Below are 119,568 nucleotides of genomic sequence, written 5' to 3'. Positions count from 1 at the left end.
AGCTGAAAGAAATGTAAGAAGCTTGGCTCTTCCTTTATTTTCATAATCTTCTGTTATTTGGGGAGCTGGAAGTGCATCTGCTGTGACTGGAAGGTGTTCGCAGGTCCAGGTATCCCGGGAGCAGCTTGCAGGGGAGAAGGGGTGAGCTCAGTGAAGTCAACACACAGGATGCAGAGTGTCACAAGCTACCAGCCTAAAGATCTGGACCCTGTGTGTAGAGTGCTTGATTATAATATTTAGATAATAGTGGGATGATACATGGAACCATCCTCTAAGTGGTGGTGGACTGGAGCTGGGGGGAGGTCTAGGACACTGGCCTTAAATGCAACAGTATGTTTCATTGTTTTACTGTGCAAAATCTAGACCTTCTACATTATTTTTATTTTATCTTGGACAGAACAGTCCAAGTAGTCATAACAGAGCTGAAAAACACGGTGAAGTCATTACTCCCCCCAAATTATACAAATATCTAGCTTGGAACAATGGTTTCCACTATATGAAACACCTGGAATGTTTGTTGAAATGCAGATACCCAGGCCTCACTCTAGACCAACCGAGAATCTGTACTTTAACAAATTCTCCAGGAGATTCTAATGAACAAGCACGTTTAGAAACTAGTGGATTCCAGAGGGCTTGAAAACAGGGAAAGATAACAGCATGGCTGTGCCTTCAAGAGAGACAAATATCCTTCTGAGAAGATAGTTTTCAGTATGTGAAAGAGCCTACTCTCTAGAAAAGCACAGCCAGGTTAGGCTTCAGTGTTGGGTTCTCAATAATGACAGAATTAAGTTTCATTTGTGAAAACCAACCGTGTCTTCATAAACAATTCAATGCAAATGGATATAACCTCCCCTAAAATGGAGAAATGAAGCAAAATATTCCTGTTAGGAATCATGGAAACAGTCCCTTTCAAGAACACATAAGCGCTTTGTTAAGCAGATGGCTCACAGCAGCAGTCACGCTGTCCTGTTTCGTTTTGGCCAGGCCAACGCCCACGGTGCTGGGAGTCCTTACACAGCAGATAACTGGTGCTGCTGCTGCTTGGGCGGGGCAAGTTCCAGGAGAGCCTGGACCGTCAGCGCAACCTGGCTCAAACCTTTCTCTTCTAAAATGTGGAGAGGCAAACATAATTGCTCCTGAAATGGGACAATGTAACATAAAAACAAACAGAAGAGAAAAGAGGATGAACATCACAGAACTGAAAAGAAAAAATAAGCATCTCTTCTCTCCCTCATAATAATGAACTGAGATACGAGAAGTCAGTACCTGAGAATCTGACCTCTGTTAATATGAGTTACAGAGATGGTACCTGACACTCGTCACTTTTTTTTTTATTAATACATCTAAAAGTACATCCAGATCATTTTGAATATGAGAAAATGGACAAGTTACATACACTTTTACATACAACAGAAGATAAACATACTACTATGGAGTAAAAGCAGCACCCTTCACCCCTGATAAATAAAAGAGCAATGCAGATCAGTAAAATGAGGCAGGTGAAAATAGAAAAACAGTTCCAAGTTACCGGATGGCTGAAGCCTAAAGATATAACATTGTAGGAGAAAGTGCTTTGGAAATTACAAACCATAGGAATGCAAGATAGTTTCATGCCATAACTCAGACTGCATGAGAGAGGAATGCTCTCTACGTTATAGTCCTGACTATGAAAATCAGGGTTCTCAGACCAGGCAGGGATCACGGGAAGAAACTGAAGTATATCCTTGAGATTTAGAAGTATTTGAGAAAATGTCCCCTACACTGGATAATTCACGGAAGGCCCAGTTTGAGTTACTTAAAAACTTGAATTACAGAACTTAAATAAAGAAATCATATTTGAAAAAGTATTTTATATCTTGGTATTTAAGGTTTTTAATGGATTAAATTATGCTGGAGAACTATGATGTGAGCTTAGTCAGGAACACATTAATTAACATATATTTGAAAAGCATTTACATGTTTGCTTAAGCAAGTTAAATTACTTCTATCTTGTTTATTACCTCATTAATGTGTTTGGTTAATCCTTTCTTGTAAGACAAAAAGGCATATCATAAGAATAACATCTATCATTGATTAGATGAAAGAAGAGGTTACTCTTGAATGAAAGTGGAATTCTGGTTCTACTGAAAAAGACTATACATACTTATTAAAGAAGATAACTGGATTTTTCTCAGCTTTTCATTGGCACTTAATATATTATTAGGAAGTTTTACAAAACCAGTTGCAATAAAAAATATAACAAGTATGTTTTATGAACCGTTATTGGTACTTGTGCTTCTTAATCACTTTCTTTTTATTTAATACTTACCTTGATAAAACAAGGTAAATGGAATCTTTTGATCTTAAGAAACTAGCAACTTTGTATAAATCTTCTGAGTACAATTGAAGTACAGATTAACTATACTTAAAATGAACCTGCAGGGTGTTTTACTCTGGAGGGAAACATATTTCCTCTGAGGCCGATTCCTTGATCTCCGTTTCCAGGGGTGCCCTGCGACCCATAAGCCCGTGGCTTACACATTCCCTCAGTGGCTTATGCTTTCCAGATGCACATTTACCTTCTAGCTGGCTTAGAGCGAACTCTGTTCTGAAGAGAATGCACCACTACTCCCCCAAAACCACATAAAACACCATGTGTTTTTTTAAAGGGACAGAACTTCACAAAACTGAATGATCTCTGACTCAGAGACATCTTAAAAACAAAAAAAAACCTCCCCCCAACTCCAAAAGGCACTACTGCTGTTTTCAACACAGTGTTCAATGTTTCAGCATTAAAAATAAAATGTTTTTAATGTGTTAAATAATTTTCCCATTTAATATGAAAGAAAACCAAAGCAATCAGATCCTCAGATTGACTTCTACAACATGATATGGTTCCTCACAATCTTCCTTCATACATGAGTTCAGCTGTCCAATTTTCTTAACAGAGTTCAGAGATTCCTGAATGTTCAGAAACACTATTTATGAGAACCAGAATCTGAATGCAATTATAAAGTACTTTCAAGCATTAAGGCTAGCAGCTAATATACTAAGCATTCTGAAAGAGGCATTCATCACCTTGGGTACAGAACAGAGATTGCTGCCTAATTCTTTACCTGCTACTGTTCAGATAAAATCTCCTCAACAGCCTATCAAATATAAGTTCACCTATTAAGATGGTTCAAATATACTGGCAATTACATAAATTCCAATTTTAAATTCTAAATAGGATTCTAGAAGTGAAGTTAAAGATAACAAACATAATAAATGTGCAGACAGGTGCCTACCCCTGAAAGGTCAGCTCCAGATAATTTGCTTGTGTACTGTTTCCAATGTACACAATGGGCTCAGAATAGCAATCTAGGGAACCTACATTATCTTTGGACTGAACATTCTGATCAAATTAAAATTATTAGGATTAAATGGCCAGTGCCTTCCAGATGTCCAGAGAGCAGATGCTTATTAGGTGGACTTGTGCCTACCAATAAAGACAGATTTCAGGATTTCAGGGCACAGCTCAATGCAGAGATCTAAGTGACCAGATGCTCCCCAGAACAGAAGGGGTACAACTGTTTCCTCATGAACAGCTGTTGAAAAGTTCAGCAACTCATAATTTTAATACTTCTCACAATTTCAACACTTCAGTTGTATTGAGGCATGGAAAGAAGGCCAGATGGAAATTTTATTATGCCATTTGGAAATAAAGTCCTAAGTCATATTCTAACAACAGGCTCAGGATTGTATTAGTAGGCCCTGCTCAGCATTTATGATAAGAGAAACAAGGCCACATATAGGCCAGGAGAATGGACAAATGAGCAGAAGAAAATATACTGGTCTTTCTGCTCTTTGTTAGCAATCATAAATGCTTCCTAATGTGATGAGCTGCTCATCTGGACACACGAGGAAAGAAGTTATCTCCTTTATTGGTTAGCTCTTTGATGGCTAACCAATTAAAAAAAAAGCACATATGTAAATACTTTTGAATGAGAAACAAACCTCCTTTACCAAGCACAGGAATGAGGTGGAAAAATCACTGGAATGCACTTTCGGCTAGAGGGGGAAGATCCAGTAATAAAGCATACAGAGAGTTAACATTAAAGTACAATAAAATGCCACAAAACCCAAAAGCTGGATAGATAGAGAGACAAAACTGGATTCTTCTGAATGTGCCCCAAGAGAAAGTAGTGTTTCAACAGTTCTTTTTACGCTGAGGTTTAGCTGAAGGATGTCAGAAGGGGAACAAAGATTGTCCTGTCCAAAGTGTGAGCAGGAAAGGAAAACAGAAAAATAAAGTCAGTGGATCAGAAACACAGATTTGAGTATAGAATTCAATATGATCATCTCAGTCATATTCAAAGAAACATATCCCATAACATTTTTTATTATGATGAATCAAAATGCTGAAAAACAAAACCACAAAGAATCCTCTATGTTCTCAGCTTGATTTTACTACTAAATAGCAGAATAAAATTGTTGGTGGTTAGTATGAACATTCAGGATAAAATGAACAGAGGTGGATGCTGACTTAGGGTTATGTGAGGCCTGAGAGTGGTTGAGTGGGTGAGGCAACCTCTTTCTCGACTCATTCTTCCCTATTAACAAAAAATAGGCCAGAAAGCAAGGACAAAACCTGGGGGTGGGCTGAGGAGAGGGAAGTTTTTGGAGAAAGCCAGGTGAGTCAAGAAGGTTCAAAGAATGAAGAAAGCATAATAATCAGGGGAAATTTATTACCTGGAAGTCAGGTGTACTGAATGACTTGGTATTCCTCTAAAAATCAAGTCCATCTTAACTAAGTCTTGTTTACTAATTGTACAAAATAAATCTAGAGTTGTAATGGGCCTTAGAGATCATCCAAACCCTCCAGTTCACAGATTAAGAAATTAAATAAAAGCATTACTGGACTTGATAACAGGAAAATATTCTTTCACACGTAACATATAATAACTCCAGAACATAAGATATTGGACTCAGAAGTTTTTATCACCAACTATAGTTTTTTGACTGTAACATATATTTAATAAAAGTATAATAATAAAGAGACTATCCATATGCCCAACCTTATTGGAGGTTTTTAACAATCACTTTATTCTTCAGTGTTTCATTCATAATTTAACTTGTAAACATTTAAAAAGTTATACTGAGAAGGGAAATCATTCACCTTTATATATGTTTTCTGGACAGAAGATCTGACAAATTTTTCAATATTAAGTTTTATGTTATCTGTTTTCAAAAGTGATCATTATTACAGCCCTGATTTTATTTACAAGTGAAACAAAGCAGGTGGTCATGTTTAAGTAAAGGTCATAATGCCCAGAAGTAGGGGAGAACAAAGGAAGAAGAAGAGGTATAGGTTTCTTCTTCCCTCCCATGGCAGAGGGACCTGAGAATGCTAGTTTAAACCTACGAGTTTGTATTTATTCATTTTCCTTCATTTTGTTTTAGGCAAATGATCAACTGTTTTAGCAGAAGTAGCAGCATAACAGGAACCCATCTAAAAGTGTTAGTGATGGTGGTGGTGAGACTTGGGTGGAAGGCAGGAGTGGAGAAGGAAGAGGTGGCCCATGTGGAATGTCCATTTACTCTTTCTGGTAGGGGAAAGGGAGGGGAAGGAGAATGTGTCAAGAACTCCAGTCTAAAGCCACCCTGGAAAAATACCCAGCCTTTTTTTTTAGTACCCAGTCTTTTAAAATTGTATTTTTTCTATCTCCTGCCTTCAAATAAATACTGTTAACCATTGCTTGGCAAATGGTGGAATAAAATGCATGCTTTAAAAGGCGCACTGTTTTTGATATTGTTGACTGATGGTGGTTATATTCTAAAAGAATTTCAGTGTATAGACTTTAAATCTGAGACAGATGACAGTTCTGTAAAGCCCAGAGTACATGTACAATGACTGTAAGAAGTCCTTTACAGGTTTGACATAGGCTAAGTGTGCCAGCACGTCTTGCCGTGTGGGGCCGTTTTCAGCACTCTTCTCTCTAGGTATGTGGTGCCTCTTTTTAATCACTCATATTTTTCCTCTGGTCCCATTACCTGCACCAACCCATGCCACATTCTCTTGTTCAAAGACACTGTTATGGAACTGGGGCAGGTACTGGGCATGCTTGTGATGGTCAGGTAGGATCATCTCAAGTAGGCATAAGGGAAACACTGAATGTTAGAGTGTACATGTGAATATTAGAACCTGCCTGTTTAATATGGAGAAATGTATGCTATTTATCTAGAAACCTTATTAATGCTCTCAATATGTTTAAAAATGGTTAGTTCTAAAAGAGATGATGAGCCTTCAGAAAACAATATGATATAAAGGCAATACATTTGCTTTGAATTTGTCCACAGGAACAAAAAAGATCCTTTGTAACTACCACTAAATATAAATTTCAGTTATTTGATAACTCAGCTTAAAAAAATGCAAAAGAAAAAAGTAAAAAATAAGTAGTAGAATCACAATCTACTTAATAAAAGGAGAAAAAACACTCATGGGAATTAACACTGTCTAGTGCAGCTGCTCTGTGGAGCTGGGCTCCCTTCCACTTTGTGAAAGAGCTGAAAGGGAAAGGTGTTCATTGGACAAATGATGCTTTGACCTTCTCAACTCACGTTAGTTAAAAAGAGGAATGGTGAACTGGGTAAAATGAGTCATTGTCAGGAAAAGCCCTTGGGACAAGGGCTTAACTTTGAGAGAAATAGTGGACTTGTTGAGTCCAGGGGCCAATACCGGGTTTCTGACAGCTAATTAAGAAGGCGATAGAAAAGTATCATGTTTTTCTCCTTGAACGTTGGACAAAATATGGTGACAAGAACTGTAATGGTTGTAGTTAATGAAAAAAGTATCAAATGGCACCAGTTTTTATTTCTTTAAATTTATCTATATATGTCACTACATATAATATTTTTTAAGAGTGCCACACTTAACATAATTGTTTTTTAAAGGGTAAAAGTTTAACTATTTGTACTATTAAAGGGCAATAAAGCTCTAACTGAGGAATCTGGAGGCAAAAAATCTCAACAGCAGGACAAGTGACTAGAAATGGCCTCTTGTGTGTTCAGTTCCAAAGAGCTTAGTGGAAAACTGGTAAATCTGAATAAAGTCTGCAATTTAGTCAACAGCACTGTCTATGTGTTTATTAGTTTGAATGACATACTATGTTTACATTTATGTTAGATGTTAACAGTCCAGGAACCTAGGTGAAGTGTATACAGTATCTCTCTATGATATTTTTGCAACATTTCGCAAAGCCTAAAATTATTTCAAAATAAACATTTTTTAAAAGCATTAAAGCAAGTGTTAAAAAACTGAAGCCAACTGAAGCATTCTTAGTCTGAGATGCACTTGTTCTGAAGCACAGACTCTACTGTGTATGAAGTTGTACACAAGTCAATCAGCAAGTGGGGGTATTTAGGAAAATATCAGAATAACTATTTTTGATTACTTAGCATTAATTACTTACTACAACATATTGAAATTCATGTGTATATGATTTCTTTGCTTGGTCCTTGGAAATAATTAAGGGAAACTGCTCAAAATATAATGACTGACTCTAGTAACACAAAATCATGTTAGTAATTATCAACTTAGCTCAGAACCACCCTATAAGATTTTAGATACCTGCATTTCTAAAAGATTTTAAGAAAATAATACCCACATTTATTTAGCAACATAAAATATGATAAATTTATTACCTGAGGTACACCAATTTTTCTGCAGGCTTCGAGGAAATTCTCCACATTTCGTCTGCATTTTGCCATTGTTAATTTAGGCTGCAAAGGAAAGAAAACATGGTGTTATTAGCAAAGTTTAAAAAAATTTGCTAACTAAAAACACTCTTGCCATCTGCTTCATAAACTGAATGTTTTAGACCAGAGGGTCAGCAAACTTTTTCTTAAAGAATCAGATAATAAAGATGTTAGGCCTCACGGCCATATGATCTGTTGCAACTACTCAAACCTGCTAAGAGCTTGAAAGCAACCACAGACAATATATAAACAAATAAGAGTGACTGTGTTCTAATAAAACTTTATTTACAAAAATAGGTACTGGCCTGTGGCCCATAGTTTGCCACCCCCTACTTTAGACATTGGGCTTTGATTTTTGTAAGGCAAGTGCTAAATAGAGAAATTTTAGGAGGATGATTTAATTTTTTTCCACATTAAAGCAATATACACCAAAGAAAATTTGGAGGAATAACAAGAAAATTAATTACCCACAGCTCAGTCATTCAAATATAATCACAGTTATTAACACTTTGGTTCATTTCCTTTCAGTCTTTTAAAGAAAACAGTAATAATAATTAAAAAACAATGGCCTTTGCTCATAAATACGTTGCAGATGCATCATGTCTCTACTCAATGGTTATATTTAAAATTTTTTAAACATCTGAATTTTAAAAGATTGGATTAAAGAACCATTTTCCAAAGGGTGAAAATTTCCCATAGGAAATTCCCCTAGTCACTAACTAGTAAGCTTGCTTTTCTGAAAAGATCTCTGATGACTAGAACATAGTTGTATCACATGACCTAAAGTGATAAAATTTTTTGCCAAGTGGGTTATCATGTAAGAAAGAAATCTGAATCTCATTTCCCAAAGTGATTAACAAACTCAATTGTTCAAATTCATCTGTTGGTTTAAGTATCAGGCATGGAAGCCAAACATTTGCAGGAAATCTGACCTATGGTTTTTACAAAGCAGATGAAAGCCTGTACCATCTCTAGAAAAAAAACGGTTTCACTTGTGAATATCTGGGTTTTCTTCAAAGACGGAATATCATACTGTTGCCAAGAAGACGGGAAACAAGATAACTACATAGTAATGGTTGAACGTACTATAATCTTGGCCTGAGAAACCTAGCAGACACTAGGATTGGCTTTATCATAAAAGTTTTATAAAAGGCAACAACTGAGATGGAAGGAGAGTAATAATAATTTTAAAATTTCAAAGTGAAAAGCTTTCAAAAATTAAGTCTAGAAAGAAGATAACAGGTTTCCATGGAGAACACCCCTTCTTGCCTATGCCAAGTTCTTCTATAACTGAGGTAAAAAAGTAAAAAAAAAAACCCCAAATGTGAAACATAAATAGAATCAGAATCTTCTTAACAGAAGGAGAAGAACAATTATAGGGGTTCACACTTGCTAATTCACGCTGGAGCTGGGCTCCTTCTCTTAGACTTTTTACATGTGAAAGAGCGGGTGTTCACGGTAGGATTGATGCTGTGGTTTTAACTCCTTGCTAGTTAAGAGGGAGGTAAGGTGAATTGAGGCGTAATAGGAAAGTCACTGTGGCGAAAGCTATTGGGACATGGGCTTAACTTTAAGAGAAACTGGGCAAAGAAAACATAGGACAACTGCTTTTCACTTAGAAGAATTTTTCATTAGCTAGAAACCCCTCTCCATATACCAGTAGAAATGGAAGCAGAATCAATGCAACTAGCTTCCCTTATTCTGAAGGGACCTTAGCTAAGCAGACCAGGATCTTGATCTGAGTTTGGGAGAGAAGGCTAGGGGCGTCGTGTGCACAGGTGGATCATGAATGTGAGACTCTAACAAAAGAAGGGGACCTGGGCATTTTGTTCTATGAAAGAAGGACCCCTACATTTCTGAAACATCTCCCTTAGATGCTGGAAGGACAGAGTGAAATAGGTCTTACTGCATAGGCAGAAAAACAAGTTTCCTTCTGTGCAAAAGAAAGGATAAAAAGATAGAGTTCGTGTTGCTAAGTAAGAAACTGGTCCAAGAGTCACCACCATCTCAGACAAAAAGAAAAGAAAGCTCAGAATAGTGATCCTGGGGTCCAACTCAGCATTATCTCTATGAGGAGTACTAGCACCCTAAATGTGTGTGGGTCGGGGGTTAAGGAGTAGAATAAAAAGATTCCTTTGAGATTTCCCCTACAAAGAGCAGATTTCTGACTGATGAAGGGGAAATGGAGTGGGGAACCATCATCTGTCTCCAGTTATTCCTTCTCTTAGCATTTGTCTAAATCCCAGTCTGATGAAAGCTGTGAATCTACTCTTTGGAAGAATACACATGCATACAATTTTAGGGAGTTCAACGAGTGCTGGAAGCCCTAGGAGTGCATGAATCCCAGGCTACACATCCCCGCTCTGTATGTGTCCAATGGAATGGCTAGTTAAAAGGACCCAGGGGTGTAGACTCCCTATCACTCTGGAGTGTAGAAGGACTCATGATTTTGCCTTAAGTCAAATATCAGAGGAACCTGCTATCCCCAAAAGCTTTTCCAGAACTTCGGATGACATAAAACATGGTTTTGGATAGCCATGTAGAGCCTGTTTCATTTCTGTAATGTACAGCCCGATCTGAATAAGAAATCTTATGTGGGTTTTTGGGGAAGAAAGTAAATAATTTCAGCAAGAGGAAAGGAACTAGACTGAAAGGAACAAGAAATAAATGATTTTGCTATTTGAAAATTGAAATGATTCAGCATTTTTTCAGGTCATCTTCCTTGGTGATATGGTTCTTTCAAAGAGTTGTCACATCACAATATTTGTAATGATTTTTTTATATGATTCAATAGTGCACTTCTAACAATGTGAACTGTACTACTTAAAACCTATGCCTATTGAACAACCAAACAGCAGTTTATCATACATCATAGATCCTCCCCAAATAACAAAGAAAGATAAATTATAACCTAATGGTTCCAAGCACAAGAGCCCTTCTGAGTTTCTTTCGAAATACCTGGACTTATGACCTCCCCTTACAATGAGGGATCATTTCTTGAACCGGGGGGGAAAAAGCCTGGTTCACACAGTACATCATGAAAGTGTTTTTTAAGTTACACTCAGATCTAATTAGCAGGTTTTCAAAGAATTACAATAAATCACTATGTGTTAATGTAGCCACAGAGAAACTGCTACGGTTTTTCATTTGTATTTGGCTTTAATTTTATATTCTCATCAGGAAAAATCTCTAAGAAAGTAAGTTACAAAGCTCTCTGTATGGTCAGAAGAACAAAATAAGGGGAGAAATAGTCTAATATGAGGGAGAGCAATTCAGTATGAAGGAAAAATAGATAATAAATATTTATACTGAAATCTAGTACTGTAACAGTATCCCTATTAAAGCAATATTGACTTATTCATAATAATCAGTATCATAATTTAAAAGCGAGGATTTTTTTTTTTTTTTGCTTTTAATTAAAATACTGGATGGTTTTCATCTGGTTGACTCAAAGTCCATTTTTCCACCCCCAAATGTTAGAATTTGGGAAGTTTTACATACTGAGGTGTTTCTCAACTTTATAGGTCATTTATTAACCCAAAAGATATCCTCTTAAACAATTTTATTTAGTAGGCCTACTTGCTTTTTTTTTTTGCGGTACATGGGCCTCTCACTATTGTGGCCTCTCCCATTGTGGAGCACAGGCTCTGGACGCACAGGCTCAGCGGCCATGGCTCACGGGCCCAGCCGCTCCGCGGCATGTGGGATCTTCCCGGACCAGGGCACGAACCTGTGTCCCCTGCATCATCAGGCGGACTCTCAACCACTGCACCACCAGGGAAGCCCCAGGCCTACTTGCTTTTAAGTGTCGAGGATACTATTTCAGGAAAGACCTTTTATTTATTTTACTTTTTAAGAGGAATTCATGTTCTTGAGAGAATGGACCACTTGTAACTCATCTCTGTACCTTTCATCCTATTCAGAATGCCTACCACTGACTAGCTGCTCAATAAATATGACTAAATGTTGTTGTTGATTTCATTAGCAAGTTTTAAATGCTCTAATTTCATGTTATATCATGTTTCTTTGACAAGAAGGTCCATGTGTTTTATGTCTCTAAGTGGTTTAACATTGATAAAATAGTTCTATTTTTCCTGTATGTAAATATTTTACATTCTTAAATGAAAGGCACTATGTTTGGTTGATGAAGATAAAGAACTTCAATCACCCTTGCTCTCATATTCCACTTTCTACATGAGCTCCTTGCTACTTCCTAAGTATTTCCCCTGAAAATGAAGAATGATAGATTTGTCTTTTTTTATTACTAAAAAAATTTATTTTTCTTAATTCAGTTGATAGAAACTGGGAAGAATGCAAAGTATGAATAAGCCCTTCCCCTTCTGACATTGCCAAATAGCATGTCAATTCCTGTTCTCTTAATCACCACCTTTAGGAGCAAAACCAAGTCTTTCAAGTCTTTGGGGGCATAGTTAATTTGGTAGTGCTACTGTTCCTCTCTGCCTTTTCTACACAAAGCTGAATGCCTGCTTTCTGAGGTCACTAAATAAAAAATGGCTACCTATTTTCTTTAGAAGCAAATGCATGACTCTGTTTTTGGATATGCTAGAGGGGAAAGGGGCATATCAGCCTCTTGGGACCTTGGTAACAAAGCAGCTTTTATAATTAGAATCAAAGGTCCTTGGGAGGCTTAAATGATTTGCATCTGGGGAGGCAGCAAGATGAATGTCCAGAGTGGCAATCTATAGGCCTAGATACAACTGCAATTTGAGTAAAGGATTTGCACCAGGAAGTATGTGCTAAATAACAACAAATGACCAGAAAATGAGACGAGGGCAAAACCTTTGAAAAGGTTAGACACTGCTAAGCATGTTACAGATGCACAATATCCATTCAGACTCATCAAAAGAGCTGTCACAACATCAAATAATAATCAAATGCAATGTGGAAACCCTGATTACATCCTGTTGTGTGTGCATGCTAGTGAGGGGAGAGGAGCAGAGCAGCCATGTAAGATATTCTTGGAACAACTGGGGAAATCTGAATATAACTTGTGGATGCTATTGGCGCCTCACCGAATGTCTCTTTACTTAGCCTGTGCATCCATCCTCATTTCCTACCCCGACTCCCTGCTGGCTGCTAAGGGCTCAGAGCTGTCCCTTCTCAGTTTCAGCCCGATCCCACAGGGAGCCCTGTGAATGAATCACATCACACTCCCACCTTGAGGAACAGGGCTCAGCCACCACATTGTTCATCCCTGGCTTCAGGCTATGGGTAAGAGCAAGGTGGCCTAGGAAAATTCTCAATAATATTTAGGGGGTAAGGTGTTATAATATCTCCAACTTTTAAATGGTGCAGTTAAAATACACACACACATGAACACGCATAAATATAGACAAAGCAAGATGGCAAGATGCAATGAATGTCAGCTCTAGGTGGAGGCTTTAAGGGTATTCTTTGTGTTATTCTTTCAGTTTTTCTGAAGGTTTGAAATCTTAATAAAAACTTGAAGGTGTGCGCCGCAACTACTGAGCCCACACGCCACAACTAGAAAGAAGCCTGCAATGAAGAGAACCCCTGCCACGATGAAAGAGCCGCCTGCTGCAATAAAGATCTTGTGTGCTGCAACGAAGACCTGATGCAGCCAAGTAAATAAATAAAAAAGAATGGAAAAAATATTTTAAAATTTTGAAGGAAGAAAAAGGAGAGTTGTGTTCATCTAAAACTTGCTCTTTCTCTTGTGGGTTGCCATCCTGATACTGATGTCCATATCTAACCAGCAGTCTAAAAAAAACCTGCCAGCCATCTTGAATGCATATTCTGCCTCATTTTCCACCTGAGGTTGGTCCCTCAATCATGTCACTTCTACCCCTGAAATATTCATCATTCTAAACTGCAATTATAATCACATTATTCCTCTCAAATTCTTTCTGTGTTTCCTGATTGTCTACACTAAGATAAACTTCTATCTCCCTGACATGGGACATGAGGCCCTTGTCACATGGCCCTTAGCTTACCTCTCTAGCTACATCCTCTGCCATTTACACCAACACCTTGTGAATGATCTATTCTGAACAACTTAAGAAATCCTTGAATATGCCATGATCTTCCTTAGCTTTTTAGTCTAGAAATACTATGCCCAGAATGCTGTTCTCCCTCTCTGTACTGCTGGCAAATTCCTACTCATACATCAAGAATTAGTTCAAATTTTACCTCCTCTGGGAAGGCTTTCCTGAACTTTCCAGACAGAGTTGAAGTGGCCCCTTTTTCGTATTCCGATAGCACACTTCTTACATACCTCTTTTATAACATCACACACAGCTGTAAGTTATTGTTTGCATGCCTACTTTTTCTCTAGTATAAGTGAGACCCGGAAGGCAGGGGCTGGACTCTATTCATATTTGTACCCTTAGCATTCTGCACAGTGCCCGCCTCTGTACTTAACAAATGTCTGATGAAGAGCCAACTTTTTTTTAAGCATTATAAACTTACTACAGCTGGTGAGGGAACGTGAATGCTTGGGACAGATCGAGGCCGCACATGATTGGCCAAATGGCAAAGAACAACACCATCGGTTAGAGCTGCTCCAAGATCACAAGGCAGAGATACTTTTAACCGGTACTCAATATGCTAAAAGAACAGGAAAATGTGAAATATATTAATTCAAGAGTGGCTGACACACAGGACATAATGGAGTCACAATGGAATATTTTTAATTAGAAATCAAGTTAAAAAGCAAATAACTTAAGTACCACAATCTCTATTTTATCTTTCTATCCTAAGTCAATAACTTAAGGAGATCATATATATATACATATGTATGGCAGCCAGGCGACAGTGCTGCAAAGTTCCACAACAGAATTCATTTACAATTTTCTGACTAAAAAACAAAAAACAACTAGATCCAATTTTAAAATAAACACTACGTATGATGTAAGTGTGGTATGTATCAATATATGTATATGTGTACATACATATGAATTATTATTACTCTAACAAGATTTCTTTAAATCATGAGGCAGAAAAAAATTTTAAATGAGTAGGGTCAGGGGTTGAGCTTTATGGAATAACCCATCTCATTCTCCTAGTAAACAAGTGAAAAAATTCATCACACAATGGGCATCACAGCACACAATGGACACTTGTTGATTCTATTAAAAATTATAAGTCAAATGAACAAGTGATGCCAGGATTATGGGCTACACCAGTATCACTGAAAAATGTAATTCAAAGGCAATGTACATACTTTCCGTAGTTGATCTATTAATTCCAGCTCTTCTTCTCTCTGTCTTGAATTCTGTCTTGTTACCGGATCTTTAAAGTCAGCGGTAGGTGCAGAAGATGAAAGAAGGGGTGACGCATGACCTAAAAAATATTGGTACGTAAGATAGAAAGTGACTGCCAGTGCCGCAAAAATACTCAGATCCACCTGATCACAGTTTCTTTGAAAGTACAGCACTTTCTACTTCTGGAGTGACCTTTTAAAGAAAGTTTTTATTATGGAAATTTAAAAATATGCACAATAATAGGGAGAATAGTATAAAAACTACCAAATGTCCATTACCCATTTGGCTCAACTACTTTGTGTGTTTGATTACATCCATTTAAAAACGTTTCTATTGAAAAATATTGCATTCCAAAAATTAGACAAATCATAAGCAAACAGCTGAATAAATTATCATCACAAAGCAGACACAAGCAAGTCAATAAATGCAACATTACCAACACCCAGGAGACCCTCTCATGTTCCCTACCCATCAGTATCAGTACCTAACAGTTATTTCTAGTACCACAGGTTCTAACTATGTACCTCCTGGCTTCTAACACCACAGATTAGTTTTGTCCATTTTTGAACTTTCTACATATAAAACCGTATTATATGTGTGTATGTTTTTATGTTTGGCTTCTTTTGATCAACATTATAAGATTTATCCACGTTGTTATGTATATTAATGTGTTCATTTTCATTGCTTATTTAGTATCCCATTGTACAAATATACACAATTATTTATCCATTCTATTGTTGATGGACATTCAGTTTGGGGCTATTATGAATAATGTTGCTATGAATAATTTGGACATATCTTTTGGTACAGATGTGTACATATTTCAGAAAGCAAAATTGCTAGTCATAGGATATACAAGGGTTCACCATTAGCAGATAATGTAAACAGTTTTCCATGCTAATTAACAATCCCACCAGCAGTGCATCTCTGGTTTGAGTTTAAATCTCACTGTGAGTGTATCTATCAGTTATGTTAAAAATAGTTATTTTGAGAGTGAAATGTCTGTTTCCACTTCTAGGTAACTTCTTTGGGGGTCAGGCAGAAATTTGCCACATTAACTAAAAACCATGAGACTAAATAGTTTGGTTTTTTTTAAATTACTGATTCATTTCTTTAACAACACAGAAAACAGCTTTTACCAACAGAAAAATCTGAAAAAGAGCATACTACAGAGAGAAGGGACATTCCCTGAAGCCCTGAAAGAGTAATTTTTTTGTTCAAACACTATAACCTGCTTTTAGGTGGTACTGAGCAACTTTCTGACCAAAATGAATTCAAACAAGATTAAGATTCTCTTCCTTTAATATCAGTGAGATCACAGACAAACGCAGAGTTTAAAACTTTTGCCTTGGTGACATCTCAGGGTAGAAGTTTATTTATTTATTTGTTTGTTTGTCTGGCCTCACCGTGCAGCTTGCGGGATCTTAGTTCCCTGACTCAGAGTTGAACCAGGGCCCTGGCAGTGACCGCGCAGGGTCCTAACCACTGGCCTGCCAGGGAATTCCCAGGGTAGAAGTTTAAAAGCATGTAATGTATAATGTCATTGTATAACCACCATCCCCCAAGCCCCCCCAATGCCCCTTTTAGCACTGCCACCTACCTTTATTTGTTTCTGCCCTGACAGCTCCTCTGAAAAGGAAGCTTTCAGGGCGCTGGGCCTGGTTTCTCTGAATAGCAGCAGGAAAAGAATATGCAGGGGAATGATGAACTGAATCAGCATGGAAAAGCAAAATAAGATTAAAGAAGATGGAAAAAAATTAAATATAATAACAGACACATGACAAAAGTTCAATAAATGGCAAATGAAGAAAAAAGTTAAATATTGCAATGATATAAAATGATAATTTTATTAATAGAAAATCTGGTATAGAAAAGTAACCTCCAGGACTTCCCTCATGAGCTAAAGGTTAAGACTCCACGCTCCCAATGCAGGGGCCCAGGTTCGATCCCTGGTCAGGGAACTAGATCCCGCATGCCACAACTAAAATATCCTGCATACCGCAACTAAAAATCCCACATGCCGCAACTCAGACCTGGAGCAGCCAAATAAATAAATACTTAAAAAAAGAAGAAAAGAAAAGTAACCCTGAAAGTGGGAGGGCTGCTTGTATGTATTTTTATTCTTATTTTTTGGGGGTCCAGGCTGCACAGCTTGTGGGATCTCAGTTTCCCAACAAGGGATTGAACCTAGGCCATGGCAGTAAAAGCCTGGAATCCTAACCACTACACTACCAGGGAAATCCCTGTTTGTATGTATTTTTAATTGTCATGTTACTTTTGGTATTCAATAAAGGCAAAATGAATGTTAATATATTAAATATAGTCTCTTGCAAACCTACAGCCCTGCTAGCTCTTGCTCATCTTTTCATATCAAATGGCTGAGTGGTTGAACGACTAGTTGAATTAAAAAGTGAAAAATGTGCAGAGTTCCCAATTTTGTGCCTGATTTCTCATTTCAGAAAAGGAAGCCACAGCCATCTAAGGAGCAATTTATCAGGAAAATCCTGGTAAAGAATTATAATTGGGAAGTGGTTAATTGCACTTTTGTGTCTATTACCTGTTTCTGTTGTAGGTGAACTTGATATAGCATTAGATCTGTGATCATTCTGTGGAGAAATATAGATACATCAATTATTATTACTCAAGAAGAGGTACTTTCCACATTTATGGAAAGTACCTCTTTCCACATTTGGGATTATATCAATAAAAGAAAAAAAACATGCAACTCTCCTCCAAAATTAAGTCTAGAAATGAGAATTTGTATAATAATTCTGAATATTTTTTAAGGCCAAAGTTTTTATAAAATTAATTTTTATTGGAGTACAGTTGCTTTACAATGTCGTGTTAGTTTCTACTGTACAGCAAAGTAAATCAACTATATGTATACATATATCCCCTCTTTTTTGGATTTCCTTCTCATTTAGGTCACCACAAAGCACTGAGTAGAGTTTCCTGTGCTATACAGTAGGTTCTCATTAGTTATCTATTTTATACGTAGTATCAATAGTGTATATATGTCAATCCCAATCTTCCAATTCATCCCACCACCCCCCCAAGGCCAAACTTTATTTAGTTCTAGAGAATATAAGATTTATGTAATGCATTCTCTAAAGATAGTCCTATTATATAACAGGCCTTTCCTATGACTGTGAAAAATGAAATCATCCTAAGGCAGAAAATTTTATTGGGGAATGTATAGAAGAGAATAAAATTTTATTTTATAATAGTATTTTTCTGGCATACTTTCTGAAGTATTCCTACCCCCCTCCTTGAGTAATGTTTTAAGAAAGAGTGATGAAGGTTTCTTCATTTCAGTTAGGAAATGAGGTATTTAAAGATGATAGTTGTATTTCGAGACCAGTATTTGAATCCAAGATGTTTTTAATTTATTGACCAAAGGAACTGTAAAAAAGAAGGAAGAACTAGCTCAACTGGTATAGAGTGTACCTAAAAAAAGGGAACGGAGTTAAGCTAATTTAAAAGGAAGCGTTGGTTAGCTGGGTTAAAAATATTGAAGACTTGGCAGAGGAGTAGAATCAAGAAAAGCTAGAATAACAACAAGTTTTCAGGCCTTGATAGCTAGTTATATTCAATAACCATTGAGTTGTACTCAATAATTTATGATAACTGAGACACATTTTTGAACAGAATGACTTTAAAACACACACACAAATACACACACACATACACACTCCCATGTTTTTTTTCTCCCTTTTGGTTTTCAATATTTTCAGAAATCTTTTATCTGAAGTTGGAGTTGGGTCAGGTGAGATTAATGATGACAGGAAATTTTAACTGCTATAAATAAGTAAATAAACAGAAGCCATGCTGTTGAGAAAATTCTTGGACTGATCTGAAAGACAATTCTGTGGTAATGTTTCCTTGGTTTGATACTCTTAGACCGAGAATTAAGACTTAAAAAGTAAGCTGCGCTCCTGAGTGAAGCAATGTATTACATCTTCATTAGTGAAAAAGACAACATGTTCATCAAGTTTAAAGATGCCAATAAACTAAGTTTAGGATGCTGAGAAGAAATGAAAATTTAAATAACAAATTTAATTTAAAATAAGAGCAACAGGCACTAGTAAAAGGAATAAATGGGCCAACGAGACAAAATACTATCCTTATTTTCAAGGAAGATGAGGTAGGAAGGAGAAAGCTAGGACCAATGGTACAAACAGAAAAACATAAAAAGTAGAGATTATTCCAGATACAGAGGAAAAAAATTTTTAATTTAAAAAGACCTATTACAGTGAGATAGACTAGAAACTTTAACATATTTAGGAATAAACAATAAAGTTATTAGACAACTCTATTAGATTAGAAGGAAGAGCTGAAACACATTCCACTGAATGGCAGCAAATGTTCTCTACCTCCAGAAATACCAAAAGATAACATACAGTTGGGTGTAATGAAAAACAAAGCCAGAAAAGAGGGGACTTACAAAATGGTGATTTTAAAAATATATTTTTATTCAAACTATAAATCTAACTGCTTACATTCTAGGATACTGAAATAATTAGTTCAAATCACGCTGAGGCCATTGACTGGTGTATCTGAGAACTTTTGGAGAACTGGAGAGCAAAAAATGGAAACTGATACAAAGTCAACTTTTAGTGCCTAGTTAAGCGACAAAAGAAATAAAATCATGCCTAAATATAGTATATACCTGCTGCAGAGTAACTGAGATACCAAAAAATAAAGAATAAATATTTTTAAACTAATCATTTGACAGTGCAGCAGGTCTGACAGGAAGAATGTTAGACATTACACAACTTCTGGCACATTCAGATTTGGCCTTACTCAACTAAAGTTCTAGGGGAGGATAAGCCCCAATGCCCTAAGGTATCCACTGAGTGTAACGAATTAACTTTTCTCCTATATACCTAGAATGGTACTAGTTATATACCTTCCTTGAAAAAATTTTGAAAACAGTCCCTCAAATAATTTTCTTTGTAGTTCAAATAACGAACCTAGCTGAGAAAGGCTAGCAAAAGGTTAATATAGAAGAGAATTATAAAGTTTTATCAGGTGTCATCCAGGTATGTGTAGCTTCAATAATAACCAGAGAGAAGGTTTATCAGGTTTACAGATGTTATAAAGTTGGGGTCAGCATTTAGAAGGACATGATGCAAGAATTTGAAAATATTCCGGGAAATTAGAAAATTTTAAATGTTCGAAAAGCAAAATTAAATATTTAGGAAAACAAAAGATACAAAGTTTAGAAATTAATTATCATTTAGGAATATAACTAAAACATCTGAGAATTATAATGGATACACAGCAAAATGAATACCAAAATGGAAAAAGCCAACCTAATGCTCAGCATAAGACGTGAATAACCCTTGTTTCATGCTCAGTACTACGTGGGCTCTAATGAGGGATATATTTCTAGTTGGGAACTGTGAAGCCAAAATGGAGGGCAGAGAACTTGTGAAAGTTCATAAGGACAAACAGGCTAGGAAAGGCACATAAAAGGGCCAAAGCTTATTTACGGAGAAGACACGGGTGGCATCATAATAGTTTTCAAATATAAAGATTCTCCACATAAGGACTGCTAAGTAACTAGAAAATCTCCACTCTGGAAAGAAAAGAAGAAATAGGTGTAAACCACAGGAGGACAGATATAAGTTAGACAAGGAGAGGACCTTGTTGACAGTCAGGATTATGAATCATTTCTTAGGTATCATATGATAATAAGTATGGAATTACCATCCCTAGAGGTCTTTAAAAAATAAAATACCACAGGTTTTTAATTTAGACTTCCAGGCCATGTGATCTCCATTGTAACTATTCCTACTCTGCTTTTAAGTGCAAAAGCAGCCATAGACAAATGGGCGTGGCTGTATGTCACTAAAATTATTTACAGAAACAGGTGGCCTAGGGACCATAGCTTGCTGACCTCTACTGTAATAGGGTTTTGGCAGTGACACTTTGGGGGACTGATACTCAAATTATTTCGCATGCACATTAGACAACAGAGTTAACTCAATATCATATATTAACCAAAGTAACATAGTAACTCATGACAAAAAACCCCCAACCCTTTGATAAGAAAATTAGAAGGACATTTCAAACAAAAATCTCAATATAAAGAATTAACAAAGGCTCTATGTTTCTGGCATAATAAAACTGCCAAAAAATTTCAAGTGAAATTAATGTTAAACTTAGCTTCATAAGCTTAGTTATATTTCATACAATTCTAGATTTCAGACTGTTGTTAGACCAATCCATTGGGAAATTTAAGACCTCCCGGGCAAATCCCCTCCTCAAAGTTCCTGGTAAATTACAATAACAAGATATACCTTAAGAGGCCTGAAGGCAGAAGAATGAGGCAGGGTAGCAGCACAGCCCACTTGATTCACACCTGACAGCGACTAAATTGCAAAAGAGAAAGAGAAGAAACAGAAGGCAGCATTTATGTTAGCAAAACGTCAGACAGGCAGGCAGGCAGGCAGATCTTGTCAGTAAAATTAGAAAAGGAAAGGTCACTGACAAACTTTCAAATGGTTTACTAAGATATTGATAGGGCAGAAAGAGAATAGTTGGGGGGAAAAACCCTATAATTTATTAAACACAGTTTTCCACCTGTTTAATTCAAATTATTTCAATACCTCATACCACATTAATCAAGAAATGAAAGGCATGACTTATTAAACATGATTTTATATAGAAATAAAACCGAGTACATCAAATTTTTTTAGCAAAATAGCCTTAGAAACAAATGAGTCCTGTGCTGTTCCTATGACAGGGGAAACAAATCCAGTCAAAGAGCTCATTTTAACTGATCAGAATTGGCATGAATAAAAGCAACATCTTTTCAATATTAATCCAAATTAGATTTATTATAATTCAGTTTAATGGCTCTGATGTGAGAAGCCAGGACATGAGGATTTTGCATCACACCTTAAGGATGAACCAAAATTTCATTTCTGCTTCTGTAAAAGTCCAAATGACCTCTGATAAGTTAAGTACAATTTTCCTTTTCTTTGAATCCTTTATCCTTTCACCAGCCTACATAAAACTAGTTAGATATATTAGAGATATAATTAGAGACATTTAGAATGTTAGAATCCATTGTACAGAATTTTTATTACAGATAAAAGCTGCTCAAAACATGACAATTTTTTCATTTGGTGGGGAGTGGAAATCAGAGAAGACAAAACTTTCACAAAGGGCGTTGGGTAAGATTGTATCTATTAAAAAATGCCAAAGGCTTAAAGATATTAAAGTCTTTATAAGTTAAATAATTTTTAAAAATTTAAACTACAATCACAAATACCTGAATCATGGGATAAATGAACAAGAACACATGTGGTGTTTAGGAAAAGGTGAGTAGGATGGTCAATATAATAAATACAACTATATTTTTAATGAGTTGATAGATAGCAACGTCTTTTTCGTGTGTGTAAAACAAAGCATGTAACACACACTGCAACATTATCTTAAGGCAGAAGAAAGTGAGGAAAGAAATGTACCAAAGAACAAGGCTGTGACAGCAGTCTTACATTGTATATGCCTTCACCTGTTTAGATTTCCTGGGCCTCCTTACGATCAAATGGACTTGAATTACTGTCAATCTCAAATATAAAAAGGCTAGGGCTTCCCTGGTGGCGCAGTGGTTGAGAGTCCGCCTGCCGATGCAGGGGACACGGGTTCGTGCCCCGGTCTGGGAGGATCCCACATGCCGCTAAGCGGCTGGGCCTGTGAGCCATGGCCGCTGAGCCTGTGCGCCCGGAGCCTGTGCTCCACAACGGGAGAGGCCACAACAGTGAGAGGCCCGCGTACCGCAAAAAAAAAAAAAAAAAAAGGCTAAAAGCCACTATGCTGGCAAAGAAGGAAAATGGATGGAAGGAAGAGGAAGTGAAATGAGCCTAGATCCTTTCTAGTATCTAGAGATGGGATGTAGATACATATGGGACATATATGAAAGCAACAGAAGCCTGAAGGGCAATCCTAAGAGAATGTTAGTGTAACTGATATTAAACATTACCAACAGTTATTTCAAATTCCATATTTCAAAGTCTTTAAATCAAATCCAACATTTACTTGCTATATCATCAGAACTTATCTTGAAACAATTTTTTTTGAGATTTTTTTTTCTGATTGTGATTTTTTTATTTTTTTTATTTTGGCCACACCATACAGCTTGTGGGATTCTCAGCTCCCCAACCAGGGATTGAACTGGGGCCACTGCAGTGAAAACGCCAAATCCTAACCACTAGACCACCAGGGAACTCCCCTAATGAGCAATTATTAGATATACAGCATACATCAGGAATTATTCACTCAGGAATTATTTATTAAGCAACTAATATATCCCAGGAATTATGGTAGGGATTGAGTATACATAGGTAAGTGCAACAGAGAATATCCCTGTGCCCATGAAGCTTACAGTCTAGTAGTCTATTGGGGATGGGGGAGAGGGGAAGATACAAAACAATAAACACCCACCTAAAAGTGCTATGAAGAAAAAAAGAAAAACAGTGGAGACAAATTTGATTTGGGGGTAGGGGTGTTGCAGAAAAGCCATTTTAAGGGTGTGACATTTAAGCTGATACCAGATAGATCAGTAGGAATTAACTAAGGGGTATATGCAGGGAATGAGAGGCATTCCATGCAGAGGGAGGAGCATTTGCAAAGATCCTGAGGTGGGAAAGGGCTTGCCATATTTTCAGAGCTGAAAAAATGCTGATATAGCATGACCCCAGAGATGAGAGATACATAGTACCCAGAGTACACAGGAGCTTATAGGCCATGTTAAGAAGTTTGGAACCTACTCTAAAGGGTTTGTAAGCTGTGTTAAGAAGTATATGGATTTTGGAACTTCCCTGGTGGTCCAGTGGTAAAGAATCTGCTTTCCAGTGCAGGGGACACTAGTTCAATCCCTGGTCGGGGAACTAAGATTCCACATGCCGCGGGGCAACTAAATCTGCACACCACAGCTACTGAGCTCACGCACCTCAACGAGAGAGCCTGTGTGCTGCAAACCACAGAGTCCACAGGCTCTGGAACCTGCGCACCACAACTACAGAGCCCATGTGTTCTGGAGTCTGCGCGCCACAGCTAGAGAAGAGAAAACGCTCACGCCACAACTAGAGAGAAGCTCACATGCTGCAACTAAGACCTGACGCAGCCAAAAAAATTAAAAAAATAAATAATAAATCTAAAAAAAAAGTATATGGACTTTATTCTACTATATGAAGCCACTGAAAAGTAGTTTTGAGAAGATCAGAGGTATGATTTTAAAAATGACTATTTTTGTAATACATGTTGGACACTATCTGGCATGCAAAAATATGTGAGACATGGTTCTTGTTTTTAAAGGCCGTCTAATTTAGGCCAGACATGAATACTGTTAAGTAAAATATAAGTGTATGTATTTTGAAAATAGTTGAAATTACAAATTTCACGCTAAGGGGATTTTATTGTTTTTCCAAATTCCACTTTTTCCTTCACAGAAACGCCTGGGCATTCAGCACTTACTATATGTGTTATTAAATCTCATCTTCAGTTTCCTAAAGTGTTTCAAAGTGTTTTCAATTACAGTACGGGAGGCAATATAGCACAGTGTTCATGCACGTTCTCAAGTCACCTGGATCTAGATTTGAACCCAGCCTTGTACTTACTAGCTGTGACCTTGGAGAAGTCACATTCTGGACAAAACATTCTGTGCCTCAGTAATCATTTGTAAAATGGTGATAAGTTTAACCTTAGTTCTTAAGGCTGCTGTGAGGAGTGAATGGGATAATTCTGGTAAAGTGTCTGGATCACCATAGGCTCTCAATATTTTTCTACATTAAATTGTTATTTGCTTCTCATGCCAATTAACTTTGACTAAAACTCCAGAGGCTTATTTCTTTATAAGACTGCCAGTTAAAATGTGCTTTAGCCATCTTAAAGGAAATGATGATTACAGAACACAGAAATTCTGACAATGAAAGTTTATGTAATAGAAATCTCATGCTCAAGTATGCAGTTCATGCAGTAGTATGCACAATGGCGGCAGTTACTAGCTCCTAAGACAGGAATTGCTACAGACAATAGGCTTTTGAATTGCTAGTTTTCAATACTATGGTGAAAAAAATAACATAAAACATGATGGGAAAAGCAATTATGTACATGGTTAGAATTCTCTTGCAAAGCTGACAGAAGTAAGACTCTCAATAAAGCTCTGAAGTTATACTCATTTTCAGCTGATGAAACAGGCAATAAAAGTAAACCAGTGTGTTTTAATGTATCTTCTAAATTTGCATGTGTCCAATAAAATCAAATACAAAATTAAAAAAAAAAGTAAACTAATATTAAAAATGATCAGTAGTGGGGCTTCCCTGGTGGTGCAGTGGTTGAGAGTCTGCCTGCCGATGCAGGGGACACAGGTTCGTGCCCCGGTCCAGGAAGATCCCACATGCCACGGAGTGGCTGGGCCTGTGAGCCATGGCCGCTGAGCCTGCGCGTCCGGAGCCTCTGCTCTGCAGCGGGAGAGGCCACAACAGTGAGAGGCCCGCGCAAAAAAAAAAAAAAAAGATCAGTAGACAGCATTCCAAGTTAATGTTTCCCTGAGTTTAAGATATAAAATGGGATCTCAAAGTTTGGGATTTTCAGTAGGTTAAAACAGATAATAAAATAGGATGCCAAATATACATTTGTATAATTAGCATCATGAAGTAAGGGAACCATTCATCATACAGGTGACTTATAAGACAAAACAGTGATTAATAAAGTTCACCTGGAATTAGAAACATTTAAAAGACGAATATATTATTCCCTCTCCTCCAAACACACATACAAAGCCAATATGGTTCTCAATGCAAATGTTTTACTTTTGGAAACACTAACAAAGATATTTGAATCATATCTGCAGAACACTTGGAACACTGGGTAAATCATGAAAAGTAATGTAGGGAGACAGTTCTAGCTATTTGTAAAGCATTTAGTAATGATGCTCATCATGTTTTATGGTATTTAGATCAATTCAGAATGAAAAGTACAGTAGCTATTCCCCAAATCTCTAGACAAAGCAATGTAAAATTCCATTTTGTGCAAGGTTCTTACCACTAACAAGGCACTATCATCAGTGTGCTGAGACCTTCTGGATGGGAAGGGACACTGGAGAGGTGGAGAAAAATGAAGCAATGTCAAAAACAAGCTATGCACACACATGACGAGTTTCACAAATACACAAGCAAAGAGACATATTAACACATACTTGCGAAGATGCTGACATACAGGACCACATTCACAATCATTCAGAATTCATGCATTAAAATAGCTAATAAGTTGTTTCTGAGTAACGATTTTCTCCCAAAGAACTTGATCTTATTGCATAAAAACTTTCTAAAGCAAGGAGGGGAATAGGAATTATTCTCTGTTCTGAGAAGAGAAAGCTGAAGATGTAGCAGTAACATAAAGAATTTGTGGTCATTTAGTGAGCTAGTGACAAATTCAAAACAATAAACCCATGAGTCATGATTTCTAGTCTAGGCATCTCTTCATTATCTTTCTCAGACAAAACAAGGGTACAACTGGAAATTTTAAAACTATACATGTTATTTTCCTGAGGAGCTTTTAGTTTTCAGATAATGAATTACTCCAGAATGACCAGTAAGGAAATGTTGGGTAAAAAAGAAAGAGTGTATTAACTTATCAAACTCTGACTGCCAAAGGTTTGTACAGTTATTACCATGTGGAGAAAAAACTGAAAGTGCTTGAGTGAATCTTTCAGGTACTATACCAATGCATAAGCTCTCAAATAAATAACCAAAAATAGTTATTATATGTCCAATAAGATTAAAAAAAACTTTATAATGGATAATTTAAAACATTTTAAGCAATACATCTTACCATTCCAGAAACACTTGTGCTTTGAAAGCATTGTGCTGAAGATTGATGCTTGTAAAGCCCCATGTGTTAGGTTTTCAAATAACTTATTTTACAAAAATCAAAGTCAACACTCACATGAAATAATGCCTTTATGCATTTTTTAAGGAAGTAATGATCATAAATTGAAAAAATAAGAAGGCAAAGATAAAGGAAAATAGCTAATGAAAAAGCCAAGTACAATAAAATATTCATTTAGTAATAAGCTTCATTTTAACAGGTCAAAATAGGTACACAGATTTTTAAAAAAATGAATCATAAATTTTATTTCAAAATGTAAATGTCACTAAACGTGCACACATGTTAAAACAATAAAATTTACAATCTAGTTTATTTTTTTCTTTTTGCACAGGACATCATTATAATACAGAATCTAGGTGCACAGATTTTTAAAAGGTTAATAAACAATCTTACATGTTACATGTTACTTTGAAACGAAAATGTACTACTTAATATTATAAAACTAATGTGTACAATCAATAATATACACACTTAGGAAATGAGCACTGAAGCTGAAATACTATGTAGAGTTTTTTGTTTAATACCGACACCATTCACGTGTGCCAGATACAGCTCTCAGGACCATCTCTCATTACACAGTAGCTCTGAAAACGGATGAGGGAGATGATAACTCTGCTGGGGATGGGAGGAGGGAAATAATCTCCAGACGGATGTGTATAGATTAAAAAAAACCCAATCTATAGATTCTGATAAACTTCCCGGCCTGTGTCTTTTTCTCCCTAGTAAGGAGAATTTTGTGAGGGGGAAAAAAGAAAATGGCAACATTTTGATCACTGAAAACATATGATAATCACATGCAAAACATTCCATTTTCATTGCAATAATAAAAAGTTCCAAAGAAAGGTGATTATATAAACTTACCTCACCGTCTAAGGGGGGGTGTTGTTTTTGTGGACTTTGTGACGCTTTTTGCTATATAACCCCACACCCCCCAAAAAAGGGAAGCTGGTCAGAATCTAGAACACTGGGAATGGAAAATGCTGTTTACTAAAATGATCACTCACATTAATCTCTGTATCTCTCGTGCTTGGTATTTTTCTAGATCTACTGGTTAGAAGACGCTGCCCTTTCCCTTAAATAGCTTACAATTTAAAAGAGGAAAAGCAAAAATAAGCTGACAAACAGTATTTTCCTGTGTCTATAAGCATCTATATAAACAGAAATTTTTTTAAAACTATGTTTTTTATATGTACATGGACATAAACACATTCATAGAGAGGTAATCTCTCACTAAATTCTCTCAATGAAATCATCCTCTTTCTTTAATGGCTTCAAATATCACTCTAATGCTAACAGCTTTAGCTCTCTCCTAACAGCCAAATTCCAGGCTCGCATTTTCAAATGCCTGTGGACACTCTCTACTTAGAAACCCCACTGTCATCTCCTGTTCAACATAACCAAAAAAACCCCTCAATTTCCCATACTAACTGGGTATTTCCCCCCAATTTGCTAATTTCTGTTATTATGTCAATAATATCACAGTATCTGTATAGTGAGTGTTTTACAATGTGTTCTTATGCACAGTATCTCAAGTGATTCTTCTTACTCTGTGAGATAAACAAACATCATAATCATATTCTTTTAAAGATGAGAAACTTGAGGATAGAGAGATTATATGATATGTGCACAGTAAGTAGCATAATTGAGATCTGCACCTATGCCTTCTGACCCCAAATCCAACATTCTTTCCCAAAGCTAACTCCCATTAAAACCATTCTTTTAGCCTCAAACCCTTGCTTTGGAACCTTTGTTTTTTTCACTCATTTTCAGTGATTTATTTAACATTCACTACACATCTATGTAAGACATAATGATGCTTCTCTTGAAATCTCTCTTATAGTTAATTTATAAAACCCTTTGTGGTAGTAGGGGGTGCAGCATACACCATACTAGTAAATAGGTGAAGCCATAATAATTCTGAAATAAATAGTTAAACATTAAACATATGAAGAAAATAAAGGCACAGAATGGCTCAGTAACTTTCCAAAAGTCAAGCACATACCAAGTAGCAAAGCTGGATTCAAATTCAGATATTTCCGATTCTAAGCCCTTACCACAGGACAACACTGCCTTTCCTTAGGAAAATTAGAAATCATCTAGTCTTATGTCTTCATTTTGTACCCTAATCTAATTATTGCAATTACTCTCTATTTCATTTTCCTTCTTTCCTCATCTCTTTCTAACATATTCTAACATGAGTAATTAGTTTTTCAGAAGTACCTTCCCTGTCTTTTCTCCTGCTTAAGAACTAAAATTGTTCTTTTCTGCCTAATTGTTCAAGATCAAACTCTAATTTGACATTTAATCAAGGCTATCTACAATGTAATTATCTCTTATTAGTTATATGACTTCTACAGAAGGCAAGCTAAATGAGTTAATTTATGTAAAATGCATAGAACAACACTTAGGACATAGTATGTGTTAGCCATTATCATTTACTGAGAGTCAGTATAGCATTCTGGTCATAGACCAGGGTTTGGAGCCAGCCTGTCCTTTTTTTTTTTTTCTTTCCAGTTTTACTGAAATGTAACTGACATACAGCACTGTATAAGTTTAAGGTGTAATAGCATAATGATCTGACTTACATACATGATGAAATGATTACCACAATAAGTTTAGTGAACATCCACCATCTCATAAAGATAACAAAAGAAAAAGAAAAAAAATGATGAAATGATGAGAACTCTTAGGATTTACTCTCTTAACAACTTTCACATTTAACATATATTTTGTACATTGCAACCCTAACTCTTATTTATCTTATAACTGGAAGTTTGTACCTTTTGGCCACCTTCAGCCAATTCTCCTTCCCCCATGCCCTGTCTCTGGTAACCACAATTCTGACCTCTTTTTCTATTAGCTTGTCTGTTTGTTTGTTTTTGAAGTATAACTGACCTACAACACTATGTTAGTTCCTGGTGCAAAAGACAGTGATTTGATATTTCTATATATTACAAGGTGATCACCATGATAAGTCTAGTTACCATCTAGACTTTTTTTTTTTAAAGAAACTGTTTATTTTCCATCAGCTTTATTTCCATTTTCTGTTCAGCCTGTCTTGATTAGAATCTTTGCTCTGCCACTTACTAGCTGAGTATTTAACCTTAGGAAAATTGTTATCCTCCCTGAGTATCAGAGATCATCATCACAGGCTTGATACATTTGAAAAAATATAAGAGAATTTATTATGTGTATGGTACTTAAAGAAGATATACTTTGGCTAGAGTTATGAAACAAGAGAGAAAGCAGCTAGAAGATGAGTGATTCATTTGTTCAATCATTCATTTAAAAAATATTTATTGAGCTTTACTAGGGGCTAAGACCTGCTTAAATCTAGCGATATGGCAGTGAATAAACATGACAGACATGGTCCCTATCTTCATGGAGTTTACGGATAAATGGGAGAGACAGATATGTCACACGTGTGTGTGTGTGTGTGTGCGTATGTTTTTGGCCACACCACGTGGCTTGTGGGATTTTAGTTCCCCGACCAGGGATCAAACCCAGGCCCTTCGCAGTGAGAACATGGAGTCCTAACCATTGGACCACCAGATAATTCCTGGGAGAGACAGATATTAAACAAGCAAAAATATAAATAATTATTTAACTATAAAGAAAAAATTCCAAGGTGATTTCAGAACAAAAAGACAAGTAACACAGGCAAAAAACTGAACCAGGTTTAGAGGCAACTATAGAGGCTGATTAAAAAAAGAACTGTTAACAGGGGTTGTTAATTGAGTAGATGTGGAGAAAACAGAAAGTAAAGAATCAAAGATGACTGAAGTATTAAACCTGTGAGCCTTGCAGATTTTTGGTATTCCCTAGAGGTAAGGAAGTCAGTGATAGGTTCAGATAACAATAGTTTATATTTGCATGGCACTTTACAGTTTACATATAGCATTTTCACTTTCCTGATGCACTAGAGATTTAGGAAATGGCAGCTGGATAGTAAAGTGATATGTCTAACGACAGACAGGTAGTTAAGAGTAGAGACTATCACTGTCCTAAAAGCAAGATCAATCACTTCTGATTGTCCTAAGCCTATCTACATATGAGGACAATTAATCTAATCACAAGCAGGAGACAGTTATACTATTTACTCAAGAATTCTTATAATTAAGATATCAACTCTTTTTTTTTTTTTATTAAGACAATAAAATCTGACACATTCAGAAAAACAAATAAGCACTTACTTCTAAGAAACGTTAGGAATATCATTCAATGAATCCAAAGGACTCACCTTGACAAAGTCCAGGACAGCATCTCTTTGAATCTGCTTGGTCCTTATTTTCTCTTCCTCATACTGTAGGGCAGCAAGTTGTGCCTCTCTCCGAGTACGTTCTATTAATTGTTCTCTTCTCCGATGAAGTTCCAAGTCTGCATGTGAAAACTAGAACAAAAGTATCATTTTGCATATGCAAGTAGCGATAAAGATCAACTTACCAATATTCTTTATCAATTTGGGAAACTACTGCTGACCCAAGCAACTTTTACTTTGCAGTCACCTAGCATTTCTTCAGGTGTGTTTATTGCTAATCTTTTCCCATCTTTGCACTGTGTTCTTACATGTATTATAAAGACTTATTTTCTGTCTGGTGTCTAAAAACACTGTTACCAGCATAAGTTGCACATATTATATTAACTGTAGATTGAAGAGACAGGTAATGAAATTTATAGATATTTGGCAATTAACTGTAATTTAAGTATTATAAAAGAAGAAAACCATCTTAATTTAAAAAACCCCACAAACTAAAACTGAAAAAAATGTTTTTACCTGATTATGACTTGGCGATAGTGATAAGAGAGAAGATGGCTCAGCTGGAACCCTGACCCAAAAAAGAAAAAAAGGAAAGAAAAAACTCTTTGATAAGACAGACAGATAGATAAAAGACAAGTGGAATTTTATTGTTAATGCAGCTTTCTATTAATCAGCAGGCAAACCGTCTGGTCAGCACTGAAAGACCAATTGCATTTTGTAAACTTGAGCCCAAGTCACTAAATTAAGCTACAGGAACACCTGATGTCTCCAACTCACATTTCACGTGATGATATCACTGATGAAGCTACAGATAGCTAACAACTGTCTATGTCAGCCAGTGCTGACAATACGGTTATTTGAGATCACTTCTCAAACAATATCGTTTCTTTACAGCACACTAAGTACTACAATCTTCTTTACTATCATGACTGAAACAAGATACGTGTAAATGGAGATGGTTTATACACAAAGCCATTTTATCAGCAGAAATCTGGAATACTACAGAACCTGTAACTGCACGTTTAAAGCACTCCTACTCCCATTTTAATTGAAGGAGCAATTTTAACAACAAAAGTAAAGATTTTGTTGATTTTTATCTTTTAGAAAAACATGAAACCTGATTTGATGCTTAAAAAAAAACAGTAAAACTTGCTTCTCAGTTTTATCAGTGCTAACTCTTATACTTTGATATATATTCCCTGTTTTAATTCCTGAATTTTAAAAATATGTAAGAAACCAAAAACTTAAGCTATTCTACTATACTCTTTCATGCCACGTTTTTTTCTTATATTCGTTCCAAATCTTTGAAGTTTTCACAAAATTCTTTTTAAAAAAAAATTTCTAGCCATTAAAAAAACTTTTGACAGAATAAATTATGTTTATAATTTTTAAAAGGAACAGAATAACTACCAAATAAATTACTTAATAACTTCCTATACAAGGTTTAAAATAATGTTAAAGCTAGGGAAAAGCTTCTTTAACTTTCTACTAATCCTTGTCAACCCTTATCCTAGCATTCCTAATCAGTGCATCCTCAGTCACAAGTCTGACAAGATAAGAGGAGGAGAGTGGGTTGGTAGGGTAAGACTTTTAACTGGGATATAACCAATAACGTGAGATGAGTGACTCCAGTACTATATACTAGTCTGGGAGAAGAATAACTGGCATTAACTGCAAATTTGTCCCAAACTACTAATTTCACTGTTAACATTTCCTATAGCTTTTATTGGCCATCTGTAGATAAACTACACCAAAAAACCCAGAAAGGACCATGTAAACCCATCTCAAGTGGGTTTATGTGCCCTGATTTGAACACTATGTTTTAATAATGTTTTTCAAGCAAAACCTTTTAATATACACCTTCTTTCTACTCCCATTTCTTTACTCTCTTTTTATACCAAAACCTCTTTAAAAAGCTGGTTAAATCCATTGTTTCTACTTCATTTCATCCCATTTTATTTTGAACCCACACCAATCTGGATCTGTCCTCACAACTTCACTGAAAACTGCTCTCTTCAAGTCTGAGGCTTTACATGTCCAAATCCAATAGTTAATTTCTCAGCCCTCACCTTACTGAACCTACCAGCAGTATGTGTGACACTAACTGCATCAGTCAATAACTGCATGGAACTGAATTCTGCCAGCAACCTATATAAGCCGGGAAGTGGATTCTCCTCCAGGGTTCTCCAGATAAGAATCCAGGCCATCCAACACCTTGACTTTGGCCTTGTGAGGCCGTAAGCAGAGAAACAAGAGAAGCCTGCCCAGACTTCTATCTCTCACAACTGTAATATAATAAATAGGTATGTTTCAAGCTACTAAATTTGTGGTAATTTGTTATAAAGCACTAGAAAACTAATACATAAGGCAACTGAGCAAAAAGCTGGCTTTCAGTCAGTAAATTTAAGAAAACTGAAATCGTATCAAGTATCTCATCTGACCACAACACTATGAGACTAGATAGCAATTACAGGAAAAACTGTAAAAAATACAAACACGTGGAGGCTAAACAATATGCTACTAAATAACCAAGAGATCGCTGAAGAAATCCAAGAGGAAATCAAAAAATACCTAGAAACAAATGACAATGAAAGCACGATGACCCAAAACGTATGGGGTGCAGCAAAAGCAGTTCTAAGAGGGAAGTTTATAGCAATACAATCCTACCTCAAGAAAAATCTCAAATAAACAAACTAACCTTACACCTAAAGCAATTAGAGAAAGAAGAACGAAAAAACCCAAAGTTAGGAGAAGGAAAGAAATCATAAAGATCAGATCAGAAATAAATGAAAAAGAAATGAAGGAAACAATAGCAAAGATCAATAAAACTAAAAGCTGGTTCTTTGAGAAGATAAACAAAATTGATAAACCATTAGACAGACTCATCAAGAAAAAAAGGAAGACTCAATCAACAGAATCAGAAATGAAAAAGAAGTAATGACACTGCAGAAATACAAAGGATCATGAGAGATGACTACAAACAACTATATGTCAATAAAAATAGGACAACCTGGAAGAAATGGACAAATTCTTAGAAAAGTACAACCTTCCAAGACTGAACAGGAAGAAACAGAAAATATGAAAAGACCAATCACAAACACTAAAATTGAAACTGTGATTTAAAATCTTCCAACAAACAAAAGCCCAGGATGAGATGGCTTCACAGGTGAATTCTATCAAACGTTTAGAGAAGAGCTAACACCTATCCTTCTCAAACTCTTCCAAAATATAGCAGAGGGAAGAACACTCCCAAACTCATTCTACGAGGCCACCATCACCCTGATACCAAAACCAGACAAAGATACTACAAAAAAAGAAAATTACAGACCAATATCACTGATGAATATAGATGCAAAAATCCTCAACAAAATACTAGCAAACAGAATCCAACAGCACATTAAAAGGATCATACACCATGATCAAGTGGGGTTTATCCCAGGAAAGTAAGGATTCTTCAGTATACACAAATAAATCAATGTGATACACCACATTAACAAATTGATGGATAAAAACCATATGATAAACTCAACAGATGCAGAAAAAGCTTTTGACAAAATTCAACACCCATTTATGATAAAAACTCTCCAGAAGGTGGGCATAGAGGGAAACGACCTCAACATAATAAAGGCCATATATGGCTAACCCATAGTCAACATCATTCTCAATGGTGAAAAACAAACCATTTCCTCTAAGATCAGGAACAAGACAAGGGTGCCCACTCTCACCACTATTATTCAACATAGCTTGGGAAGTTTTAGCCATGGCAATTAGAGAAGAAAAAGAAATAAAAGAAAAGTAATCCAAATCAGAAAAGAAGAAGTAAAACTGTCACTTTTGCAGATGACATGATGCTATACACAGAGAATCCTAAAGATGCTACCAGAAAACTACTAGAGCTAATCAATAAATTTGGTAAAGTAGCAGGATACAAAATTAATGCACAGAAATCTCTTGCATTCCTATACACTAACAATGAAAAATCTGAAAGAGAAACTAAGGAAACACTCCAATTTACCATTGCAACAAAAAGAATAAAATACCTAGGAATAAAACCTACCTAAGGAGACAAAAGACATGTATGCAGAAAACTATAAGACACTGATGAAAGAAATCAAAGACAATACAAACAGATGGAGAGATATACCATGTTATTGGATTGGAAGAATCAATACTGTGAAAATGACTATACTACCCAAGGCAATCTACAGATTCAATGCAATCCCTATCAAACTACCAATGGCATTTTTCACAGAACTAGAACAGAAAATTTTACAATTTGTATGGAAACACAAAAGACCCTGAATAGCAAAAGCAATCTTAAGAAAGAAAAACAGAGCTGGAAGAATCAGGCTCCCTGACTTCAGACTATACTACAAAGCTACATTAATTAAGACAGTATGGTAACCAGCACAAAAACAGAAATATAGATCAATGGAACAGGAAAGAAGGCCGAGAGATAAACCCACACACATATGGTCACCTTATCTTTGACAAAGGAGGAAAGAATATACAATGGAGAAAAGACAGTCTCTTCAATAAATTGTGCTGGGAAAACATGTAAAAGAATGAAATTAGAACACTTCCTAACACCATACACAAAAATAAACTCAAAATGGATTAAAGACCTAAATGTAAGGCCAGACACTATAAAACTCTTAGAGGAAAACATAGGCAGAAGACTCTATGACATAAATCATAGCAAGATCTTTTTTGACCCACCTCTTAGAGTAATGGAAATAAAAACAAAAATAAACAAATGGGACCTAATGAAACTTAAAACCTTTTGCAAAGCAAAGGAAACTACAAACAAGACGAAAAGACAACCCTCAGAATGGGAGAAAATATTTGCAAATGAAGCAACTGACAAAAGATTAATCTCCCAAATATACAAGCAGGTCATACAGCTCAATTTCATAAAAACAAAAAGCCCAGTCCAAAAATATGCGGAAGACCTACATAGACATTTCTCCAAAGAAGATATACAGGTTGCCAACAAACACATGAAAGGATGCTCAACATCACTAATCATTAGAGAAATGCAAATCAAAACTACAATGAGGTATCACCTCACACCAGTCAGAATGGCCATTATCAAAAAAAACTACAGGGGCTTCCCTGGTGGTGCAGTGGTTAAGAATACACCTGCCAATGCAGGGGACACAGTTTCGAGCTCTGGTCCAGGAAGATCCCACATGCTGCGGAGCAACTAAGCCCGTGCATCACAACTACTGAGCCTGTGCTCTACAGCGCACAAGCCACAACTACTGAGCCTGCGTGCCACAACTACTGAAGCCCGCACGCCTATAGCCTGTGCTCTGCAACAAGAGAAGCCATTGCCATGAGAAGCCCACACACTGCAACGAAGAGTAGCCCACACTCGCTGCAACCAGAGAAAGCCCACGTGTAGCAACGAAGACCCAATGCAGCCAAAAATAAATAAATTAAAAAAAAAAACTACAAACAATAAATGCTGGACAGGGTGTAGAGAAAAGGGAACCCTCTTGCACTGTTGGTGGGAATGTAAATTGATACAGCCACTATGGAGAACAGTAAGGAGGTTCCTTAAAAAACTAAAAAACAGGAATAAAGACGCAGATGTAGAGAATGGACTTGAGGACATGGGGGTTGGGGGGTGGGAAGGGGAAGATGGGACAAAGTGAGAGAGTAGCATTGACACTGACATATATACACTACCAAATGTAAAACAGGTAGCTAGTGGGAAGCAGCTGCATAGCACAGGGAGATCAGCTTGCTGCTTTGTGACCACCTAGAGGGGTGGGATAGGGAGAATGGCAGGGAGACGCAAGAGGGAGGGAATATGGGGATATATGTATATATATAACTGATTCACTTTGTTATATAGCAGAAACTAACACAAAATTGTAAAGCAATTATACTCCAATAAAGATGTTAAAAAAAAAGCTGGCTTTCACCTTGAGGGTGGGTGTATCATATCCTAGGAATCTTGGGCTTTACTTATGATGGATACAGGAGGCAGGAAGGACAAAAGATAAAGCTGAGGTCCCCCCACTACAGGGAAATGTAACAAGAAATCCTTGCATGACACTGGAATCTCAAATGACCACACTTTCAATATAAGGACACATGGTAACTAAAAAGCTATTTTGAGATAAATTTCAAAGATATGAAATGTAACTAAATGGCATTGAACTAACCAATAAGACTAAAAAGTCCAAGTTATAAGACTTCTTTCATTATTCTCCCTACATTTTCTTTATCCATCTATATTTCAGTCTCCTAAAGAACTTCAATATCCTGTCAAGTGTAAGTAAAGAATGATGTATGACACTATCTACACGATAAATTTACTGTTGTTTAAGAATAGGCATATCAAGTCTACCACTTTAAGATTTCATAAAAACAGAAAGGAAGCAATAAAACCAAAGGCTGGGAATTTTTCAACTATTGTCATGCAGTTTATGACAAGAAACTTTTTGGAATTCAAGGATAAGAAGCAGTACTCTTGAAAAAAAAAAGCAGTACTCTAAATGGCTAAGCTAAGTCTAGAAATATTGTGTAAGGCACTAATTGTAGATAAAAGATCACTTCAATTGAGATAGGAATGAGGAATATATTGCTGTCTCTGTCTGTGGCTCTGTTTCTAATCAAAAGTTTAAGTAAAATAATTGCAGGACTCTGGAAATTCATTTAGCCCTCTTTATGCATAAATCCAGACATATCACTATAAAATCTCACTGCTATTAAGTATCTTCAAATCAAATAATTATACGGGTAATAGTTTAGGTGATCTGAATTTAGAATGAATAAATCAATTTTACTTCTTTTTCTATTACCTAAGCACAAAGGTATATTTCACTTAGCTCTCAATACACCATATTTAAAACACATAGTATCTAAACATCTTCATTATACATAGATCTACACAAAACCAAAATCATTTCATTACCTAATTACTGAGTTTTAAGACAGAAAGAAATAAGTAGAATTGGTTTTTCAAACCTGTTTTGATGTGAATATCTTCTCGTGTCTTCTGTTTTTTGAAATTCCCTCATGGGTACTGGCTTTACTGGTGAACCCTAGGCCAAAAAACGAAAAACAGATCAATTTAACACATGTATCCACATGTATCCAGAAAAGTGTAATTACACAGCTCATATTCAACTTGGCATTTAGAGATCTGTATATTACACTAAAAATATTTTAACAGAAACTTCAAATGTGAATTTTCATGTTTAAAAGCATTATAGGCTGTATTACTGCTTTGGTAAAGCACAAAACTGTTCACAATCCAAGATCATTTATTTTAAAAAGAGCAGATTTTCTTCACACTGTATTTTATGAATTATAATGACCACATAGTAATATTTACTAGATGATAAGATGTGAAAGTTGAAAAGGATCTTAGAGATCATCTAGTACAAACTTCCATCTAAAACAGGAATTCCTACCAACCCTACCGTGACTTTTGCTCAGCCTCTCTTGAATATTTCTAGTAATAGGAAGTTCACTGGGGAGATTACATTTCTTTACTTCTTCATCATCATAAATTGTTACTTATGTTAGACAAATAGTCCTGGGGATGCTGGTGGAATACCAAGATAAAGCAAAAAGTAATTTCTATTTATGGTAAAATATGATATTAATTAAAAGAGAAATAGTGGCAATTTATTTATAAACTGAAGGGTAAAGGTCATTTCAAAAAACATTACCAAAGAAAATTAAACTGGCTTAAGTTATATGGACTATATACTGAAAAATAAAATTATAAATCAAAGGTAGAGGCTCATGGGATATCACACCACATATTTTGTCAAATGAGAATCTATAAAAATAATATAATCTTACTTCAACACCAAAAATAATCATCAAAATGGGTATTCTGGAAGGGGAAAAAAAAACTTATCCAAAAAAAAAAAAACACCCTAAAAGTCAAATGTAAAACTATTTATAGTCTATCTCCAAGAAATAGGCACATCACAAATAACTAGAAAATCTTCTTTGGTGAGTTACTCCAAAGGGCTAAAGCTGACTCCTATAAAGTCTGGGCATAATGATCATATTAAATGAGATACAATTCTAGAATCTTGATGAGAGAATAATTACTCTAATTTCAGTGAATATGACTTTTTAAGTGAAGAAAAATCTCTCCTAGTATGTTAACATCAGTGACTTATCACCCTGGTTTTACAATACTGCAATTACCTAAAATTATTGCAAGGGGTACATGAAATTTTCATGACAAAATGAATGTAACATTGGTTTAATTTAAAAAATAAATATGTCGTAGTCTATAAATATGTCATACCTTATTTATCACAGTATCACTATGTATGTGACAGGCATTATGATAAAATTAAACAATAGCAGAGTGTTTAAAATCTCAAATTGTTTTTAACAACCCATGTTTAGGTAGTATCCAAGAATATAGAAAATATTTCTTCACTGGTTATTAAACCATTTAAAATAATACTGCTTTATTTTATTTTTATAGGTGCCAAACTTTAGAAAGCCTTATGACACAAAAGTCATAAAGAGCCTTATGACAGAATCATAAAAACTACTATATATAGTAGGTAGATGGAATCAAAAAACTTAATACAAATTAGCCAATATAATGGATTAAAGAAATGATACAATTTTTCATCAGTAGTATAACGTGCATTTTCACTTTTAGTAGAAACACCTCATCTACACAGCCTAATTAACAATAAAATGGTCAAAGAGACAGACCACAAGAGAAAGGATTCCCTTTTAGATTATAATGTGCATTGTTAACTTAAGCTTTATTGCAAAGTAGTTGCCCTCTGCTCTAGCAGAAGTGCTTATAGCCTGAACCACAAGTAGTTTCATTAATCACAGGTACACACTGCTATCTGTAGGCTGTAGGACTTTGATTTACAGTAGTTCACTTTATCTTCTGGTTTCACTTTTCGAGGTTTCAGTCACCCACAGTCAACCATGTTCCAAAAATATTAAACGGATAACTTCAGAAATAAACAATTCATAAGTTTTAAATTGCACGCTGTTCTGATGAAATCTCAAGCTGTCCCGCTCCATCCCACCTGGGCTGTAAATCGTCTCTTTGTCCAGAGTATCCTGCCTGTTAGTCCGTTAGTAGCCGGCTCAGTTAGTCTCTCTTGGTTAACAGATTGACTGTCGCAGTATAGCAGTGCCTATTTTACTAAATAACGGCCCCAAGTGCAAAAGTAGTGATGTTGGCAATTTGAATATGCCAAAGAGAAGTCATAAAGTGCCTCCTTTAAGTGAAAAGGTGAAAGTTCTTGAATTAATAAGGAAAGAAAAGAAATTGTATGCTGAGGTAAGATCTATAGTAAGAAGAAATCTATCTGTGAAATTGTGAAGGAAAAAGACATACATGCTAGTTTTTTTTTTATATAATGTATTTTAATTAATAGCGTAGTACAGTTTTTGTTTTTGTTTTGTTTTGTGGTACGCGGGCCTCTCACTGTTGTGGCCTCTCCCGTTGCGGAGCACAGGCTCCGGACGTGCAGGCTCAGCGGCCATGGCTCACAGGCTCAGCGGCCGTGGCTCATGGGCCCAGCCACTCCATGGTATGTGGGATCTTCCCGGACCGGGGCACGAACCCTTGTCCCCTGTATCAGCAGGTGGACTCTCAACCACTGCGCCATCAGGGAAGCCCTACATGCTAGTTTTGCTGTTGCACCTCAAACTGCAAAAGTTACAGTCACAGCATGTGATAAATGAATGCTTAGTTAAGATGGAAAAGGCATTAAATTTGTACAATGAAATATTTCAAGAGAAACAACATTCATATAACTTGTTACAGTATATTGTTATAATTTTTCTATTTTATTATTATTCTTAATCTCTTACTGTGACTAATTTATAAATTAAACTTTATCATAGGTGTGTATGTATAAGAAGAAAACATAGTACATATAGGGCTCAGTACCATCTGTGGTTTCAGGCAACCATCCACTAGGGGTCTTAGAATGTACACCCTGTGGATATGGGATGGGGGGAATACTTACTGTACATAACTTTCTCCAGCTTTAAATACAAGAATGTCATTTGAACACCAACAAAAAATACTGTGTTCAAAAGTCTTCAGACAGGAAGACCAAGGGTTTTTTTTTTTTTTTAAAGAATGATAATAACACTCTATAACATGTCCCACTTGAAGTGACTATTCGCTATTTCTAAAAGACTAAATACATCATTCTCCAAAAAGGCCCCAAGTGTTTCTCAAATAATCCCTGCTCAAAGCCTGGGACCAACTCCAGACATTAACATCACACACACTGAAGTGCAGCCATTTTATTATGCTGACTAGATACACTGAAGAATGCTATTTCTACTTGAGACCCTTGGGGAATTGGCAGAGATTTTTGCAGTGGGCTTGAATGCTCATTTGTTTTCTAAGGCAACTCAATGCTCCACTATAAGAGACATCCAAGAATTTTAATGGCAAACAATTTATATTCTGTGTGACTTCACATAAAAGCGCCAATATAATTAAGCTCATCATAAAAACTCTATGGTTAAGTTTGTATGTTGCTCCAAAAGTCAGCAGTTTGGTTCAGTTCTTAATTACTGATCAAAGTATGATTTACCAGTTAATAACAATAAAAAAACAATAAGAACAACAATGAAAAGCATCATATTCCTCTGCATTTTCTTCCAAGGCATAGGATACTCTTAGGACTTCTTTTATTCCTTCTTCAAAATTCTGAAATCTGTATTTTTATTTGAAAAATAAACCTAAACTTTACTTGAGAGTATTGTCTGATTTTAAAAATAAATCTGAAAAACTCAGTAATAAAATTGGAACTAAATATAATAAAACAAATAATTAAGCCTAAACCAACAAATCACTGATATGACAGAAATTTATACTGTCATAAACTGTTTTTACTAGGGGATAGCAAAAAATTTAAGCTACGTGTGTATACTACCTCATGAGAGATTCGCCGTTGTTCAATATATGCCATAAACTGTGAACTGAGGCTGTCTGAGTCCAGGCCCTTGGGTGGTCTCACTTCTTCCTCTTCTTCCTCTGCAGTACAGCTGTCAATATAGTCAATCTGATCCAGATCATGTTCCACTGTTCATACGACACATACACACACAGACATCAGAAAAAACATTCAAATTAGATAGCCAACAAAAACACTGAATTGCATTCTTTCCTTTTCTTTAAACTTTTCTATTCTGAAACTGGGAGGAATAAGTTTAAATTTAATAAGCCTTTATTATTTAGTCCATGGCCACTCACAAAAAGAGGCTAAAGAAAAAATCTTAGTCCTAATTCACTATAAAGAATGCAGTAATTGATGGTAATTATTGGAAAACAGACCTCTAATATTTCTCTTTTCTTTAGACAGCTCTTGACTATTTTAAACAAGACAGTTTGAGTTTGTGAGACAGATAAGAATAATAATTTTTTAAAATCGGAAAATATATATTCTTTTAGTTTTTTTTTTTTTTCATGTTTTAGGTTTGGGGCTTAATCATACCTCTTTAAAGAGCTGGGAGGCAGAAAACCTAACACAATCAACTCAAAATAAAAGTGAAAAGACAGGAGGAAAGTGGACTTGGTGATAAAGAAGTAGATACTGACGACTGTTCCCTTTCCTGTAACTGTTGTCCATAACTAGAACAAGATTTATTTTCCTATTTAGAAAATTATTTTCTAGAGGTCAGTATTGCAGATATTTTGTAGAGGTGTGGATGGAAGGAAATCATTTGAGGAATTTTTGCTTCTCAAAATGCTCTGGGGTGAGGAGAAGAACATAAATAACATATAGCTACATCATTATTTCTTCTAACACAGTTGGGTGCACCCCATTAATTTGTTTTTAAGTTTAAAAAGTAACTATTTTTAAAAGCCACTTTAAATGGCACACTAGAAAAAAAAAAAACTTACTACTAAGACGGTTTCTCCAGAGATGTATTAACTCCCAGCCATTATTGTATGGTGGTCTACAGGCTGCCTAAAAGTTGCAGTTGCTAGGAATAGTAAATTTGAAGAAGTCTATTTCTTAATTTAGTTTTCTGACTCAACTATTTCTAAATAATTCCATAACAGCAGTTAATATAAAGATGAATTGACTTATCATAATTATATAAATAGATAAAAGGCTGAAAAGGTTTTAAGTCTACATCCATGTTAGAAACCAGGTACGTAAATGCATTTTTCCAATGTGCTACAACTTGTGTGACTAAATCAACAGTTCATTTTATAACTATCTCCCAAGAAAGCAGCACCACTTTTTCATACTGTCTAGACCAGTGCTATCCAAGAGAAATACAACGTAAGCTATGAAAGTGAACCACACATGTAATTTTAAATTACCTAGTAGCCACATAAAAAAGTCAAAAGAAAAGGTGACATTAATTTTAATAATATATTTTACTTTGTTCAATATATTTAAAATATTATTATAACATATAATCAATATAAAGTATTACTGATGTTTTACATTCTCTTTCTCATGCAACAGCTTCAAAATCTGATGTGTGTTTTATATTTATAGTACAGCTCAATTCAGAAAAGCCACATTTCAAATGCTCAATAACCACATGTGGCTACTGGCACAGATCTAGAGATTATTTTAAGTCTGAAATGAACCAATGGGAAAGATATCTCATACAAAGGCAAGATTAAAATGAAAAGTACTGAAATGGTAAGTGACAAGAGTAAAAAAAGAATATAAGATGGTAAGGAAAAAAAGGCGGGGCAAACCATTTAATTGAACTCATCGTTCAGAGATGAAAGGTCTTCTTAGATAATATAATAGATTTCTGGAAAATCAAAGTCATTTCTCCCTTATAGCTGGCCCTTAAAATTTAAACATTAGGATTTGGTAATTCAAACTAAAGCAATATTGAATGGAATGCTAAAATCAAGAGTCTGCTGCAGAAGCACAAGAAAGCAGAAAGAGCTCCGTTTGTTAATGAACTATAAAAATAAATTAAAAAAAATTTTTTAATTTAAATTACAAAATTTAAAATACCAGAATAAGGAAAACTTGGATTCAGATGCCCATGAAGAGCACAATTCCAGATGAAAGAAAAGGCAGACATCAAGGAATGCACTGAATTCCTAAAAGAGGTCAAATAATGACCACAAAGAGAATCTTTAAAAAGGAGAATAGTAGGGCTTCCCTGGTGGCGCAGTGGTTGAGAGTCCGCCTGCCGATGCAGGGGACATGGGTTCGTGCCCTGGTCCGGTAAGATCCCACATGCCACGGAGCGGCTGGGCCCGTGAGCCATGGCCGCTGAGCCTGTGCTCCGCAACGGGAGAGGCCACAACAGTGAGAGGCCCGCGTACCGCAAAAAAAAAAAAAAAAAAAGGAGAATAGTACTTCAAAGAAGATCATGGTTAAATCAAGATTAAAAAAGATCTATTCCAGGTAAACTGTCTTTAGTAAAGTTTCCTCCCAAAATAAGAATAAGGGAAAAACATTGTATTTTAATTGCAAGTCTGAAACAGAGAAACTGAAATTTAACCCTAATAGAAAACATTTTTTTTCTAATCAGATGAGAAGAGGAGAGAGGTCTTTAAAGAAAGACTGGAAGAAGCTACAGATACACAGATAAAAGGAGTGGATGTGAAAAGGCCACTTAAAAAGTCAGAGAGATTATAAAGACTTTGGATGTCATCAGGAATCATGTTTACCTCCACCATTTGTTACTATTATACTGCTGCGATTCTCCTGGTACTGGCTTTCTCTTCGTAGTCTTTGTTCTTTAGTAATTTCTGCTACTCGAAGAGGCAGATCTGAAAATTCATCTGTAGGCTTAAAAAAATAGCAGAAACATTAAAATAAATCATTTCAAGTTTTAAGACAACATGGTACTTAAAGCACAGATATAATATAAATTCATTAGAATTTATATTTAAGAAGAAATAGCAAAGTAGTTTTACAGATGCATCTAGAGATGCACATATTATCCAACAATATGAATGTACTTTATGCCACTGAAACCACTCTTAAAAATGGTTAAAATGGTAAATTTTATACGTATTTCACCACAATTTTAAAAAAGAGGGTATATATGACTCTATATACATACACATATGAATTTAAAGTATTGACATAAATGTATCTGTATTGATATAGCCACAATCATGTACACACCCACCCACGCACAAATACCCAAGCAATTACAAATGACAATGGCAAATGGGCTGTATTCCAAAATTAACTTGCTTTAGACTCCCAATAAAACAATGTTACAAATGGTACATTACTAGTCTTGCTAAACAAAACCTTAATCATTTAACCTAATTTATAGCTAAAATATTATACCTTAGTAATTTAAAAAGAAGAGAGAAAACATAATGCTGATAATTAAAAGAGAAAAATGAGGGACTTCCCTGGTGGTACAGTGGTTAAGAATCCACCTGCCAATGCAGGGGACATGGGTTCGATCCCTGGTCTGGGAAGATCCCACATGCTGAGGAACAACTAAGCCTGTGCGCCCTAAAGCCTGCTTGTCACAACTACTGAGCCCACGTGCTGCAACTACTGAAGCCTGCATGCTGTAGGGCCTGCACACTGCAACTACTGAGCCCGTGTGCTACAACCACGGAAGCCCGCGCGCCTAGAGCCCGGGCTCTGCAACAAGAGAAGCCACCGCAATGAGAAGCCCACGCACCACAACGAAAACCCAAATGCAGCCGAAAAAAAAAGAGAGAGAGAAAAATGATATAATTAGCTGAGAAAGTTACTTATTTATCTTGAGCATGTGGATACTCTTCATTAAGGTTCCCATCTCACTACCCATCAGCCTACAGTTCTATTTCCTCACCTTACAGTACCCTTTCTACCACCTCTGCTCAAGATTATACAGGCCCTCAACGTTCAGGTTTCAGTTGTAACTGGCTCAGTTCCCATTTGACCGTCCAGGATATAAAATTATTTATACAACACAATGAGGTAACAAACATGTAAATCACACATGGTAAAAGATGGTAAAGAAACATAATATCATTTCTGATGGCAGGACTATGTGGGATTTTTACTCCTCCCTTGGCTATTCTATATTTTATATAACAAGAAATTGAGTCCAGTTAAGACACTTAACCATTTTCATCATTTTATTTTTCCTTAAGTTATAACATGCAGAATAGAAGAAACACTTACTTCATTCCCTGACCATCTCTTATCACCACTGTCCACACTATTGAAACCTGAATCAAGGGCTCCATAGGGGCGACCTGAGTATAATTCTTCGTGGCTGCCAAAAAGAAACTTTAGTTGTTAATGTAAAGTTTGAGATTTTAAAAATTAACATTTGAAATAAATCAGATGCAATTTTACTCATAAACATTTTCATGGCATTCAGGGACTTAACTATTTAGAATGAAATGAATATTCGTTTAACTTTTTAATATGAAAAATTCCAAATTCAAAGAAAGTAGATAGAACAGTATAATGAACTCCCATGTACTCATTATCCAGCTCTAAAAATATCCACATTCTGACTTCATCTATTCCTCCAGTCATTCCCAATGCCCCCCTCAATTATTTTTATTTTTAAGAGTACTTTTTCTTAAAGTGAAATTTACATACATTTAAATGCACAAACTTTGACAAATGAAAACATCTTTGTAACATACACGCCTATCATGATATAGGACATTGTACTTTGCCAGAAAATTCCCACACATCCCTTCCCAGTCAACTTCCTTTACCTCACCACTATGTGCTCCTAAGAGGCAACTACCATTCAAATTTTTTTCACCTGAATTAGTATAGAACATCCTCAAAGCTGTCCAAGAGCTAATTCCTGGAACCCATAAATATGTTACTTTACATTGCAAATGGGAATTAAGGTTGCAGATAGAAGTAAGGTTGCTAATCAGAGGACCTTAAGTTAGGGAGATTATCCTGAATTATCTGAATGGGCTCGATGTAATCACAAGGTTCCTTAAACATGGAAGAGGGAAATAGAAGAGGAGGATTCAATGCTGGCTTGAAGATGGAGGGAGGGGACCAAGAACCAAGGTAAGAAGACAGCCTCTGGAAGTTGAAAAAGGCAAGGAAATACATCCTACTCAACGCAGGATGGCAGAATGCAGCTCTGCCATCATCTTAATTTTAGCTCAATGAGACCAAGATTTAGACTTCTGACCTACACAACCATAAAATAATAAATCTGTGTTGTTTAGGTCTCTAAGTTTGGGGTGGTAACAAAAGAAAAGTAATACAATTAGTTCTGCTTATTCCAGAATGCATAAAAATGGTATATGTACTCTTTTTCTACTCAGCATCATGTCAGTGAAATTCTTGATGTTTTTAATACCTTGGAGTAGAATGGATGAATTGTATGGTAAGCATAGGTTTAACTTAAAAAACAAAAACAAAAAAACCCTGCCAACCTGTTTTTGAAAGTAGCTGTATCATTTTGCATCCCCACCAGCAATGTATTGGAGTTCTAGCTGCCAACACTGTATTCCCAGTCATTAATTTTAGTTATTATTCTGATGGGTATAAAATGTGGTGTTAATTTGTATTTCTCTGATGACTACTGATAATTAACACCAGTGATATTTAATACCTTTGTATGTGCTTATTGGCTGCTCATTTATCTTCTTTTGAGAAATGTCTGTTCAAATCTTTTGCCCATTAAAAAATGCAACATCAATAATCTTAAAAATATTTTGCTAAGTAAAAGAGGCCAGACAAAATGCTACATAATGTTCAATTTCATTTCTATGAAATTCTAGAAAACGCAAAACTATACTGACAGAAAGCAGATGAGTGATTGCCTGGGGCTGAGGGTGATAAAAAAATATATATCGTGATTGTGTTGGCAGTTTTGTGACTGTATTCATGTACTAAAACTCACTGAGTTGCACATTAAAATGGGTAAATTTTATTATTTGTAAATTTTATCTCAATAAAGCTGTTTAAAAAAATGTGCCAATCCATTTTTCCAAAATGTATGTTCCAGTTTTACTTTTTACATATTGTATTACATAAGCAATATGAGAGCACTGGTTGTTCCACATCCTAACATTTGGTGTTCTTAGTCTTAATTTTATTCCTTCTTGTAGATGTGCAGTGATATCTCATTACATTTCGATGATGACCAGTGATAAGCACCTTTTTGTGTGCTTATTACTCATTTATATATCTTTCTTCGTAAAGTCTATTCAAGCCTTTTGTCCATTTTTCAACGGGGCTGTCTTTTTTTTTAATTAACATCTTTATTGGAATAATTGCTTTACAATGCTGTGTTAGTTTCTGCTTTATAACAAAGTGAATCCGTTATACATATACATATATTCCCATATCTTTTCCCTCGAGTCTCCCTCCCTCCCACTCTCCCTATCCCACCACTCTAGGTAGTCACAAACCACTGAGCTGATCTCCCTGTGCTATGTGGCTGCTTCTCACTAGCTATATATTTTACGTTTGGTAGTGTATATATGTCCAAGCCACTCTCTCACTTTGTCCCAGCTTACCCTTCCCCCTCCCCATATCCCCAAGTCCATGCTCTAGTAGGTCTGTGTCTTTATTCCCGTCTTACCCATTGGTTCTTCATGACCTTTTTTTTTTTTTCTTAGATTCCATATATATGTGTTATCATACGGTATTTGCCTTTCTCCTTCTGACTGACTTCATTCTGTAAGACACACTCTAGGTCCATCCATCACACTACAAATAACTCGATTTCATTTCTTTTCATGGCTTGAGTAATATTCCATTGTATATATGTGCTACATCTTCTTTATCCACTCATCTGTCGATGGACACTTAGGTTGCTTCCTTGTCCTGCCTATTGTAAATAGAGCTGCAAAGAATATTTTGGTACATGACTCTTTTTGAATTATGGTTTTCTCAGGGTATATGCCCAGTAGTGGGATTGCTGGGTCGTATGGTAGTTCTATTTTTAGGTTTTTAAGGAACCTCCATACTGTTCTCCATAGTGGCTGTATCAATTTGCATTCCCACCAACAGTGCAAGAGGGTTCCCTTTTCTCCATACCCTCTCCAGCATTTATTGTTTCTAGATTTTTTGATGATGGCCATTCTGACTGGTGTGAGATGACATCTCATTGTAGTTTTGATTTGCATTTCTCTAATGATTAATGATGTCGAGCATTCTTTCATTTGTTTGTTGGCAATCTGTATATCTTCATTGGAGAAATGTCTATTTAGGTCTTCTGCCCATTTTTGGATTGGTTTGTTTGTTTTTTTATTATTGAGTTGCATGAGCTGCTTGTAAATTTTGGAGATTAATCCTTTGTCAGTTGCTTCATTTGCAAATATTTTCTGCCATTCTGAGGATTGTCTTTTGGTCTTGTTTATGGTTTCCTTTGCTGTGCAAAAGCTTTGAAGTTTCATTAGGTCCCATTTGTTTATTTTTGTTTTTATTTCCATTTCTCTAAGAGATGGGTCAAAAAGGATCTTGCTGTGATTTATGTCATAGAGTGTTCTGCCTATGTTTTCCTCTAAAAGTGCGATAGTGTCTGACCTTACATTTAGGTCTTTAATCCATTTTGAGTTTATTTCTGTGTATGGTGTTAGGGAGTGTTCTAATTTCATACTTTTACAAGTACCTGTCCAGTTTTCCCAGCACCAGTTATTGAAGAGGCTGTCTTTTCTCCATTGTATATTCTCGCCTCCGTTATCAAAGATAAGGTGTCCATATGTGCGTGGGTTTTCTCTGGGCTTTCTATCCTGTTCCACTGATCTATATTTGTTTTTGTGCCTGTACCATACTGCCTTGATTACTGTAGCTTTGTAGTGTAGTCTGAAGTCAGAGAGTCTGATTCCTCCAGCTCTGTTTTTCATTCTCAAGATTGCTTTGGCAATTCAGGTTCTTCTGTGTTGCCATACAAATTGTGAAATTTTTTGTTCTAGTTCTGTGAAAAATGCCAGTGGTAGTTTGATAGGGATTGCATTGAATCTGTAGATTGCTTTGGGTAGTGGAGTCATTTTCACAATGTTGATTCTTCCAATCCAAGAACATGGTATATCTCTCCATCTATTTGTATCATCTTTAATTTCTTTCATCAGTGTCTTAGAATCTTCTGCATACAGGTAGGTTTATTCCTAGGTATTTTATTCTTTTTGTTGCAATGGTAAATGGGAGTGTTTTCTTAATTTCAATTTCAGAGTTTTCATCATTAGTGGATAGGACGCCAGAGATTTCTGTGCATTAATTTTGTATCCTGCTACTTTACCAAATTCATTAATTAGCTCTAGTAGTTTTCTGGTAGCATCTTTAGGATTATCTATGTATAGTACTGTGTCATCTGCAAACAGTGACAGCTTTACTTCTTCTTTCCCGATTTGGATTCCTTTTATTTTTCTTCTCAGACTGCTGTGGCTAAAACTTCCAAAACTATGTGGAATACTAGTGGTGAGAGTGGGCAACCTTATCTTGTTCCTGATCTTAGTGGAAATGGTTACAATTTTTCAAAATTGAGGACGATATTGGCTGTGGGTTTGTCATATATGGCCTTTATTATGTTGAGGAAAGTTCCCTCTATGCCTACTCTCTGCAGGGTTTTTATCATAAATGGGTGTTGAATTTTGTTGAAAGCTTTCTCTGCATCTATTGAGATGATCATATGGTTTTTCTCCTTCAGTTTGTTAATATGGTGTATCACGTTTATTGATTTGCATATATTGAAGAATCCTTGCATTCCTGGAATAAAACCCACTTGATCATGGTGTATGATCCTTTTAATGTGCTGTTGGATTCTGTTTGCTAGCATTTTGTTGAGGATTTTTGCATCTATGTTCATCAGTGATATTGGCCTGTAGTTTCTTTCTTTGTGACATTTTGTCTGGTTTTGGTATCAGGGTGATGGTGCCCTCGTAGAATGAGTTTGGGAGTGTTCCTCCCTCTGCTATATTTTGGAAGAGTTTGAGAAGGATAGGTGTTAGCTTTTCTCTAAATGTTTGACAGAATTTGCCTGTGAAGCCATCAGGTCCTGGGTTTTTGTTTGTTGGAAGACTTTTAATCACAGTTTCAATTTTAGTGTTTCTGATTGGTCTGTTCATATTTTCTATTTCTTCCTGGTTCAGTCTCAGCAGATTGTGCATTTCTAAGAATTTGTCCATTTTTTCCAGGTTGTACATTTTATTGGCATAGAGTTGTTTTTAGTAATCTCTCATGATCCTTTGTATTTCTGCAGTGTCAGTTGTTACTTCTCCTTTTTCATTTCTAATTCTATTGATTTGAGCCGTCTCTCTTTTTTTCTTGATGCGTCTGGCTAATGGTTTATCAATTTTGTTTATCTTCTCAAAGAACCAGCTGTTAGTTTTATTGATCTTTGCTATCGTTTCCTTCATTTCTTTTCCATTTATTTCTGATCTGATCTTTATGATTTCTTTCCTTCTGCTAACTTTGGGGTTTTTTGTTCTTCTTTCTCTAATTGCTTTAGATGCAAGGTTAGGTTGTTTATTTGAGATGTTTCCTGTTTCTTAAGGTAGGATTGCATTGCTATAAACTTCCCTCTTAGAACTGCTTTTGCTGCATCCCATGGGTTTTGGGTCATCATGATTTCATTGTCATTTGTTTCTAGGTATTTTTTTATTTCCTCTGATTTCTTCAGTGATCTCTTGGTTATTAATGTATTGTTCAGCCTCCATTTGTTTGTATTTTTTACAGATCTTTTCCTGTAATTGATGTCTAGTCTCATAGTGTTGTGGTCGGAAAAGGTACTTGATATAATTTCAATTTTCTTAAATTTACCAAGGCTTGATTTGTGACCCAAGATATGATCTATTCCGGAGAATGTTCCATGAGCACTTGAGAAAAATGTGTATTCTGTTGTTTTTGGATGCAATGTCCTATAAATATCAATTACGTCCATCTTGTTTAATGTGTCATTTAAAGCTTGTGTTTCCTTATTTTCATTTTGGATGATCTGTCCATTGGTGAAAGTGGGGTGTTAAAGTCCCCTACTATGATTGTGATACTGTCTATTTCCCCTTTTATGGCTGTTAGTATTTTCCTTATGTATTGAGGTGCTCCTATGTTGGGTGCATAAATATTTATAATTGTTATATCTTCTTCTTGGATTGATCCCTTGATCATTATGTAGTGTCCTTCTTTGTCTCTTGTAATAGTGTTTATTTTAAAGTCTATTTTGTCTGATATGAGAATTGCTACTCCAGCTTTCTTTTGATTTCCATTTGCATGGAATATCTTTTTCCAAGCCCTCACTTTCAGTCTGTATGTGTCCCTAGGTCTGAAGTGGGTCTCTTGTAGACAGCATATAAACGGTCTTATTTTTGTATCCATTGAGCCAGTCTGTGTCTTTTGGTGGGAGCATTTAATCCATTTACATTTAAGGTAATTATCGATATGTATGTTCCTATTCCCATTTTCTTAACTGTTTTGGGTTTGTTATTGTAAGTCTTTTCCTTCTCTTGTGTTTCTTGCCTAGAGAAGTTCCTTTAGCATTTATTGTAAAGCTGGTTTGGTGGTGCTGAACTCTCTCAACTTTTGCTTGTTTGTAAAGGTTTTAATTTCTCCATCAAATCTGAATGAGATCCTTGCTGGTTAGAGTAATCTTGGTTGCAGGTTTTTCTCCTTCATCACTTTAAATATGTGCTGCCACTCCCTTCTGGCTTGCAGTTTCTGCTGGAAGATCAGCTGTTAACCTTATGGGGATTCCCTTGTGTGTTATTTGTTGTTTTTCCCTTGCTGCTTTTAATATATTTTCTTTGTATTTAATTTTTGATAGTTTGATTAATATGTGTCTTGGCGTGTTTTTCCTTGGATTTATCCTGTATGGGACTCTCTGTGCTTCCTGGACCTGATTAAGTCTTTCCTTTCCCATATTAGGGAAGTTTTCAACTATAATCTCTTCAAGTATTTTCTCAGTCCGTTTCTTTTTCTCTTCTTCTTCTGGGACCCTTATAATTCAAATGTTGGTTAATGTTGTCCCAGAGGTTTCTGAGACTGTCCTCAGTTCTTTTCATTCTTTATTCTGCTCTGCAGTAGTTATTTCCACTATTTTATCTTCCAGGTCATTTATCCGTTCTTCTGCCTCAGTTATTCTGCTATTGATCCCTTCTAGAGTATTTTTAATTTCATTTATTGCATTGTTCATCATTGCTTGTTTCCTCTTTAGTTCTTCTAAGTCCTTGTTAAATGTTTCTTGCATCTTCTCTATTCTATTTCCAAGATTTTGGATCATCTTTACTATCATTATTCTAAATTCTTTTTCAGGTAAACTGCGTACTTCCTCTTCATTTGTTAGGTCTGGTGGGTTTTTACCTTGCTCCTTCATCTGCTGTGTGTTTTCTGTCTTCTCATTTTGCTTAATTTATTGGGTTTGGGGTCTCCTTTTCGCAGGCTGCAGGTTCGTAGTTCCCGTTGTTTTTGGTGTCTGTCCCCAGTGGCTAAGGTTCGTTCAGTGGGCTGTGTAGGCTTCCTGGTGGAGGGGACTAGTGCCTGTGTTCCGGTGGATGAGGCTGGATCTTGTGTTTCTGGTGGACAGGTCCATGTCTAGTGGTGTGTTTTCGGGTGTCTGTGGTCTTATTATGATTTTAGGCAGCCTCTCTCTAATGGATGGGGCTGTGTTCCTGTCTTGCTAGTTGTTTGGCAAAGGGTGTCCAGCACTGTAGCTTGCTGGTCGTTGAGGGAAGCTGGGTCTTGGTGTTGAGATGGAGATCTCTGGGAGATTTTCGCCATTTGATATTATGTGGAGCTGGGAGGTCTCCTGTGGACCAGTGTCCTGAAGTTGGCTCTCCCACCTCAGAGGCACAGCACTGACTCCTGGCTGGAGCACCAAGAGCCTTTCAGGCACACGGCTCAGAATAAAAGGGAGAAAAAAATAGAAAGAAAGAAAGAGGATAAAATCAAATCAAATACAGTAGGATAAAATAAAATAAAGTTATTGAAATAAAAAATAATTATTATGAAAAAAAATTTTTAACTAAAAAAGTAAAAAAAGAAAAAAGAATGTATGGACTGAATCCTACGACAAATGGTGAAAGCAAAGCTATACAGACAAAATCTCACACAGAAGCACACACATACACACTCACAAAAAGAGGAAAATGGGAAAAAATAATATATCTTGCTCCCAAAGTCCATGTCCTCAATTTGGGATGATTCGTTGTCTATTCAGATATTCCACAGATGCAGGGTACAACAAATTGATTGTGGAGCTTTAATCCGCTGCTTCTGAGGCTGCTGGGAGAGATTTCCCTTTCTTTTCTTTGTTTGCACAGCTCCCAGGGTTCAGCTTTGGATTTGGCCCCACCTTTGCGTGTAGGTCGCCTGAGGGCGTCTGTTCTTCGCTCAGACAGGACGGGGTTAAAGGAGCAGTGGATTCAGAGGCTCTGGCTCACTCAGGCCGGGGGGACGGAAGGGTATGGATGCGGGGTGAGCCTGTGGCGGCAGAGGCCAGTGTGATGTTGCACCAGCCTGAGGCGTGCCGTGCGCTCTCCCGTGGAAGTTGTCCCTGGATCCCTGGATCACAGTACCCTGGCAGTGGCGGGCTGCACAGGCTCCCGGGAGGGGAGGTGGGGACAATGACCTATGCTCGCACACATGCAGCAGCAGCCTTAGAACCTCATGCCCGTCTCTGGGGTCCGTGCTGATAGCCGTGGCTCACACCCGTCTCTGGAGCTCCTTTAAGCGGCGCTTTTAATCCCCTCTCCTCACACACCAGGAAACAAAGAGGGAAGAAAAAGTCTCTTGCCTCTTCAGCAGGTCCAGACTTTTTCTCGGACTCCCTGCCAGCTAGCCGTGGTGCACTAGCCCCCTTCAGGCTGTATTCACGCCGCCAACCCCAGTCCTCTCCCTGGGATCCGAGCGAAGCCCAAGCCTCAGCTCCCAGCCCCAACCCGCCCCAGCGGGTGAGCAGAGAAGCCTCTCGAGCTGGTGAGTGCTGGACGGCACTGATCCTCTGTGCGGGAATCTCTATGCTTTGCCCTCTGCACCCCTGTTGCTGTGCTCTCCTCCACGGCTCCGAAGCTTCCCCCCTCCACCACCCGCAGTCTCTGCCCACGAAGGGGCTTCCTAGTGTGTGGAAACCTTTCCTCCTTCACAGCTCCCTCCCACTGGTGCAGGTCCCGTCCCTATTCTTTTGGCTCTGTTTTTTCTTTTTTCTTTTGCCCTACCCAGGTACGTGGGGAGTTTCTTGCCTTTTGGGAGGTCTGAGGTCTTCTGCCAGCGCTCAGTATGTGTTCTATAGGAGCAGTTCCACGTGTAGATGTATTTGTAATGTATCTGTGGGGAGGAAGGTGATCTCTGCGTCTTACTCTTCCGCCATCTTCTCCCAGATCTGGGTTGTTTGTCTTTTTAACATTAAGTATAAGCAGGTATTCTTTAGATATTCTGGATAGAAGTCTTTTGTCATACATGTATTTTGTAAATATTTTCCCCCAGTCTGTGGTTTGTCTATTTGTTTTCTTAATATTTTCTTTTCATAAATAGATGTATTTTTCATTAAATTTAGTTTATCATTTTTTTAATGGTTATTCGTTTCTGTGTCCTCAGAAATCCTTGCCCACCCCATGTCACAAAGATATTCTTCCATATTTTCCTCTAAAAGTTTTATAGCTTTAGTTTTTACTTGTTTATAGCTTTAGTTTTTATTTGTTTTTAAACATAGTTTTAAAAGTTAGCTTAATTTAAAGTCTAAAACATGATAAGGACTCTGTTAAAAATTGGTCTATTAGCATTTCATTTAGTAAGACTGCCTAGGTTGAAAACAACTTTCAATGGTACAAATTTAAAATATGTAGTGTTCTTCTGGTATTGGATTTTTTATCCCATGTATTCTTAGTTTGTGTACATAACTTTAAAAAAATTATTGTGTCATGCTGTCACAATGAATCAGAACCTAAGGTACAGGGAAGGAGCAATGTATTTGGATTTCACAGATAATCCAACCAACTATTAGCTCAAAGAAGTCACTTAACCTTTGTAAAATGAGGTTAAACATTCTTACTCATATGCCTTCACATAAAGTGGAAGGTGTTAAGTAAAAACAAAAGAACAGAAACAAAACCCTATGTGAATGTAAGACATTTTTATAACTTGTCATTTATTTTTACTGATAAAGATCTTACTTTGTATGTATTTAGTAATATACAGACCTATTTGTCCAATGTGCTAAACATGCTCTGATTATCAGGATCCAAAAATATAGGTATTTTCCAGCTATCTAACTCATTTTCCTACCCTCCACTACAAAGATCATTTAGCAAAATAAGTGTCTCAGTATAATTCTAAAATTACTTCTCTCCAAAAAAAAGTAGTGAATTTCCCCCAACTTCTTATCTTGAAAACATTCATATCTATACAAGAGTTGGGAGAGCAATACAATGATATCTATTTGCCCTTCATCTAGATCTCCCAATTGTTAGCATTTAAGTAAAATGTTTTATGTGTACTGTCTACATGACATGTCTGCTTTTATGCCTGTTTTAGAGTCCAGATCTTAAGGACAGGTATTGTGTGTGTTTTATCACAGCAAAGTCAGGCCAAGGTACCTAATTTTAAAAGCTTTCTGATGAAATATATATTTAAGTCATACTTAAAGAATTCTTTTTTGCAGATGCCAAAAGAAATACATGTATTTCAGGATTTACTGAACAGTACTTTTTAATATTATGTAAAATTTTCAAGTAAAGATTTTCAGATTTCTAGAGGATACTGTTTTATATAATGTACATTCTGTGAAGTGACCAATTAAGGTAAGCCTAATTTTACTGTGCTATTTTATAAGAGGGCAACATAAAGAGAATAGAATCTTTGCCTTAAGCTATTATTTTATCTTCTTTATTCAGTTACCTTTAGCTTCTCCACATATTTGCTCTTTCTCAGAGATTAGACTGATAAGATTTAAGTGAGACATAGTTTAACCAACCCTCCAGGTTTGTTCAGGATTTTCCTGGTTTTAGCACTAAAGTCCTATGTCCCAGAAAACTCCTTAGTCACAGGTAAACTAGGACAGATGGTCACCCTATGTATAAATATGGCCTTTGTGAGGCCAGGAAGAGTTGTGCCAGCCAGGTTCCAGCTATGTCCTGTTAGAAAGTCCAGTCTCTTTAGTAAACTACCTAGCATAAAATGGATTCAAATGCTCATGTTACTCTGTGTGGCAGGGAGATGAACTGTGAATCAGTATAGTGCAGTAAGGAGTTTAAAATATGGCTTTTTTCAAATAATTTAACAGATCTGGACTGATAACTTGGCACCATCATTTCTTAGCTATGTGACTTTAATTAACCTGTTTTACCTCTTTCAACCTCTGTTTTCTCATAAGTTAAAAAAAAAAAAATTAACAACACCTATCTCACAGAGTTGCTATAAAGATTACTTGAGAAAATATAAGCTAAGGACCTGCACAAAGCATTAAATAAAAGTTATCATTCTATGAAGAATGTGTCCTTAAGAGAGAGTCACTAAATCTGCTTCATTTGAGTTTAGTTCACCAAACATTTATTGAATGCCAGGCAGTTTTCCAGCTGCTTAGAATATAAATATGAATAAAGGATCGCCACTACTTTCACAAGCTCAGGCTTGTAGAGAATTCATTCCACTACCGGGGTTACAGAAGCATGACTTTTCTTACCAGTGGCTTAGTTGTTCCTTAGTTTTGGCTCACTGCCACGTCATCATAAATAAATATATTTAGTCTAAAGCTGCTTAAAATCATCACAGCAAAAAAGCATAGTTCACTTTAGATCACTATTTTTAAAAATGTGTGCCATTGTATAAAATAAGAAAGTTATCACAACAGTGTAAATTGCTAAAGGAGTTGGAAACATTTACATCTGAAAATGAGTAAAAACATTTGTGACCTTTATAAAATGATTTAAGAAAGACTGTGTGTTGTTTTTATGCTACACAAAAGTAGTTAGAAAGTGCAACTAAGGATTGAAATTACCACAGCAGTAACTTGTACTGAATACCTGAAGAGCTACAGGATTAATAAAAATTCTCTTTAGCAAAACAGAACTCTTAGACTAAATTTGTCCAAGATCACAGTAGACAGCTAATAACTCTAATGCCTAATATTCATATAGGGCTTTATGGTCAGCAAAGCACTTTCAAACACAGGTCATTTGATCCTCACAACTACTGTTAGAAATATAAACAGGGTAAAGATCACACTGAAGAAACCAAGGGTCAGAGAGGTTAAGTGAACTGCCTAATAGTACAGAGATCCAGAGCTAGAACTAAGGCCTTCTGAATCCATTACTGCATTTTGAATAAATGCACTGCTAACTACAATGCAGTCTTACTAATCTGTACCTTAGTGAGAAAGACATGAAAGTATGATGTCTCATTTGCTGGTGCATGAGGAGTTGAAGGAAATATTTTTGTTATATATATATATATATATATATATATATATATATATATATATATATATAATAAAGTAACATAACTCTGGAAAAAATGGAAAATGCAGAAGACAGATTAACCTAGGGAGCATAATTAGGGATTATTATAGGGAATGGAATATAGTAGATCTATAATTACTAATTCCTTTGGAGAAACATGACATGTTTATGCTACTTAGACTTCCCATTTAGGAAAGGTTTCTCTATTGACTCAAGCCTTCCTGTATCTCTTAGCAAATACACACAAGTCTCTTCCCAGGATTTCTTGATGTTTTTAAAGTAAAATAATGAAGTTGGTATATTTAAAAAAAAATTAGGCCAAGACTAATTAGTCTTCAAAACTAAGGATAGAGTCACAGAGAGAAATAGGTTCTGCAATTAGCACTGCAGCCCTCAACCAAAGCTCACTGTTCATACAGGTAATGATGCTTCCTCCTTGGTTTCTTCAGGCATACCATCATATACACACACCCAGTAATCATTATTCATATCTTACACACAAACCTCAAAGGCAACAGTAGCAGTTTAATATTCCTACTCTGCTATTTCTGGAGAGGAATACTTTTCCTTCCCAAGGATTACTAACTCCAAGGGAGAAAATAAATTAGTGTATATATAAAAGAAAACCTACTTTTATTTGTTGTACATCTATTTTAAGAGTACAGGAGTAGAAACTTTTAGAAATATTTAAATAGGAAAAACAAAACTTTCTTCTATAAATAAGAAACAAGAGTTCCATATTATAAGTAATGAATTGAGGTAGGAGGAAAAAGAAATGAAAAGGAGATAATGGAGAAAATTTTAAATTCTTGGTATTAGTGGTCTGGGTCTCCTCATATCCACCCCCACTGCCAAAATCCTTCCTCTAAGAGAGGTCTAGATTAGCACATAGTGTGTAAGACCTAATCCCTACCATCTGGCAAAACCTTTTATGTCTTCCTTAACACCACATATGTGCTTTCAGTCCTCTCAGAGTTAAAAGGGTTTATCTATCTATCTATCTATCTATCAGCTGTGTTGGGTCTTCGTTGCTGTGCGTGGGCTTTCTCCAGTTGCGGCTGAGCCCGTGCACTGCAACTACTGAAGCCTGTGCGCCTAGAGCACCTGCTGCGCAACAAGAGAAGCCACTCCAATGAGAAGCGTCCTTATGCCTCATTCACACAGAATCTTCCTCCCTTTCAGAGTTTATCACTAACTTGAATTTTTGAATATGCATCTGCTTTTTTGTTTTGTTTTTGTTTTTTTTTGGCTGTGCCACACAGCTTGCAGGATCTCAGTTCCCTGACCAGGGATCAAACCCAGGCCCCCTGCACTAGAAGTGAGAAGTCCTAACTACTGGACCACCAGGGAATTCCCTATGCATCTGCTTTTTACAGTTTTTTTTTCCTTCAAATTATTTTTGTATTTTTAATGCCTGATTTTAGAAACTCTACCAAAATAGAAGTTTGTTAACTTAACTCTACCAAAATAGAAGTTTGTTAATCTGTTTTAGACTAGGACACTGAGAAGGTTAGGACTGTGCTTTTACGTAAATGTGACAAGTTCCAAGAGAAGGCCTAAAGCGTTCTCTTTTGAGTAAAGTCTATGAATATTACTGCACCTTCACTGAGACATCAATTTTGCCTGTTAAAAGGCTTTTTGAATTTAATTCCTGCTACTTAAGATTGTTCCATTGGTTGGGAATGCCAAAAAGTAACTTTGTAAAAGTCAGGTGTTATATGTAGCTGAGGGATTCACAGACTTAAAAGATCGTGAAGTGACATTAATGGTCATCAAATCCAACCCCTTCACTCCCTCTGGGAAAAATGAAGCCCAAAAAGTTTGAATGACTTGCCTTAAGTCACAGAGCTAGTTAACAGGAGAGCCAAAGTTAGTATTCAAGTCACTTAGACCAGTAGTTTTCAACTGGGGACCCCTCAGAGGATATTTGGCAATTACTGGAGACAGTTTTGTTTGTCACTTTGGAAGGTGCTACAGATGCCAGGGATGCTGTTAAACACTTTCCAATGTATAGGACAGCTCACCACAAAGAACTGTCTAGTTCAAAATATCAACAGTGCTGAGGTTAAGAAACCCTGACTTAGGACTACACTTTGTCACATCTATGTAATCAACTTTTACTTAATATAAGCATTCTGAAAAAAATTGTGTCAGAATAGGATATTTCCCTTTGGTCAAACAAAGAGTCAGGTAAATTTAAAGGTTCAGTTTATTTGATTCTCTGTGAGATGGAATATAATAATAAAAGAATACAACATACTCACCAGGAGCCAAAACCCATGGGTCTTCTATCATAATCTGGCAGATCTGGAGCAATCTTACAAGCCTGTATGTTCAGGTATTTAAATATGTGGATTTTGCCTTTTATACATATCTAAACAAAGTAACATATAAATACAACCAAATTATTACTCATCTGAAATATGTGTCCCCTAGCATTTTAAAATAAAAATACATTTTTACTTAATGTATATTGGAAATAGAAGGCATTTCTATCAAGTATATACAGTAATATTAAAAAATGTACTGATTATAACATTATATCACTTGTTACTTTAGGGGTTTAAGTGATATAAATGTAGGTTTTTGTTTTCTAGTCACTAATAAGTTTCAGTAACATATAAAATAAATAATTTATGATTATAAACACTGTTAGAATACCAAGTAAACTTATATTGATTGGTTAGGCATAGTCAGGGATTTAAAGCATTGCTCCCCATGGATTATATTGGTAACTTTTGTTTTTAGGAATCCAACAATCACGCACAATTACGTTTTCAATCTTACTTCCTGTAAGAGAGAAAAGCAGGAAATGATTTAAAAAGTTATATACACTTCTGTTGCTACCTACTGACTTCTGTCCCACAGTCAACACACAAATTCTTTAGGATTATGAGGCCTTTCTATAGTTATGAAGTTTACTCATAAAGTTTAACAGTTGCCATACAGAGGCTTGTACAAGACCATCAATTAATTGTAGAGTAAGGAAAGCTACAGTGAAAATTATAAGCTGGTCAACACTTTTTAGACTACAGAATGTCTAGAATCTATTTGTAAAGCTACCTTATAATAACTTTATTAAGTAGTTTCATTTAAGTCACTGATAAACAAATGACCAAACTGACTAAACGAGGAACTTAAGATTTTAGAAAATAGGAAAGTACAAAAACAATGGTCATAAGAGATACATTGATGATCTTTAGTTCTGTAAGCTGAGTATTTTGTCTTTAGCATTTACATTGTCTACATTTAAGTTTTACTAGAAAGAAATAACTCAAATTTTATTAGAAAAAAACTTTACGATTCCTTCAAATTAAAAAGAAGTCAATTTAGTGAAAGGAAAAACATTTTTGGAATATTACCTATCTTCCATCCCATTTATTCAAGGCTTCTAAAGAATACATATAAGTTATGAATTTATTTTAAAAGAACTTAATTTCTAAAAAAAAGATAAATACATATAACTTATAACTTTTAAACTTCATCTTTTGTCAAAAAAGTTCATAACATACTTCAAGTCAACTATGGTTTACCTGTGCAGGAGGAGATTGTAGTGGATTATTATCTAGGGTGATCATCTGTAGGTGCCTGAGATTCCGATAACAAACAGGGATTGTTGTAATTTTATTGCAGGAAAAGTCTAACCGTATCAAAGGCAACTCTGCTAGCTCTGCAGGGAGACAAGGTGGAAATAAACAGTTAATGATAATTTCAAAACTAGACAACTTTTTTCAGGAGCTTCAAGCTAAATATAATGGATTTAACATAAGTATTCACTTGCATTCTTTCTTAGTGATTAACTGATATACAGCAAAGTGGCATAAAATGAAATCTAGTTGCTTAGGGATGGTAATATTAATGAAAAGCAAACTGTTTGACCCCTTATAGAACAACAGAAAGTCTTAGAAACTGGGTCTGATCCCACAGAAAGGTGTGAATAACACAAGGATTACACGATAATCTGTATAAAGAACAGGTTAGATGCCTAGATCTTTAATCCCAACTCATGCAGCTAGGTAACTACTCCTTTCCAATCATGATAGGAGCTGAATTGAAAGGCTCTGAACTCAAGGACCGCAGGCACAATGGAAAGTCAGGATGAGTTCCCTGCTGAAAATGGAGCAGGGAAGTCTACAAACTTGACCACAAGACCTTAGCACCTTCCTCCCCAACCTTACCCCATCCCCAGCTCCTGACTGGCAGTAGTTAGGAACATACACAACACTGTAGAAGAAGGAAAACATCTTTCTCTGGAGAAACTATATTGTTCCATATAAAAGGCCTTTAGACATTGATAGGGAGTTTCCCCCAATAAAATATCCAGCTTACTGCTTCACTACTATTATACAATTCCTGCTCAGTATACTTGGAATTTCTAAGTAGCTCTATACAGACAGTACATGATCCACAGACAACTAGAAGAGCCTCCAACATGTAAGACAGAAATCAAAACATGCAAGCCAATCGAAAAAAAGAGCTCTGAAAAAATAGGTAATATATAGGAAATAAAAGAAAACTTTTAAAAACTAGAATTAATGTCTCTAATTTCAGAGAGATAAAATACTAAATTACTGAAACAAGAAAGGAATTTTTTTTAAAAAATCAGAGAAAGGGCTTCCCTGGTGGTGCAATGGTTGAGAGTCCGCCTGCCGATGCAGGGGACATGGGTTCGTGCCCTGGTCCGGGAAGATCCCACATGCCGCGGAGCGGCTGTGCCCGTGAGCCATGGCCGCTGAGCCTGCGCGTCCAGAGCCTGTTGCTCCGCAGCGGGAGAGGCCACAACAGTGAGAGGCCCGCGTTACGCAAAAAAATAAATAAATAAATAAAAATAAAAAATATGAGAAAAACAAGGGTTCTTAGAGATGAAAAATACGATGGCAGAAATTAAAAATTCAGAAGAATGGTTAGAGTATGAACGGTTGGAACTGTTTACCACCTGGTTAAACAAAATGATGAAGAAATGGACAATAAAAAAGATAAGAAAACCATAGGATCAATTAAAGGAGTCCAATATCTAATTCACAAAAATTCTAGAAAGAGAAAACAGAGAAATCGGAAGATAGGAAATTATCAAAAAAGAGATATAAGACAATTTCTTATATCGAAGGATGTGAATCGAAGGATGTGAATCTCTGGTTTAGATAGAAGCCCACCAAGTATCTAGTTTATTGAATTAAAACAACTCATACTATGTCACATCATCATCAAACTTCAGAGCGGTAGGGAAAAAAAAGGGAAGACCTTAAAATATTCCAGAGGAAAAAACTGGTAACAAACAATGGACTGGAATTAGGAATGGCATCAAATTTTCCACCATTTTTTTTTGGCCGTGCCATGCAGCATGTGGGATCTTAGTGCCCCGACCAGGGACTGAACCCATGCCTCCTGCAGTGTTAAGTCTTAACCCCTGGACTGCCAGGGAAGTCCCTCAACCATTAATTTTTAAAATTGAAAGCTAAAAGCAAAAAAAGACTTGAAAATCATTTGACACAATAATTTTCAACCAAGAATTTATAACCAAATTATTAATCAACAGTGAGCACAGAATAGAGATATTTCTTTTCAAGTGAAATCTCAAAAAATGTTTTCCTATGACATGTTCTCAGGAAATTACTAGAAGATGCCCTTTTAGCAAAACAAGGGAGTAAAGTAAGAAAGAGGAATTATTTGTCAGTTATACCTCAATAAAGCTGAAATTAAAAAAAAAAAAGTAAGAAAGAAGACATGAAGTCCAGGAATAAGAGGAATAAGAGTTCAGCAGGGGCTTCCCTGGTGGCGCAGTGGTTGAGAGTCCGCCTGCTGATGCAGGGGACACGGGTTCGTGTCCCGGTCTGGGAAGATCCCACATGCCGCGGAGCAGCTGGGCCCGTGAGCCATGGCCGCTGAGCCTGCGCCTCCGGAGCCTGTGCTCCGCAACAGGAGAGGCCACAGCAGTGAGGGGCCCGCGAACCACAAAAAAAAAAAAAAAAAAAAAAGAGTTCAGCAAAGAAGAAGAAAAGCTAGGCAGAAAATAACAGAGAACAACCAGTCCAGACTGGAAGAGAAAGAAAAAAGGTTCAATGAGGGAGATATTCAGGGGAAAAAAAGAAAGATACATAATCTGATTGGTTTGACTAATAAGGCTGCTGGAAAAAGAGGGAGGAATTAGCCACAGGTACATAAAAAGCTAAGTAAATTTTTTTAAAAAGGACTTACTAACTCTAGAAAAACAACAATAAAAACAAAATGTCAAAGTTGATAAATCCAGCAATAGCTGTAAAAGCAGATCACTTAGAAATGTGTCAGCAAACAGTAGTGGAAAGAGTCAAAGGACTTGAAGGTATATGCTTCTGGCCATTGAAACTGGAGAGAGGAATGACTGAGGCAGGAGAGTGCTATTATTTATTTTAAGCTTTTTATTACTATTTGACTTTTTGAATAATGTATTTGATAAAAATTAATTTAAAATCAAAATGACAATATAACAAAAGATGTAATATCTTTATCTACCAAATTGTAATACGTTAGAGATCACCAAGGAACATGAACTTCCACACTAACTTGTGTAGGTGTTGGATGAAGCTTTCCTGTCATCTCAGTTTAACTGAGTATGCTGAGATTACAAGATAAGTCTACAAAAAAAATTTGAAACTATCTGTGTGACAATTTTCTTGGTAATATGCATTCAAAATAAGATAGAGAAATAAATTAGATGATAAAACTATCAGACTGCAATCATCATCTGAAATCCCGGATTTTCATTTTCACCAAAACCTCAATTGTTCTGATTAATTTCATATTGTCAGTATTATTGTATTAGTAAGCCTTTAAAGATAAACCACAGTAGGTGGGTCCTGAGTAGGGGGGTAATCCTGATAGAAATTTTGAGTTATATGTCAGTCATGATTTTGGTCGGTCCTGCTAATGGCCTGCATTCCCCCTGCTGAGGTGGTAGAAGGCAGAACCAGGAGGAAATGAGGAAGGCTCTGAAGATAAAAGGTATAAAGGTTACTGGACAAACCTACTGAGGGGAAGATATGCAGGATTTTGGGTAGTATGGTCGCAGTAAATGTATAAAAGTGGAATGAAAATCACTTTCTGAGACGCTTACTCGGGATCAAAAAATGTCAAAGCTACACACACTAGCATATTAGAACTCAGTATCATACAGGATCGAATTGGTATAAACATCTGGATTCTACAATGCAGCAAAAGCATCATTAGTTAATTCAATATTTACTGTACATTGAAAGTCGTATTTTGTAGAAGAACCTAGATAATCACTGTCATGAAAACATCTTCTAAAGATTCCTTATCTTTGAGACAGACATTCTGAAATGTTTATAGATGAATTTTTGGAAGTTGTTTCAAGTTAATGTAGAGGACAGAGCAAGAGAAAGAGGACGGGAGTAGAGCTGAAACAAGAACTTCCATGAGCTAATGACTGATGTAGTTGGGTGATTCATTGCTCTCATTTAGATATGTAATTTTACATAATAAAATTAAAGAAATATATATTCTGATTTAATAAAATAATGATTTTCACCATTTTCACTTTCTCTTGTAGCTTTCTCTTTCATGAATTTATATTTTTGAACAACTGATCAACTACACCTAATTAATTTGTTTAATCATTTTTATCATTCAAATACATGCACCAGAACTTATAGTCAGCCTAAGACAACCAGTCTCCTAGTGCAGTCTCTCACTCCATTCATTATTCATTTTACATATCACCTCCACACAGTTAATTAGCCTCTATCTGAACATTTCCAGTGAAGGATAAAATTATTAAATTCAAATCAAGTCCATTTTAAGTCAGTCAGTGCTAACTGCAGGAATGTTTTCATTATACTAAACTATCCCCTTATCAAAAACATGTTATGTTTCTCCTAAGTAGTTATGCCAACTGAAATTTCCAGTGATCTTACCCTGAGTTATTGATTATATCAGTTAACAGGATCTAAAATTACAATCACTGTTAAATAGTTATTGGAGCTCTTCACTGAAGAGTCTAGCTTTTAAAATCCACAACGGAACAGATAGCACATATTAAAGAAACCATTACATTTCAAATACTGGCTGTAACTTTTATACATTTTTGAAGTGCCCATCAGTCTGAGAGACCTTTAAAATAAAAAGGCAAGAAACAAAACAAAACAAAAAAAACTATTTCACAATTTCTTACCTTCAGGCAAACGTACTAAGTGATTTCTTCTTACATTAAGGTCTCGCAAGGCCTCCAAATTACCAATTTGGGAAGGGATTGTTTGAATTTCATTGCAGCTCACATCCTATTTCAAAAAGATACAAAGTAAAGAATTGTACTAATATTACAAACTTGCATGCTTTAAACTATCTGTAAAATGAGGTTGGACAAGATAATACCCCTCTTGTTGTAAAAAATACTATGATTCTGTGTCCAAGAATAATCCCATAGTTTGCAACAGCATTTAATTTTTAAAATGTATAGGCTTTTGACTGACTCTATACACTGTATATAGATCTACATTAATTTTGTGAGCAGAACTAAAATTAAATGACTTAAGATGTGGACAGGAGGCCTAGAATATCAGATCAAATGAAAATGTTGGTGAAAAGGTTAAAAAAAAAGGTATTAAAACAGATCTTTAGGACAATATTTTTATTTTATATTGTTCTAAAGAAACTAGAAGAAAAAACAAAACTATGATAAAAATTATAATGATAAAATTATTTGAAAGGAAATCCCATTCTCAAAATACAAGTTCAACTATTCAAGAATATAAAATAAAAATGCACTGAAGATGACTTAAATCATTCTTTATCAAACTGAACATGAGGGAAAAATAATAAAGTACATATAACTCAAAGGCTATGGAAAAAGTAGATACTATTCTATTAGCAGCTCATCAACCTGATTCTAATACATATATTAGGTAGGACTTCTGGTATCTTGGCAAATAGCTTGATTCCACTGGTTCTGAAAAGAGACTGACTACAAGGTTCCAAGATTGATAATTTCAGTATTCCATAATTCTGAGACAAGCCAGAATCTGTAAACCCATGCATAGCAACAAGAAGCTGTCTAGGTTAATAAAAGCTCTAAGATGCCACAGTAACACTTAAAATTCCTCCAATATATAAATAAAAAGAAAATACTGAGACTTGTTATTAGAAAAGACCACTTACAAAAAACTTCAATAAGCTTCAGACATTATTTTTAAATTTTCCCAAAATATTCTCAGAAAGAAATAATACTATTTTTACCTTTCCTACCCATTCATGATTGAAGTAGAATCAGAAGCTAGACTTCTTAACTCAGTGCTCTAGGTATCAAAGCTAAAAGGGTTCTAAAAGAAGTCAAGGGATCACTGGTTAAGAATCCACCTGCCAATGCAGGGAACATGGGTTGGAGCCCTGGTCCGGGAAGATCCCACATGCCACGGAGCAACTAAGCCCGTGCACCACAACTACTGAGCCTGTGCTCTAGAGCCCACAAGCCACAACTACTGAAGCCCGCATGCCTAGAGCCCATGCTCCACAACAAGAGACTGCACTGTAATGAAGAGTAGCCCCTGCTTGCTGCAACTAGAGAAAGCCCGTGTGCAGCAACAAAGACCCAACACAGCCAAAAAATAAATAAATAAAGAAGTCGAAAGGATAGGAAGATTGAGTCTGAGCCAGAAGGGAATAGCAATCTATAATATCTCTCTCAGAAAACACGTATGTTGAAAGACAGCAGTTTACTTTCACTAAAAAAAAAAATGAAGGAGAAAAAAAAGGAAAAGAAGCAATAGGGATGCTGCAGAAAGACCCACGAGGGAATCAGGAGCATTATGATTATTAATTTTTACTCTGCCACAAGCTGTTTTTTATGACTGAAGTATCAACTCACTTCTTTCATAGAAAGCTAAAAGCACCTTCTGTGAGACATATCTATCTTTTAAGCATTTAGGATTCAATAACTAGAAACAGAACGTTTAAATAGTGGTCTAGTATCTAGAATCAATTTAATATATTTGTGAGTTCTTATATGTGACCTTTTATATTCATAATCCACCTGAAAAAAAAAAGTGACCCAACATGTGGTCCAATTAGACTTTTATGTGTACAGTCAGTTGTCCCTCGGTATCTGCAAGGGATTGGCTCCAAGGATACCAAAATCCATGGATGCTCGAGTGTCATACAAAATGGTGCATAATTTGCATATAACCTACATACATCCTCCTGTATGCTTTCAACCATCTCTAGATTACTTATAATACCTGATACAACGTAAACACTATGTAAATAATTGTCACACACGGCAAATTCAAATTTTCCTTTTTAGAGATTTCTGGAAAAAACATTTTTTTAAAATTTTATTTCTTTTTTTTTGGCCATGCTGCATGGCTTGTGGGATCTCAGTTCCCCAAGCAGGGATCGAACCCACGCCCTTGGCAGTGAAAGTGCAGAGTCCTAACCACTGGACCACCATGGAATTCCCAGGAAATTTTTTAAAAAAATATTTTTGATTCACCGTTGGTTGAATCCACAGATGCAGAACCTACAAAAACAGAAGGCCAACTGTACTTATTTTTTGCTTATGATGTACATACATCTTTGTTAATAAACCTACATGGAATTATACTCCCAAATCTCAATGGACATAACTGTATTTGACCATTTCAGAAATATGAATCGTAGGTTCTGGAGTTAAGGTAGACTGGTTTCAAATTCTACTTCAGTTATGGAACCTTTGGCAAATTACTTAACCTATCTTGAGTGCTGGTTTCCTCAGCTATAATATGATGATAACAATTCATAATGTTATTGGGTGATTAAATAAGAAAAGTCTTATTCCCATGCCCAGAACAAAAGCACTCAAGAATAACAAGAAGTGGTAGGTGAAGGTTAAGCTTCTTAGAAAATATAAAGAATAGCTCACTTTAGAGTGGGAGCTAGGTTCTAAAGATAGCCTATAAGGTAAAAAAGTAAACCTGACCTTTGTACTGCCCATTCCCTATAGGCACTAACCAAAAATCAGAATATTGATGCTATTAACAAGATTTAATTAAAAAAATTCAAACCCTTTATTAAATTATGTCTCAAAAGTTTAATAACATAGAAATCATTTAATATTGATTAGAACCTGATTAGACTTTGATTAGACTTGTACTTTCAGTTCTTTCCTAATTCTGTGTTGAAGCACTTGAGAGCTCATCAACCAGTAAAACTTCATTATCAGTACTTGAAAATAACTCAAAAACACAAAAGAGTATGTGTGTGTGTGTGTATATATATATATACACACACACACACATATATACAAAACAATCAAAAAATGAAATATTAACTTACAAGTTCTGTTAAATGTCTGAGATGTCCAATTTCTTCTGGAAGTGAGACCAATTTGTTATTACTAGCAATTAAGACTTTCAATGGTAAATCACACAAGTGTACTGGCAATGTTGACATCTGGTTTCGACTAAATGGGTAAGTAGAAAAACAGAAAAGTCAGAGCCCACCACTCAAGGAAAAAACTGCCATCTTTCTCATTCTATACTAAGTATACTAATAAAGTTAAGTCTTGCAAGGAACAAACAGAATATTAGATTTGAGTTCGAGTCTTCAGTTCCTCACTTGTCAGCTTTTGTGTTTTTAGGCACAGCATTTAATTTATCTGCATCCTACACAGATTCCTCATCTGTAAATCACAGGGCTTACAGGACTCTTGCACCACAAAACTCCTTTGTAAATAATGAAGTGCCATATAAACAAAACATATTATTATTTTATTAAATTTATATAGGAAAAAATGATTTTAAAATAGGGTAGATAACTAATATCCTCTCCTCTTCCTTCCAAAGAGTTATATACAAAGTGTCTGTAATTTACTTTCCTCATCATTACATTATTATAACCAAATGTACATAAACGACCCAAATATAATTCTATGGGAAATAAGGGACAGATTGTGATTTCAAATATATCATATTAACTGAAGGATAGGTAAGGAATTTTTATTTATACAAAAATATAAAAATCAGAACTGAAAGTAAAAAACACATCTATCATTAGGATAAAAATAGGTTAAAATTTTACTTATGCAGATTTAACATCTTAATCCTTAGTAACAATTGCCCCCCCTTTTCAAGATCTTTGATGATTTTACTAACACAGATCATAAGCCTTTAAAACTTTTAAAATCTAATAATTAGACATTCACATACAAAACTGTCTACTAGTGCTACTTTGATCATGGGAAAAAACTGAGAGAATAAATATCCGAGAGGGAAAATGAGTTTCAGAAATATATAAACTGTACATTAAAATGATTACATATAAAAATATTTCCAAAGGATATTTAATGAGAAGGGGAAAAACTCATTTAAAAATTTGACTAAAAGCCTACAAAAAAGTAAAAGTTCACCTATAATTATATAACTCAAACACAACATTTTGATAAATTTCCTTTACTTTTCTACATTTGTTTATCTTCTCCAGTCAACATTTATAACTTTTATAAAGAAATAAAATAACAAAAGAATTCTTGTAAGATGTGAAAAAATGGAGTAGGTGAGTTGAATAAATGCATTTATATATTCAGAACTTAGTACACAAAAATACGTAATCACAAAAACCAAACAAAGTAATTTCAGATGTACTATTCTCATTTGATGAAGCTTATTTGAAAATGTAATCGGAAAACCACTGCTACAAGACTGCTCCAAGTCTGTTAGGCTAATGTCTCTTAGAGTTTGTTAATTATTACAAACACAAAGACAAAGGGAGAAACTAGAGGGATATAGAAAATACTGCTAATTTAGTCTAAGAATATGTCGAGATACTGCTGATATAAACAGACAATATAAATTTTTTTTTAATTATTATTTTTATTTTTTGGCCACGTGGCATGTGGGATCTTAGTTTCCCGACCAGGGATTGAACCTGTGCCCTCTGCAGTGGAAGCATGGAGCCCTAACCACTGGACTGCCACGGAATTCCCCAGATAATGTAAATTTTAGTGAAAGGGAAGAGGAAAATTGAAAAGATCACACAAAACTAAAAATTAAAAGGAAAAAATCCTTACCTAATATTTAAGAACGTTAGAGCTTGCAAGTTTAGAATTGCCTCTGGTATATACCGAATACAATTTTGGTATAAATTGAGATTCTCAAGAGAAACGAAGTGACATGCTTCTATGGGAATTTCTGAGAGGCGATTTCGTGACAGATCTGAAAGAAAAAATAAATTAAGTTTAAAATCAATCCTTGGAACTTATTTTACTGAAATTTTAAATAAAAAAAGCAGGTTTCATAATTGTTTGAATTTCCTAGAGCTCCTATTGTGGAGACTGGTCCAGATTAAATATTCAAATATTAAATGATTGAATAAACCATTTTAACATATGCCTCTATACCTGTTGCTGGGAAACGCTGATTCCTTTTGGGTCTCTACACATACTAAAAAATAAAACAATTATTCTTTGCAAGCAACATAAATTGCAAGGAATACCAGCTTAAAAATTACATCACAGATCATGCTAAGTACCAAATATCCTAGAAAACAAATGGATCCCTAAAATCCCTAAAATCCACCTTCCCAAAAGCTCAGACAACATTCAGAAAACATAAGGTTTTCAGAAAAGCGAAGCAAAACGAAACAAAAAAAAATATTGTCCCTTTCTTTACGGAGCAGCTAGGCCCGTGAGCCATGGCCGCTGAGCCTGCGCTCTGCAACGGGAGAGGCCGCAACAGTGAGAGGCCCGCGTACTGCAAAAACAAAAAAGTATCACTGTCATGTCAAAAGGACTCAGGAACCATCTTTGCTCCCACTGGCTAAAGATGAGATAACCTGAGCTTCAATAAAGATAATAATTGCAGCGAAAAACAATAATAATAATTGCAGCGAATTGAAATCTATCACATATTACTGAATTTATCCTCCCCAAAAGATGATAAAGAACCAATTAATTACCTTGTAAGCTGATAAAGGGGGGGGAAGCAAACATTTACCTTGCCTTCCCTATGTGAACTGTATCACTGAGTAACCAAATAGATAAAGGGAAGCATCTTTATATAAGTGTTCTAGCTATAAATGAAAAATAATGCTAGGATATAGCATTTTGCAACTCTCAATGAATTAATGGATCCAGAATTGAGTATTAATGACTGTTATCTTTACAAAAAGATAATCAGAAAGTATATGCCCCCCATTAGAAGAACAGAACATCATTTATGGTCTTGCCAAAGGGACAGAACCTGAGTCAAATCAAGCTTTTCCATCAGCTGCAAACTTTCAGAAAATGAAGAGGACAAAGAAGTATGCTGAAATACAGTCACTCTATCATTAACCATTTAGATTTAATTAAATGCACTGTGAGATTCATTTGATCTCTACTGTTTTCTCTCTTCTTCTGCCCCTTAAATTCTCTGTTGAGAATTATTTGGTGAGAATCCTTTAACTTTCCCTAGATGGAGGATCTGAATTCCTGCACATCTGCGAGTACCTTGCTTTCACCATAACAAGTGAATGATATTTCAGCTAGGTATATACAGACAATTCTTTTCTTGGTAATCTGTAGACGTTATTTTACTACCTTCTAGTTTCCAGTGTCACACTGAGTAGTCCAGCACATATCTGATTATTTTTCCTTTGTAAGCAGCTTGTTCTTTGTCTCCCTCCATCCTTAAATTAACACTCTGGTCCAGAACTCAGTTGGTTCTTTCAATCCTTCTTTAAACCAGAGAAATTCTCCTCTATTATACCTTTAGTTGTTGCATCTCCTCCATTTGCTCCTTCTCCTTCTTTATATTTTTTTTTCTGTTTTGATATACTCTTCCACTTAATGTTCCAAACCACGAATCTGAGTCTCAACAGTAATCATTCTCTCCTTAAATTAATATATAGAAAAGTTTTTCCCCTCACTTTTTAATTCTTTCATGCTATGATTAGAAGCATGTCACCCTGTTTCTCTTAAGAATCTCAGGATAATTTAGTTTTGTTTTGTTTTAATTGAAGCATAGATGATTTACAATGTTGTGTTAGTTTCTGGTGAATAGAAAAGTGATTCATAAAACTTGATATATATATACTTTTTCAGATTCTTTTCCATTAGAGTTTGTTACAGGATACTGAATATAGTTCCCTGTGCTATAAAGTAAGACCTTGCTATTCATATCTGCTAATCTCAAACTCCTAATTTATCCCTTCCCTCCCCTTTCTCCTTCGGTAACCATAAGTTTGTTTTCTACGTTTGTGAGTCTATTTCTGTTTTGTAAGCAAGTTCATTCTTTTTTAGATTCCACATATAAGTGATATCATATATTTGTCTTTTCTCTGTCTTACTTCACTTAGTATGATAATCTCTAGGTCCATCCATGTTGTTGCAATGGCATTATTTCATTCTTTTTACAGCTGAGTAATATTCCACTGTGTGTGTGCGTACACACACACACACACACACACACACACACACACACCACATCTTTATCCAGTCATCTGTCAATAGACATTTATGTTGCTTCCATGTCTTGGCTATTATAAATAGTGTTGCTATGCACACTGGAGTGCATGCATGTATCTTTTCGAATTAGAGTTTTCTCCAGATATATGCCCAGGAGTGGGATTACTGGAACATTCTGTTTTATTTTTTTTTTTTTTTTTTTTTTTTTTTTTTTTTTTTTTTGTGGTATGTGAGCCTCTCACTGTTGTGGCCTCTCCCATTGCGGAGCACAGGCTCCGGACGCGCAGGCTCAGCGGCCATGGCTCACGGGCCCAGCCGCTCCGCGGCATGTGGGATCTTCCCGGACCAGGGCACGAACCCGTGTCACCTGCATCGGCAGGCGGACTCTCAACCACTGTGCCACCAGGGAAGCCCCTGTTTTATTTCTTAAACTTGTCATCTATCTCTTCGAATAGTTCTATTTCATTGAAGTCACTTCTTCTAGATGTAATCCGTGTTCATCCTCTCTGGCTGCTGGAGTTCCTTTAAATGAATTATCTTCCTTTGCCAATTCATGGCTTGCCTCATCTTTGGAGCTCAGATCAAGCTGCTAGAGTACCATGAATGGCATTCAACATCAAAACAGTGGAAGCAAGCTCCATGATGCACTGGAACTAAGCTTCCCCTCTGGGGTACAGTTCTTCCTGAGAACTCAAAAGTTTTGATAACTGCCATAGGTTTTTGTCTCTTATTTTCATTTGGATCCCAGTATATCCCCCAGACTCACATATTCCCTACAGGTCCCACCAGCCTGTGAGCCTCCAAGTTGCTTCACTCTGAAGTAGTAGTTAGTAACTGAAGTTGGGAAAGACCACCATCTTACCAAAATGCCTCCCCATATTGTATTCATTAGGAAAAAGTTAAAGCCCAGGTAACAGAGGGCATCAAATATTTACAAATAAAAATTTCCTACAGGGCTTCTCTGGTGGCACAGTGGTTGAGAATCTGCCTGCCAATGCAGGGGACACGGATTTGAGCCCTGGTCTGGGAAGATCCCACATGCCACAGAGCAACTGGGCCCGTGAGCCACAATTACTGAGCCTGCGCGTCTGGAGCCTGTGCTCCGCAACAAGAGAGGCCGTGATAGTAAGAGGCCCGTGCACCGCGATGAAGAGTGGCCCCTGCTTACCACAACTAAAGAAAGCCCTCGCACAGAAATGAAGACCCAACACAGCCATAAATAAATAAATAAATAAATTTAAATCATATGGGCTTCTAAGAAGACCTCTGCTTAAAAAAAAAAAAAAAGATGCAGCTGTAAACTGTCACCCACGCTTGCTGCCCTCCCTTAAAAAAAACTTTCCTACAGAATCACATGGTAAATAACTTATTTAATACAAAATACAACAAAAATTATTCTATAAATTCCTATTTAAATTTTGTTAGTATGATTTTAAAAACTGAAGAAATGAAAGAAATTAATTTCGATTACAAACTGCTCCTTAGGGACTTCCCTGGTGGCACAGTGGTTGAGAATCTGCTTGCCAATGCAGGGGACACGGGTTTGATCTCTGGTCTGGGAAGATCCCACATGCCGAGGAGCAACTAAGCCTGTGCGCCACAACTACTGACCTGTGCACCACAACTACTGAGCCTGTGCACCATAACTACTGAGCCTGTGTACCACAACTACTGAAGCCCAGGCGCCTAGAGCCCGTGCTCCACAAGAGAAGCCACCGCAATGAGAAGCCTACACACCGCAATGAAGAGTAGCCCCCACTCGCCGCAACTAGAGGAAGCCCACACACAGCAACGAACATCCAATGAGGCCAAAAATAAATAATAAAATAAAATAAATAAATTTATTTTTAAAAAAGTGTCAGCAGAACTTCATTCTTTCTGGAGCTTCTAGGAGAAAATCTGTCTTCTTCTTTTTCCCAGCTTCTAGAGTCTGTCCACATTCTTTGGCTCATAGCCCCATTCCTCCATCTTCAAGTCAGCAATATCACGTGGAGTCCTTCTGATGCTGCCATCTCTGTGGGTCTCCCTCTTCTGCCTCCTTCTTCCACTTTTAACGATCCTTTGATTTGCCCACCTCCCCCTGCTCCCAAATAATCAACGATAATCTTCCTATTTGAAGAACAGCTGATGAGCAACCTTAATTCCCCTTTGCCATGTAGTGCAACATATTCATAGGTTATAGGGATTAGGATGTAGACTAATCCCTACATCCTACATCCTAAGGTGGGGGGAACATAATTCTGCCTAGCACACCTCTCAACTTTCTAAAAGTAGAAGCATACTTTATGTGTTTTCTTTTGTGACCTTCTCTCAACATTTGAGATTCATTCATGTAGTGGCATACTGCAGCAGTTCCTTCATTTTCACTGTCTTCATACTATTCTATATGAACGTGCTACAATTTATTTACTCATTCTACTACTGATGAACATTTCGATTACACACTGAACTAGGAGAGAAAATGCTGTGTAATAAGATTTATGTATCATCAACTTCAAAAGAGCATGCCAAATTGTTTTCCAAAGAGGTTGTACCAATTTACACATTTACCAGCAATGTACAAAGAGTTCTTGTGGCTTCATATCCTTGCTAATACTTGTTATTGAGATGTTTTAATATTTATTATGTTTTAAAGATTTTTATACAGTGGCATTTCATTGTGATTTTCATTTCCCTGATTATTAATGAGGTACAACAGCTTTTCATATGTTTATTAGCCATCTAGATTTCTCTTTTTGTAAAGTACCAGCTCAAGTCTTTTGGTGTGTTGGACATCTTTATAAATTCTGAATATGAGACTGTTATCAGTTATATGTGTTGCAAATATGTTCTCCCACTCTGTAGCTTGAAGTTTCACAGTCTTTGTGGTGTCTTCTGATGAAAGTCTTTAATTTTAATAGAGTAAAATGTTTCATTAATCCTTTCCTTTATGGTTAGTGGTATTTGCAGTTTTAAAAGAAATCCTTCCCTACTCCAAGGTCACAAAGATATTCTTTTCTAAAGGTTTTAGAGTCTGACATTTAATCTACCAGGAATTTATTTTCTAGTATGATGTGAGGTAGGAGGCCAATTTCATGTTTTCCTACAGGGATACCCATTTATCCCAGTGACAGTTATTGAAAAGATCATCACCTCCCCCCACAACTATTTCCCTATAACACCTGTCATATATCAGGTGCCTACATTTGTATGGGCCAGTTTGGGGGCTTCTCTAATCTGTTCCATTGCACTATTTATATATTCTTATGTCAATATTACACAATCTTAATTACTATAGCTTACAATGATTCCTGAAATCTAGTAGAGTGATGTACTCCTACATCACTTCTAGTAGGACAGGTATTCCTTCCTCTTTGTAGTTCTTCAAGTGTGTCTTGGCTTTCTAGGTCCTTTGCATTTCCTTGTAAGTTTTCGAATGAGCCTGTTTTATCTCATAAAAACACTTGTTCGAACTTTTACTGAGATTGCACTGAATCAAACATCAATTTGGGAAAAAATGACACCTTTACTTGATTTATTCACAGGTCTTTATGATTTTATAAATGATATATATTTTTCAAGTTTTATTTTCTAACCATTAGTTACTCACAGAAAGAAAAGTGATTTCAATATATTGATTTTGTACCTGGCAACTTTGATAAATCTTTTTATTAGTCTATAAAATTTATCTGTAGATTCATTTGGATAGCTCCAAATCCACGATTACCTAGTTCTGTGAATAATGAAAGCTTGTTTCTTCCTTTGTGATATGTACGTACGTACGTATGTACGTACGTACATACGTACCTACTTATCTATCTATCTATCTATCTACCATCTAATTCCCTTACAGTGCTGGCTAGGACCTCTAGTATAATGTTGAATAAAAGCAGTAATTGAAGGTATTCTTGCCTTGTTCCCAATTTCAAAGGTTTTCTGTAGATATTGTTTATCAGATTAAGGAAATTCCTTTCTATTCCTAGTTTGCTAGGAGTTTTTTATCAGTAACAAATGTCATATTTATCAATCTCTTTTTCTCCATCTATTGAGATGATCATAGGATTTTAATCTTTTACTACATTAATATTGAATTTTACTCTTTATTCCACTATTATTTATTCCATTAGTGTAGAACTGATTTTTTCCTTATTAAAACTTTATTCTATCAGTATGATATTAAATTTACTTTCTAATGTTAAATCTTGTATTCCTGGGATAAAATAAATTTAGTCATGATGTATTAGTTTGGGGGTATTCCCTCTTTTTCTATTGACTGAAAGGATTTATACAGCTTTCAAATGATTTCATTTTAAAAGCTTCTTAGAATTCACTGGTGAAGCCACCTGGGCCTACGTTTTCCCTGAAGGAAGATTTTTCACTATTGACTGAATTTCTTTAATATTAATAAGACTATTAAAGTTTTATATATATTTTCTTGAACCAGTTTTCAGATATTACAGTCTAGGAGTTTGCTATTTTCATCAGAATTTTCCATTAAGTTGTTCATAATATCTTCTTTATTTTTTTAATGTTTACAGCATCTGTGGGGATGGCTCTATTTTCGTTTCTGACTTCGGTTTTTGTACCTTATTTCTTTCCTGAGCAATCTCATCAGAGATTTGAAAATATCATTAGTGTTTTCAAAGTATCCATTCTGGCTTTGTTAACCCTATTCATTGTACAGTTTTTATTTTGTTAGTTTCTGTTCTTACCTTTATCATCTTCCTTTCATTGGGGGAGAGGGGTTGTGCTACTCTTTTCCTAATTTATAGAGATGGAGGCTTAGCTCAATAATTTTTAGACTTACTTCTTTCCAAAAATATGCACTTAAAGCTTTTATAAAATTCCCTTTAAGTGCTGCCTTAGCTGTATCTCATGAGTCTTTATATATACATTTTTTAATTAGAATATTCAATTAGAAAATATTTCCTAATTTCCGTTATGATTTCATCTCATTCTGTTAGAAATGAATTCCTTAATTTCTGAACATATAATGATATTCTACTTATCTTTTTTGTTAATGATTTCTAACAACTGTATATGGTAAAAGAACATGCTTTATGTGATTTCAATCCTCTATTGTTTGTTTATTTTCTTTACGGTCCAGCACATGGTCCATTTTTACACATATTCTATGTGAGTCTGACAAGAATATTTATTCTACATTGGCATAATGTTCTAGTTATGTCTACTAGGTCACATTTGTTTAACTGCATTGTTCAAGGCTCATCCTTACTGATTTTTTTTTGGTCAGTTTTTTCTATCAACTGCTGAAAGAGAGGGGTATATTAGTCTTTCATTTTTATTGCTATGTGGAGAGGGGTATATTAGTCTTTCATTTTTATTGCTATGTGTCTATTTCTCTCTTTAATTCTTCAACCCTTTCTTTATGTATTTTGGACTTTTGTTATTAGGCACCTACAAAATTTTAAATTATTATCAATTTTTTTTTGGGCCATACCGTGTGGCATGTGGGATCTTAGTTCCCCCACCAGGGATCAAATCCGTGCCCCCTGCAGCGGAAGCATGGAGTCTTAACCACTGGACCGCCAGGGAAGCCCCCAAAATTTTAAATTATTACCTTCCTGATAAATCAAACTTTTTATAATTCTTAAGTTACTTCTTCCATTCCCAGTACTGTAATTTGCTTTGAAATCTCTTCTTTTGGTTGGTTTGGTGGACTTACTTTAATATGACTCCCATGATCCCTATTTACACCCTTGTATAATACCCCCTCCTCCACTTGAGTGTAGGTGGGACTTCAAAAGTAACTAACTTGCTCCTAACCAATAGAATACTGCAAAGATGATGTGATGTCATTCCTGTGGTTACGACTGTCTATCTGATCTGTCCTATCTCTGTTGCCAAATTTGAAGAAGTAAGCTGCTGTGAATTCTACAGTTGCAAGGAAATAAATTCTGCCAACAACCTGAGGGAGACTGGAAGCAGATCCTTCCTCTGTCACACCTCGAGATGAGGACTCAGGCCTGATCAACACCTTGACTGAAGCCCTGCAGCAGACTAGTCTAAACTGTGCCTAGACTCCTGATTCAAAGAAACCATGAAGTTCCTTAAGCTGCTAAGTTTGTGTAACTTGTTATACAGCATAGAAAACTAACACAGTCAATATTTCTACAGAGTACCTTTTCCTATTCTTTAATTTTGAACTTTCTGGATCATTACTCTTTGAATGTGTTTCTTATAAACAGCACATAGGTAGATTTTGCTTTCTTTTCATTGTCTGACAATCTTAATCTTTTAACTGAAGCACTCTATATTTAACATAATTACCCAATATATTTGGACTTTTTAAAAGGTCATGTTATTTATGACAAATGTAGTTCATTGCCCTTTGAATATCTATGCTCTTTCCTTCCTTCTTACTATCAGAATCTCAATTGTGTTGAAAACAGCAAAGGGCTCAGCTAGACCACTGACTGATATTTCCAATTTTATTAATCATTAAAGTCCAAACAAAGGAAATAAAGACTGATATAAAATTTAACCATATTTGCCCTGGTAACTAAATTGATGTAGGAAATTCTCATTTATAGCCAGTGTCCTGAGTTTGTATGTAAACTGAATGCTTTGAAACTACCTCATGTTTTTCCATAGAGGGAAAAAAGACTTCTTAGCTATTGAGGGCTAACTTCACACACAATGCCAATGCCAATGCCAATGTTATATATTCGCAAATATATTCCTTTTCTAGTATTTCCTATCTCAGTACATGATGCTTTTGTCTATCCAGTTGCTTAAGTCAGAATTCTGGAAGCATCCTGACACCTTTCTTTTTTTCCCCTAATCTAATCCTATTAACAAACATTGTCAGTTTGTATTAACAAACATTGTCAGTTTCTTGGTCCAAATATATCTTGGGCCTCTCCGTTTCTCTTCATCTCTTTGTTACTGCCTCTTAGAATTGTTCTAAGAATCAAATCAAACAATGCATGGAAAATTACTTCATATACTGTAAAATGCAAAGAGGCACACACGCATAAAGCCAGCTTCAAAAGGCTGACAGCCATACAGCAAAAACAAATAACACCCATCCCCCTAATTTCAGGGTATTGTACTCTGCAATAAAATATTACAGAGTACAATACAATAATTTATGATCTTTGGTCACCAAAAAGAATATTGCTTTCAGTATACTCTACTTTTAAAAGGCAAAAAAGGTAGAAAACATTTATTTAAAGATTTACATTAAAATGTTTAAAATAGTTTCCTTATCTTTCAGTGAGGTTAAATAAGCAGAGAGGTTACTGTATCTTTGTGTCACTAAACTTGCTTTCACACATACAGATAAGACTAGTTATTGCCACACAAGCCCCCTAAATTTCCATCTCTGTGTCAGTGTAGTCAGTTGTAGGCTGTTTTCCAGATTGCAAGCTCAACTGAGATTTGCCAAGTATTGTAAACAGCCACAAACTGGATAATAAGCAACTATGCAATTAAGCTATTAAGTTACTTCTATGTATCATATCCTGAATGTAGCCTTGGTCTTGCACCAGCCATTATCTTTTCTGCTAATGCTAGTAATATGAGCCAACAACTATACCACTCTGGCATAGCCCTTGGATGTATTATTCAGTTGAGCAAAGCAGAAAAAGCCTATTTTGGCCTGATAAAAATATGAGAAAAATTTTCGCTAAAAAATGTACCATGGAAGTTTCAATTAACTAAAAGAAATATTTCAATGGAAAAAGTTTTAAGACATTTTGTTTGCAATCAAATGCCTGATTATTTTCCTAATTTACAAAAAAGTTACCCTCAAAGTTAAACTCATCTCAAATCTACTTTAAGTTTAAAAATAATACGTCTAAAGAGAAAAGTCTAAAAAAATAGTAAAAAGAATCTTTAATATTAATGGGGGGTGCACAAGAATGATCACTCTAGATTCACATAGCAAATATTCACTGAGTAGGGACTATGTCTGTTTTGTTCAACCCTGTATAGTTGGCACTTAGTAGTGCCATAGTACACAGCACATAGTAGGTACTCAATAAAATATTTATTTTAAAAAAATCAAATAAATGAATGAAACAAAAACTCCAGAATCAGAAATGAGTAAGAATCCTCTCCTCCATCTTATACAGCTTCATCTATGGTAAGACTAATAACGTAATTAATATACTGATAAAGGACCAAATCACAATTTTACCTTTATGATTTTTTAAAAAATACTACATAACCTGGATTGAAAATTTATTTCCAAAAAAGTAAGCGTTAGATAAAATGAATCAAATCCAACTCTTGAGGGAAAAACTATTATATGTATCAAACCATAGATAAGTATTTATAATTTTAAAAAAAGCTGAGATAGGTTACAACCATAAGAAAGAGTGGTTAAGGTATATAAAAAATGACATCGAGGGGCTTCCCTGGTGGCGCAGTGGTTAGGAATCTGCCTGTCAATGCAGGGGACACAGGTTCACGTCCTGGTCTGGGAAGATCCCACATGCCAAGGAGCAACTAAGCCCATGCACCGCAACTACTGAGCCTGCGCTCTAGAGCCTGCGAGCCACAACTACTGAGCCTGCGTGCCACAACTACTGAAGCCCGTGCGCCTAGAGCCCGTGCTCTGCATCAGAAGGGGCCACCGCAATGAGAAGCCTGTGCACCACAACAAAGAATAGCCCTCACTCACCACGACTAGAGAAAGCCCGTGCACAGCAACGAAGACCCAACGCAGACAAAAATCAAATAAATAAATTTATTAAAAACAAAAATGACGTTGAAACTTTTTTCCACTTTGAAGTACAAAATGTTTTTAGTTTATACCTTCCTATTTTAAAAAATAGATGTACATTGATTTATTGACTTGTTTGCTGCATAGACTCATGGATTTTCATTTTATTCAATGTTATAATCCATTATGACCCAGACCTGATTAGGAGATCTCCCCTTTAAACTAGCTCCTATAGCTTTTTGATATGCCATCTTCATTTTTTTTCGCATTTCGTTTTTTTTTTTAATTTTTATTTATTTATTTTTTGGCTGCGCTGGGTCTTTGGTGCTGTGCATGGGCTTTCTCTAGTTGTGGTGAGTGGGGGCTACACTTCATTGCAGTGCATGGGCTTCTCATTGCAGTGGCTTTTCTTTGTTGCAGAGCATGGGCTCTAGGCATGTGGGCTTCAGTAGTTGTGGCATGCAGGGTCAGCAGTTGTGGCTCACGGGCTCTAGAGCGCAGGTTCAGTAGTTGTGGTACACGGGCTTAGTTGCCCCGCGGCACGTGGGATCTTCCCGGACCAGGGCTTGAACCCATGTCCCCTGCATTGGCAGGTGGATTCTTAACCACTGAGACACCAGGGAAGTCCCTAGCATTTCCTTATATTCTGACACAGCAAGATGTTCCAGGCTTATCTTGCAACTTCTGTGCCCCAGTTCTAGAATCAGCTATTTTTCACCCTCATATAACAGCAACATCTGTGGCATTAGATTTGTGGGGTAGGGGGTAAAAGGGAAAACCACCAATCCCAAGGGAAGTTTCAGAATTAATGACCGTTGGGTTTTTTTTGTAAGCCACTAAGCTTTATAGCGGTCTGTTATACAGCAACTGAAAAACAAAACAGAAATTGGTACCTGGAAGTGATGTGTAACAATAAAACATCTGGCACTGGCTTAAAATGAGGCAGCAGGCAGTGGCCCTAAGGGGCCTCCCAGTGCCTGTTAGTGGAGGCTGGAGGGCAGTGGAAAAAAAAAATGCTATTGAAAGCTGGAGAAAAGGGTACCCTAGTTCTGCTCTGGCAGAACAATTAAAGAAACTATAACCTGCCATATCATGATAGGTACAGAGGTTATCTAAAGGATTTAAATCACCATAAATACATGTGGCTATCTGTAGTGAAACATGTTATTTGAAGAGGTATATGACAATAAAGATCACTAAGTATTAATCTTAAATCTTGATAAGAAAGGGCATATATATATTTACACACACACATATGTGAATATATTCCTGTAATTTTCTAATTAAATTTTTCTCCCCTCACTTATTTTTACATATCATTCAAATGTACTACATATTTTTCCTTTTCAAATAATGCAGAGAAGATAAAAAAAGTCAACCAACTTAAAAGACTCTCTTTGCTCACACAGGAAAGAATGTGAATTTCTGCCTAGAATGGATTCTGGTTTTATATAATATTGGAAAATAAACTCAATTTTAGAGTTTACAAAGACCATCCTTAAAAGTGTTATCCAATTCTCATAATATTTTCTTTCATCTTGAAATATGGCTCATTACATACCCTGCCAATAAAAGTTTTCAAAACTACACCCCAAAACAATGCAATTTAGAGAAAAACTATTATCTTAAATGAGACCTAAGATATAGCCAGACTTCAGCCCTAGCTCTACCATTTATTATATATATCTTAAGCTCTAGGACATTTCAGAATCTTTTTCTCTAACACTTTCACTGAGATGTTTTCAATTATTTTACTTTTTTTTTTTTTCAGGTAAGAAGCATGTTAAAAGCATGTTTTTCTTAAGTCTATTTCTCCCATTAACTGCTCAATAACTTTATGATTTTATGAATTAGGAGTAGTTGATTCTTACTTTCGGGGGACAAACCTGGAGCCCAAAGATGACAGTAATGTGGTTTCTTAAACTTGAAAAAAGTTTTTGGGAAACACTTATTTAACTGATGTGACATTTTCCTCCCAGCTAACTTTCTGACTTCCTATTTCTGTTTGAGGCTGTGAAGGTCACAAGGTCCAGAAAAATAATATAATTATTTTACTAATATGATATTGCTCACTCCTCATAAGCTGGCAAAAAGAAAAAAAAAACCCTAATTCTTTATAACACAAAAACTTGTCAATAACTTTAATAATTTTATAAATTAAATCTCTTAAAAGAAAATAATTATAAATATCTAAGTAGTGTTTCTGTGTTTAGTTCAACAAATTCATTCTTTGCTCTTAAAGAAGTCTGCTCAATTTTGCCCCTTCTTTCAGATACAGTCAAACTGTTACAATCACCATTCTTCTTCTTCTTTTTTTTTTTTTGCGGTACGCGGGCCTCTCACTGTTGTGGCCTCTCCCGCTGCGGAGCAACAGGCTCCGGACGCGCAGGCTCAGCGGCCATGGCTCACGGGCGCAGCCACTCCGCGGCATGTGGGATCTTCCCGGACCGGGGCACAAACCCATGTCCCCTGCATCGGCAGGCGGACTCTCAACCGCTGCGCCACCAGGGAAGCCCAATCACCATTCTTGATTCTCCTTAGTGCTGCAGGAGGCACCCTTCTATTTTTCAGACCAGTGTCTGACTTTTATAATAAGGTGCCTGAGATCATTTCCTTTGACCCATCAGATCTAATATCGTACTCTCCTCTACCTGTCTATTCTTCTCCCTATTCTCATGTAAGCTATCAGAAGAAAAAATGTGGTAACATTTCCATTAAAAGGAACCACCTATTTGAATCACACCCAAAATAAGTTAAATTCATTCAACCAATTAATGCAAATATTTTAAATTTAAACTTAAATAACTGTACTTATTCATTTCTACTGACATATAGTGTTCTTCAGTGTTTCCAGCTCTTATGCATGTGCAGGTTACCTAATGCACACAGGAAAAAGGGGCCAAATCTCTTATTTAAAAAAATAGATGTTTTAGCCATTGTGTATTGCTTATTATCATAAATGTAAATATATAGTGAGACATCTTTAGGATGTTTGCTCAGCTCACAATGTTCTTAATTTCTCCCTTTCATCCACAGGGGCTGGCTCTCCTTCCCTCCCAGCTTTTCAGAGTCATATATACCAGTAACATTTACCCTGGGAACCCTCTCAAAGGAAGTAACACTGAACTCCAGGGCTCTCCTCATTCTTGATACCCTGGTAAACTCCTGCCCCTCCTTTAAGAGCCATCTCAAGCATAATCTCATACTTCCCTTGACTTGTCTACGCACTCAAGGATTTGCCCACTGTGTTTCTATTACTCTAGTGTAGGAATTATCACACAGCAGGGTAATTCTTCATTAGATTTTAAGTTCCTTGAGACCAAGAGCTTTGTGTCTTTAGCATCTAACACAATATCTGACTTATTAAAAGGTCAAGTTTATTTGCTAGAATTAGTTAATTCAGTGTGCCAACACTGGATATATCATGCTGATCAACTCTCTAATTAGCTATTTTTAAATTAAAAATCGGAAAATTAATTATTTCTGAATAAACGAAGTTTGGTAGATAATTAATTAATTAATCTTTAAAATGTGGGCTCCATGAAGGAAATCATAAGAAAAGATCCTTAATAGCAGTAGAGGAAATACAGGAGAGATACCTACAGACCAGGTCAGATTACACCCACACCACCACCAATCCTCTACAACATGAATTAAAAATAAAATGGGTAAATCAATGATAGATTAATATCCAGAATGAATATTATACACACACACACACACACACACACACACACACACATATATATATCTAACACTCAACAACAAAAAACAAACAACCCAATTAAAAAATGGGCAAAGGACTTGAACATTTTTCCAGAGAAGATATACAAATGGCTAAAAGGAACATGGAAAAACACTCAACATCACTAATCACTAAGGAAATGCAAATCAAAACCACAATGAGATACCACTTCATATCAATGAGGATGGCCATTATTATTTTAAAAATAAATTTTATTTATTTATTTTTTACTGCGTGGGGTCTTTGTTGCTGTGTGTGGGCTTTCTCTAGTTGCGTCGAGCAGGGGCTATTCTTTGTTGCAATGCGAGGGGTTCTCATTGCGGTGGCTTCTCTTGTTGCAGAGCATGGACTCTAGGTGAGCGGGCTTCAGTAGTTGTGGCGCACGGGCTTAGTTGCTCCGCAGCATATCGGATCTTCCCCAACCAGGGCTCGAACCTGTGTCCTCTGCATTGGCAGGCGGATTCTTAACCACTGTGCCACCAGGGAAGCCCGAGGATGGCCATTATTAAAAGCGAAAGCCAGAAAATAACAAGAGTTGGTGAGGATATAGAATAATGGAACCCCTGTGCATTGCTGGTGAGAATGTAAAGTGGTACAATTGCTATAGAAAACAGTAGAGTGGTTCTTCAAAAAATTAAACATGAAATTATGTTTATGATCCAACAACTACACTTCTGAGTATATACCCAAAAGAACTGAAAGCAGGGACTCGAACAGGTATTTGTCTACCAATATTACAGCTACGTTATTCACAATAGGCAAAAGGTGGAAACAACCGAATGAACAGTCCAAACATCCATTAACAGATGAATGGATAAACAAAATGTGGTATATGTATAAAACAAAATACTCTTCAGCCTTAAAAAGTAATGAAATTCTGATACATGCTATAACACGGATGAACCTCGAAAACACTGTGTTAAGTGAAACAAAACAGACACAAAAGGATAAATATTGTATGATTCCACTTATATGAGACACCTAGAATACTCAAATTCAGAGACAGAAAGTAGAATGGTTACCGGGCATAGAGAGAAGAGGTAATGGAGAGATACTGTTTAATATAGTTTCACTCTGGGATGATGAAAAGGTTATGCAGATGGATACAGTGGTGATGGTTGCACAACAATGTGAATCTACTCAATGCCACTGAACAGTACGCTTAAAAATGATTTAAATGGTAAATTTTGTTACATATATTTTATCACAATAAAAAATGTATAGTACTCAAAGTAGAAAATAAATGTAATCTGCCTCTTTTTAGTGATATGTACGTTAAAAATCTTCCTCCAAAATTACGGACTTTTCTAAAAGCCGTATCTTATACCTTGGCAATAAACCAAATAATACAGAAATTAAAGAAACAAAAATTCAAAGTATTCTGGGGACTTCCTTGGTGGTCCAATGGTAAAGAACCCACCTTACAATGCAGGGGGCGCAGGTTCAATCCCTGGTCAGGGAACTAAGATACCACATGCCATGGGGCAACTAGGCCCGTGTGCTGTAACTACTGAGCTTGCACACCTCAACTAGAGAGCCTGCATGCCACAAAACTACAGAGCTCATGCACTCTGGAACCCACATGCCACAACTACAGGGCCCATGAGCCCTGGAGCCTGCACATCACAACTAGAGAGAGAAAACCCGCACGCCACAACTAGAGAGAAGCCCGTGCGTTGCAACAAAAGATCCTGCATGCCTCAATGAAGATCCCGTGTGCCGCAACTAAGACCCCGGAGCAGCCAAAAATAAAGAAAAATAAATAATAAATAAATCTTTTAAAAAAAACCAAAACTACAGAAAGTATTCTGTAATCCCAAATCTCAAAAAGTTAGTTTCATAACTGTGTAAAAAAAAATGTAAATTGTTTATTATCTCTTTCCTTCCTAACTCCATTTCTCTTTTCCAGGGGAAAAAAAAGTGTTTGATATTTCATTCTATTCAGCTTTGTAATTATAACAGTAGAACTTATTTCTTTAAATCTCTAAAGCTAAGCCAGTCCAAACACAAATTAATGTTTTCAACTGTATGGCATTTATTAAGAAATGCTAGTAGTTAAAAGTTAAAAGTCTTATGTTCTTCTAATAACTCCTTCAGGCCATCCCACGCAATGACATCATCCTTACCAAATAAAGCCCATTATGCAATACCCACATATACAGTACTATCACTTTGTATGAGAACAGTCACTGTTGTGAATGTTAAAAGAGACTGAGATTATGACAAATATTCTGTATAAGAGATTTTTAACACTAAGCTATACAAACTTCAGAAGAATATTATAGGGATAATATCCTTTAACACATAAAGAAATGGTAAATACAAATTATTAAAAGTTTCTAAAATACACATTCAATATGAAATAATACAGTAAGAAATAAAAACTAAAATTCTTAAGGAAGGTCAAGTCCCTAAAGAATTATATAAAAGTAATAACTTAAAATATGATTTGGTAACTATTTAACAAATCCCAATGATACTGTTTAGGGTGCTTCCCACAGGCTAACAAATACCAAGGAGAAAGAACATAAACATTTGCCCATTAAATGAAGATACTGTGATGGCTGATAAAAGTTTGTTACACTTTTTAAACTTTCTCTTTAAATTTGCTCCAAAATTTTCAATCCAAAAAACACTCTACATTTAGTTATTTCCTTTATGCTTTCAACCACTATGCCATTGACATGAAAATTTTGTTGAGAGAATGCAATAAAAATCATTTTATTTTAGCTATTAATTACACAAGCCAGAAAGGTCAGAAATGAGAATACTAGATCTAATGCTTTTCATTTTAAAGTCATATTACTTACATATGGATATTCTTTTTAAATTGTTTTTAATTAAAGGTAGTAAATTTATATAATTTTAAATGCCAATCAGTGACTTCTGCTTCCAGGAAGATAAAGCAGATGTACTTTTCCCTATTACTAAACTAAAAACCCTGGCAATCACATCTAAAACAAACATAAGATTCTAGGGCTTCCCTGGTGGTGCAGTGGTTGAGAGTCCGTCTGCCGATGCAGGGAGACACGGGTTTGTGCCCCGGCCTGGGAAGATCCCACATGCCGCGGAGCGGCTGGGCCCGTGAGCCATGGCTGCTGAGCCTGCGCATCCGGAGCCTGTGCTCCGCAACGGGAGAGGCCACAACAGTAAGAGGCCCGCATACCTCAAAAAAAAAACCACCAAAAAACATAAGATTCTAAAGGGTTAAACAAGACAACTAAGGACTTCAAGACCCAAGGAATGACGTGGTGATCAGTTCCCTGGGTTTTCTTTTTGCCTCATGTATCCTAGACTTGGAGCTGACATCTCCAAGTTGGCAATCCAGAAACACCAATGGGAAGAGACAAAATCAAACAAACAAACAAACAAACCAGCAAAAGCCTGCTTTCTCTATCCAAAGGACCAGGAAAGGGGCAACTTATTAACAAGACAGAAAACTTTTAGACAGTAACCACTCTACTTCAGCCAAACATCTCACAAAAAAATTGTGGCCTCATCCCACCCATGGAACAAAGGCTAACTGGGAGCCTGAACTTCCACCCTTGCAGAACTGTAACTTAACATTTTAGTGGCTCCCCACCAGTCTCCACTGGTGTGGTATCAAAGAGGGTCAAGGAAGGAGCCGGGACTTATATGCCTACTAGAAGGTAATGTGGCCCCACTCCCCAACATGTGGGATCAGTGGAGACATTATGGGGAGCCTGGACTTCCACCTCTAACCAGCAGTAACGAGGAGCCCTCTGCCTTCCTGCTGGCGTGAGGTCAGAGGAGGACTAGGAGAGTCAGGACTCTGACCACTGCCTACCTGTTGGAGAGGCAGAAAGAAAAAACAAATGGTCTGTCATAAGATTGCTCTTCCTTTTCAGAAAGCAAGGACCTTGAAGAAATCTCTTGATTCCTTAGAGGAAGAAAATAATGGGAAGTGTATAGGGTATGTAGCAAAAACTTCAAGGACTGAAAAAATTTCAAAATCTCAACACGATGCTAATTTTAATTTCTACATTAGAGTATAAAAATTCAGACCACCATGAATGGTGTCATTACTAAGAAAAAAAGATTAGGCACGTTTTAAGAGGGAGTGCCACTGACCTATCTGACTTCTGAGTGAAGCAAATACTTTAATAAGATCCAATCTCTATAATTAACAATCCCCAAAGTCAAAAGCAATGTGAACTAGAAGGGCCCAGGAATTCAATAATAGGGATGTTGATAATCAGCAAAAATGAAGTAGACTGTTAAAAATAAGTACAGAAAATCCATTAATGTCTTATTTTTGTTTATAACATTGGAATTCATACTGAATGATGACCACCTGATATGACTAATTCAGGGAATACATATTTTTTAATGAAAGTTATGAATGTGACTATCACAACTTATTTTCCTTATTTTTACTTTCACACAGCAGCATTTACAGAGATGCCAAAATGAGCCTTATTATGAGGCAGATCTTGGTTTTAATCAGTTATAAAATTGAAAGCATAGATTATGATGAAATCAGTCAAATTTTTAGATGATACAGTGATATCTTTTTATGTTTCTCTCTAGCACCTTAAAAGTTAAAACTTCATAAACACTTTGAACAAATTTATTATAATCTCATCACAACAAACTTTAACTGCAGCATGTCTGACCTTCCCTAAAATTAGGAAATCTGGCCATGGTACTATAAAGAATTTCTTTACAATAAGGTTTAATTTGTTGTTAATAGAAGATCACCAGGTTAAATGAATGCACTGTCAAATCTTTTTAACATAGTAACATGCTACTAGAAAAAAAATTGTTAGAAGTAACTTGTTTTCCCATCTTAAAATATATGACTATTAATATAAGACTTGCATATATAAACCTGAAAAGGTAAAATATAGAAATCTAAGAGTTTCTATGTATTCCAAAACCTAAGGGTTTCTATATATTATTCCTTTTTCATTAAAAGATTAATGCCTATTTTTTTTTTGTTGTAGTTATACAGATTGACCAATTGTCTAGGTTAAAATACTGAGACCAGTAACTTGTTACTAGTACAAGTGAGAAAGGGAAGAATTCCTAATTAACTGCTAATATTTTTAAAGTGTATGGGGTTTAATTTTTGATCTCTATTGAAATGTTTAAACCTACTTCCAGGCCCATATTTATACTTAATTTCACAGAAACGTCTTATTAGGTATATTATATCCTCAACAAATACCATAAAATGAAAATATTCAGTTGACTGTTTATTCAAAAATTTTTGACAATTTCAGTGTAATGAAAGAATTTCAACTTTGGATTTATAATTTACTATGGTGGGGTTAATTTCTGTCAGTACTTGAGATGTATCATCAGCCTTCTTTCACAATGGAATCCCTTTACTGACTTAGTATTTACTTTAAACATGTATTTGTCTTTCTTTTTTTAAGTGCTTAGCCTAAATTTATTTTTAAAAGCATGAAATAGCACCTGTTTAAAACTTAACATTCTTGTAAAATTCTCTGCAAAATGTATGCAGAATTTAAATTATGGCCAAGTGTATTATCATTACCCTATTTAAAATTTTAATCAGCTTTCCAGAAATGGTTTCTTCATAGTGTAATTGTTAAATCAAATTGAGGATTTACTGGTAAAAATAACAGGTTATTTTATTCACCAAAAGGATGAAGACAAAGTGATACTCAAACAACCTTTTTATTCTCCAATTCAGTCATTCCATAAAACCAATTATAGTCTTAATGCAGTTTTTAAATATCGCACTGGTAATCTTTTTCTTTTTCAGGTGTGCAAAATTAGAACTTTATTTCTCTTTAACTGAACTTAACACTTGTTGTGGATTGAATTTTGTCTTTCCAAAAAGATATGTTACAGTTCTAATCCCCCAGTACCTCAGAATATGACCTTATTTGAAGACAGGCTCTTTACAGAGGGAATCAAGTTGAAATGAGGTCATTAGGGTGAATCCTAATCCAATGTGATCCATGTTGTTACCTTAAGGGGAAAACTGGACACTGACATGCACTCTCAGGGAAAACACCACATGCCAATGAAGGCAGAGATCAAAGTGATGCTTCTAAAGCTAAGGAACACTAAAGACTGCCAGCAAACCAGCAGAAGCTAGGGCAGAGGCATGGAACAGTTTCTTTCTTGGCCCTCAGAAGGAAGCAACCATGTTGATACCTTGATCCTGGACTTCTTCGCACTGGTAATCTTCTATACTTTAGCTCACTAATGATGACCAAAGTTTCCTAGCCTCCTAATGGATAGCAATTTGGTCACATTGTTAATACTTGAATGTTCAAATCCCAAACTTCTATTTTACAGAACATGTGTAAAGTTGCTAAATACCGATTTTATGTAAATGCTTTTGTTGATCATTATTTCTTCACAACTTAAAACAAGATGTTTCTAGCAACTGTCTGAGATTTTTTTTTTTTTACTATCTCAAGAGGCTCCCCCTAACCCCAAATTAGTACTTAACTTTTAATTACTGACAAGAGCAATGCCATCTATTTTTAGCACAACTAAATCTAGGTAAATGGATTTTTATTTTTCATTGCAACACTCTATATTTTCATTTAAACTATGATACAGTTGCCCCTTTTCTCTCCTGCTTGTAATGCTGTCTCCCAACGCATTTTAAAGAAGAGAACTAATTCAAAAATAACCAACTGCATACTTTGCTTATTAATATGAAAGGCTATTTAGAGCAAAAACAAATTTTGTTTTAGAAATGGCCAAGTTTTAAAAAAGCAGCAACTATTTCTGCATTCTCATGAAGTCTTTTAGATGAGCTTGACAATCATCAGCTTTTGAAACGTGAATTCCTATTGCCAGAGTAAAGGTCTCATTTCTATAACACCATGATACATTGAATTTTTTCCAGCTCTTCTATCCACCCTCTGTCCACTGCCTGGAGAGGCCCCAGGGCAGTCAGTTTGGAACTGAGCGCTGAATAAACCCCCCCAAAAAAAAGTCTTACTGGAAAAGCTATCAAGGATGCTGAAGTCTAAGAAGGCCTACACACCATGCTTTACCACTTTGCACACATATTACCCAGGAAAAGCAATAATGTATACTGAATGATTTGGAAAAATAGCTCCCCCCGCCATTTTTGTTTTCCACATATCCTAGGAGTGTGGGATGCTGAAAAATGTATGTAGGTTGATAAAATTTTGGTACATATTTCTAAAGCTGGGCTATGATAAAAATATTAAAGAAATTTAACAAGAAGGGTGAAAAATTAAATCAGACTTAGAACTCTAATTTAACTTAGCTAAGAGAATTATCTTTGTAGTCTTGGAGACCTGGGTTCTAATCTTTTGTTGGTGACATATGCTGCACTGGGATGATAAAGTCACTTTATTTTGAAATGTGAAAATTGTGTAATGAAAAAGGATGAGAACTCTGTTTTTTGAAAAAGGACATTGTATATATTTTACAAACATAATTATTAATGATGGAAAATTTGTAGCCAAACATAATATTTTTATTTGATAGCTTCTTACTTTAAGTAATATAAAATCTAAAGATAACTAAAATAAAGAATTTCTCCAGAAATTTTAAAAGAAATCCTTAAAATGATAATCCAAAAAGTCAAAGTAAAATGAAACTTTTAAAGTACAATCAGAAGGAAACTAAATCATACATTTAAAAAAATGACTTCAACAAAAAGCTCTGGGAAAACATGATACCAATTACCAGTAGTAACCAATCAACCATCTTTATCTTCTATATTGGGGGCCACATGTCCGTTTAGAACCATGGCAGTACAATGTATCAATTTAATCCTGTTATATATATTTTATGACTCCATAATGAAATGTAAAATAAGACTGAAAAAATTGAAAACATTTTGTAACAAACTGGGGTTGGTTTGTTTTAGATTCAATATATATTTAAAAAAACAATCTCTATATATTTTAAAAAACTAGGGACTTCCCTGGTGGTCCAATGGTTAAGACTCCGTGATCTCAATGCAGGGGGCCCAGGTTTGACCCCTGGTTGGGGAACTAGATCCCACATGCCACAACTAAGAGATCCCGCATGCTGCAACTAAAAAGATCCCACATGCTGCAATGAATATCTTGCAACTGGCAATGAATATCCAGCGCGCCGCAAATAAGACCTGGTGCAGCCAAATAAATAAATATTAAAACGAACAAACAAAAAAAACAGGGGGAAAAAACCTATATCTGTTCCTAAAAGAGTGCCTGAGACATAGGCACAAAATACATTCTTACCAAATAAATATGGCACTGAATTAAACAGGGGAAAGAAAGGAGAAAAAGAAAGGAAGCTAACTTTTGCTGAGCACATATAAGCACTAGAACATTTGTTAATTGTTCCGTATGGCTATAATCTTGTTTAATCCCCAAAAATGTCCTTACAGAGGCAGGCATTGTCCTGATGAGGAAACTGCCATTAGGAAGGTTAGGAAACATGCCTATGGGTCACACAAAGTTAGTAAGTGAATGAATTGAAATTCAAACCTAGATATCTCTGAATTCAAAGCCCATGCATAAATATACTTACACAAAACATTATCATACTATAAATTACTATTTTAAAATGCTGAAAAACAGGCATATGATTACTAGGCAACACCATTAAGCTAGTGAAAATCAGGATTTTTAAAGAGATACCATTTAATATATGATATCATACAGCACCATTAAATTACTTCTTCAGACAGAGACTCTTACTAAATATTACCTTTAAGATCCATAGGGATTATAGATTATATAACTACAGTATACTTATAACCTGCTGTGTCATTGGACTGGATTTTCCTTCACATCTTAAAATAGGAAGGCTGAAAATTATAACGGGAAGCGATAGGGGTTACTTTTCTAAGTCTTACTCATGCTCCCTGGCCTGCTTTTCAGTATCTGTTGGAATTTTTATTCCTTTACATTGAGGGGGAGGGGATTATTATAAATTTTAAGAGGTATTTAATAAAACTTTTAATAAAATGTTTTTATATTGTGAACAAAGCTTTACTCCTCCCCCACCACTCAATGGTTTCTAAAAAGCAAAAGGCAGTTTTCCAGTTTTAACAATAAGTATGGTGGGGGAATGATATAACAAAGTTTCCATATAGCAGCAAGCAATGCACTAGGATTTCCTATGCAGAGTTGTAACCACAAAGATTTTAAAATATTGGCCCTTCAAAATTGGAACTTTAGAATTTAGATAAATTCTTTAGTTTGTGAACTGTTAAAAATAACTGATGCTCTGAATTTAACAGAGAAGTTTTAGAAATAATTATATAATTACTATGAGATTTTCTATGTTCCATGGCAATGCCTATCAAACTTTAGCATGCATCAGATTGACGTGGAGGGTACGTTATGACACAGATTGCAAGGCCCTATCCCAAGAATTTCTGATACTATAGGTCTGGGGTGAGACACAATAATATGTATTTCTAACAATTTCCCATGTGATGCTGTTGCTGCTAGTCTAGGAACCACACTTTGACAACCGGCGCTCTATGGGAAGCTAGGGTAAATCCAACAGACTTGTGTATTGGTAGAGCAGGGCTAGGATTTCTAGTCCAAGACAATAATTTGAATGTTTGCAACTAAGAGCAATATGATTTTTCTTCTTTCTATTTTCTCAGAGAAGCTAAATGATTGGTATTCTGTAATTATCTCTGTTTCTGTGTTTGTCCGCATTTGGAAAATATACTAAGAAACTTGAACACTATATTACTATGAAGTTGCAACTGCGACATATTTATGTTGCTGTAAGGTTTCTTCCTCCAGAAGAAACCGGAGGAAGAAATAACTCAAACTTTTGATACGTACTCTAATGATAATCGTTGATACGTACTCTAATGATAATAGTAACACAACAAGTTAAAGAAAAAGGGAAAGTTCTGAGCCATATCAAGAACCCTGGCAAAGTAAAAAATTATCTTTTTGACAAGGCAGCATAATGTAAGACAGCAAAGAATATACTGTATTCCGCAAAAACCATCACTTGCTGAGGCACAGAGTACATGAAATAATTCAATACTATTTATTCTTGATCAAGATATTATTTTACATGGAATTTAAGCAATGGTTGTTAAATTACTTAGTATGTTAGTTTAAATACATTTTGCTAGAAAGTCATTACACATATGAAATATTCCTTTGTTTAAAGAAAGAAAATAAATCTTTGGTGAAATTGGTCCTGATTAATCTACAGGATACACATAGGAAATCAGACTAACTACACTGAGGACACTAAGGAAGTTAAATTCAGGAGCCTTCAAAAATATGGGTTCAGTGGCACCATATACATGAGAGTTATTGAAAATGAGCAGTCACAAGGTGACATTTAAATGTCAATATTTCTAAATCTTTTGATAGTACTTTCACTCAAAATATAGCTTGGTATAACAATACATAGTAACACGGTACATAAAATATGACTATACTGGTATGAAGGAAAGGAAAAGCTGGTAACTCAGATTAGAACATAAGTGAGACTCAACTGAAGAGCTTTAATACTAGAGTAAGAAAAGAATTTGGTCAAATAGGAGTTAAAATTATCCACATTCATGACTTTGTAAGGTTCCTACTCCTTCACATAAAGTATCTAAGTTGTTCCTGATGCCATCCTGTCTGGTATCAGTTGTCATGTGAAATGATATAAAAGGAGGCTCCAATAGACAGATTGTAATCTTGAATCCTATTGCTCACTAGAAGGAACCAAGACTGCTTAAAGATAACAGATGCTTTATTTGGGGGAAGGGGTGGGAAACAAGATGGATCTAGAAAATCTTTTTGTTCTTGGAATGCAATTTTCAAGTTCTCAGCAGCAATGCTGGAATGGGGAAAGGCTTGCTCAAGAGGAGGGCTCCCACATGGGAAGGGTTTAGGCAGTGACATGTGAGTATGGAACACAACAGGTAGAGCCAGTTATAAACTTCTTGAATCTCTAAGAAATCCTTAAGTCCAGAAGGATCCTAAAAAGCAGAGATAACATAAAGGGTGCTGTGAAGAAATCTATACCTATTATGAAAAACTGTCTTTCTTTTGTGACGAAAGGAGAGGATAATCAAGATACAGATTCTATAGAAAGTAAGTCTTTAAGCCGTGTTTGTCATTATGTTAAGTTGGAAAATAAAGAAGTGTTTACAAATTGCAAGCACTATGATAAGACAGCAAAATTAATAAACTTATGCTGGTTGCTGTTGATCTGACCTCAAGAATATTGTTTCTATCGTTACTAAACAGTGTCTTCATAAGCAAGATAAACAACTGAACCAGTAATAATTAGGCTTCTAAAAGCAAATACGAGAAACAAATATCCAATGAGAAATAAAAACCTGCTTACGGTATAACAATTTTGGGTAGAAAGCCCCAATCCTCATAACAGAAGTGGGGACCAAAAAACACAAGAAGATTGAGCTGTGGACACAGGTTGGGGTTTCTGCACAAGCTGGCATCCTTACTACACCTATAGGATGACATACTAAGGCTTTTTTTTACCTTTTGAGCGTAACTTTGGCAGTGGCCCAGCTGAGCCAAGGCACAGTCCAAAAGAACTTGTTAACATCACATTTAATTCTAGCCATATACATATCCATGATATGTCCAGATCATGAGCATATCATATCCTGGAACAAAGTAACTGGTGGCATAACTTTCTTCTTTGCCTAGTGTACCTTTCCCCTTTTTTTTTTTTTAACAGACTGGTGTTGAGAGTGCTCAATTTGGTTGACCTCTGTGGCATGGGGTTAGAATAACTGGGGTCAACTACTTACTAAGCTCCGAGACCCTCTGGGAAAAGAAGAGCAACCTCAATTACCTGATTACCTGTAGAGCAGTGCTTCTCAAAACTGTAATGTTCTCATAAGCACCTGGGGGTCTTATTAAGATGCAGACTCTAATTCTGGGATGGAGCCTGAAATTCTGCATTTCTCATAAAATCCTAAGTCAGGGGTCCCCAACCCCCGGGCTGTGGACCGGTACCGGTCTGTGACCTGTTAGGAATCAGGCTGCACAGCAGGAGGCGAGTAGCGAGCAAACAAAGCTTCATCTGCCGCTCCCCATGGTTCCCCATGGCTCACATTACCACCTAAACCACCCCCCACCCCCCCACCTCCCCGGTCTATGGAAAAATTGTCTTCCATGAAACTGCCCTGGTGCCAAAAAGGTTGGGGACCGCGGTCCTAAGTGATGCCACACTGCTGGCCCATAAACCACACTCTGAATAACAAAACTTTATAGACCCATAGATCATACTTGAAAATTTCCAAAGAAGATACTATGTAATAATAGTACCCTAGGAAAAGCAAGTCATAACAAAAAGAGTAATTATGACTTTGAATAGTATTTGTCAACCAAGAAAACAGAAAAACTTGTGTTACTGAAACCAAATAACAACCAAGAATTTTTCAATCCACATATGCAAGAGGCTCTGCAAACCTCAAGTAGGACACATATTAAGAAAGCCACATCAGGGACTTCCCTGGTGGTCCAGTGGTTAAGAATCCGCCTTCCGATGCAGGGGATGCAAGTTCGATTTCTGACTGGGGAACTAAGATCCCACATGCTGCGGGGCAACTAAGCCCGCGCACCGCAACTACTGAGCCTGCACACTCTACAGCCCACGTGCCACAACTAGAGAGAAGCCCCCATTCCACAATGAAGAGCCTGTGCGCGGCAACATAAGATCCCGCGTGCTGCGACTAAAGACCCAACGCAGCCAAATAAATAAGTATTAAAAAAAAAGAAAGCCACATCATAATCAAGCTGCAGAAAATCAAAGACAAAGGGAAAACAATCTTAAAAGCAGTCAGAGAAGAAACATCTTCTTACTCCCAAAGTAACATTGCCCCTACCCTACTCAACCCCACCCCTTCAAATCCATGGGAGCAGCTCAGCCTACTTCATATACACAATGGTTTGTTTTGTACATGCTATAAAAGGAATCCCTCGTCATCTATAGCATCGCTTCAAGAAATTCCTTAAGTCTCTGTCTTCTAATATCCTTCCTTTTCAAGAGGTCACAGCTCTCTACCCTTGGGTTCCATACTTCAGACGGTCTCCCATTTCCCATATTGCCTCAAAGTAGGGCCTAGAGTGCTTTCGGATATTTAACATTAAGTTCCCTTTCTCCAGGACTTCCCTGGTGGATCAACCAGTGGTTGAGAATCCACCTACCAATGCAGGGGACACGGGTTCAAGCCCTGGTCCAGGAAGATCCCACATGCCGCGGAGCAACTAAGCCCATGCCACAACTACTGAGCCTGTGCTCTAGAGCCCGCGAGCCACAACTACTGAAGCCCGCACGCCTAGAGCCCGTGCTCCGCAACAAGAGAAGCCCATGCAATGAGAAGACCGCTCGCCGCAACTAGAGAAAGGCTGCGCGCAGTAATGAAAACCCAACACAGCCAAAAATTAAAAAAAAAAAAAAAAATTCCCTTTCTCCTACTGAAAAATCCTGAAGAGGCTAATCAATGTCTGAATCACAGCAGTCTTCAAAGGAGGAATGTGAGCCTACTAGCCAGGGGCTACATCAAATTATCCACTGGAGTGTGGAAGAAAAACATTAGAACTTTTATTTCTATTTATGCTTAAGTTCTCCCTTAAATTTTATGTTTCATGTCTATTTTATAATACATATAATTTTAGTATATTAGTATATGCACGTAATATATAAATAAACATTTGTTGTCAAAAATTTCTTACTATGGGGCGAAAATGACAATAGAATACTGTCCCTAGGTACTGGGATTTGGGAAACAGCAGACAACTGAAAGGACAGGAGGTAGGCAACACTGTTCATCCTTCTTCTGAAATTAATGCAGCCTTCAGATCTTAAAAAGACACTGAGGGTACTCTCAGAATTAAAAAAAAAAAAAAGGAAAACTGAAGGTACCCCTTGAAAAGAGTCAATTAATAATCTTTTTCCTCCTCTCCCAACTGAACAAGCAATAGAACGTTTAGTTGTAGAAAAGTTACACTAATTACAATCGGTAAACTGCCTATCGTCACGTCATATATATTGCTTACTGTGCATTATGATAATTATACACTCCACTAAAGGCCTGACTGGTTACCTGATTTTAGTATTAAATACAACTTGTAGTTAGACACATGCCATTTTTTTAGGCTGCCCAGGATCTAAACACTATTCCTTTTCTGAAAGAGTTCTTACCTCAACAGAAGCTGAAAAATGCCACACAGTATGCTTGCTTTCCCAAACTCTCTTGCAGCTAGGGGCACAGGCACATGATCTAGGTTCCCCCAAGCAGACACATCCTCCCCTAACCTTGAACTGAAAGCAGAATGGAAACAATACATCCCAATTTTCACAGGTAGTGGTGGCAAACGCTCCAGTGCTGGTATAGAGTCATCCATTATCATTCACTGGTGCTAGTGGTGCAAGTTGAGGTATCTGTCCCCAGGTGGCAATGCTTGTGGTGTTTTCACAGGATAAGTTCTGGCACATGATTTTGGGCATTATTCCTGGTTACTTATCCTTCCAGCCTGGTTCTCCAGTCCTCCCAGAGATTTTGTGGGCTACTCATAACCACAGCTGGTTTCTGCTGCTCATAACTAAGACCCTGACTAACCATACATGCTCAATTTTCATAGTCTATTTCTTCATGTAAATTGGTTATCTATTTGTAACAACACAGTTCTTCAGTGACACTACCTTTAAAACAAATAAACCAACCTTTCAAGTGTTTATTCTACATCAAAGTACCCAGTTTTGCAAAATAAAGTCTGTATTTTATACTTAAAAAAATTTATTTTCAATTGAATAAAATCTTTGGCTTACCTAATCAAGATATCTTTAGGAAGTGAAAAATTACTATTTTCCTAAATGAATTTTAGAGTAAAGTAGCAGAGTCTATAGAAGAATTTCTTAAGTGGTAGCTCTTAGGCCAACTGCACCTAGAACTAACAGGCTGCTTGTTAAAAATGCAGCTTAATGGACCCCGCCCCAGGTCTCCTGAATCAGACTCTCTAGGGTCTGGACTCAGGAATGTACATGTTTTTAAAATTGCAATGGGGGATTTTATGCACACTAAAGTTTGAGTATGGTCTGTCACTTGATAATAGATGACCAGAAATCACAATGTTATTGATCTAGAAAAAGGATCACATATTTACCAGGCTAAGAGTCTCCTTGGATATCTGAGCCTTACAAAAACTTGTAATTATCAAAGTTATAAATACTGAATATACATGGAAAGCCTACTTCACTGTAAGGAGTTTAAAATTTGTTTTACTTCTTTTATTAGCAAATCAAGGTCCTATTTTGAAAATTTTCAAACACCTAAAAATTCTCAATTGCTACTGGTTATATTTTGGGGTACTTTTAGCACATGTATCAATAACATCATCACTCTTATCCTCTATGACACCAATTAAAGAGGGTCTGAATACCTGACTTTTGACATAAAAGGGAAGTATATTCACTGGTATTATGCTTGAGAATGTTTTGATTGAATCCTACTATATCATTGAAGCGCCAAGGGTCCTCATTAAACCCAGTCACACAGAAGTCAGTTGTCACTATTTCCTAAACTAAGAAAGAGAATAGGCTCTTCATTTCCTGTTTTTGCCCTCTCATTCACTCACCCTCCCATCCATCCATCCACGCATCCAAACAATAAACACTCAAAGGATATTTGGTATTGTACTAAGTGATGTACAATAAAAAGAAAGTGAGACAGAACAGTCTATGGTGGGAAGAATCCTAAATTGGCCCCCAAGATCTCCCACCCTAATCCCTGGGACTGTGAATATGAAATATACACTGATTACATTCCTTATGTGGCAGAAGGGATTTTGCAGATATAATTAAGTAATTACTAATCAACTGACTCTGAATTAAACAAAAAAGAGATAATCTGGCTAGACCCAATCTCATCAAATAAGTCTTCTGGCTGATAGCAGAAGTCAGAGATTCCAAGCAGGACACACCACTGTTGGCTTGAAGGTGGAGGCGGCCATGTTGTAGGAATGTGGATAGCTTCCAGAACCTCAGAGCAGCCCCAAAACAACAACCAGCAAGGAAATGGGGACCTCAATTTTATAACTGCAAGGAACTGAATTCTGCCAATATCTGAATGATCCGGGAAATTCTTCCCCTAAGACTCCAGATAAGAGTTCAGCCTGGGGCTTCCCTGGTGGCGCAGTGGTTGAGAGTCCGCCTGCCGATGCAGGGGACACGGGTTCGTGCCCTGGTCCGGGAAGATCCCACATGCTGCAGAGCAGCTGGGCCCGTGAGCCATGGCCACTGAGCCTGCGCGTCCGGAGCCTGTGCTCCGCAACGGGAGAGGCCACAACAGTGAGAGGCCCGCGTACCGCAAAAAAAAAAAAAAACAAAAACAAACAAAGAGTTCAGCCTGGCCCACACATTGATTTTGGTCTTGTAAGACCATGAGTAGATAACTCAGCTAAGTCCAGTCTTCTGACCTAAAGAGATGTAAGGTAATAAATGAATGTTGTTTTAAGCTGCTAAGTCTATAATGATTTTTTTATTCAGCAAGAGAAAACTAATATACCTTCTTTAAGAAGCTCCCAATCTAGTATGAAAAAAGACAATATTGTTCATTGTGACAGTAAAAAATATTGTTCTTTGTGAAGCAAGAAAAGTGCCTGACTGGGGAAGGGGGGTGGTAAAGAGAGGAGATGGAAAAAGAGAAGGTAAAAAAGAAGAGGTGCTATGAGTAATACACGAGTTAAGAATGAATAAGTAAGCCTAAATAAAGAAGTACATGAAAAAAGTAAATAAACCATAAATATACAATTTTTAAAACAAGTATACAGTTAACAACCATATAGGTGATGAATGTAGGTTAAAGAAGAGAGTATTTTCGGGCTTCCCTGGTGGCACAGTGGTTAAGAATCTGCCTGCCAATGCAGGGGACACAGGTTCAAGCCCTGGTTGCGGAAGATCCCACATGCCGCAGAGCAACTAACCCCGTGCGCCACAACTACTGCGCCTGTGCTCTAGGGAGCCCACGAGCCACAACTACTGAGCCCACGAGCCACAACTACTGAAGCCCACGTGCCACAACTACTGAAGCCCACGTACCTAGAACCTGTGTTCCGCAACAAGAGAAGCCATCGCAAATGAGAAGCCCGTGCACCACAACGAAGAGTAGCCCCCGTTAGCTGCAACTAGAGAAAAGCCCTCATGCAGCAACAAAAACCCAATGCAGCCAAAAATAAATAAATTTATAATAAAAAAAGCAACAAGTAAATGGCATAGAAAAAATAATGTTATAAAGGAAAAAAAAGAGTATTTTCAGTACTTCAGAAATACACGCACCTTTAACCCACTGCCTCCTTTCCTCTAACGTTTTCCCTTTCACCTACAAGTAACCATTATCCTAACTTTTATGGTAATCATTTCCTTGCGCTTTTAGTTTTAGCACTTACGAATGATTATGCTTGTTTTTGAACTTTATTTAAATATATTTGTGCTGCATATATAGTGTCATATACTTCACTTGCTCAACATGTTTCCAAGGTTCATCTATGTAATTACATGCAGTTGTAGCTTATTCATTTTCACTGCTGTGAAATCACATAAATATACCATAACTGATTTACCCATTCTATTGATGATCATTTGGGTTGTTTCTATTTTGTCAAATACGAACAATGTTATGAACATTCTTATACATATGTCCTGGTGTACTTCTACAAGTTTCTCTGGGGTATGTACCTCAGAGCCTGGAATTTCTGGCTTACAAAGTATGTGTATTTTCAACTTTACTAAGTATGTTTCAACTCCCACTGGCACTGTATGAGTGCCCCCAGCTCTCTATAGTCGGCCCTCAGTAACTGTGGGTTCTGCATCTGCAGATTCAACCAACCTTGGATTGAAAATATTTGGGGAAAAAATTCCAGAAAGTTCCAAAAAGCAAAACTTGAATCTGCTATGCACCAGCGACTATTTACACAGCATTTACATTGTATTAAATCTTACAAGTAACCTAGAGATGAATTAAAGTATATGGGAGAATGTGCATAGGTTATATACAAATACTATGCCCTCTTTATATAAGAGACTTGAGCATCCGTAGATTTTGGTATCTGTGGAGGGTCCTGGAACCATTCCCCTGAGGATACTGAGGGACAACTCTACTTTCTTTCTAGTACTTGGTACTGTCAATCTGTGAGAAGTACCTCAGTTTGGTTTTATTTTCCATTCCCTTGATTACTAATGAGATTGAGCAGGTTTTCACATATTTATCGGTCATTTGTAATTCCTCTTTAGTGAAGTACCAGTTGAAGTGTTTTCTCAGTTTTCTATTGTGTTATCTTCTTGTTTGTAGAAATTCTATACATATTCTGGATAGCATTTGTTTTTTGTATTTATTAGAAATCTCTTACTCTGTGGCTTATATTTTCACTCTCTATGATTGTAGGTCATTTTTAAAAACCCGTTTTTAATGAAAAAAACTCAATTACCTAGTTTTTGTAAGAAATATGTTTAACCAGTTAAAATCCTTGGTTTAACATTTCCTTCAAATAATAAAAATCTACAAATTTACAGGAGCAAGGGAGAAAGTTAAAAGTAAGGAAATGCCTTAAATTTTTAGGACTGGTTTTATGATTCTAAAATTAGTAGCATTGCATTTGATATCACTGGCTACTTTAGGAACTCAAAATAATGTTCCTTTTGTGAATTACCATATTAACCATATATTTTCTTCCGAGCTTCAGTGGAATAACTGCTTCATAAATGAACTGAAAAAATAATGAACACGTATGTTACTACTCAAAAGTCCTATTTCACGTTATAATATGCGATAATATTAACCATCTAGCCCCCAAATACAGCCACGGTAAAAGGAAATGAACCCTAGGAAACAAATCCTTGGCCCCAACACTGCTGCCATTCTTCTAGTCTCAACATTGATTTTGTGATGATCTATAACACATCTTCTCACCCCTCCTAAAGGCACCATCCTACTATTTACCCTCCCTATTTAAAAAACAATGCCAGTACAGTTGAGGTCAGATTTTTCCCCAAAGATAAATTTAAATCTTATTTCAGATGGCTTTATACCCAACAGCCATGATCTTCCCCATGGTCTCTGCTTCTCTTTATAAAACATGTGTCTGTTGCAGGAGGGGAGGGGAGTGGGGGCGGGGAAGTAATCTTTTTAAGTCTTTTCCATTGTGTCAGTACAATATAAAAATTGTGCTGTTCCTCAAGCAGAAGAGAAAGGAAGAAGCATGTGGATGAGACTATATTAGAGCTTTAGGATTTCTCATTCCAAACAGGAGGTAAAGCTATAAGAGGGGAGTTATAAATGTTGTTTCCTGAGATGTGTTCTTAGCATCCCACATTGCAATTCAATATGCGTATTTCCACAGAAACCTTGTTATAAAGAGTAGTAGTATATACAATATTATATCTATACTTGTGGAACTAGCATACGGGGGGTGGTGGGGGGAGAGGTGGATTACAGAAAGCAACAGAATAACACTATAGAAACTTATTTGGTTTGGTCTTCCTTAATGGTGGGTAATTTGAAGCCAGATTTGTATTAAAACAAGCACGAACATATAATATAGGGTAGAATTCTTAATAAAATTCCAAGCCTTCAAATTTCAAGTTCCCTATTAAGGCAACTTCAAGTTCTATACCCCAGATCTTCTCTGAGATTAGAGGTACTTCAATAAAAATTTGTGTCATTAACACACACTCTTCATAGAGAGAGAGAGAGAGAGAGAGAGAGAGAGAGAGAGACATGCGGGAGATCACGGTTTTTAGGTATAAAGAGGTATGAAATGTGAGTTAAGCTGACTTTCGTGTTTAGAAAAAAATTACTTTTTTTGTGGGTGGCCTATAAACCTAGTTGAATTACATACAATATGCAACACTGTTTCTATGAGTAACTGCTTTTGTAATTTTGTTTGTAAATTATGTTTACTTAACATTTTAAAAGTTGCATATAATTTGTTAGAACAATTTCACTTCTAGGAATTTATCCAATAAGAGATAATAATGAGAGATGTAAGCAAAGATATATATATAAAGTGTTCATAGTATTATTTATAACAATAAAAAATTAGAAATAGTCTAAATGCCCAATAAAAGGGATCTGGTTAAGTACAAAGATACAATTAAATACTCTGGAACCATTACAATTCTATGATAAGAAAATGTTAATAGATATGACATAATATTTCTAATATACTATGAAGTGGAAATAAGCAAACCACAAAAAGCTGGTACCATGTTTTTCAATATATACATACATGCATTAAAAAAAAAAACTTGGAAGAATATGTCAAAATGTTCACAGTGATTTATCTATGCAGTAGTATTATTCCTTTTTTCCTTTCTCTACCTTGTGTATTTTGTTTTTCTAAATTTTCTATAATAAATATGTGTTACTCTTACAATTACAAAGGAATTCAAATTAAATATACAGGAGTTTATATACTTGCACAAAGAGCTTCTGATTGTTTGTCATCAGCTGGTTCTATGACAAAAGGACGTAGAAAAAAATAGAATATTTTCCCCTTGTATTTATATACTACTTTCTTATTGTAGTAAAAATTACACTCTTCAAGGTGCACTGAATACAGAACAAGGAGATATTATCTCTCATCTATCAGACGGACACAGATCAAAAAGAATAAAATCAGTGGGTGCAAAGTAAAGACAACTCATGTGCTACTGGTATAAATCTAAGCTGAACAACCCTTTTGGAAGCACAATTTTACAATCTGTATTAAAAAAACCCTAAAACTGTGCCTATCTTTTAACCAATCAGTTATATTTCTAGGAATTTATCCTAAGGAAATAATTAAACAAGTCTGCAAAGACATACGCACTAAGTTACTCTCAGCAATATCATTTGTAATGGTGAGTCGAAACAATCCCGAAGTGTGTCACGAGGGTCAATTAAAAGACAGTATATCTATAGTGGACTACTATTAAAAATTATGCTACAGATCTATATCTTCTGATATTGTATCTCATGTAGTGAAAAAATATTAGATGATAAAACAGCCTTTGTATGATCCCATTTTTAGTTTTTAAAAAGTGAGAATGTGTGTATGTATATACATATATATATATATATATTTTTTTTTTTTTTTTGGCTGTACGTGGGCCTCTCACTGTTGTGGCCTCTCCCGTTGCGGAGCACAGGCTCCGGACGCGCAGGCTCAGCGGCCATGGCTCATGGGCCCAGCCGCTCCGCGGCATGTGGGATCTTCCCAGACCGGGGCACGAACCCATGTCCCCTGCATTGGCAGGTGGACTCTCAACCACTGCGCCACCAGGGAAGCCCCTTAAGAATGTATATTTTATGAAGAAAAAGTTTGAAGACTTCAAACCAGGCTTAATTACCAGTTGTCTCTGGTAAGTGGAATTACAAATGATCTTTAGTGTCTTCTTTATAACTTTTTGTACTACAATGAGCATGTACAACTCAATATCGGAAGGAATGATTTTTAAGTATACTAAATTGAAAGTCTGATTAATCAAATAAAATTAGCTTTGGTGTTTTCTACTCTTTTCTTATTGCTAAGGCTCTTAGAAGCTTCCTGATTTGAACACATAATACTCAGTGGATGATAAATGTGTCAGATATATAGTTAATGCCCCTATTAACAAAGATGACATGCTTTAACAGCAGCCTTTAACAAGATATTTCTAAAAGAAAAAATTATATATCCCCTCCCAGCCCTGAGATGCTAGCAAAGATCTTGTAATTATGATTGAGCCCCCATTTGCTGCTACCTCCTCCCTTTGCCTCTGGCCTTCTCAAACATATTTAGGTGTTTTCATTTCTAGTGACCATGGTGGCTTATTGTATTCACGGATATAGAAAGACACTGCCCAAAGAAGTATGACTTAAAAATAAATAATGCTGAAGAAAATTTCAATTCTATTCAGGGCAGTATGCCCCAACATCACTGTCCAATATAACTTTCTGTGATGAAAAAATTCTATTATTTGTGCTGTCCAACATAACAGACAATAGGTCTGTCTAATGTGCTGTCCAATATGACACATGTGGCTACTAAGCACCTGAAATGTGGCTAGTACAACTAAGGAACCAAATTTTTTTTTAATTTTTAAAATTTTTATTTATTTATTTATTTTTGGCTACGTTGGGTCTTCATTGCTGCGCACAGGCTTTCTCTAGTTGCGGTGAGTGGGGGCTATTCTTCGTTGCGGTGCGCGGGCTTCTCATTGCGGTGGCTTCTCATTGCAGAGCGTGGGTTCTAGGTGCGTGGGCTTCAGTGGTTGTAGCACGCAGGCTCAGTAGTTGTGGCTCACGGGCTCTAGAGCGCAGGCTCAGTAGTTGTGGCACACGGGCTTAGTTGCCCTGCGGCACGTGGGATCTTCCTGGACCAGGGCCTGATCCCGTGTCTCCTGCATTGGCAGCCAGATTCTTAACCACTGCGCCACCAGGGAAGCCCAGGAACAAAATTTTAAAATTTTAACTTATTTTAATTTTAATAACCACTTACGGCTAGTAGCTACCATATTGGACAGCACTGTTGTAGAAAAATTCACAGTACATATACTGTGGTTGATACAAAATATACATAAATAAGGATCCAAGAAAAATATGATTTCCACTTAAGACCTGGCATTCCAGTGCATATTTCCAAGACTAACAAAACCATAATTTTGTGGTTTACAGATTGCTTTTTTGAAAAATTAAATGCCTTCAGGCACTCCTCATTCTTCTTTACATGGGAAATAAGTACCCAGTTCTTTTTTTCCACCCCCCCACCCCCCCCAATTCTTTAAAGCCTTAACGCTCACGGCTTCAATAAGACTGTGTTACCCTGGCTCACCCACTACATCTCAATTTGTTTCCTTTTTTTGTGTAATCTTAGTCTTCCCTGTCTGCCATCAACCACAGGCTTTTTCCCAAAGCTGAATCCTTGGTTCCTTGTTTTCAATCTTCCATTCAGAAAAGATTTCTTACACCTTCGACTATGACCCTATTTGCCTTCTGTAAAACAGCACCACTTCACTACATATAATCTTAAACAAAGTCTTAATCTTTGAGACTGCTTCTCATCTGTAAAATAACTTAAGATGGTTACTACGGTTCCTTTGGCTTTAGGATTCTCCTAATTCTAGTACAGGCCTGGTTACAAAACTTTGTTTATGGATTTTTCTCAGGCTGATTCCTCTTCTTGCCTTTTTAAATGCTGGTGTACCCCACGGTTGTCAGTGACCCTCTTTCTCCAAGAATCAGATAAATTCTTCATTATGACTGTCTCAAATTTATGCTATAGTTCTAACTTCACTCTTAAAAGTTCCAGATTTACATTTCTATTTGCTGCTAAAGATTAACTAGATGTGCTACCAGACACTTAAAGGTATCAGGCAAACTAAAGAAACTGTGTAGCAGACTTCTTTGTCAGTGGCTTAGTTATCAAAAACAGAAGTTTCAGGATCAGATGTATCTGAATTTGAATCCCAGTTCTGTCATTTATTAGCTGTGTAACCTTGATCAGATTAATCTCAAGTCTCCATTTTTTCATATGTAAAATGGGGTTAAAACTAGTACTTACAACTCATGGTTGTTGTATGTGCATTTTATATATACAGCTTAGTACAATACCTGGAATATGCTAACAGCTCAATAAATGTTCACTATTATTATTATCAGTAGCATTACCACCTTCCTAGTCCTACAGGTTTAATAGCTCAGTCAACTTGATGCATTCTGTCTCTTTAAAAAAAAATAAATTCAGTCAGCATTTGTACACTTTTATCTTCCAATGTGATCTGTTTTTCATTCCTGGATTGTTATTGCAGCCGGCCAAACAAATTACTAGATTTTTAATGCTTACAGGTTAGAGTCTCTTCTTGTTTTTGTTTCCACTGTATTACCTAGCATAATGCCTTACACATAAAGTTTTGCTATTATTAGACAATTCAAATAATCTTTACATCTATTTATTCTATTTCATTAGATCCCTTAAGTTCTTTGAGGACAGGGAGTGTCTTGGTCCTCTTTGTATATCTACACCTGAAAATCCCTTAGTCAATAAATGTTTGTTGAATGAATGACTGTTGACTACTCTCCCTCCAAACCTATCATCAATCTAGCTGCCTCAAATGCAAAAGATAGCTCTCATATTCTTTAATCCAACCATTTATTCTGATCAAGCTGACCTCCCCACAACTTCATCAAGAGCAGTCTCACTGTATTAGTCACGACTCCTATTTTGTTTCAAAAAGTCTACTCAGAATAAGCAATAAAAGAAATTTATTAGCTTGCATAATTTGAAAGTCCAAGGATACCGCTAACTTAAGGCCTGGCTATTGATCCAAAAGTTCAAAGGTTACCATCAGAACTTGGCCTCACTCTTTCCATCTTTTGGCTCTGCTTTCAATTTATTGGCAAGCTCCAGGTTCACATTCTATTCTCTCAGCAATCCCAGAGTTCAAAGCATGCCTCTTTCTCAATAGTTCCAATAAAAAATTAACTCTCTCATGTGCTGACAGGAAAATGTGCCTATCTCTGAACCATCACTGTTGCCAGAGGGATGGACTACATTGACTAGCTAACCCTGAATTATGTGCACACCCTTGTGTCGGGGTGGGACCCATTCCACTGCCTGGAATGGCCTTCCTTCTCATTTCTGCCTCCCCAAATCCAAGCTACAACCTTTCTGCCCCCAAAAGTCTTTCATGATTTCTTTTAAGATTTTCCTTGTTCACTGGATCAAGTAACTCATTCCCAAATAAATATTTCCCTTTTTCTAAAGATCTACCTTTTAAAACAAACAGGAGGGGAAAACCTCAAAAAAATGCTGCATGATGAATTCTAATCATGTCAAGTTATAAATGGTATGGGTAATATGTGCTGTTTCTTAAAATGTAAGGACAGCAGCTCTCCCAGATACATTCTATACATTAGGAAAGAACAGACTGTGTGGCAAGTTTAATATAACATTCAAATACTTTTTTTGGCTTTAAATTTTCTATAGGGCCCAAACAAAACATTTTAGCTAACAAAAGTTGGGTCTGAATTCAAAGTACCCTGTGTAACAGGTAGTCTATGGTTTTGGAGTTACCTCAAACAGGATTTCAGTTAGGCTCAAATCCCGGCTAACAACACCTTCCTTGGCCTTTAGCTACAGGTCTTTGAGCTACCTCAAACAGGATTTCAGTTAGGCTCAAATCCCGGCTAACAACACCTTCCTTGGCCTTTAGCTACAGGTCTTTGAGCAAATTATCTTTCTCTCCCAACCTTGGTTTCACTATCTGTAAAAACAGGAATGGTAATATCTAGCTGTACGTAAAAAGGCTGTGTGGCATAGTGGAGAGAAAAGAGTAAGATGGAACCAGGCTGAAATTCTACCACTAATATTATTCATATGATTCTCTCTGAGTGACTCATCTGTAAATTCTGAGTGATTCCTCATGTGTAAATGAGGGATAATAATATTTAATCCATTGGTTGTTGAGCATTTAACAAGGCAATGTATTTTAAACACCTACCAATGAATAGTAAACAGCGAAAACTCAATCAATGATGTTATCCACATCACATCACCTCTTTAAAATAATTCAGAGAATATTTCAGTATTTTTGTACTTACCAAGGTCTGCCAAAAATTTCTTACACTTAATAAGTGATATTTCTAACATGCTAGAAATGAATCTAGTCTAATAGGTTATAAAGTACCTTGTAATCTTTTTCTTCCCCTCTACACTTTTTCTGGCCAGATAAAATGTCAGCCTACAAAAAATTTGGTTTATAAAGAAACTATTAAAGTAATAAAAATAAGTGTGGATAATAACAAATTAAAAATTCAGGGCATAGTAAGGAAAAAATTCATTGAGATTACTTATTATTCTTCATAAATGCCTTTGGGTTTTGTTAGTTAAAAAAATATTTCTTAAAGGCGAAACACACTGGTCCTAGAACTATTTAAAAGCAGCTAAGACAGTGAGCCAGATAAACTCCTGTGATCAACGTATTCTTTAACTCCACGCTTAATGTACTAATACTGGAATGACTCATGCCCATATGAAATCACTATGCTATCCATCTCCTGAACAGTCATATGCCATATAGCCATCTCCTGAACAGAATCGCGAAATCTGGGGTATGAATGACAATTTTAGATGTTGTCTCTCAGAATACATGCAAAAGCCAAGTGGCTGCTCATATTTACAACAGCAAGAAAATTTAATCTTAATGTCGTTCACTAAAAAATACAAACTATATTCAGTACAACTGTTTCCAAAAAGAGATTAAACAAATAGGTATTTGATTCCTTCCATTTTACACTAGAGCAAAAGTTTCTTTGGAAAGAATAGTTTCTTGAAGTAGTGTAACAGTTTTGCTTATCATTCTAAAATAAGTGAATCATATGTAATACTTAGCAATCTTTAATAAGTGCACAAACATAGGAGAAGTTAACACCTTAGGAAAGGTATATGAAAATTACATCATACCATACCTTATATATATATATATATATATATATATATATATATATATATATATATACGGGGATTGACTGTTTTTAATCTACTTCCTGAGAAAGCTATATTTTAAACACAAGAGAAACATATTACGTTGAACACCTCAGTAACCATTGTTCTCTACAACTAAGAAAACCAAATACTACCTAATTTATTTTCTTTTCTGTGTTAAAAAAATATGTATAAGGCAAACTGATGTTTGTTTTTAAAAAGCATTAAATACAGATACGGTAGGCAACCTATGCATCTTTTCTAAACAGTTTTCTTCCTTCAACTTTTTTTAAGGGGGCCTGAGGAAAGAGGAAAGAAGTGAGAGTCTGAAGGTGAGCTCTCGTTATTTTTGCAAGTACATTTGGTAACTCACCTAGACGAAGGGGAGAAAGAAAAGTTAAAGCGTTCGGGTTCACACTAAAAACAACAACTCTTGGGGAAAAAACGCCTATGCGGGAGTCATGCTTTCCTGACAATGCAGCGACCAATGCGACTCCGATTAAGAGCGTGTTACAAACCTAAATCTTAGTAAAGTCAATTTGGCATCCCCAATACGAAAGGGCCTGCAAAAACCGGGGCGGAGCAAGGGTCTACCTCAGCAGCGGCACAAGTTAATTTTCTAAGAGAGTAAAACACTCCCCATCAGTCCCCTATGGCCCTCTTTCTCAAGAGATGCTGCTGTCCGCCTCGCCCCAGGCTCGGGGTCTGGCCCGCAGGCCCCAGGGCTGGGTGGGTTGGGGCAGTCGGCTTCTCCCCGGTACCCGGGTCCAGACCAGGAGTAATGGGACCAGTTAACGTAACGACCCGCGATTCTCCGCATCGACTGCGGCGGCCTCCGACCGCGCCCCGGGCCTCCTGTTGGCAGGGATACCCCCCACCCCACTCACCCGCCCGGGTGGTGTCCGTCAGGTCGTGGTTGGCCGCTCCCCGGGGAAACTCCCTCAGTTTCCGGCCGCTCAGGCTCAGCACCCCGGTTACCGCCGCCTCCTCCAGCGCTCGATCGAGGGAACGGCTCCATGAGCCCGGGCCAGGACCTGGGCCTGCCCCGGAGTTCGGGCCGCAGTTAACAACAGAGAGGTTACCTCCCGACGCTACTGGGCCAGAGTACTCTGCAGCAGTAGCCACAGCTACCAAGCCCGCGGCCGCCATTTCCCAGCCGACAACTCTCCGGCCCGCCGGCTCAGCGCATGCGCGGCCAGATGATGGGTGGGCGGGGAAAGGGGCTTACAGACCCCGGACGGGTCCCTTGATGGGCAGGGCTTCAGTGCAGCCCCGCACATCCAGGCGCTGGCCTCCGCCCACGTGAGGTTTCCAAGGGAAATTAAAACGGAACTCACAAATCTGGAGCAGCTCCCTACTCTAGGCTCCCAGCAGCCTCTCTAACATGCCTCCACAAAAAATCTTCCAGACAACGTTTCTCACCAGAATTTCTCTACCTTCCTTCCTCAACACTGGAGGATTAAATATTAAGGCTTAACACCGTTGCTGCCAGAAACTTTGGCAGTGAGAGGAGAAACGTTCGACTTCTGTCATTCTATAAGCCAAATGATCCTAATGGAGACTTGTGGATTTATTAACTATTATTGCCTGAGGGAAAAAGAAGTGTTAACCTGGCTCCCAAACTTCATAATTCTCATTGAAAGGGTTGTATAAACCTTCTTCCTTGTACAAAATAGCTTCTTAAGGAAAATAAAACAAACACCCTAAATAGTACCTGTTCTTTAAGCAAAATTTTGTTGAACAAAGCTGGGTGAACGGCATTGAAGTCTAAAATTTTAGTTTGGAACCAAAATTAAGGAAGAGAAAATGATCTGACCATAATCTACATGTGGGAAATATAGAACTGAAGTTTTTTTTTTTTAAATCATTCAGTTACTGAAAAAGTAGAAAATACCACTCCATTTGATTAAATATTTTTTTAAAATTTTTTGCCCATGCCACGTGGCCTGCAGGATTTTAGCTCCTAGATCAGGGATTGAACCCGCAGCCTCTGCAGTGAAACAGTGGAGTCCTAACCACTGGACCACCAGGGAATTCCCACCACTTCATTTTAAACCAATTAGACCTCACATATACTGCAACCAGTCTTCAGCATATTCTTGTTTCTTTCACACATTTAAGCCATTCCTGCTAAATGATGTAAATTTCCCCTACAATCAACTAGTATTTTCTGTGGGAAATAGAATGTCAGTTTTTCCTAGATTATTATGTAATTATGAAATCCATTTAAAGGAATATCAGCATGAACACATCCAGGTATGATTTATAATGGTTCTTGTGGAGAACATTGCCACAGGCCAAAAAGTTCATGTCAGAGAGCAAAAGAAAATAAGGTTAGAGAGATCCTGTCCATCATTCAAGGTCGAGCTCTTCAATGAAACCTTGATTAGCACTTACCCAACTCCTACATGGAAAAGATTGGAAAAATGTTTAATCTCAGTGCCAAAGCTGATTAGTATTGGTTGCTCGGAGAGTTGTTCTGTGAAGTTTTTTTTTTAATTAATTTTTGGCTGCGTTGGGTCTTTGTTGCTGTGTGTGGGCTTTCTCTAGTTGTGGCGAGCAGGGGCAACTCTTTGTTGCCATGTGCGGGCTTCTCATTGCGGTGGCTTCTCTTGTTGTGGAGCACAGGCTCTAGGCGCATGGGCTTCAGTAGTTGTGGCATGCAGGCTCAGCAGTTGTGGCTCACGTGCTCTAGAGCACAGGGCTCAGTAGTTGTGGCGCACAGGCTTAGTTGCTCCGCGGCATGTGAGATCTTCCGGATCAGGGCTCGAACCCGTGTCCCCTGCATTGGCGGGCAGATTCTTAACCACGGCGCCACCAGGGAAGCCCTGTTCTGTGAATTCTTGATACTCTGCTCTAGTTTCCTCATCAACAAGTTCCTCATTCAATGTCTCTTATGAACATGGTCATCCGTGGCAAGTAACATTTATCCAATGCATGAGTTGGTTTCTGTTATTCTGGACTCCTAAAATTGTTCTTTTACTCTTAGAAAGACTTTAAGCTATTTAAAGAGCAGGTCCTCATTTTATATTTTTTAGAGCTATTTCAACCACAATAATTAAAAGCATAACCATATATTCCATATTAATGTTACAGTGCTATAGAAAGTTGCCAGATATTTAAAATGCACAGATGTCATCTATATTTGATTACCTATTACCTTCCACATTTACACCAAATTCTTCAGACAAATTCTCTACAATATGGCCTCATTCTTCCTATCTACCTGCACATCTCATTATAATTACAACATACCATGCTAATCCTGGTCTCTGAACTTCTGACCAAGTTTATAGACTTTTGTCACTTTGTCTAGCCAATTAGATTTTAAGGTCCTTAATATGTTTAACTCTATATAATTATCTTCCATATCCTAGGCTGAGTGTATCAATAGGAGTTTATGTGCTAATACAGCAGAGGAGGTTAGGAGAAAAAAGAATTACAATTTTTGAGAACAGGGTCTCATTAAGGCCAAAATATCTGTAGACATTAAGTGTGTAGATATTTGAAGGCCAAAGCAGAGGCCTGTGGATACAAGAAAAATGAAGATGCTATATATATACTATTATTAATATATGAGAAATAGTCCTACATAAAGGCTGGAAGAAAAGATAGATCAAGAAGTTAATTTTGGGGCTTCCCTGGTGGCGCAGTGGTTGAGAGTCCGCCTGCCAATGCAGGGGACACAGGTTCGTGCCCCGGTCTGGGAAGATCCCACATGCTGCGGAGCGGCTGGGCCCGTGAGCCATGGCTGCTGAGCCTGCGCGTCCAGAGCCTGTGCTCCGCAACGGAAGAGGCCACAGCAGTGAGAGGCCCGTGTACCGCAAAAAAAAAAAAAAAAAAAAAAAAAGTTAAATTTGAGCCTTCTAAGGATTTGTAGTTTCATCTACAAAGTAAAGGTAGAATATGAGGGAATTCTCATCCTACTCCCTCAATATTCTACATAAAGCAAGGGACAAGATCATCTTGTGAGAATGAGGTAAAAGAAATGGAGTCATTGTAGGGCATTCACCAGAGTCTAGTAATGAATAAAAGAAGTGATGAGAAACAGCTGCAAAAGGGCTGTGACGGGGTTTCCCTGGTGGCGCAGTGGTTGAGAGTCCGCCTGCCAATGCAGGGGACACGGGTTCGTGCCCGGTCCAGGAAGATCCCACATGCTGCAGAGCGGCTGGGCCCACGAGCCATGGCCACTGAGCCTGCGCGTCCGGAGCCTGTGCTCTGCAACGGGAGAGGCCACAAGAGTGAGAGGCCCGCGTACCGCAAAAAAAAAAAAAGGGCTGTGAGCAAAAGGGATACAAAGATTTATAACTTATTCCACTACTGCTCTGTGGTCTGGAAGCAGGAGATGAAAAAATAGGCAATGGGGGTTACTGAATGTTAGGAATAATATAGAGAACTTCCCTGCTTCTTCTTGTGTATTTTACAGGCTGAAAGTTTACTCATTGAACACTAGGGACAAGAGTTTCACTCCAATCTCAGTAACTCTCTCCAGCTCTGCATCTCCCATCATGCAGAAATAAAGTCCTTTCCCTACCTTCACTCACTAGAAATATATTATGGCTACTCCTTTAAGGTCTCACTTTATAAACTCAAAGCAGTAGGATTAAAATCTTGGCCAATCCCATTCTCTTCAAATATAAAGCACAGAAACTGGTTTGTTGAATATATTCAATAAATGTTTGGTCTTACCCTTTCTGTCTCCTTTAATAAGAATCACTAATAGTTGACTTTTTAAAACTTTATACAAGAAAATTTAGACAATGTGATTTTCTTCTTAGAGGAAAACAGAAGTGGAAGTAGAAATTAAACACATACACACTAGGGAAACAGTTTTCCTATTCATCTTTAAACAATAGTAAACCTCATCCAAATACATTGAGAAAAAGGAATTTCAGTTCCAGAGTGGTATCACATTTCCTTGTTTTATCAAGCTTTTAGCTGAACAGATTTCAGATAGAAAGTAAACTGTAATGGCAGGGAAAAAAAGAAACATTCGAAGCCAACAATTTATAAACAAATCTTTAAATCCCTATTAATGGTCTGCAATAGTCCAAAATTCTTGTTGTAAATGCTTCGGGGTTTTTGTTATCATTTCTAAAAAGGGGCCAACTCCAAACTGATTATGCAAAAAGAACCTGATTTTAAGGAAAGCTTAAATCACATGCTTCATTTTTTTTACAGTGGCAAAAAACAAGTAATCATGTAATTCTGATGAAACTTTGAAGGTAGACTGATCACAAATAAAGGAATCATTTTCTGCCCTAATACTCCCTGCATTCAGAATGTATGGTATTCATTCTCTGTAGTGCAAAGTCAGCTATTTCCTCTCCTCTTATCTCCTTAGAGTAATATAAATCAGAACAAAAGTTACCCTGACACTGTGTATGCTGTGTGAATTACAAAGCTATGAGAGCAAAATATGATATACATTATCTATTATAACAAAAAATAACCACTGGGCAATAAAGTCTAAGTTTCTTCGAACTTAGAAGTTTTTTTTTTTTTCGGTACGCAGGCCTCTCACTGTTGTGGCCTCTCCTGTTGCGGAGCACAGGCTCTGGACACGCAGGCTCAGTGGCCATGGCTCACGGGCCTAGCCGCTCTGCGGCATGTGGGATCTTCCTGGACCGGGGCACGAACCCGTGTCCCCTGCATCGGCAGGCGGACTCTCAACCGCTGCGCTACCAGGGAAGCCCAGAAGTATTTTATGATTTGCTTATAATTAAAATTGTGGCGAAGTTTATGCCTATTAGAAAAAAATACATAATGTTTGATTAGGAGCACTGGCCTTTTCTAATAGGTCTACCTCATTGGAATACCAAAGTGATGAAATCTCACAATCATCACTGGCAGAGTGTATTTACTTACAGTGCTACAAAGGCTAAAGCATGGCTACTACCAATTCTTAGGTATCTGACAAGCCACACACAATTCCACTACTTTCTGTGGGTATCCAATTCACAGGAAGTTTATTATGAACTGATAATTAAAAGATCTGAGCTTAAAAAGTGACTCTACCACACACAAGTCTTGAAAAGTTGGGTCTCACTGAACCAAGATGTAAAAAGAGGGGTTAAGCTGGATGATCTCTAAAGGCTCATTCAGCCTAATATACTGCATTCTAAGTAAATTCAATTCTCTATTCTAACTCCTCCTGGCTACTTCCTGTTGGAGCTATGAATGAAATAGTCAGAAGGTAGTTAGTGGGAGGTCAATATGAGTCTAGATTGATTTACCAATTTAATTGGTAGGTAGCTTTTCAAACCCTAAAAATTATAGTCATTACAAACTTCTTTGTAACACAGAACAATCTAAAAATCACAACTCAATCTTTACAGCTAAGAATAAACCATGTAAGACCTGTAATATTTTATTTGTTAAAAATGAACAGCTTCAGAATAAATCTAAATGCAACTTTTCCAAAAAATGCCAAAAAGTACAGTGTAAAGCATCTCCTCATTAAATATAAACTTTCATTTTGTGATGCACTGCATCAATGTTTTGGATACACCTTGATGCAAAGGGAAATTTAAGTTGCATCCTATTAAAAAAACAAAAAAAAGCTTTAAGAACTGAAAAAGGATAATTATAACCACATTCCAAGAAGGGAAAATTTTCCTCCAAAAAAGCATATTCTTTTGTTTATATACAACATGTTAGCACTCAAGAATTTTAATTTGGCTGTAACAAAGGCAAGATTCTGTATTTAAAAAGAAAATGAATTACAGATGCATGAAGAGCAAAAGTTTAATATACCAAAGACACTTTGTTTGATACACTTAATATCAATATTTGGGGCAATTTTTAAGATTAAAAAAAGGCATTAATAATAGCTCTGTACAATAATATTTAAAATAACAAGAAAACGAAAACATCTTTATACCA

General features: G+C 36.5%; 1 protein-coding gene across 3 annotated transcripts; it reads right to left on the bottom strand.

Annotated features, from left to right (window-relative positions):
- Positions 1-1,010: 1,010 nt before the first annotated feature.
- LRCH3 (leucine rich repeats and calponin homology domain containing 3) lies at positions 1,011-113,832 on the bottom strand. Of its 3 annotated transcripts, XM_065876052.1 has the most exons (21): positions 113,571-113,832; positions 71,463-71,607; positions 69,731-69,857; positions 66,597-66,702; positions 61,963-62,099; positions 60,694-60,803; positions 46,236-46,329; positions 44,765-44,885; positions 42,039-42,187; positions 38,101-38,177; positions 31,636-31,687; positions 31,102-31,251; positions 27,723-27,773; positions 26,016-26,069; positions 21,266-21,337; positions 17,518-17,566; positions 16,561-16,668; positions 14,921-15,039; positions 14,167-14,304; positions 7,663-7,740; positions 1,011-1,136 (listed from the first exon to the last, which is right to left on the bottom strand). In XM_065876052.1, exons 1-21 carry the CDS (start codon positions 113,830-113,832, stop codon positions 1,011-1,013), a joined length of 2,325 nt encoding a protein of 774 aa, XP_065732124.1. The 3 variants fall into 3 exon arrangements, with proteins under 3 accessions (XP_065732124.1, XP_065732126.1, XP_065732125.1); XM_065876054.1 differs by lacking the exon at positions 16,561-16,668; XM_065876053.1 differs by lacking the exon at positions 21,266-21,337.
- Between the last annotated feature and the right edge of the window lie 5,736 nt (positions 113,833-119,568).

The sequence above is a fragment of the Phocoena phocoena genome, chromosome 4 (genome assembly GCF_963924675.1).
Source record: "Phocoena phocoena chromosome 4, mPhoPho1.1, whole genome shotgun sequence".
Classification (NCBI taxonomy): Eukaryota; Metazoa; Chordata; class Mammalia; order Artiodactyla; family Phocoenidae; genus Phocoena; species Phocoena phocoena.
This window is presented reverse-complemented; position numbering and strand designations above follow the sequence as displayed.

Excerpts from the sequence above, each read along its gene's own strand:
- LRCH3 (XM_065876052.1), bottom strand. The coding sequence starts at position 113,832 with ATGGCGGCCGCGGGCTTGGTAGCTGTGGCTACTGCTGCAGAGTACTCT. Across the intron at positions 71,608-113,570 it reads GACGGACACCACCCGGGCGG|ATCTGTCACGAAATCGCCTC; the intron begins GTGAGTGGGGTG and ends TTTTTCTTTCAG. Across the intron at positions 42,188-44,764 it reads AATAGTAACAAATGGTGGAG|TGGAACATGATCTGGATCAG; the intron begins GTAAACATGATT and ends TCGTATGAACAG.